We start from the raw sequence: 141,539 nt of genomic DNA, 5'->3' as shown, positions 1-141,539 counted from the left end.
CACAAAAAAATGAGACCCACAACACTTTATCTTGTAAACCTCCCCCTCAATCTGCCTCCAGGTAACCTGCATTCCCATCTCTCCAGGGCTGTCAAGTCTGTACCTCCACTTAATGAACAGACAGATTTCTCCATCTATAAAAAGAATGTGAGGTTGTTTGAATAACTATTGCAACAAAACTAGCTTTATTGAGTCAGACCAAAAGTATCCTCTGACTAACCACAGTCAGCAGCCGATGCTCAGAGGCCTATAGAAGAACAGTCAGATTATATTTGGACCTTTAATTTTAATAACTACCAACAGCCTCATCCTCTTGTGAAGCACTCCGTCCATGTAAGTGCTGAAAGGCTTGAACCAGATCACACGGTCTTGCACATAAAAGCAGCTCCTACCCTAGAGAGAGTTTATAACCCAAGAGGCAAAACCCCCATACACAGATGCAGGCACAGAGCTGCCTTGCAAGAGGCAGCCCAAAGCATTCATGGCTAAGCTGAGAATCAAATACAGTCTCTTGAGACTGGATTATATTTTCAAAACCGTTTGTCCAAAACATGATGGAAATGATTAAACTAAAGAAACAAAGGCTTTGACAGGTGAAACTTCCTTCCAGATTTTCTGGCGGTGTTCCAGCCTTGATCACTGAAATTTCACATGCACACCTGACCTCTGCAAGCGCACAAGCACGGTGCTAACACCCGCCTAGCTGAAATGCCATTCAAGCAAAACTTTACGCTTGGTGAGCATACTTCCTGTTGTCTCCAGTAACTCCTTCAATCCCAGCACACTGATAGCAGCAACATAATGATTTATTAAGACATGGAGCAGTGGTTCTCCAGTGGGTTCCCCCCACCTCGCCCCACACCATTGCCATCACTGATGAGGTCCTGGCTTTGAGAGCTTTCTGGGTTCCGCAGCCGGAGCTGGCACCCCAGCGAGCTGTGGTCAGCAAACATTTGCAATCAGCAGCTGACTTCCTGCTGTCACCTGCCCCGCTTGGGCAGACAACGAAGCGCCTAGCTTTTGTGCCCAGCACCTCACTCCGAGGGCAAGAGACGATCCCTGAGCCCATGGGACTTCCTAAGCCCATGCATTGCGTACAGCTGTTGGATTTGTTTAATGCCCGAGTAAAAGAAGTCAAATTGGGTGTGATTGAGGAACAGGGGAAAAGTGAGCTGGCTCAGCTCTGCTTTAATGATATTAGTCATGAATTTTTACTCACTCAAAGTTATCAAAGCTTGCTTTCCTTTTTTCCCCTCTTATCTCTTTCATCTGTGTGAAACAGGTGATGTCAATCCTGCTGAGACAGTCCGGAAAACTTTGCTTAGCTTTGACACATTTACCTCGGACTTTGAGGAAAGCCTGTAGGATATCAGCAGCTGTAAAGCTAAAGGGACTCCTTTCCAATCCTCTTTACCAGTGACAAAACATTGTCAAATCCCCACGTTTCAAGCAGAAGCCTTCCAACTTTAGAAAGCAACATGCCTTTCCTACCACCTCCCCCTGTGCATCAGGAAGCAGGGTAGCTGATAGCATGGCTCCGGTGCCCTCTGAAGCTTCCAAACTGCTGCTGCCAGCAGCGAGGCACCCAAGCAGATGCCACCTTTGTCTGACAGGGTGGCATTTAGGAACCTACAGGGTATCAAGTGAGAGTTCTCAAAGGCTGTATCACCAGACTTGCTAGAGAGGAGCCAGCAAGAACCTTAAGATTAAATCCCATCACTTTAGAAGTCAAATTAATCACAGTGCAGATGGCGTGGGTGAGGGAACCTGTATGGAATAATTAAGCAATACACCTACTCAAGTTAAGCCCCAGTGACATCCACTCCCTCCCCTGAGAAGTGTCTCTGGACTGGGCCTATACGCAACAAGGTGGACATACCAGCTCCTCCACCAACAGGGTAAGAAATTCCCAACTTCTCTTCCCCTACCTCATTCTCATGAGGATAAAAATGTTTGGGTTTTTCACCTGGTGCATAACACATGAACTGGACTGTGGCTCAAGAAGTTGGGATGCTCATTCCCACTCGGGCACTGGCTGGCTGAGCAACCTCAGCCACACCCTCTTGTTCCTTCTTCAAGAGAAGGAATGATCCCCACCCTACTGAGCCTTATGCACCATATACCTGCTGCAGCTCATGTGATACTGCTGCACCCATTAAAGGAATAATTGGACCTGTCCTAGATGGCCAGAGGCTTAGCAAATCAGTTGGTTTTGAACCATCCCAAGACCTATTTGATCCTACACTCTTGCCTAAGATCTTTTTGCAGATGGAGGAAAGACAGACAATTTCAGATCAAAATGCTTTTAAAAAATTGACATTGTTAAGTAATAGAAAGGTTGGCGACTGGTTTATTTACTTAGTGATGAAACAGCAGAGAATATAGCCACTGGAAACCTTTCAGCTAAGATATCTGCTCTTCAGATATCAGAGGAGATATGATAGCTGTTCAGATCTAGTAAAATTTCCCTATGGACACTGTTTGAAGATCAAACATCTGTAATTTTCCCTCAGACAGGACATCCTGCCAACCACCACAGGGACATGGTCACACTAACAAAAGTGCCAGATTTTCTGTTTGTCTACAAGCACCAGATAGTTGCTGAATCTGTGTCTGACCACAGAAACCCCAAGAACAGTAAACTTCACGGGTGATAAGACTGATGCCAGGCAACGAGGAAACCGGTTGCTTGATGCACACTTTACACTCTGATATGGGAGGAGCAAGGGGTTACTTAAGTGAAATGACCTGATCAGGCACTGCCAGCACACAAACACCTGCTAAGGCTGAAATCACCCAACCAAGATAGCAGCTCAGGGACAGACCTCATCGAAGGGTGGCCTCAGATGACACTTCCTGAGCTCTACCCCTCAACCCCAGTATCTGGGAGGTCATCAGTAAGAAATATTCCTAGCTTGGCCAAAGAGACCCCACAGCAGACCTGCTCTGGCATAGGGAAGAGCCTACAGATCAACTATTAAGTTGTTCAGAGACCTGAGAAACAAAGCTCTCCTATGCCCCTGGGAGGGCACGAAGGCACTAAAAAGGGCAGCTATGTCCCCAGAACTAATTCATAAGCTTCTAGACCCTAACGATATACCAGCAACAAGCAGAGAAATGCCACATAGGAGGTCAGACTGCCACATCATTATCAGAAGAGAGACTTTCAGAAGTCTTGATTGCACATAAGGCCAGGGAGACAAAGGCACTGCTTTCCCCAAGGACAGGGGACTCTAGACTTTAAGAAACAGTTACGGGCTCTGGAGCCTCATGATTGCTTTAAGTTCCTAATATCAGAGCCTGGAAGCTTCTCTTTCACACTACTCAGAGCATATCTAATCCCAGAAGAGAGATGGAAACAAGGGAGAACTGCAAAAGATAACTCCTTGCTCAATGAAGTGTGCTTTCTTTCCTGAAAGCAGATCATGCATTGCTTTGTTCCCCTTCCCCTACACAGCACCAGTTGTAATAGGTAGTTTCCAAACACATCTGCTTCCCCTTTTCTCTAGCAGCTACTTTACTAGCCTTAAACAGCTACCTAAACCACAACCAGAATTTCTGAAGCTTAATCTCTAAACCTGCACTCAGAGTTTTGCTGCAGCCTATCATGTCCCTAGCACATAATACCAGCAACACCCTACATACTCTCATCCTCCAAATAACCTTCCAGAAGCTCCTATCCCAGCAGGCTCCTTTTATAGGAAAGCCCACTGCTCAGCTGCCCTCTATCCCCCACCAATCCCTGCACCTGGAAGGGGGGAGCAGGCACAGCTGAGGCTCAGCCTGGCTCCTCCTAAGGGGTCAGTTCACCTTTCCTCAGCAGAGAAGTTACAAGCTTGTGATAATTTCAGTACATGCTCCCTGAAATACACAGGCTGAGCCCCTAACTATGCCTGGAAGAAATGTAGTAACATAGCTGGGTGAGCATAAGAGAATGATCCATTTCTTAGGCTTGCATAGAGGATATCCAGCCCAAAGTTTACACATGCAGAAGGTGATTTTGGAAATCCTGCCAAAGATACTGTGAAGTGCCCAGTTTTTAGAGGGCAGGGACTCTTATTTTTTCTGGAAATCAGGATTAGAGAGGGTTTTATGATTATTTTTTTTTCCTTAGATGTTTCTGAGTAACTCACTAGTAATCACTAGTTCCTTGGGAATTCTTGCTTTTATCCTCTCAAAATAATCCAGCAAATGGGGAGGGAGAACAGCTCCAAATTACCATTTAGCTGGTGCTACAAACAACATATTTTGGGCCAACTTCTCCCTGGTTTTATAAAGCTTATCACATTTTGAATGTGTATGCTTTGATTCAGCTCAGATGAAGCCCCAGCAATGTCTGCTGGTGGTCCAACAAGAAGAGTCAGTTCTGCATGAGAGATAGCACATGAAAGACACGCTGGGGCTGAGGTTATGAGAGAACGTGGCAGTGGGCACTGTTCCTGTTTGTTGGGACATTGAGGGCAGAAATCTCAGAGGACTGAGTGATTTTATTGGAGGTCCTACAACCTGCCTTGTGACATGTAGGGCGCCTGCTCCTTCTGTGCATGGGGGAGATGGCGAGCACGGTAGGATGCTGCTGAACTCTCCTCTACTACATCATTAATGCAGTTGCTTTGGTAGAGAAGGGGGAGAATTCCAGTTTGGTGGAAATGCTGACAGAGTCCTGATATCCAGATCCTTCCTCTGAGAGGAGACTTTACTAATGGGTTCAACTCAGCAACCAAGATGCTATTTGATCAGTCAGTTGTTTTCTGGGCTGGTATGGCCAGAAATGATTGCAAACTGCTTTGCCTTTAGCCAGACATTTGCTAGAGTGCCACATTATATATTTATTAAGGGAGTGAAGAAATCCTAACTCGATAAAAATAGCAAGGCTTGGATTAGAAACTGGCGGGTAGATGAGGAACAGAGGTTCACTGTTGCTTCAGGATGCCTAGTGTCGCCAGAAGAATCCTTCACAGTGTTGATACGGGTCTGCTAAGCTGGGGCAGAGGAGACACAGAAGACACAAGACTGGCCTGAAGAATCACAGTGAAAAACACCACCAGGTCTTTTGGATGACTGACTGATGTCTTGATCAAGAGAGGTAGTGAGCCAATGAAATAGGCTCTCTCTGGTAGAGACTGCACACAGATCTGCTCCTTGCAGCCCGGCGAAGCTGGAAGACGTACCACTGGAGGTGAGGTGCACAGTGGGGTCTGCTCTTCTGCCATGCAAGATGGGAAGTTCACTTTCTTAATGACAGGTGGAGCAGTATTAGTGTCCTCACATTATTTATGGAAAAAGGACAAAAACTCCTGTTTAAAATGTCCTTTGTCAGGCTTCTTTTAGTCAAAAGGGAGTATCCCTTATGAACTGATAGCTCCTGCCTCCCATGGTGTTTCTAGTGGGTGGTTAAAAATGGAAAGGGGACTGGAGGGTCCAGTCTCCTCAAACCTTTGGTTTTTGCTCCCTCTTGAGACGGGTCAAGGGTATCCCTTTGTAATGAAGGTACCAGTTCGTTCTCCAGTGCCAGTGTGGTGTTAGCCCTGCTCTCTAAGGAGTTGCTCTCTGCAGAGAACCACAACAATTGCTACAAAATCGCACTTTGGAATCCAAGACCAGGAGCTGACTTCTTTTTCCCACACCGAAGAAAGCTTCTAGCAGGCAGTGGAGATGGTGTACATATCGTGCCTGAGGTGCAGTGCTGCCACTTGGAGGGCAGTCACCTCTGCTCACAACCCAGATGTTACACCTTCCGTCACTCCAAACCCAGAAAGTGCTTTTATATATACACACTATCCTCTGTCACTTCTCATCACACCTGTGATCTGGAGTCAATATGGCCAAAGGCTTGTTCAGGGAAATTAATTCATATAAAGACTTTGATGCTTCTATTAAGATAATGAGTGAAGGCGGCCATCAAGATCAAGGTCTCCATTGTGCTGGGTGCTGTACAAACCCACGCTGGGAGATACCCACTGTCTTCAAAAGCTTACAGTCTAAGTAGACACTTGAATGGGGAGGAAGACTGAGGTATCTGAAAGAGGAATAATTTATCCATTGTCAAAGGCCAAAATGGAATTAGAAAACCCTGTGTCCTGAGCGGGATGTCTGTTTCCTCTTAGCATCACCACCTACCAATGACTGATACAGTCTGTAAATACTCATAATAAAAAGCCTCCCAGAAACAAGCCACACTTAATTTCTGAGGACATTTTGTTCTTTCACTGATTACAAACCATGGGCGGGTAAGGGCTGTTGCAGCAGCTGTATGCAAGGCTTCGGACGTAGCAACAGCAGGCAGACCGTGGCTGTAATAATGACTCTTGTCATACGCAATCATCTATCAGCACACCCTGTGGTGCTAATAAAAAAAGCCCTTCACAGAGTGCACAGTGTGCATTATTGGCTAAAGTAAGAGCTGAGGCAGCATCGCCATCCCTGAGTCGGAGAGGGAACTGCAGGGGAAACCCATCCGAAGTTGGTGCCTTCAGTGCCACTGTGTGTTACATATTCCTCTTTGCTCACCCTGATAGCATGAGGTCTGAATCGTGTTTCCATATTTCTGAAAACTGGGTGGGACTCTGCCTCCAAACAGATACTGTATTGAAAAGTGACAGCAGAAAGTCTGGGAGTTAGCACATCTCTTACAGTGGCGACGGGTAAGGACAAAACTACCTAAAGTACATCATTCCAGAAAATACCACCCAGTGATGTATTAATATGAATGTTAGTTTCTTCTAATGTAGTCTTCTAATGTGTTTTGCCTTCTTCTCTCTTGATGTGGCAATGAATGCATTGTCCTCTAAACATAGGACTCATTCCTACTTTGCATGTGTTAATGTAAAACCAGTGCAAATGTTGCTGTTGATTTTCATTCTGAGACCAGATGCAGGTCACCATGTAAAGTCTGATGTTTGAGAAGAGCTGACGTTATACAGGATCCTCATTTGCTCCTAACGTGGTGCCATCCCAGTGTACTGGGGTCTCAGCCCCCAGCAACCTCTGGCCATAAGCCAGGGTGTTCTTGCATCTTCTTTGGTAGGGTACCCCCTTCTCAGCATTGACATGTCATAGGGGTACCCTCAGCCCCCTCTTCCTCTCCCTGGTAGCAGGCTATGCTCTGGTCTGTTTTCAGCTCAGATATATCATACGATACACCATCTCGCTGCCTGAGTCTGGGCAAGTCATTATCTGTGCCGTGCCTCAGTTACCTGCCTTGTAGCCAATGGCTGACACTTTGTAAGTGTACTGAGAGGTTGCAGTAGACCATGTCCTGGGATGCTGCAGTGATGAAGGCCAGATAAGGATGACTGTGTAAAACGTTCATACAAAGCAAGCTTGACTGCTATCAGTTGTGACAAATGAACATAAGCAGCCAGAATGAAGTTCACCGTCATGCATTGACTCCCCTCAGCAGCACCCGACCAGCATGAAGCCTTCTTTCCTAGCTGTGCTTCAGCAGTGGCACTCAGAAAAGGGTTATTACTTCTAGCCACATTTCTTTTCCCTTCACTCTCTGGGTCTCCATTTTTTAGGGCTCTGTGGAAAATCTTGATCAGGCCACTGACCATGCTCTCAGCCTGTATTACCAAAATGTCTGGTCCCTTTAGACAGGAAAAGAAACACCTCCTCCAGAGAGTGTTAGGCTTCGATAAAGCACCTTTTTGTGGTGGCCCTCGTCAGTGGTGAAATCTCATCCAGGCTGACAGTATGAAAGCCAAGGGGCTTGTCCCCAACAGGCCAACAAATGTCCTGCTTTACTATTTATGCAGCAGCCTGTTTCTTGGGGCACTTATAAAAGAGGTCAGGGTTGTCCAACAACAGAGTGTCTGCAACATTTTTCCAACAACCATTAATAGAAGTGACTCATGTTTAAGATTTTGACAGGAAGCTGGATTCTAGCTCTGTCAGCAGTGGCATTTGCAAAGGATTGGTGATAGATTTTGTGGTGCCAGTTTTCCCAGACCAGCTTGAGGGTCTTTCTTCATCTTGGCTGTCTGATTCAGCCTCCAAGCTCCTCATCATCACCATTTATTGGGACTGACTGATTGTTTTGGCAGAAGAGATGGTCCCAGTCAGTGCAGACAACACTGGGGAATGCCAGAGCTGGAGCCAGATCCTGAGCCCTGGGTTTTATTGGGAAACGATTCCATTTTCCTTACAGTTTGCTGGGGGCCACAGCACCCCGTGAGCTGATCTGATGCTCACCACGAAATGCAGCCACTCCCAAGGTGAAGAGTAGCAAGTAACACAGTGAAGGCCAAGAGAAGTTCTTGGCCAAGGACAGAGCAAAAAAGATCCAGTATTTTAGTGTATGAACATGGAATGCGTGAGATCTCTCAGGCAAACAGCCAGGACCCACACTCAGCAAGTTTTGGGCAATGCAGAGAAGTCCTACATGCCTTCTCAGCCTCGCTACCTCCTGTGATTTATGGCAAGACTTTTGACATTCGGTGTTCACCGGAAAGCCCCATCGCCCGCAGCCCAAGACTCTCAGCTTGCCTTTCATGCGAGAGAACAGCATGTTCCCAGCCCTGCCGATTCCAGAGGAAACAAGCCCCAAGAGTACCTTAAAGGCTTGGACACAAATAGCTCCCACTGTGTATTATTTTCAAGCCAGTCTCATGATTTTGCAGGCCTGACTCATTCCGGGTAAATGCCAAGGGTTAGTCATGTTAGTCATCCGTAGGCAAAGAGGAAGGACATCACTGGACTTATGCCAGTGCAGTCTTTACCACTGTTTTAGGGCAAAGAACTGAGCCAGATTTGCAGGTCTCTGACCATGGGATTTGTCCTAGGACCTGTTAGGGAGCACACCAGTGAAAAAGTGTGGATCCAGATCTTCTGTGTCTACCGCTGATGGCTTTACATCCGTCCCATCTCCCTGCTGAGGGTTGGTGAGCTAAGGCCAGGTGTCAGTAGAAGACTCATTGGCTGCCACAGCGGCTGACCCACGGGGAAGTGTGGCGGCTTGCACCACGGTGTGCTGCGGCAGAGAGCTCACCTCAGGGCGCTGCTGGCCCTGCACCCACGGGCACAGCCGCCAGCGGCTCTGCAGCACTGCTGAGAACACTCAACCATTCATCATCGAATACTGTGTTCAGTTTGGGGCCCCTCACTACAAGAAGGACATTGAGGTGCTGGAGCGCATCCAGAGAAGGACAACAAAGCTGGCGAGGGGTCTGGAGCACAAGTCTTATGAGGAGCGGCTGAGGGAAGTGGGGTTGATCAGTCTGGAGAAGAGGAGGCTGAGGGGAGACCTTATCGCTCTCTACAATTACCTGAAAGGGGGTTGCAGAGAGGTGGGTGTTGGTCTCTTCTCCCAAGTGACTAGTGACAGGACAAGAGGAAATGGCCTCAAGTTGCACCAGGGGAGGTTCAGGCTGGATATTAGGAAAAATGTCTTTACTGAGAGAGTGGTGAAACACTGGGATAAGCTGCCCAGGGAGGTGGTGGAGTCACCCTCCCTGGAGGTATTCAAGGAGCGTGTGGATGTGGCATTGTGGGACGTGGCTTGATGGGCATGGTGCTGTGTGGTGTGGGTGGGTTGTTTTGGTGGGGGGGGGTTTGTTTGTTTGTTTGGGGTTTTTTTTTGTGATGGTTGGACTTGATGATCTTACAGGTCTTTTCCAAACTTAGTGATCCTGTGATTCTGTGATCATCATCTCTGGTCTTAGCCCATGCTGAGGCCTCAAGGTGCTTGGTCTGGAGAAGCAGGGAGGAGGAGAGGAGATTTTTTAAGCCCGGATTCCCTGCAGAGCCTGTTGTCTGTGCTGGACATGTCAATGCCCAGCACAGGAGCGTTTTCCTGCACGCCTGCCATCCAAGGATGCTCGGCGGCAGCAGCGCTGAGCCCCGCCGGCTGCAGGCTGGGCCGGGAGCACCCTCTGCCGGCTGCCACACAGCGCGCGGCTCACCGGAGGAACGAACGAACGACAGGGTAATTCAGGGCTGCTGCTGCTGCTGCTGCTGCTGCTGCTGCTGCACGGTCATTAGACCGCGTGGCAAATTAGAGATGAAAAAGATCACAGGATTGTGTAAAACCCTCAGCTTAATCTCCTCCTGTCTGCCTTACAAAAGGGACTCCAAACCAATCAGTCTCTCTGCACTAGAGCCGAGCAAAGTCGCTTGGGTGAAGGATATCCAGGTGTAAGGTGGCTGGAGCTATTTACAGCTCCTGCAGAGCTAGCGGACGGTTTCAGCTAAAAAAGATCAAAGCATGTCACCGGGCAGTTTTCTTAATAAAAGGGCTCGATTATGTTCAGTTTGAAATGCGGTTTTGTTTCCAAATATTCCTGATAATAATAATATCGAGGGGAGCACAGGGAGCCTGAAAGGGAAACAAAATGTATGTCTCTGGTGCAACAGTGGACCCATTTAAGCAGCTCCCATGTAGATTTTTCTTGGGTTCCTCAGGTCTGCCAAAGACCTGAGCTAGCAATTATTTACACCATGCTGCTGAGCCTTCTTCCTGCTTTACCCACCCCATCCTCTGGTCCACTGAGCTCCACACATCTCTCAAACCCACAGCCTTTTCCCCCTCCAGCTATTAATCCTTCTGGCCAGTACAGAAGGATATCTCTGCCTTTTTTCTTTTTTTTTTCTTTTTTTTTTTTTTTCCATGCCCCAAATCTTCATGTGCTGGGGCCAAGCACGTTTCCCCCTTGAGAGGCAGAGCCCTCGTGGGTGCTGAAGAGAGGTTCCTTTCGCAGAGCCACCTGCACTGATGCCTGTGACATTTACTCCCCGTGACTCTGAGCTTGTCTGTGGTGGCCCGAGCAAGGCTCTCTGAAGGATGCTGGCCGTGTTCAGGATAAGCAGTAGCACGTGACCTGGGCTCCTGGTCCCCAAAGGGCCATGCTGGGGAGTGCTGTAGCTGCTGCTCCGCATGGGAATCTGGCTTTCCTTCGAGGTGCATGGGGACAGGAACAAGGTGTGGCTGGCAAGCAGCCAGGGTATGTTGCTAGACCTGGGAGCTCAGTATGGTCCCTCTCACCTCCAGGGTTATCTTACCTCCTGCCAGCCAGCGAGGAATGTGCTTCGACTCGCTCAGTCCTGCTTGTCCTAATTACACCTTCCTGGAGTGCTATACATCATTTCCATCCCACCCTCACAGTCCTTTTTCTCCGAGCTGATCCTGCTTGTCCTTTAATGGCACACCACCTCCTCACTTTCCTTTGATTTTCATCCCCAGATACCTCACCTCTCAGCACTTCTGTCCCTTTTCCTCTCACACCCTCAGCTGCCTGGTCAGTGGGTGCTGGAAAAAGATGCCCTGGACCTGTTCTTGCTTTCTGGACTCTCAGAAGAAATACTTTTTTGGCCAACACAGTGTGAGCCTGTGCAAAGCACTGCCATGGCAAGTCAAGACCATTCAGAGGGAATATCCTCTAGAACTGTAACTGAGAATATGTGATAAAGGAATCATCGTAGCCCAGGATAAGGATGAACCAGAGCTTTTGAAGTGCTCTGAGCTCACTTGCTCCGGGGCACGGCCAACTTCTACGTACCATGGCTAAAGAGGATGTTTCCCTGGAGACCTTTGCCTTTCCCTTGAAACTGGCTGCCTCGAATGTCAGACTAGTCAGATGCAGGCTGGGGCCAGCCTAGGGTGCAAGAGGCTGGATCTGTCCCCAGACTGCTGCCTGGCTCTGGGCCTCAGTTTTGCATTCTGTAAAATGGGAAAAGTGGGGGAGCTGTTTCACTGAGGCACTTTGAGAGCTGCAGGTAGAAAACACTTTGTAGGTGTCCATGTCTTGAACCGACTCTCTATAGCCATTGCAACATTTCTGTCCCTTCTGATGTGAAATAATTTTCTTGGTTTCCTGTGCACAGCCTAAGCTTTTCTCCAGCAACTGAAGAACAGCCTAAACATCTCACCCTCCTGCCTTTCCCCGCAGTTTGGTGGAAGTCACTTTCTATGAAATGTGTGATGGATGTGTCCAGTCACACAGTTCACTGCAGTAGGCAAGGATCCCCTGAGCTGTCCCTGCATGAACCGTAAGGAGAACCTACAAATGTGAGGATACATTCAATACTGGTAGAGCACAAGCAGACTTTACAGGAGGCTGCTCAGCATGCATCACCCATGCAGAGAGCAGCGTTAGGGAACATAAAGGTTACAAAGTCAAGCTTACAGTGAAGAGGTCACGCAGCCGTTTGCTTGTCCTGGTGTGTCAATACCATCTTTAATGGCACAATCTCAGATTGATATAGCTAAAAAAAAAATAAACAGACAGGCTTCTTTCCTGCCTTTTCAGAGCCAAAATGCTCAAAAAACATGTTTTCTTCTTCCATTGCGTATCAGTCGATCTAATAAAACCTATTAAATTTCCCCAGCCTTTGTCTGGCTTTGTTTCTGGAACCACTTGACTGTAGGAGCAGAATAGCACAGGGCATGTTCAGTACAGGATTGCAAGCAACACTTAAACTTTCTTGGGGTGCTGGGGGTGTTTTGACAGGCATTAGACACTACTGAAGCCATATTTAGCCTGTGCAAAAGGTAAAGCTGCCGTCAAGTCAGTTGAAATCTGCTTACTGCACTGGGAAGCCATATCTTCCTGAGACTTTTTCAGCTCTTTCAGGGTTGAATTCTGTGTGCTCCCCAGACAAGATTAATTTCTTTTTATTTTGATCTCATACCTTTTGAGTATCTTTTAAAATAAGAGACTTTTAATTCCCTCTTGACCGTTTTAACGGCTGTTTTGTTTTAAAAAAGATTGTCCTTCGGGCACTTTGCATTGGCACCAAGAAACTTTTGAGATATCTGTGAGCTAGACTTGGAATTTTTACCCCCGCTTCTTACCCTGATTTTTCACATCCATCAGTTGCATTGATACCAGGATGGAAGGCAGCACGAGCATTAGAGGCTTTATTTTTTACTCTTTCTGTGATTACCGGTACAAGCTATTTAAGGGCAGTTCAGATCTTCTCTGTACTCTGGAAATTAAACTTAGACATCTTATATTAATGTTTTGGTTTGTTTTTTTAACAAACTGGAAAAAATTACCACAGATGGTGGTAGGTTCTCTATCTCCTGTTGTCCTTAAATCCTGCCTGCCGTTCTGGGAGATGAGCAAATAGTCAAACACACATTACAGCACTCAATGCAAAGGTCAGTAGAGATCTGTATTGGCCAACGGGTCAGATGGGATAATATACCAGTCCTTCTGGCCATAAAATGTGTTTTAATGCTCTCTGGGCCCATTTGAGAAAATTTACAGAGCTTTTGGCGGTAACAATAACAAAATTTGAGGAACATATAAAACAATTTTGCATCCCATTTCTTTAGAGAGTACCTCACAGAGTCTATTAAACAGCCTTTGAGAGCTGTAATTAAGCGCTTTGAAACATGTTTGGGACAGTTTTGTTTCAGGCTTTGCCTCCAGCCTCTTTGGCTTGAAAAACATGCTTGTTTCCAGGAATGTGACTATTGCATTTAATTGAAATTAGAAGTTGACTGGGGCGGCTGCTGGCTCTGAAGCGCCCTGGTGCTGCTGGTGCTTCTGTGAGCTTGGAAGAAGGCCTGGCTGACTCTTGTAACCGCTAATAAAAAAATAAATTCCTTCTCTTTATTTTGGATCCACCTACAATTATTTTTTTCCTCATTTTTGCAATCCCCTTACTTAATTTGTCTTGGAGTAAACAAAAATAGCTCACACCAGCGAACCCAATGGTGTCCTTCCTTTCCAGTTGGTCAGGACATGTCTGAAGTGTTGCATGATTTCAAAATGCTCTCGCTGCTGGACCCGAGGAATGAGAAAACTCCAGTTCAAGAGCCCTGAAACAGACATTTGGAGACTTACGAGAGACAACTGGAAATTCTTCTTCTTCCTACCGTCAGCAATAAATGCCAAGTGCAGGGTGGCAGCGTCCGCTGCAGCCCCCCAGCGCCGCCCCGGTGGGGCTGAGCCCCCGCAGGGCAGGCAGCCTCTTGGCAGCCCCTCAGCACCCCTGGGGCAGCATCAGCCTCTGCAGCTGCTCCCTACACCGGCTCCGGGACAGCCTCTTCTGGCAGGGAGAGCACAGCCACCCCCCGTGCTTGAATTAGGCCACCAAAACCATTAAACTGTGCTAAACATCACTGCATTGAAATTCTATGACAGTGTAAAAAATAACTTAAAAATAAATATATAAATAAAGGGCTTATTTCCCTCACCTTTCAGGTTTTGGGGATTTATCTTCTACTAAATAAATTTTCAAGCTTTTGCTCAGTGTACGTAACACCTTGGTTTTAAAATGCTCACGGCTTCGGGAGCTGGGGCTTTAATTAGTGCAAATACCATCAGCCTTGCTGTAATAGGATGCAGCTGGGAGGCACAGCTGGCCCGGGGATCAATTGCTGGTGGCTGCATTTTCTCCTAACCTGGGTGCTTGCAAACCACCCAGCCACCCCCCCAGGGTGAGGGGCCTCGCTGGCGGGGTGGGTGGTGCTGGGGGCAAAGGTAGCATTTTGCCAGCAGTGCCCTGCGTGCTGTGCCCTGCACGTGCCTGGCTGGAGCTCGCTGGCCTGGGCAGAGCCGGTCTTGGCATGGCCAAAGTCCGGCTGAGAGCAAATCTCTGCTGGGCAGGTTTCCCTTCTCGAGACTGCACGGCCCAGGAGGGATGTTTCATCCGCCTGAGGTGGCCCTGGGTGAAGCTCAGCTTCCAGCCAGCCCTGCCTGACGGCCCAGCCGTGGGGTCTGACTCCCCTTCAAATCTTGCCCTGGTCCAGCCCTTCTGCCCAGCAGCTACACCCCGGGTGAAATGAGTTTGACTGGTCTCAGCCCGCGTTTTAGCTGACTATGTCCATAGCACGATAATCAGCTGTGCAGTGCGGAGAAGATGCTCCTATGGCTCTGGGACAGGGCGGCACGGCTGGTCCTGTTAACCCAGGGCTGGTCAGCGTGGCTGTGGTGGGCAGCGCGGCACTAACCTGGGTATCCCACGTGGCCGGGAGGCACAGGCTGGATGCACTTCTAAGTAGTTCCAGCAGCTCTTGGCCTGGGAGAAGCCCTCACTGAGAGACCACTGACCCACCCAAACCAAAGACCCTCTCCTGTGGATGTTGTAGGAAACCGCAAAGGCAAAAAATTAAGGGGGAAAGGGAAGGTTTATTCAGACGCCTTTCTCCTGGGGTGAGTGTGGCGTGTCACAGAGAGGAAGTGGGAAGAAAGAGCAGGTCACTGTGATGAAGGGGGAGCAGATGGAGGTGGGGACTGGCCCCGATTCCTCTTAAGCTCCTGGGGGAGTCTGAGGCAGAGACGATGTTTAGATATCTGTTTCCCAGCCTTCTCCCTGTAGCACGCTGCGTGGCCTCCAAGCAGAGGGCGCGGGCGGCCCAAACCCAAGCCCCCCGTCCTGGAGCACCCAGCGCACCCCAGCCCGAGCGATGTCTCCAAGGCAGGAGGAGGTGAGGGCACGCCAAAAGCAGCCCTTCCAGTTGCCTTTGCGGGAGATGGAGAGGCAGGGCAGTGCTGGTGGAGATTGAATCTAGTGATTACTTTAAGGGATTTGCTGTCTCTTTCTTTATCCCTCTCTCTCTCGCTCGCTCTTTCTTTCTTTTTTTTTTGTTTTCCCCTTTTCCCTCCCTCTTATCCCTTTCGTGGTGCATTTGTCTTCGAGGAACCTGGGGTGTTCTTTTCATCAGTTCAATCTCTCTCTGGCACTTGAGTTCTGATTGGCTGAAGGACTTAGGGGAAAAAAAAAATCTTTAATTAAGTAGATAATCTCTTCTTAGGAAGTTCTGCGGCTCCATTTCACCAACCCCCTTTAGCTCTTACTTTAGGATTGGTTACCCGTTGCAGAACTTGGGATTCAGGGGGCATACGCCTCTTCATCACACCAGGAGCGCCGGGTGGAAAATAACTCCATCCCTTCCCTAATTTTGTCGTGTTTCTTTTTTCTTTTTTTTTCCTTTTCTCTGGTGGTGGTGGTACCCAAGGTTTTTTTTTTAGGATTTCCTTTCTCCCTCTTTATTTGGATTTTATATTTCACATGGACCCTTATCTGGGCATCTTCTTCCTCACTCCCTTCTTCCAATCCTGCTGTGCCTGGTGAGTATCGAGAGCACCTCAGTCTGTGTCACAGGCAGGTGCTCTTCTCAGAGACCCTAAGGAAATTCCTCTTCACCTTCCTAAATGTTCCCTCTTTTCCACTTAGCTCAGTTCTGGTTTTTAATGGGACCAGATATTTAACTAAGTCCCAACACACTCATTGGCAGAGAGGTTAGACCTGAGCAGAGAAAGTCCCCTTCTTCCCCCTCACCTCCCAGCAGTTACTTGATGGGCCAAATCCTGAGCTGGGGTAAAATAGAGTAGAGGAGAGCAGATGATCTAGCCCCTCACTTCCAACTGGGAAGATAACCCAATGGCAGAGCTGGAGATTTCGGTTTTTCCAAAGGCTCACAGTCTGCTTGTCTCTTGTCTTAATCAAATCAAGTGGGGCTTCTCCCGCGCTCCCCGAAGAGGACAGTCCCTGATTAAGAGCTCAGAGCCAGCACGGGTGAGTTAGATCCACAGGAGCACCACTCCGGATGAACAGCCTGAGACCCCGACTCCTTGGCAGGCACAGGGTCAGGATTACACATGTCTGAAATTCATGTATTAGGATTTCCTGGGGAGAAGCTTTCGGTATGGATATTGCTACGGTTTGGTTCCCAACCACCTGCGTCCCATCAGACCAATCCCCCCATGCACGAACGTGCGGTCATCTCCTGTGGGCCTCTTGCTCTGTCCTAAGGGTGCTTTTACATTTATTTCCAGAAATGTTTTATAAGGGTGAGCAGAAGGAGATTACACTTGCATCAAATCTTGTATCATTCCTTGCGGAGTGTATCTATCCCATGCTCAAATGGAGATGGACTCAAATGACCTGCCTCTGTAGGTATTTTTTCCTATGTGATTTTTGCTGAGTACTCAAACTTTATTCTCCATTTCTGTGATGCCCTGGGGAATCTGCTCAGTGGGTTACAGACTTATCTCTAACAGCAAGGAAAGTCTTTTCCCCTTCAATTACTAAAATCCCCTGGCTCCCCCACGGCAGATCTCTAGGGTTATTACCATGGATGGAGAAACAAAAATGACAGAAAGAGAAACTCAAGAGTAAATGGAAACTCATTCCTGTTAGGCTGGAAGTGAAATTTATGTTCTTTCAGAGATTTCTACTCCCTTCATGAAAACAATGTGCAAAAATTTGTGTATGTCTAAATATTATACAGTAGCAAACTCAAGATAAATCTCCCTTCTGGAACAAGGGGAATATGTATGTTATGCAGGCAGGCTAGGCAAGAAGTCATGCTGATTTTATTTTTATTTTTCCGCTCTTCCTGTGTATGGTTTCCTCAATATAACCAGGTTTAGAATACATTAAAAGATATTAAAAAAAATTCAACATTTTAAAGAAACACTTCAAAGGGGAGAAATTTCAGAGCACAAAGTAGAGTTAAATACAGAAATCCCAGGCATTTTCAATGGAAGTTGGATCTCTAAATTCCCTGTCTGCCTTTCAGAACTTTGTATCTAAGAGAAAAGTTTATAGATCAAGATAGCCCTGCTTCTCTCCATGTGTTGCTCATAGGTCATGATTTCCTAAGAGAAAGGAAAATGGCAAACTTTATTCGAAACTATCGTATTACAGACCCTGTCCCTTTACTCTTGAGGAGAAAAAAGCAAGGTTTGTCGGAATCATGAAATAATCCTGCTGGCAATTTTTGCTGGTCTTCTTTATCTGATCCAACAGCTTAAAACACAACAAGATTCTTTTTTTCCTGTTATTTAATCATGAGGATTGGGAGTTGGGGCGCAATGTAGATCAACAATAATTTTTTTTATAGATAAATATGTGGCCACTTCCCTTCTCTGAATGTGGATTAGATTCAGCTAGGTTGAATGGTCAGTGTGTTTCTAGATGAGGAAAATGTCAGGGTTGCATTTAGGAGCTAAAAACCAAATAAATACAACAAAATAGAGAGAAGTGAAGAAAAAAAAATTTAGGGCTCCAAATGTTAATGAGTTGCCTCCCGGTGTCCTATCCCGTGGGAATAATGTAACAATCTCTAATGCAGCAGCTCTTTCTAAATTTTTTTTTTTGCACTTCTGCTGTGGGATTGCCTTTAGTTTCTAGTGTCACTGGCTTTCTAAAAACTTGGGGGAGTTTGTACTTGAGAACGAAACTCAGATCCAAAGTGAAATTGTATCCGTTTTCTATATTTACAATAATGACAGTAAAGATCTAAATACAGCTTTATAATTTTCTGAAGAGCTGAACCAGCAACACAGTAGCATGAGTGGGTGATAAGGTATCAAACACTTTAATGGGAGATTTGATAAGGCTCTTGTGGCATATTAAACTGGGGAGCGGGGTGCTGTTATTGGTTAAAGTTGTAACTGAGCAGAAATTATCAGAGGCTTATTAGTATTTGATATGTGTAAAATATAATGGGACAGCTGCTTGGCAGGCTTATTTGCTTTTGGGTTCAATAAAACTATGATAGAGAACTCCTGCTATAGATATTCATTAGCTCTGAGATAATTTCCTAATATCAGATGTAATGAAAATCACTTGCCCTAGATTTGCTTTTTACCTGGGTGGACAGAGTTGCAGGGAGGGAAGCAGCGTGCCCTGCCCAGGGCCCTGCATGGGCTGGGGAGGGGGCTGAAGGACTCAGCAGGGCTCCTCGGTCTACCTGCTGAGGTCTGTCTCTGCTCCGCTTCAGTCCGTGTAACGCTGTCCTGGAGTTTGAAGGTGGAGGGAAAGGGATTTAGATAGCTAGGTACGCTGTAAGCTTTGTCAGAGAAGAGAAATCATTTCAAGTGTTTCCTTTCATGTGTGTGATTTCAAAAAGTTTTAAATCAGTGTGGTGACACCGAAGTTATTGGAATTAGGCTGATTTACACCCATTGTGGATGCAGCTAGCTAGTTCTGCTTTCTTTTACAGTGGTATGGAGAATTAGTAGAAATAAATAAATGAATAAAAATCACACTACAGAGACAAACATGAAGAGATACTCATTTTCGTAGTGATTCCTATTTGCAGCACAGAGATTACTCCAGTGGCATTGTCACCACATCAGTGGAACAAGTGGCTGAATTACTCTCTGTCCTTGCTGGAGCCTATATCCAGAACAGAGATGCGTGCTTTCTTAGCTAGATCATATGGGCAAAGACAAAGCGCACAGTTTGTCTCCATTATTATCTTTCCTTCCCTCTCAGAATAAGTAAGAAAAATTCCAGCTACCCTCCAGCCATACGACAGCCCATTCTGCAGCACACAGCAACCCGGTATTCAAACTGTCCCATCTCCCCTTCTCCTGATTCCACTTGCAGCTGCAAGAGTTAAATGTGGGGGGTCAAGTGTACCAGCCTAAATGAATCCTTTACTTCTCTAAGTCCTACAAACCGCCCAGCAGCATGCCTGCCTGTTGATCAGAGAGCTCAGGGAAAATGCCTTCTGTCTCTCCAACTTAATAAAAATGTTTAGCATATCCTGCTGGGAAATTGCTACTGTACCATTTGCTCAGCTGCAGATGGTGAATTGGCATATCCTGAACTTGGCCTTTTTGTGAACCTTGAAGTTTATCCCGGGAGGAACAGATCCTCTGCTTCAATGCAGTTATGTCAATTGACACCTGCTAACAGGCTGGTTTGCTGTAAACCCTGAACTTGCGGATTACTGTCCTCCTCCTAAAGCCCCCCTTGCAATTGCTCAGCAAGGGTTTGAAGCAAATCCTTCTTGCACACTGTGGATTTGGCGTTTCCTATCCAGGTGGGAAGCAATGCAGATGGGATGTATCTCTTGTTTTGGCCACAAAAGCAAGATAAGAGAGGACTTGCAGTTCTCTAGATCTTGCCTACACAGGGGCATTTTACCAGAGTTTTCTCACAGCTGCTACCAGGGGATCAGATTCACACTGACACCATCCTGAGTGTGGTCCCCATAGCAAAGCGCTTAAGGTCAAGGCAAAGGACAGGAGGGAAACCAGATGGAAAAATGACTTGTTCATGCTGCTACCCAGTTGCGTTAGGATGGGGACCCATGGAGCTTACACAGTCTGAATAGCCCCCGGTTCATGGCCCTGTGTGATTCAGGTCACCCGATGCTCTAATCACCCAGCTACAGATGCCGTCTCTCCAAGTCCCAGGAAATATTTAATTAGCTGTACAATGCAGAAGCAGCTCCCAAAGGAAAATTCCTCTGCAAAACAGCCATCAACTTCGTGCTAAAGTACCCACAGGGGCTGCAGCACGGACAGGTCTGAATCCCAGGCCTGGAACAAAGGGAAAGGATCTCCTGCTCTCGCAGTGCCCTGGCACAGCCCTCTCCCTCCCGTTTTGACCCAGGGGAATCTTTCCCAAAGCAAGCTTCATGAATATGAACACATTTCCATCAAAAAAAAAAAAAAAGTTAGACTTGCCAGAGTGAAACTTTGCAAACTAGTTCTCTCAACTCTTTCTAAGCTGTGAGTAATAGCAAAGATCAGATTTCTTGCGGTTTTGACCAAGCTAAAATAACGAGACCTTCTTTTTGTGGTGTACCTTGGAGAGGATCTCCATGAGGGCAGTTCTAGCAGAGGTGAAACAGGCTCACTCACCGCAGGAGCGGTTTTGCAGGGCAGAGAAACGTCCTCTTTAAATCTCTCATGTGTCTTATGTCTGGACACCAGTCCTGCCACCCTGTCTGCCCCCGTATCCATGGCAGGGCTGCAGCATAGCTACACTTTGTCCCCAGCTTGGGATGGCAATGCCTGCTTCTGCTCGAGCCCACCCTGGGGTGCCCCTGCACTCTCCATGCTGAATTTGTAACACAACAGGACAGCGCCTTTCTCTCCCTTACCAGGGATACCTGTGGCTCCAGACAGCATAGCTTGAAAACACACAGGGAGGAAAAACCGTACCCTAACCTGCTCCTTTCTGCCCCACATCCAGCCACGGTCCACCCAGCTACTGAGATTTTCAGGGAATGGAGAGGAGCTAGAAAAGCAGCAAGCGTCACTGCATGCCAGGGAGCCCAACTGCAGAGTGGAACATGCTGCTCTGCTGAAGGGACAGAGTGTGGGTTAAGGCTCTGCCAGGGCTACCTGAAAAGGAGAGGCATCCTCCACTGGGAGACATCCAGCATTTGAAGCAGAACATCATCTCGAGAAGCTGAAGAGCCCAGTTTCTCTTGGTGCATGCTCTAGCTTTTTCCCGACCACTCACTCACTGTAAGGTCTCAATCCACTCATGCCACCTCTCTGGCCTCAGTGTCCTCCCTGGGGATAACAGCACCCACCCATCTCTCTGGAGTGCCGGGGTGCCAGCAGGGGAGACACTCCAGAGACTCACCAGGAATAGTGGTGAGGGTTATTTTGCAAACCTGGTGAGATTGGAATGACATGTTTGTAGGAGAAATCTCCATTTTCTTGCTTCATTTCTGGCTAGGGATATTTGGGATTGGCTCTTGGGCCTTTTTAAAGCCTCAGTCCTTTCTGTCATGACACACCAAGCCATCCTCCAGATTCCTAATGGTGGTCACTGCACCACATGGAGTCCTAATGTTGACTGACCATTTGCACTGAAACAGTTTTTCTTGCTGGAGAAAGAGACTCAGACCAGCCATCATTGGCTCTGCTCTGCAAGCCCCTGGGGAGGGTGATGGAGACCAGCCATGCTGCCTTGTGGCCCTTGGAGATGATCCCTTCACACCTTCAGTGGGAACACCAGAAAGTTTAATTTTGGCTAGGACCACCCTCCCCACCCCAACACCCAACTCCTTGGCCACGCCGTGCCCAGCGGGATGGGAAGGACAGGAATGTTTGTGCTCAGCCATCGGCATAACGTGACCAAGAGGAGAGTGCGGGCAGCCAGAGCTGGCACCACAGGAAAACAGTGGACCGTGATCTGGGGGGATGCTGCCGGGACACACACCGTCAGGGAGCAGCAATGTGACCTCCTCCTTCCCTCAGCGTGGTCTGCAGGGAGAGCTGTGCTGGCATATGGTCCAGCTCCTGGGGCTGGGGGCAACGCTACCCTGAGTTAAGCCAAGCAGCAGTTTGGTAAGGTAAAAAGCAAGGCTGGAGGAACAGGAAAGCACTAAAAAAATGGGGGGATTGGTATGAAGGGCAGCTGCGTGGAGGAAAGCAAAAGGAGGGAGCAGTACAGCCTGGTTGGGGGGAAGCAGGATGGGGGGAGCAGGGTGGAGGGAAGGAGAAGGCACTGTCCTGGCTCACAGGGAGCAGCGAGGGGAGATGGGAGGAGAGACGAAAGGTGCCTGCAGCCAGGAGACAGACAGGCTGCAGGGAGCGAGAGGAGAGCCCCAGGATACCAGGCATTCCCCAGGCCCCTCCGCCATCACCCCCTCCCCACTGACACTGTCTCTGTCTTCCAGGTCAGTGAATAATTTCCTGATGACGGGCCCCAAGGTAAGAGAAATCCCTTTGATCTCTGTCCCTGATTCCACTAAACCCAGGAAGGGAGGGGCTCCTCCTTACCACTCCTCTCCATCCAGCCTTGGTGAGAGCTCCCCTCACCCCAGGGTTTCCAGCAACAAGGCAGAGAAGGGCAAGGCATAACCCACTATGAGCCACAGCACCTTGAGCTGTATCAGCCCTAAACAAAGTTGGCCTGGGGTCCTTTTAAGCTGGTTGGGGCCAGATTTTGGTCATTTGTCTATTGGCACCCGCTGAGGCTCTCACCTGTCATCTATTGCTTCCTGATGATCCGGTTAGCATCAGGACCCACATTCATCAAGCTGGAAAGGTACTTTCTGTAAGCCCTGCAAAACATACTTCCCCAAGGAACACAACTGGAATTGCCAGGACATTGTTCAGTATTTTTGAGCCCCCGCCTCTCTTTCAGAGGCTTTTTTTCCTCGCCAGGACCAGCTGTAAAATTCACCCGATTTTTGTTCTGGCTATTCCCCTTGAAGCCTTCAAGCCCATCTAGCTCTTTCTACAGCTCTCAATGCTATAATGGAGCGACCTTGCCCCACATCCCTGGCTGTCTCCCTGGGGCTGCGGTGGAGGAGGAGGCAGGCTGAGGCACCTGCTGGCCTGGGGCTCCCTGGTCTCTGAGGAGAAGGCTCTGCCTCCTCTCACGCTGGAGAGATAAGGGGCTCCCCATTGCAGGGGCTGGCTGGCACATCTCCTAACGTGGCTAACAGCCAACAGCTCGGCCTTGTCCCCCTGGGACGCTCAGGCTCTGGCCCACCACAGCAGAAAATGCATTTGCTGCTGCTGCTGGCGAGCTCCACTCCCCAGGGGAGCCAAGCCCGAGAGACCTCCTCAGCTCTGTACATCTTGTCTTTGTAAGATGGCATGCAAGTTATTTTCAGTTGAACGCCAGCCTCCTGGGGAGCCTGGGGCCGTGTTCTTCCCAGTGTTTTGCACTGTGCTTCACAATCCATCCAGACCCCAAAGCAGCAGGACCCACGGTATCAGCACAGGGCAGGAAAGCTACGCCTGCATCAGCCCCATCGCTGTGTGGGCAGCAGCTGGGGCTACACCAGCTTTGCGCTGCCTGTGATGGAAACTACAGCTGCTGAGTGACTCCCCTGGACCCTGGGAATAGCCTGGGGACATTCCCAGCCTGTCGCCCACGGGGCTGTCCCTGCATGCTGGCCAATGCATCCTGACTCAGTTTTGCAAGTTGATGCTAGGGGGCTGAAGTGGGGTGCACGCCGTCCCCCCTCCTGACCCACTGCTCTGCTCCTAGGCCTATCTCATCTACTCCAGCAGCGTGGCGGCCGGGGCACAGAGTGGCATCGAGGAATGCAAGTTCCAGTTTGCCTGGGACCGCTGGAACTGCCCCGAGAGGGCACTCCAGCTCTCCAGCCATGGCGGGCTGCGCAGCGGTAAGGAAAGCATTGGATACCACTACTGGGACCCCCTCGCTACAGGTTAGAGCCCGTGGGCCCCTCTTCTCTTCCCAAGTGCCTCCTTTTCTTCCCCATCCCCACCTGGGATGTGCCTCTCCCAGGAATGCGCCTCTCCCAGGAATGCCCCAGAGGGATCTTTCCAGGAGGGCCCTTCACCCATCAGCTCCCAGACACACGCTGGGATCTAGCTTCAAGACAAGGCAGCCTCGCAATGCCAGCATCGCCTCCGGACCCACCGAGCCCCAGATTGCACAGGACAGAAGCATCCCATCAAACCTCACACAACTGGCTCCCCACAAGGACGCACCACCATGACCTGCGGCATGGGCTGCTGGACATGCCGTGTCTAAATGGTGTCTCTTGCCAGGGTGTCCCAGGGAGGCTGAGAACCAGCACGGGGTGGTGGGGTGGCAAGCAGAGGGCTATGGCTAAATGGAGCAGGAGAGAGTTCATCAGTGGCTGTGCTCTAGTCAAGAGGCAGGAGAAGACTCTTCCCACAGCTTCCAGATGTCAGAGTGACCTTGGGCAGAAATCCAGCATCCATGACCTGTGCTACTGAAGGACATGGGGTCATTGTCACTGTATCCCATTCCTTACCCATTTGCAGGTGCCAGGAGATGTTTCAGTGCATACCTGGTCCTCTAGACCCATGTATGATGCTGGGCTGAGCTCACACCTGCCCTGTACAGGCAAGACCTGGGTATGGAGGGTATGGAGGTGGGTATGGAGGGACTGGCAGCAGACGAGGGACCAGGGCCCCAGGCAGAAGTGGACAGAGGTTTCAAAGTGGGGCCTTGAGGAGGCAATTGTAGGACAAAGTAACACTTTGGGACTGGGAGCAGGTCCCTGACCTGTTCCCATCAAGGTTATCTGCTGAGATCCAGACCTTGCTGGTATTAAATGAAAGCCAAATGCTCAGTGAAGTCAGCTGATGATCACCGCACTGATCCTGGTGGGTAGGTATGGTCACTGCTCTGAGCCCTGGACAGTGTCCAGCGGAAGGTAAGGCTCGAGGGGGCTGTTGTGAAGGAGCTCTTTGATCCTTGGAGGGGGCCCCTTCTCCTCTGAGGTGTATTAGTGAGACGTGGGTGACATTTGGCTGTCTGTGCTGTATCCACACTGCTGAGCTCCCACGAGGACAGCCAAGTGCTAAACTCATCCACACCCTTGGAAATGGTATGAGTCAGTCTGGGTTGAAATTGGGAGCTTCTGTCTTTGTGCAGTTCAAGCCAAAACTAAGCTAATTTGACAGGTAGGGCCTCCTCTCTACCCCACAAAGCCCTGCCCATTGCAAATCTCTTCCTACGCCCTCTTCTGCGTGGCAGGAGTTGTTTCTAACACTGGTTTTGCTGCGAAATCTGTAGCACATCTGCTCTCCTTGTATTTCCACTTGACAGCAAACCGAGAAACCGCTTTTGTCCATGCCATCAGCTCTGCGGGCGTCATGTACACGCTGACCCGGAACTGCAGCCTGGGAGATTTTGACAACTGTGGCTGTGACGACTCCCGCAATGGACAGCTGGGTAAGGAGAGACATGCTGCCATCCCTCTCTCACATCCCAGGCAGCAGGAGACAGCTCTTCATCTCTCCTCCGCTGAGGCCTGCAGAAATAACTCCTGATCAGATCAGGAGAGGAGCTGATGCCGTGCATCTAAATGGCAGGTCTGGTTAGAGCAGCGCTGATCAGGGACCTCAGGGCTCCTAGGATCTGCAGGACCAGGGTGGCCCCAGAGCAGAATTACCAGGAGGGAAAGCAGGGTGGCATTCATAGACCCCTCCAGCATTTGTCAGCGTGGCAGGCACACGAGAGCACAACCAGGAGAACTGCTGTGGCAGCACACAGCCTTCACCCCGTTCCTGTCGCAGCGGGACCCAGGCCCGCAGCCGCTGAGCACCTCTGGGTGGGGAACCCGAGGCTGCACCTCTCCAGCTCTCCACTCAGCTTTCACAGAAAACATTGACATTTTGGTCTTTTGTTTTGAATGGAAAGAGGTCAAATTTCAAATTATCAGAATCTTTTAAAAGCCATTCCCCACCCAGCCACGCTGGGCAGTCAGTACGTGTCAGTTTACGACAAACTGCTCTGAAGTGTCCAGTATTTAGCAATTTGCTTTATTGGCTAATAATTTTTGAAACAGTCACTGCTTCTTAGGTGTCCGAGACATGGGATGGCCCATGTCTAGCACAGCAAGACTTTTGGGCAGTGACACACCAGATTTTATCTTCTCTGGAAAACTGAGTTAGTCATGCTACACTTTTCCCCAAAACATATCTGGTTTTCATGAACATTTTCCATTGTGAACTTAAAACTTTGGAAGGCAAAGGAAACCTTTGGGCTTGTCCAAAACAGTGTGGTTCAATTCTAAATACCATTGCGCTGAATCCAAGTTGGTGAAAGGTTTCCATTCTCCCTACGGTCTTGGTTTGGACTTCATCATCCGCTGCAATTACTCACCTCCCATGAGACACCCCTGCCTTTCCCTGGGAGAGGGGACCGTGATGCTGTGGGGAGGTCTGGGCAAGGGCTGGGCCTTTCAAGAGAGGCACAAGGCCATTAAACCACAACTCCCAAGATGTACCACCAAGGCACCTTAGGGTCAGAATGTTCCAGATTTCAAATCTTCATAAAGAATTTGGCATTTTTCTCTAGGAGGAAAAGAAGCAAACCACATGACGTGTTTCCAGTCAGCTGAGCTAAGTTATCAAGCTCCCACGCAGTTAAGAAAAGTACCCTCCACATCTTGCTCTGCAGTTTCCCAGTTCTGTGCTGACTCCTTTGTTTCTTTACGATAATTGGAAAATCAGACTCCTCTGAGATGCCAAACATCATCCCAGGATTCTGGGTGTACCAAAAAGAGGGCCTCCTCGATACATATGTGCCAGGCTTGGGTTGTTTCCCGGTGGAGGGGAATCTGTTCCCTCTGTCCAGGATCCCTCCACCAGTTTGCTATCCACGTTAGCAAGATGGCCTCAGTAGAAATGGCATGAGCCCAAGGGGAAGGAATCAGGGAGTACCGCAAGGTGAAAGGCTGGATTTGCCCCACAGCCTCCATTCCTTCCCATCACTTCTGAGACCCTTTCTTGTCCCCCGAGTCACAAGCCAGGCAGGCGAGGGGCTGGTTCCCTGACAGCACGTATCTCATCTCCTTTCCCAGGGGGGCAAGGCTGGCTGTGGGGCGGCTGCAGCGATAACGTGGGCTTTGGGGAAGCCATTTCCAAGCAGTTTGTGGATGCCTTGGAGACTGGACAAGATGCCAGAGCTGCTATGAACCTGCATAACAACGAGGCGGGTAGAAAGGTGAGCCCCTCTCTCCCTCCAGACGTGACAGTGCATACCAGATGGGCTCTGGCCATTCGCTGTGGAGAGTCACAACTTGCTGTGGCTAAAAGCACGTGTCCAGAAGAAACAATGCCTTTCTGAGGAGAAGGGGATGGCAGCAGCACTGACGTGATGCGTGGTGTTTGTTCTAAGGTAGCAAACCTTCCACGATTACACTGTTAATGGCTTCCTGCTGTCCTCCTTCTCCCAGTTTAAGGAGAGGAGTACCGCGGAGAAGCGAATCTGCGAGCTTTAAGCCAACAACCCCTGGGCAGGACTACTGTGCAGGGAAGGTCGATGGCAATCCCCTCCACCGGCCTGGAGCCATGTTTCTCTATGCACTGCAGCCCAGAAATGGCCCCTCTGGGCTCTTTCCTGAATCCCCTCTCTCTCCTCACCCTGTAGGCCGTGAAAGGGACCATGAAGCGGACCTGCAAATGCCACGGAGTGTCGGGGAGCTGCACCACCCAGACCTGCTGGCTGCAGCTGCCCGAGTTTCGGGAGGTGGGCACTTACCTCAAGGAGAGGTACCACAAAGCCCTGAAGGTGGACTTGCTGCAGGGGGCAGGGAACAGCGCTGCCAGCCGGGGGGCCATCGCTGAGACCTTCAGCTCCATCTCCAAGAAGGAGCTGGTCCATTTAGAAGACTCTCCTGACTACTGCTTGGAGAACAAGACCCTGGGGCTGCTGGGCACGGAGGGCAGGGAGTGCCTGAAGAGGGGCAAGGCGCTCAGCAAGTGGGAGAAGCGAAGCTGCCGGCGGCTGTGCGGGGACTGCGGGCTGGCGGTGGAGGAGAGGCGAGCCGAGATGGTGTCCAGCTGTAACTGCAAGTTCCACTGGTGCTGCGCCGTGCGGTGCGAGCAGTGCCGCAAAAGGGTGACCAAGTACTTCTGCGTCCGCAAGGAGAAACGGGAGCGGACCGGGGGTGGTGGGGCCAGTCACAAGCTCAAGAGAAAGCTCTAACTTTGCCTCTGCTCCTCGATGGTTCTGTCTGCCCTTCTCCTCTCCTGCCCTCCCCATCAGCACCCGGCACCGTTTCCCTTTGGCTTAGTTTTGTCTCATTCCCAATGCCACCTCACTGGGGCTTGGGTAAGGCAAGAGCTTGCATGAGCCCCTAGGCCTTGGCCGTACAGGGCATTTCCTATTAGTGCAGTGGGTGATGACTTCTGGGAAGACCCTCAAGTGTTGACAAAACAAGGTGAGATTTGGTCCCTTCAGCTCAGAGTCACTCTATCCACTGACCATAGTTTTATCACTGAAAACACAACTGGTCTTGGTGGCTCCTGCTCTTTTGAGCTTGTCTGTTCCCCAAACAAGCACCTGCTCTGGGCTTTTGGGGAAGTGAGATCAACACTTAGGAAAGCACAAGGAAGCAGAGACAGCACCACCAGCGCTGGGCAACTCAGAGGGGTAATCCCTAAAACAGAAGAGGCTTCTAGTACCCTAAAAAAAATAGAGGGACTAAAATAAAGTTGTTATTGCCTTTTATTAAGGCCTACACTATGAGGGAATAGAAAAGGTGTGCAACTCCTTCCTGCAGCAACCCAGCCTCCAGGAGGCCCACAGTGTCACTTCCCACCCTTTGACAACTTTGCTAAGCTCTCCAGTGCTTTACTTTGCATTTGAGATGGCAGCAGCAAGACTGAAGCTGCTGCTTCACCTGCCCATTAAACAGCTGTCCAAAAGAGGATTCCCATCACTTGCTTTTTTACACACTTTCTCTGTATCTTCTAAGTCTCCAGGTCCGGTCTCCCTTTTTACCCCAGCATCCCTGCCCCAAAGCTCTTGATTGATGCCATAAAGATGCCCTCACACTTCTCCAGTCCCTCTTTACTCCCAAATCTCTCCCAGAGAGGAGCTGCCAGCTGAGCCCATTCCCCACCTCCTGGTGTACTTGCCAAGCACTCTTACCCTGTCAGCTAACTAACTAAATACTTCCTCCTAGTCTGAGAAAATAATGTCAGTTACTATTTAATGGTGTTGTAAATAGGAAAGTGAAGCACTTTGAAGTTTAATTTATTGCACAGTTACTGTGTTGTATACATAACAGTTTTTCCTCTACCGCTTATTGTATATATTCTATAGGCTAAGCAAGCAGCAGGAAGATTTGGTTGATGCATGTCTGTTCCCTTGCCGTGGTTGGGGTAGGGAGGGAAGAAGCTGTCAGCTGCAGGACCTGGGGAAGCTCACTGCACCATCACAGTGATCTCCCCCGGGGCTGTGAGGTTATCGTCTACTTTGCTGTTTGAAATGTCCTTTAGTCAGGTGAGAAGCCAGCAGAGCTAAGTTACTGGTCATTAGACCTGTCTTGTAGCCAATATTTGTAAACCAATAGCCGATGCAATAAATCAGTAGCCAAGTGCTTGCAAAACACCGTTGTGTCTAAGTAGCTGGGTGGGTTTTTTCATCCAAGTGCATGTGTGGATGTACGTAGTCACAGTTCTGGAGACTAAAACCCAGATGCTTACCCATCTGTTGAGTGTAAGAAGAGCGGACCAGTTCCCTCCACGCAGCACAACCTCAGCCCCTACCAGGAGGGGAAAGGGCCTGCTCTCTCCTTGAGCTTGCTTGAGGCTGCATCCAACTGCAATGCAGCTGCCAGGAGGGAAGAGGGTGGGAGTGGGGCAGACACAGGCCCAGTTGCCCACGTCAGAGATGATACAGTAAAGACACCCAGCAGTCTGTATGTGTCTCTTAGTTAGCGAATACCCCCTCCATCCTAGGACTACTTCATTGGGGGTGGGAATTTGGACCTAGGGCAAGCTGGGGTCTCACCGGAGCAAGAGCATTCATGTCAAGCAAGAATCTGGCCCTTCAAAGATTGCAAGAAACAATCTCAACCCATTCTCAGGGAAACCTGAAACACTCCCACTTCACACACAAACCACCAGCTGTTTGCGCAAGGGTTCTTATTCATACAGTGATCTGGCCCTTGGTCTCCCTTGCACCTCCGTCAGTAGTTCCTCTATTTCCCTGGGGCGGGAATGCATGCTTGGGCAGGAAAGCAAAGAGGTGGCAAGAGCCTCTCACCCAGCAGGGAAAGCTCCAGCACGAGCTGGCTTGAGGACAACTGCAAAGCAGAGGACAGCTTCTACCCCCTTGTCCCTCTGTGCCCCCCCAATTCCACAGATAGCTGGAAACATAAGAAAAGAAGATGTAGAAGCTGTTTCCCATTTCCTCCCCTTCCTCAGCACATGGCAGGCTGTGCTACCCCATCCTTCCCCTGCTGACATTATTGCCCCACATGGTTGCCCCACGAGGGCTGTGGCACAGCCCAGGATGTGCCCGCTGGGCACAGTGACTCCTGTTGGTGAAGGGGACGTGTGGGGAGCATTACAAGCGTGAGCCCCACTGCTGCATGCTTCTTTCTCTGGGAGAAAATGGCGACACCACAGCTGCAAAATGTGCTGACCTCAGCAGCGGGTCAGGGCCGGAGGGGTCCCCCCTCCCCGGTGCAAGGAGCCCTTAGCGGTAAAGGCACTGCTGCCATTGTGCAGCAGGATTGGATGCTTCCATGTATTCATTTCGGTTTAATGAAGGCGCATTCCTCAGAGGAGAAATATTTACATTCAGCTTCCCAGGTGGTCACCTTCGCCCAGATGACACACAAACAGGCAGCCCCCCGCTCCCTTTTCCAATCCAAACCTCTTTAGAGGGCTCAGGGAGGAGGGGAGCAAAGGGAGGGGGGATGCTGGTGGAGCAGAACAGAGAAGGGAACAAAATGCTAATAAATCAGCCAGCCAGCCCTTTTCCCCTCCCCTCTGTGGAGTCAATGGAAAGTGTCATTTCACATGCTAATCCCCCTCCTCTCTCTTCACAACACCTTTTCCGAAAAGTGTTTGGGAAAAGTCCTTGTGGCCCGTTTACAGCTCCCTGCCGCTTCGGATTCCTTCTTGTCTAAGGCCGCGGCCCCCGTGTGGGTCTCTCCCTCCAGCAGGGCTCCTTACAAAAAAAATCTCAACAAAGACTTTGGAGTTCATCAGCCTCCCACTGAAATTCACAGCTGCTGAACAAACTAATCCCCTCTCTTGGCCTTTCTTCCTTTCAATGGGTTCTTGGCTTCAAAGACACTTTGGGAAAGGACTTTGTGGGGACTCACACTGCTCCCTCAATAGAAGTTAGTGCAAGCATTATCTTCAGAGCAAGTGGCTTTGCAAACAAATACTGCCTAACAATCTCTGCCCCTCCAGCTCCCCCAAACACACACAAGCCTAGCCTGCAGACATGAAGTTATCTGCAACAGGATTAGAGCTCTGTTTTCTGTGCCCAGGGATGCTTTCCTACCACCCCCCCCAACTCTTTGTCAACCCAAAGGCCTTCTCACCCAACAGAAAACACTTTCTCTGTAAAGCGGCACAGGGATGCTGTGGTAGCATGTGCCCACAGAGCAGGAGGCAATGCCATGGAGCCACGGTCCGTAGACCAGAAGCTGTTACCAGCCAGCAGAGATAGTGCTATAAATGGAGGAGCACTTTCTATTGGGGCTTGTGAGGACATATACTACACCAGGGCCACAGAGACAGGGCTTCTGCACAAGCCTCTCAAAGACCCTCCAGTGAGGCACCTCACTTCCCCCTGCCTGGTTTCCCTACCAAGAGTTTTAGGGATGGTGCTCGCTGGGGTAAACCTGAAGCAAAACTGAGCAACAGTGGGACAAAGGGGCAAGCAGGAAGGACTTGCAGCAAAGACAGGATGAATAGCTATTCTCTGCATGAGTCCGTGGGTAGCGGGAGCTGTGCGTACTGGAAGGAACTGATGTCAAACGCATCTGAGAAATACATGGAAAATCCGTGCTTATTTCTAAGTGGTACAAGTGGCCCGAGTTAAAGAAAGGGGGTCTGGACTGCACAGGATGCTATAACTGGATCCAGAAAGGTAGAATCTAAGAAATGCCAGGCTTGTTAAATAATCTCAGAAAGCTAGGACTTTCCTTATATACTCGTTAAGCAAATGTATGCCTCCAGGGCTACCTGCTCACTTGTACAGCATCAGGAGGGGTCACAACACAAGTGTTGCCTTTGAAAATCAGCTTGCTCTCTCTGACGGGGGACAGCTGGGAGGCCAGACTGGTTGCTAACTGCTCCCAGAATGGGCTGCAAAAGCTCTGCAAGACTCCCTTACACTTGGTGTTAGCCTCTGCCGGCAGCAGAACTAACAAAGGCTGGTATTCCCTGAATGCGTATGCTGTGTCCATAACGCCACAGTACTCTCATAAACCCTGGTCCCTTCCCAGCAATGGCCCTTCAAATTTTCCCCATCCAAACAATCTTTCTCGACCTTTACTTCCTCCCAAGTCCTCCAACCACAAGCCAGGTAATACAGTCCTGCATATTTCAGAGTTTCAGGTGTGCTGACTGGCTGGCCTGTACATACATACTAGCTAGCCAGCTGACAGCAAAAAAGAAATCAAAAATTTTTTGAGATTACATCAGTCTTTTTGCAGAAGCTAATTTGATTCCCCCCAACGTTATCTCAGTACCAATGTTTCAACTTCAGCCTTCTTACCGCCTTAAAAGCTTAAATTAAATCAGCCAACAGATTCAGAAGTTATTAACCAATGGTAAGAACTGACAATTCAATGGTATAAATCTCATTTCCACACAGGTCAGATCATCATCCTAGTTTAAGTGGCATAGCTTCAGTGGTGTAACATCGATTTCCAAGAGGAGAGGATCTCATCAAGGGCTCTCTGTTTACTTACTGACATACTTCCAACTCCCGATGTCAAGTGTATAATCCCCAGCACTGTTGTGATTCCCCAAGAGAACCTCATCCATCCTGGGGACCTTCTTGTGTCTGATGCAGATGAACAGTCACAACAGAGGCAGCTGATCTGGAGAAGATCAGCTCTCTGACTCTGCAGGCCTTAGGGACTGAGGTGTCACTGCACCAGGATGGTTGCTGCCCACACCAGCAGACCCCAGAATCTAGTTTGCCCCACACCGTTCTCAATTGCCCCCCTCACCAAAGCTGAGAACTCAGCTCTCAGTGGGTGGCCCTGCAGACTGAGGGAAGTCCCCTGTAGCCAGAGGCAACAAGCCTATGAAAAAAAGCTAGCAGCATCACAAAACACAGCTTTTATTTCACTGTTCTGTAATCTCAGTGCATCAAACCGCAGCAATAGAAACGACACAGCAGCAACAAGGAGGCACTTTGACCTGGAAAGGAGAGAATGAGATTCTCTGATTCTCCTCCTCCTAAGTCTCATAGTAGAGCAGGCTGATTCGTGTTAAGTCACTGAACCACAGGCCCACGACGGCATTATCACTCAAGCAGCAAGCAGAGGAAGCAGGGGCTGGCTGCAGCCAAATGTTGGGAAGAAGCCTTGCTCCCAGCTAGGGCCCAACAATTACACTGCCTGGTTGGCATGAAAGAGGGTGAAAGAGAGGAAGTCAAGGAGGGAGGAAGAGAAGGAAAGACACACACACACAGATGTGCCCTAAAATCCCATCTGCCTTCCCAGACTTCTTCCCCAGGGCAGATATGCTTCATTCATCTATTTTACCCCACAGGAAATGCCACAGTGATGAAAAGCCTCAGCACAGCCATATCCTTGAGACCTGACAGCATCACCTCCTGCAGCATATTCCTACCACCACAGTGCCAAGGGGCCTTTGAGAAGCACCTTTCCACATATCTGTTACTGTAGGCAGAATGAATGCACACTTGGAGCAATGAGCTGTCTCTCCCGCTCAAGTCTGGGCTGGTCAGAGTAGCTCAAGGGGATTCTTTATGCGACCTGAACAATCCCTACTGCTCTTAAAGCCCCTAGACTGTCTGACAAGCCCAATGTAGGAAGCCTTTAGATAACACCAGTGGGCAAAAGGCCAACTATGCTAATATAAAGGAAGTAAAAAAGGCCAGAAGCCAGAGAGGGCAGCTTTTAGCCCAAAACCAGGATGCGACCAGCTCTGGGGAGGAGCGCACAGAGCAGTCCAACTTGCTAGCATTCCTGAATGGGAGAGTCCCAGGAGCTGGAAGGGGGAATCAGCCCTGGGCCTGAAACATGAAGGGCTCAAGCCTGCAGCTTATGGGGGAAAAAATATAAAGGAGTGGGGGATAGAGGGTAAACAGGAGACTCAACTATGAAAAGAGAGGGCTGGGTAAAGAAGAGAGAACCAAAGGTAGCCCAGAGCAGGCTGGTAGTTAGCCCTAGTTGTAACAGGATATGGGTGCAGAGGGGTGACAGGGTGAGTCAAGGATGAGAATGAAGAGAAAGGAGGAACCACAGGGGAGATCCTCACTGCAGCCCATCAGAGCAGGGACACCCCAGCTTAGGTCCCAAGGGAGCCCAGCCATCACTCAGGCAGTTTACACCGCAGCAGGGAATAGAGCCTGAGGCTCTTCTATCTGGTGGCACTGCAGATGCCAGCCATTTGTCTCCTAAAAAAAAACAACCCACAACATCAGCCTCGAAGGGAAGGAGTTTCTCCTTTGTGCCGGGGAGATACAGGGAAGAAGGAGGATCTCTGTGCAACCTGGACAGCCTGAAATTGAGATCCCTGGGCTGGGAAGCAGCCTCAGACTAGTAAGAAAGAAGAGAGAGAAAGAACAGTCTCCAGGAGTCCCAGGCACCAGCGGGCTGTCTGGAGAGTGGATGGGGCCAGGTGTGCTGGCCCAGCACAGTTCCAGGCATTGGCCCAGACTTATTTCTCCAGAGTCAGAAGGAGAGTCCACAACCTGCAGCATATCAACAGGTGAGGGAGTCCACCAGCTCTCAGTGTGCACTGTTCCAGCTGCTCCACACTTTACACATTCAGCTTGCCAGCAATGGTCATGAGGACTTTCAGGATGGGCATGAAACCAGACACCTCACTGAAACTGCTGCTGCTCACCACTTGGGTGTGAACCAGAAGACCCTGTTGGTAGTTCCTAGACTCAATGCAGCGGGCAATTTCATGGAGACCCATGAGGATGGTTGGAGAGAGCTGTGGGGAGGGAGCAGAAATGAGTCAGCATGCTCAGCACTGTAACACAGTCCCTCCACACCCTTCCCTCCTGTTCTCCACCTCATCCTCACCAAACAGCACCTACACAGTCAAGTGCTGGCAGGAAGGATAGCCTGCTTCCTCCCTCGGTTTCCCAGCCTACAATAAACATTAATCTAATACCCAGGCTGGGTTACAGTGAATGCAGTAATGACATTTCAGCATTAACTGAATATCTGATGTATCTGAGGAGGTCAAAGGTCCATCTAGCACAGAATCCTGTCTCTATTCATGCCTAATATGGGCACAAAGGGAAAGGGTGTATGTTAAAAGGATTCTTCCCTTGATAGCTATCCCTCTAGCAATTGGCATCAGCAGCTTCAGAATTTTCTAAGCCAGAGGTTACACTAGGTTAACACTTAACAACTACTCCCAATTGCCCCTTTCCATCTGCAACCTGCCTATATGCCAGTATACTTCCTGGGCGTAAAAGCACCCTGCAGATACCTCCCCAGCTTTTCATTACACTATGTCTGCACCAAGGTTAAGGAAGAAGAGATAAGGCTGGTTGGATTCAAGGTCCGTTATTAGGTTTGGCACTCCCCTAGCTCTCTCAAGAGGATGTGCGCTGGTAACACTGGGACAGACACCAGGGCCCACAACCCAGTGCAAAGGTGGGATCAGGAACCTGGCTGGACCACAGAGAATGGTGGCATCTACTTACCACCTGCTCACGGAGCTTCTCGTACAAACACTCCAGCCGCTGCAATGCGTCCTCCAGCTTCCTTCGGGTTTTCTGAAGAGAAACAGGTATTGCTAGCTCTGCCAGAGCTTCAAAGCCACCTTGCTCAGAACCAAGTTGTTCTCGCTCAGTCCCTCCCCTCCTCTGTTCTTCCCACAGCACCTTACAATTCAGCTGCATCCCAGCCTCTGCCAGCCAGGGACTGTGATACAAACCAGCTATGCCCTCACTGTGCACACATACATGCACGTGTTCTCTCCCCAAGACAGGAAGCTGGATTTGCCCCTTTTCCCATCTTCCAGCCTAGGCGTTCCTCGCTTCTGCTAGTGCTTGCAGACCACAGGACAGAGTGACTACTTCCAAAGTTTGAGAAACATCCACTAGTTGATGCACGGGGCATTCAGACAGCCTCACCCTGGCTGACCTAAGCAACGGCTTCTTCCTGGTCTCCTTGAGGAAGAGAGGGAATATCCTTCCCACTCTAGGTAACCACCAAGGAAAGGGCCTGAGCACTGAAGCTCTGGAGGGAGTGACCCCATTAACCTCACCTTAGATAATCCATTCACGGGTAAATTACACTGTGGATAGAAATGCCTGGCTCTGGGCAATGATGCCACCGGCCTGGCAGCCTTAGGAGCTCAGGTGCATTGCATTGCTGTATCAACCCAGCTATTTAACCGCCATGTAAGCTGAGTGCTCAAGCCCAAACCAACAGGCCTTTCTGTCCATAGAGGGAACCTTTAGGTTATCTCCCAGAAATTGCTACACTGAACTCTCAGAAAGCACAGAGCAAACATGCCGAAGCTGCTGCTATACACAAATTGTCTGACTCTGGGATAGCAGTTTGGGCTCAGTGCTCATCCCAACACCCGCTAAGCAGAGGTATTCTGGAAGGCTTCATGGTGCCCCCAAGGTCTGGAAAGACTTAGCAACCTAGCACGATGCTGCAAACATTGCTTTTCTGCTTCCAGACTGTCTGGCCTGATACATTCATGCAACATGACATGTATTCCAACAGCCTTCCAGGAACCAAGGTGGAGAAATTACAGTGACTCAGACAATAAGATTGTCCGGCTTTCTCTTCCAACCAGGACATCTCAGCCTTTCCTTCTAAGCTCTGAGGATAGCTGGTAATACCAGCTCTGCAGGAACTATCTACAGATCAAGCCAGTGAAAAAGGAAGCTGAATTACTTGGGCCTTTTCTTCTACTTTCCTCAGAGAAAAGAGCCAGGAAGACAGAACCATTGCTCCAGAAAGTCAATGAGCATTGGATAAATGCTAGAGAATGCATCTCAGTTCCCAAGGGATGGACAAGCCTATGATCTAAAGGGAGGAGGCAGACGGAGATTAACTTGGTTATAGGGACAAGACTCTTCCTCTCTTTTCCCAACCAAAAGAAGGAAGCACCAGTCAAACATCTATGAAGGCAAAAAAGTCAAAGATCAGAGAAAGGAGGACTTACTGGATCAGTGGCGACAGCAGAGCAGCGTTGCACCAACCCTTCAAATGTCGCCTTCAGAGCTTGGTGCTCAGGGGGCACCTCCTTCCTCTCAACCCTCTCCACGGGTAGCTGGTGATACTGACAGAGAGAGAAGCAGCTGAATGAATGCAACAGGAGCATGAAAGGCTGGAGCAGGTAGATTCCCCTTCTGCAACTATGAACAGAAAGAATTTCACCCCCTCGCAAACCCAGAGAATACCCAGAAGCACAGAGTTAGATTATCAGGCCTCTGTGGACTCCTGACTCCCAACTCCCAGCAGGCCGACAGCCTCCCTGGGCTCCCTCCCTCTCTCCCAGCTGTACCCAGGTGTAATTTTCCACCCTGGCAATTCCTCTAACACTCAGGCAGAGATGTCTTACAAGAGCTAGGGAGCAACATAAGTCCTGCAACTGCCAAGTAATAAGAATCTCAAAAGCTGAGTTGTTTTTCTACTTGACAAGGAGCTGGTGGCTGGGGAATGCCCCACTTCCCCTGGGTACCTGCAGGCTGCCTTCCTTGGGTGCTCCTGGGGGTGACTGGCCAGATTCTTGCAACCTGGACAGCTGAGGATGGATCCCTTGGGGCTCAGCGGGCAGGCTCATTACTGGAGCTGTGATGGGGGCTGGAGGAGTAAATTTCTCAGACAACTATCAGCAAGAAGAAAGAAAAGAAAAAAAGAAAATCAAGAAAACCAAGTCCAAGGAAGGAGGGTTGGTTACACTCCACAGTCAAATTCAACTTCCTTTCTAACTTGCAGAGTGCCCACTTCTTAAGACGATGTGTAACACATCCCTGTTCTTTCAGCCCCAACTCAGAGTGTGGGGCCCTTCCTCTTGCATCCTAGATGAACAGTCAAAGCGACAGCAAGAAAACTCCTCTGGAATTGTTCAATCAAATAGATCCGTCGCCCCTGAAAGCACCGGTTCTCAGAAAGCCGCCTTGGCTCTGCAACGGCACGAGTCCTGAATGTAGAGATTAGCAGCAGTAAAGTGTCCAACAGAGAAAGTGTTGGGGAAAATCCCACGACATGGGGGGAGAATCCTCTTGCAAACACTTCATCGTGCCCCTGCTAAGCCAGAGAGTCAGGATAGATTCGCTCCGACAGGGCTAGATCAAAAGGAGATGGCTTTAACAAGAGGCTAATCCTGTTGTAGTGAGCACAGCCTGAAGCAGGTTCCCAGCTATGCTGCCAGAAAAAGGGTGAGAAGTCTGTCCCAAGCTAAAGAAGAAGAGTGGGGGTTGGGAATGGTGCCAAAGAAGCTTCTCATCACACCTGCCAGCAGGCAGCAGTGATAGAAATGGGGTACTGAGAGCATTTGTTGCAAAAGAGCTCAGCTCACAGGTCCTCCAGTGCAATCACTACAAGGCAGAGAGCAGCAGGACCAACATGGCAGGCAGCTCACAGCTACACCTGTCCCAACTTCTTTCAGCAGAAGTGCCTTATCAGTTGGTATCAGCATCTGAGGAAAATCACTGCAGGTCTCACTGTGCTAAGGGGAAATGCTGCCCCCAACTGTCAGGTGGGAAGTCAGCATGATCTCCACAGCCACTATCAAAAAAGGTGTGTGGGCAAGGGGATAAGATTAAATCCGTATTTCTAGCAACAAGTGACTGTAGTCAGCCTGGGAAGTACTGACAGAGGATGCAGCATCACACATGATAACCACATTACAAAACAGCCACCCTGGAGAATAGCATGCGAGTTTGGATGGCAAAGGGTCAAGATGATTTAGACTCCAGTCCTAGCTATGCGTGTAATGCAGAAGTAGACAGACCAACATGGAATGAGACCTGCTGAGTGTGACAGGAAGCATTTACAGGAATGTGTCTGTTGCATGGAGCTCCCTGACTAAAAGACAACCAACACATATTGCAGCTGAAAGCTTACCTTTTTCTTTTGAAGGCCTCCTCTTACAGCAGAGGGATCAGTCCAAGATTCCTGAGCTGCCAGGAGAAAGAACAAGACACAAATGTCAGACTTTGCGAAGGTGGCCACAGCAACAATTCAAGGTTGCTTGCATGGTTTGGAACTTCTCCCAGCAAAAAGGTCCATGGCTCCAATTTCCCCATCATTGCACCTTCAGACCATTGCAACCAAGGAATTTCAGGCCCAGCTCACGGGCCAAAGAACTGCTCTTGCTTCCCTTTCTCTTTCTTAATTACATACTTAGCATCCGAGTATGTGCACGGGCTTCATGAGGTGATGTCTGATCAGATTGAACTGGCATACACCCACTCCCACACAGAAAGCTTTTTCGCAACTACCTGAAGCTTTCTGCATTCTGCACAGGTTGCAGAAGTCAGCCTCAGAGTCAGGCCTGAACCTTGGTCGGGACCTGCATGTGCATGCACATCAGGGTTCAGGGAGTTCCTGGGGTTCCTCAAACAGAGAAGCTATCGCTGTGGTACCACAGTGAGGGCTATGTTATGGGTAAGAGAGGGCTTCTCGCCAACACTCGCAGGAGTGCCTCATAGTGGCAGTCTACACGAATGCAGGTTGCTGTGATAAAGGGGGGAAGAAAAGTTAGGGGTGGGTTGAAATTTTCCCATTCCAAAATCATGTTCAGAACCAAAGCTTAGCAAAATTTGCTCGCTTCCCAACTAGAAGGGAAGAGACTTAACCAGTAAATGCCTTGGGAGCAGAGGGGTGTCTCAGCAGATGCTTCTGTGGTACCTAGCCTCTAACCTCACTCCAGGTAATTAAAAATCCATCAGACAACACGACATCAAAAAGACTTGCGACCACACTTTATTCTGCAAAGGTCAAATTCCAACTACCTTGTCTGCTGCTGTCCTGTAAAGGTACCTGCATCTCTAGACAAAACCCCAGTGCTTCTTTTGTCACCCCAGTATTAATAACTTCAAGCCCATGAGACAGCAATAATCTGTGAGAAAGTGGCACAATTCTAAGGGGTAATATCAGAATTGCTGGAGCTCAGTGCCACACTTAATGAGCCACTGATCCTGAACTGAGCTTTAAAAATCACAGGGGAAAGATGCAAAAGGTGCTTCATTACTTTAATTACCTTTATTATTAAAATTCTGGCAGGGTCTTTTTGCCCTCCCTTTTCCCATGATTTCAAGACTCTCTCTCTAATGAGTTTGGATCAGTAGTTTAATTAAGTTGGCACTTATTTCTAGCATGGGGATTCTGTGCCCTAGAACTCTGCTGGCCCCCACTGAGCCTGTGGCCTAGCAGTCCTTGGCACTATGCCAACCCAGTGGCACTTTGAATGCTCACAGGAAACAGCTATTTAAATTATAGTCTTTAAGCCAGGCACTTAATTATCAGACATGAGACAACAGGACCCTGCTGCATTTTGCTGGGATGAAACTCTGACTATCTTGCCTATGCTACTTGTGAAATAGGATTTCTCACCAACCCTGAAAGGAGGGCCCCATGGCAGCAGTCTCCAGCAATGCCGGTCCTAGAAAAAACAAGACCATCACAGGCTGGAGTCAGGGATTATCCCAGGCAGAAAGGAGACCAGCCAACAAGCTGCTGTCCTTCACTCTGTCCCTGACGCTCCCCAGGAACATGGGACTTCTAGAAGTGGAGATCTCTTTTCATTGTGCTAGTGAGAATGTGTTCATGAGCTGTTCAGGGTGTGTTTATCTGCTTAAGGGATGGAAGGCTCTTCAGAGGGATCTGGACAGGCTGGATCAATGCGCCAAGGCCAACTGTATGCAGTTCAACAAGGCCAAGTGCCGAGTCCTACACTTGGGTCATAACAACCCCATGCAACAATACAGGCTTGGGGAAGAGTGGCTGGAAAGCTGCCCCGCAGAAAAGGACCTGGGGGTGTTGATTGACAGCTGGCTGAATATGAGCCAGCAGTGTGCCCAGGTGGCCAAGAAGGCCAATGGCATCCTGGCCTGTATCAGAAACAGTGTGGCCAGCAGGACTAGCAAAGTGATTGTCGCCCTGTACTAAACAATGGTGAGGCCACACCTCAAATACTGTGTTCAGTTTGGGCCTCTCACTACAAGAAAGACATTGAGGTGCTGGAGCGTGTCCAGAGAAGGGCAATGAAGCTGGTGAGGGGTCTGGAGCACAAGCCTTATGAGGAGCCGTTGACAGAACTGGGGTTTTTTAGCCTGGAGAAGAGGAGGCTGAGGGGAGACCCTATCGCTCTCTTCAACTACCTGAAAAGAGGTTGTAGTGAGGTGGGCGCTGGCCTCTTCTCCCAAGTGACAAGTGATAGGACAAGAGGAAATGGCCACAAGTTGCATCAAGGGAGGTTTAGAATGGATATTAGGAAAAATTTCTTCACTGAAAGGGTTGTCAGACATTGGAACAGGTTGAGTCACCATCCCTGGAGGTTTTTAAAAGATGTGTGGATGAGGCGCTTAGGAACATGGTTTAGTGGCGGACTTGGCAGGGTTAGGTTTACGGTTGGACTTGACAATCTTAAGGGTCTTTTCCAACCTGCACGATTCTATGATTCTATGATTTTCAGGAATTTCCAAAGCAAGCAAGTTTGGTCAGACTGAGTGATCTTACAGTCACTTTCCATGCTAAAGAGAAGTACCCATCAAAACCAAAACAATAATAGCAGGCAGGAAAGCACTCTCAAGGAAGCCAGTTTGCACTGCTGATCTGGGCATGCCATATACTGCCATTAAAACTGGGGATAAATGCTGCCAGGAGAAGGGAACTTCCCAGCAGTGAATTCCCGCAGGGCATCTTCAGCCTGAGGAAGTGCTTGAAACCCTTGCCATGGATCATCTTTCCTTTAACAGCGAAACATTGGGGTGTTTTGTTTCTCTGCTGAAGGGACAATTCCCTTTCTAGAATCCCACTCCACACAGCAAGGCTTGCCTGGTGGTATAAGTGGCTACCGAGTACTAGGATTTCCTAAATAAAGCTGACACTCCCTAGATAATCTTCTGTACCTGGCAAATGGTCTTTTGCACAAGCAGCAGTCACTGTGCAGAGACAGCCCACTAAGATATTGAGCCTTACCCCACTGACAACGTAGACTGGAAGATACCTACTCTCCATCATCAATGAATCCCAAGAAGAGAAATCAGTACTACACATTGGTCAGAAAACCTATACAGTCCAAATTCTCCCCAGCAGACGGACTGAGATTCATAGCCAAACCCTGCCCTGTAACTAAAGCCAAAAGGGCTTTAGTTCCAAGTTCCCCTTTTCCAAGTTCCCCTTGGAAGAGAGCCCCCAAATTCTGCTTGGGAAGCACTCCACCAATACTCATACTGGGACCCACCTCTTCCAAGCCACCTGGAGAAATCACAAGCACAAAACAAGAGATGTGTTACAACCACTGGCCTGTTCCTTGCCTAGAGGACCAAGAATGGAAAAGGGGATGCTTCCCTGTCCTGCTGGCCCAGCAACTGCCTGAATGGACACAGAGACTGAGAATGCTCTGATTCTTCCAGGACTGAGGAAAGTACAGAAGGAAGAAGCTGGACCCCCTGCTTTCTGTACTCAAACTCATTAGTAAGAGCACAGTGCTTTCATTTCACTTCCAACATCCCCAGCTGTCACTTACTAGTGCTCAGGACAAGTACATCCACTACCCCAGCTGTATAGCTCCCCAGGCGTGCAAGGGAACAACAAACAGCAATGAGCATGCACGCATGCACACACAGTAAAACACATGCACACACCCCACATTTCACTGGAAGCAGCAACATTGCCTCCCCCGTAGGTCTGGAGGCTTCTCTGGGTACTACCTGCATGATCCACGTGGGGATCTAGCCAAGGGAAGAAACCTGAAAATCAAGGCAGGGTGGGAGAGTCATCATCACCAACAGCTTTTACTCAGTGAGTAATGTCCCTGGACTACTATCCCTGATAGCTTTTCAGAAGGAATTTGTCAAGCCTAAGCTTAGAGCCTTCGTGTGTAGTCCCCACAGGCTTCACACAGTGGGATTTGCTATCCTTGGTTAAACACAGCTCAGCAAAGGATTCCAGGTGAAGGCAAACCTCAAAGCCTCAGTTCCTTCACTCTCAGATGGAGAAGCATCTGCTCAAAAATCTAAGGATTGTCAGCCTTGTTGTTAGGGATCTCCACAGCCTGGCTAAACCTGTCCCGAGACAGCAAACAAAGAATTAACAAGCACCAGATGTGGTGATGTCATGGGAAATAGAAAGAGGGAATGCCTATCCACTGGGAACTACGTCCAACAACACTCTCTTTTTATTCATCATGCTAGCAAGGACTTCACAGTACTTGCAGGCTGGGCTGGATTCAAACTACAGACTCAGAGGGGAAAGGCTCCAGGTCTAGAGCACTGCACAGCAGAATCCAGAAGTAATCCCCAGGCAAGCATTTTATGGCAACGGGAAAAAACAGGGAGAACCTAGAGCACAGAGAGAGGAACTTTATCCTGAAGCTAAGCAAGGGGTATCCCATGGACAGAGAAGCAGCACCCTGCTCTCCCAGCATTTCAAATGCGCTTCTTGTGTAAGTTACATAAGCGGGTGCGAGATCAGCAAGCCTTCCACTAGGCATTCCCTGGGAACAACCACCCTTTCAGTCAGAGCAAATGCCTCTGGAGTGGATGACTACTCGGGGTGCACTGGGGACCTGAAGAGACAACATCTTGTAACCACAACCCGGGGGACAGAGCAGCTGAACACGCTGAATGAAACTGTCATTATTGCTGTGTTTCACCACCACAGCAAGGCTCAGCACAGTGTGCCTGTAAGGTTAGCTTCAGCACCACATCCAGCCTTTACGGTGACGGACCAGACCTCAGAAGGTCCATGTCCATTATGTACTGCAAACACACCATCCAGGAGTGTCCTGGACACACAAGTCACACAAGCAGTACCTACCTGTGGGAGGAGGAGGAATGCTGGCTGCTGGCAGGGGCTTAGTAAATGGAGCTCCAGGACCTCCCTGAGGGTAACCCACATTCATGGGGCAGTTGAATGGTGTTGAAGAGAAAGCTAGAGGAGACTGGCTTGCCACAGGGAGAGGACAAGCTGCAGGAAGCTGAGATGATGGGACTGACACTGGAGTGAAGAGGGCAGGTCCAGGTGGTGGAACACCAGGAGATGTCATGGGCAGAGAAGGCTGGCTGGGGAAAGGAGCAGGACCAACAGGTCTGACTCCCGCTGGTCCGAATGGCTGAGACTGTGACACAACTACAAAAGAGAAAAAGAGTGTATCAGCATCACTTGTTTCATGCGCAAACTACTCCTGATGCCCTCCTTCATTTTAGTAAGTCTGCCCTTCTCCAAGCCGTACCCTAGAATATCCATGCCAGGCGTATCCCCCATAACCCAGGCTACATCAGTCAAACTCTGCCACAAAGTTAGCTGTGGCTTCTCCATCCCTATATATGCTTAATATCAGTGAATGTGCAACAACAGTTGCTAGAACTAGACGTGTCAGAAGCACTGAGAAGCCTCTCAGACAGCTGACTTGTTCTTTGCAAGTACAGTAGACCTGTGAGGAAGAAAAGTAGAGCAGCCATCCATGTTGAAGGCTTTAGTCTAAGAAAACCTGGAGAACGGACATGACTATCAGACAATGCTTACCTGGCCCTGAAACAGTTGCTGGAACCAAGCCCAAGTTGTACTGTGGGTATGGTGGCCCTCTGGAATAGACACTTGTTTGTGGACCTGTGCTGGCCTGGGGAGGGGCAACGTGGTGAGGTGTCATAGATGTCACCGGCACTGGCTGAGGCATGAAGAGGGAAGGCACTGAAGGCTGAGAAGGTGCTGAAGGGGCAAATGATGACTGATAGTTGGGCTGCAATTAAAAAACAAAGAACTTGCAAATGGCTGACACAGTCATGTGCATACGCACACAACAAGCTGCACTCTCTAGCCCTGTCACTTCTCAGGCAAGAGAAGATGCTGCTGCTGCCGCCAGTGCCCTGGATGGACTGGATAAAAGGCCTTTCCCACCACATAACTTGCTCAACAAGCTGGGCACCACACCCTTCAGAGTATTCTCCAGCTCTCAGACAGATTAGTCCTCAGGAGCCAGTTCCCATACAGTGACTTCCTGGAAGTACAACCAGAGGAAATAATGAAGGAACAATAATGAAGTAATAGAGGCTGGAAGCAAAATTTCCTGAACAGTCTGCTTGTGCAAGAACTGAGATGAAGCCATACTACACTAATTTTACTGAGATATGAGGGTGAGATGGGCATAGGAGAGTGAACCACAGCCCCCTTTTCCCTCAGTATGTGAGATCTCAGTGGATCACTACACTTGTAACAGTCTCCTCCAGTGACTGCATGTGAGACAGGGCTTTGTGAAAAGATGCCGGACAGCCTACTTTTGGATTATCACAGAGCTTTGTTTGCTCCAGTGAAGGACATCACTGATGAGCTCCTCAGTGCCTGCAATCTGCGTCATCTCATATTACTTCATATGCCTTCCACAACCCAGTAGCCTTCTTCCCTCTCCCCAAGCCATGAACACCTGAGTTTAAGGCCTACCTTCTCTGGATGTCTGGGACCTGTTCTGTGGGCTGCTCCTTCAGGGGCGGAACCACTCTTAGCTGCTGGAGATGTGTGTTTAATGACACCTACATTGACACGAGTGTACGGAAAAGGGGGTGGCTGCTCATCACCCACATTCTCTCCTTGAGCATGGAACAGCCGGTCTCGGAGCTGTTCAATCAGGAGCTGAAACAAACCATGCTTTAGGAGAAGTGCCTTGACAGCCTCAGATGGAAGGTGCTGGGGAGGCATTCAAAGCAGACCCTGACCGAAAGTACTGAGCATCAACCTGCAAAACTAACCATTTCCCCAACAGCCACCAGGAAAAAAACCCCAACAAACCTGTAAGCGACAATCTGGGACATCACCTGCCATATTCCCAGGCAGATGAAGTCTCACTGATCCTTCCCCCAGTCTTTAGAGTATCCCCTCCCCAACCCCTACCCACATTTGGGCACTAGACAGATTTGTTTCGAACTACAAGGTGACTTCCCCATTTCCTTCCTCTACCAGCTAGTTTCAGGAATAGATGCAGCTTCCCTGGAGAGCTGTGTCCCAGTGTTGTTCTCCAGGCACCATTTTACAGTTTTATAGCTCCCTTCCTTTTTCCTGAATCAAAGGCACTACAAAGAAAAAACAAATGGAGACAAAAGCTGTGTCCTAGAAAAAAAAAGAAACACCTCTCTCTATTCTCAAGTTACCATAATTAAGGTGAAACCTTAAGTCCTGATGCATGTCAAAACCCAAGCTCTCTCTTGTACAAAGTATCATTTTTCCCCATATACTACTCTTTCCCACAACAACCTGTTTCTCACTCACCTCTTTAGAGCTGCTGGGTAGGTAATTCATTGCGGCTGCCAAGCATCCTTGTGATGCCAGGAGACTGGCATATTGGGTGATTCGTTCTGCCAAGACAGGACCTGGTGCTGGTCCTGCTGTGCCTCGGAGCATCTCAATGGACCTGCTCAGCACCATCACCTTCTCTATGAGATCCTGAATAAGCCAGGGGGAGGGAAGAAATATACCACTCAGTATCAGACTTGCTTTACTGGTACATCTCATGCTGAGACAATACCAGATGGCTCTCCCCACTTTCAACTGACATTGGGTCCAACGTGAACAGAAGTTACTCCACTCCGCACCACATACTATCACTGATGACCATTTCCTCAGGTGCACTTTATGGAGAAAAACAGGAACCAGGAAGCAAACCCTGACACTGCTACTTTCATGGTAAGGGAAAAAAGAAAATAGGAAGCCACGAGGACATTCCAATCAACTGTGATCTTTTTACTAGGAAGTTACACTACTGTAACTCTGCAAGTTACAAGCTATCAGCTTGGAAGAGGAAGGATTAAAACCATACCAGGAGAAATTCACTAGGAAAAACTACTGGTGACAAACAGACCAAAAGGTTTTTAGTTATTCAAAGCTCCTTGAACTCCTAGAAATCAAAGTAATGTTTATATCTGTAGAATGATACATGCATCACTGGCGGATAACTGGGAGGAGGCCAATTTCAAACATAACCAGGAATGCTGAAGGTGCCTTTTTGTTGCTGTTATTCACTAGTGGGGTTGCAAAACCAGGGAACTCTGTAGCAGAGGGCATTATCTGCAAATATCTGAGTGGAAGACTTGTCTAGTTCATTCTAGTGACCAGTGGACACAACAGGGCTTAGTGACTTAGCCAGGACTGGTTTAAGTGTAACAGGTAGGTAACAACACTGACTTAGAAGCCCTGATTCACCTGCAAGCTGTGACTTCCCATACATGATCATTCTACTTGCAGTGGGAATAATAGTCCAGACTTTATTTTGCCAGAGGCTGTTCTGAAGGCACAGCCAGATAACTGCCGCATTACAGTTAGAAATTATAAACACAGCAGCAAATGTACTCCCACGCAACTACCAGTAAGAAAAAACGTACAGTCTAAACTTCCCTGACTCGGAGATTACATCAGTATACAAAGACAGGCGGGTAGGCCGTAACTCCTGTCCATGGCTGGATTTAAGTGCAACACAATCAGTACTCTTTAAACACACAAACCCTTAACATTTAAGGGTGCAAGCCTCCTTTGGGTCTAAGCCTGTAATGCAGGCTAGAAGGAGATACCTTGGTCACTACGAACAGGTCTCCATTGTCTGCTGGAAGCCAGATACACTGATGGCATAATGCAAACAGATCAGGGCTACCAGACTGGCCTAAAGAGCAGTCAAACCAACATTACAGCACCTGTACCTGCAGGGCAAGGGGTGACGAAGTCTCATGGTTTTTTACCCAGCATTCCACCAACCTCTCCACATTGCCCGATGAGATATAGCAGAGGCAGGCATCATTGCACAGGGCTGCATCTCCCTCCGACTCTAGGCGGGCACCCAGCATGTCTACAGAGGAAGAAATACAGCCAACATTTAACACACTCTCGTTTTGAAGAGCTCATTAACCCCAATGCTCATCTCTCAACAATCCTACTCTGGCTTGGCATGAAAAGGTGTTGACAGGTTTGGATCTGCACCTAACTAGAATCATAGAATCATTTAGGTTGGAAAAGACCTTTAAGATCATTGAGTCCAAATGTAAACCTAACACTGCCAAGTCCCACTAAACCACAACTCTAAGTGCCACATCTACACATCTTTTAAATACCTCCAGGGATGGTGACTCCACCATTTCCCTGGTCAGCCTGTTCCAATGCTTGATAACCCTTTCAGTGAAGAAATTTTTACTAATATCCAATCTAAACCTCCCCTGGTGCAACTTGAGGCCGTTTCCTCTCGACCTATCACTTGCTACTTGGGAAAAGAGACCAACACCCACCACGCTACAACCTCCTTTCAGGTAGTTGTAGAGAGTAATAAGGTTTCCCCTCAGCCTCCTTTTCTCCAGAGTAAACAACCCCAGTTCCCTCAGCTGCTCCTCATAAGACCTGCTTTCTAGACCCTTCACCAGCTTCGTTGTATAATTCTTGGATAACACAGAGAAATGGGCATCATTAAGGAATCCCAAAGCCAACTTGGTTGAAAAAAGGAATAATATTTTATATATCTGCCAATTTTTGTATGTCTGCCCAGACATATAAAAGAAAGAAAAACCCTTAAAAAAAATCACAGATTAATTCAGTGAGAAAAAAACCAACACTTTTTTTTCCAAAGAGGTGTGGGAAGCTCCAGGCAACAATAGTGTCCAGTACCAGGGACAGCTAGTAATCTGGTAGTTGCAAATGTTTAGCAAATGCTAGGAGATAAAAGTGAGCTTGAGCTATCTCACTATCACCATGGCCACTTTCCACCCCTACTATTTGGTCTGTAAAAGATGTCATGTTTTCTTGTATTTCAAGTTGTGTCATCTTACTTGTATAAAGTGCTGGCTTTTCTCCAACAGCACTTAGCTGTTCCCTTCAGCCAGAAGCTAGTTGCCAGCTAGGCAACGAGTAACTTCACTGGATTCACTCACTAGATTGCACCCTAACTCCGACTCTCAGAACAACCAGTTGCTGAGCATGCTGGACTGTTAACAGGACTGAGGAAACTACTGAAGCCATCAAAGGTTCATTAACCCCTGTTTCTGAGCTTAAAAGGGAGGGGAATGTGCTGGAAAGTAAACCTCCTTCAGATGGAGTGAAGCCACCTGACCTTTTACTGTCAAGGAAGTCCCTTTCTCCCCAGAATAAAATAATAAGTATCACCCTCTTAGTGTCTCAGCCTAGTGCCTATTCTGTTTTTTCCATGCTATTGATAGAGGTAACAGGAAATATCAGCATATGTAACTTTACACCATGATTCTCAGATACAGTGTGCATCTATCATTCTCCTAACTCAACAGCCCACACTTATTAAGTAAGTTCCAGCTAGCTGTAATGAGTAAGGAGTGCTTTCTTTCCTCAGCTGTATTCACTTCTTTCTGTAAGGAGCCCAGAGGTGCTCTCCCCTAAGGGAAATCATATCAAAACATAGTGCACTGCATACCACAAAGCTGGGTATAGTCCTCATGCTTTGAGTATGTTAACAAGATGGCCAGTGCCTCCTTCCAGCTCTGTAGATCACACGTGCAAACAATATCTTGCCAGTTCTGCTGCACAATGGAGGAAAGCAGCTGTAAGGGAAGCAGAAGGCCTGTCAATCACTGAAGACAAAGATAAGCTGACTGCTTAAGCAAGTGCACCCACAGCAATAGCTCACTTTCAGGCACGCTTCCCACTATGCAGCAACTACCTCACTGTACATTAAGGTCCACCAATCCCAGCATCCCAATGTTAACAGTAATCGGAACCCAATGCCTCTAAAGAAAGTAAAAAAGCCCAAAGCACTTAAGAGAATATGGAAACAGCTGCACTAGGCAAGACTAAAGATCTGTCTAACACATATCCTGTTTCAGAGCAGCTACTATCAATGACTGGGAATATAGTGTTAGGATATTCCAGCCCCTGTTACACTTCCCCATTTGTCAATTAATAAGCTAGGACCTTCCTGGCTGAGTTGTAAAGAGGCAGTATGCTCCACAGGTTACGAGCATGGAGAGCTGAGGCAGAAACTATTACATTTTAAAAAAAAAAAAAAGGAACAGCGAACACCAACATTCTAGGTGGGCAACATGAAGTTATCATAAAACTACCAAGATATTAATGTCGAGTCAAGAGGAGATGCACAGATTCTGCTGACATTCTACTTCCTGCCAAAGCATTTCCACATATATTCAGACAAATATCTGCCAAGATATCGCACACCTTCCCCTGCTTAGTAGGTACACAAAACTGTCACTTACCAGGGAGAGTTTTGTCTTCCGCTTGGCAAAGTAGCGCTTCTGGGTCTCCTTTAGGAGGTTCTCCCCACCAGCTATAGCTAAGATGATGGCATCAGCAAAGCGCTCTGCTCGCATGCACAGCTCCACTGCACCCTCAAAATTCCCCAACAAGAGGGCTTGGCTGATGAGTCCATCCGTATCTACAGAGGTAAGAAGCAGAGTCAACCCACAGGGGCATCATCCAGATGCATTGGTGATACTTGTTTTACAGAGCAGGCAGTAAAAAACAATAACATATGGAAGCCCAGCTAAAAGAAAACTTGGAAACCCAGATCAGGTTTTGCACTTTATAAAAACCACTGACTTGACTGTAAGTCTTCCATCATCTAGAAGGTTCTCCTATATTTTTTACTGGGTCTCTTGTCTGGGAAGAGTATTTCTCTTCTGCTGAAATACACTGCACAACACTGGGAGAGGCCGTGTGTTTTAAAAGTATCCATCTCCTAGAGTGGACCAGATTCTTCCTGGCCTCTCTAATGTACTGTTTTTCCCTCCTCTCCCCTTTTCCTAAGAGGGCAGAAACAGACTTCATGTAACATACCTTCTGTGACAGGAATTTCCAACGTGCTCATATTCTGTGGGATGAGGTTGTCAAAAAAGGCTGAAGAGGAGGAAACAGCAGCTACAACATCATTGGAATTTATCAAAAGCTGTGCAAAGAGTGCAAGAGGTTAATTAATTCATTGAACACATAGATCCTACCCAAAACACTTTAGTGGATTACCGAGTGGGATGGGGCTGCTCACCATTTGGTTGAGCATGCTCATGGAAATCTGATTTCAGCTTGGAAACTCATCATGCCTCCTGTCACTGCTCTATCAACCTGCACAGTTTCACCAGGGCAGCAACAAGACTACTATTGACTATTGACAAAGCTTAGGAGATTGATGGTATAAGAAATGCAATGCCAACAGTATTGCTGGCCAGCATTCATCAACTCAAATGCCAGCCTTCAGCAAGCTGAAGAATTTTGGGTGGAATAAGGACAAGCCCAACAAGTGATATCTGTAACTAACAGGTGGGATCAGAGCCATGCTTGTTGCTATATTGAAATGCAGGATACAATTACTACCCCTAGAATATCTCAGCCAGTGTTTAAGGTTTTTGAAGATTGCTAATTTGAGGATAGCAGTTTTAGACACATTAGAGGAGCAAAATTTATAGTGCATGGTGAACCAGGCCTTGGAAGGCATCTGAAGGCAGACATACCAAAATCATGTGAGAATACATTTCAAAGGATAGAGGTGAAAAGGAAAGAAATACAAAAGAAATACCACAGCAGAAGCTTCACAGAGGAAATCCAGAACTGTAGCATGAAGTAAAGCTCGGGTGAGGCTAATTCTATCACTGAAGAAATCAGCGCTGGTGAAGCAAGCCTTCTTGCAGTGTTAACAGCCAGGAGTCCATCTTCATCATTTGTTGATTGGTTTTAAAGCCAGAAGGGACCACTATGATCATTTAGTCTGACCCTGTGAGGGTCTGACAGGCCTGTGAACTGCCCTCTGTGATGCCTGCATTGAGCCCAACAGCTTGTGGTTGGAAATAAACCTTCCTGTTCATTCTGCCCTCCACTGCTCTCCCAGGCTGGCAAGATGTACAGGACATACCTGATGTGGCTGTGCAGTGTTTGTCTCATCTGCCTCAGGAAGGGGCTGTTTATCTGGGATCCCATTACTTAAACATGAGGCGATCTAGAAAAGTAACAGACATGCACAGAGTGAAGCCCCTACCAAAGTTAAACACCTGGGCAGCAAAGCCACCAAGTGACTGGCAAGCCCCAGACACAACTCCCCCAGCTCTTTCACCTGTTTGAAAAGTTCCACCTCTCCCTATTCCTGGCTGGCTGCCTATCAGAGGTTATTTATCCTTTTCAGAGCATTGTCCATGCTGCTGCAAAAGTTTCCTCCCCTGCAGCTCCATCAGTGCTATGCCAGACTGTCTTCATCTGTCACCTTCTTCCTGGCTGAGGAATCCCCTGAGATGCAGAGAGCTGGATGCTAGAAGAAGCTCTCACAACTGCACTGTTGTTATACACTTCCCAGAGCACCAACTGGAAGCAAAATAACTGGGCTCAAGACCCCTTTGGTTTGATACAGTACAGATACAGTTATACCCTTACAAGTTCCCACATTTGCTTTTTAATGAGGGATACTTGAGGTGCCTCTTAGCTGAAATTTCATACAGTTTGGTCTTTTGTGGGCTGTGAAATCACTCACTCACTTCCAGTAGTGACCCTACAACTCCCCTGCAGCAGCTTTAATCCTGTAAAGGTTTCTCTCTATGGGAAAGACCCCTTACCTTTTTTTGCAGACTCTCTTTACTGTAGCCCAGCAGCTTGAGGAGTTTAGTCCTGGACTCCTGCTCCAGATTCACCTGAGTCCCAAAGGATATTAAAAAGATAAGAAAGTATGTAAAATCCTAGACATCGACACACTGCCAAAAGTTGCTTGCTTCTGGCAGCAACAAAGTTTAGAGCTCAGTTTATAGATAAGGAACTCAACTATGACAAGTCCACCTAATGACTGCTGTGGGAAAATCTATGGTATTTAAGTTATAATCACAATAAAAGGGTGAAATTCAAGTTTGTCACATAGTTACAACTGAGGTACAACTGCATATCAGGGCTATGACTGTATGCATACCTAGTGTACTTGGTCATTAATTCCCTGGATGGTCTAGGAATTGCCAAGCTAATCTCTGCATAGAGACGATGGACTGATTTGGGTCCGCATGAAACTGAGACAAGGGGTTGCCTGAACTCCTAGCTGGCTTCACAAAAATTAGTTAACCAATTGTTACAAAAGCTCCCTGGGTGGGGATTTCAGACAGTCCCAGAGATTCCCACAGGCTGCACACAGCCTAATTGATAGGTGTTATTTGTATGCTTTAATGCATGATTAACATTCTGCAAAGAGAATCCGTCTGTCTCAGTAAGTCCCAGGCTGTTCCTACTACAGAACTGATCAAACTGTACATGGATAAGATGCTTGTAAACAGTCAGTAGAAACTGTTCTTGCAGATGCAGAAATGGTCATGCAGGACAGTCTTTTGTACAGAAGCTTGGTTTGTAGTTTAAGACAAGCTATAGTAATAGATCTTGCATGTGCTGGAATGGTGTCACAGGACCATGGACCAGCTGGATTATAAAAATTCACTAGAACAACAGTTCTACCTATCTCATTCAATGCAGCTGAAGACACTGTTGCAATGACCCTTGTAATGGAGACTACTGTCACTAGACAACACCTAACCGTTCTATTCAAGAGATATGATTCCCCATGCAAATGTAATACTATGGAAAAGATCCCAATATTTTGCCCCGCACACAGTCTGCCTATGAGTGTCTGTAAACTACTACCAAGGCTGAGCCCGGCCTCTCCAGAAGGACGGCCACTCCTCATTACCAAACTCTTTCATATTACCAAATTGTCAATAAAACCATTGTTCTATGTAGGGCTACAGTCAGTTCTCATGCCACCACAGCTCTCTCCCTTATTACTGGGGTATCTCACTGCCCATTTGGACTTTGCCTTGAAAATAATAATGGTAGAGCTCCACAGGTAGCAGACAGACATAGCTTGGCAGTGGGCTGAGATGAAAAAATCCTGTTTAGCACCTTGACAGGAAGCCCAAATGAGTCCACTGAAAAGACCATTACTACTGAAAAAAGAGACAACCTCCAAGACCTCTACTGCAAAAACTTTTCTTCAGACAAGTAACTAACTAGCCTATTCAGTTCCATTTTATATCTTAAAGAACAGGAATATAAAGGGCTAGAGAGGACCATAATGAACACATTCCACCCCAGGATTGTAAAAGAACTGACCTCTGTTTCTCCACAGCCATCCTACCTTCAAGAAGTTCCAAAGGTTCTCATCAAATGGCAACTTGGCTGTCTGGATCTTGCCCTGGCAGTAATCAAGGAGGTTCCCTGACTGCAAGGCCATCTGCAGTTCTCTGGATCGGAGCAGGAATTCAGTTTCAGTAGTGACTTGACTGATGAATACCTGGTGTGGATAAGTCTGCTGCATTTGCTGTCCAGAAGCTTTAGTAAGGCCAAAGGTAATCAGTTTTCCTCCAAACTGAGAAAGACAGAGGGAGACACAGTAAGCATTCTTATAAACGAAGGTAAAAGCAACTCACTTAGCTCTTCATTTAGCAAGGTGGACTCAAGCTCCAGCTGTGATCACAAGCAACCCAAACAGTTTAATGTGTATGGATGGTAGGGACATTGAGGGAGTTCACCTCACAAGCCCTTCAGCTGAAGACTGATAACCACGGCACTTGTGCACGTGCCATCAAGCCTAGCCAATTGCAAATGCCAGAGAGGCACAAAGGAAAAAGTACTATTTGGAAGTGTTTCACAGAATCACAGAATATAGGGATTGGAAGGTACCTCTGGAGATCATCTAGTCCAACCCCCCCGCCAGAGCAGGTTCACCTAAAGCAGGTCGCACAGGAATGTGTCTGGGTGAGTTTTGAATATCTCCAGAGAAGGAGACTCCACAACCTCTCTGGGCAGCCTGTTCCAGTGCTCTACCACCTTCAAAGTAAAGAAGTTCCTCCTCATGTTTAGATGGAACTTCCTATGACCAAGTTTGTGCCCATTACCTCTTGTCCTGTCACTGGGCACCACTGAAAAAAGACTGGTCCCATCCTCCTGGCACCCACCCCTTAAATATTTATAAACATTGATAAGATCCCCCCCCTCAGTCTTCTCTTCTCCAGACTAAAAAGACCCAAGTCCCTCAGCCTTTCCTCATAAGAAAGATGTTCCAGTCCCCTAATCAATCTTTGTAGCCCTTTGCTGTACCCTCTCCAGCAGATCCCTGTCCTTCTTGAACCAGGGAGACCAGAACTGGACACCGTACTCCAGATGCGGCCTCACCAGGACACGTTCTTTTCTGACAGGGAGGGACAGGGTGCAATGATAAAAACTATCATGCAAATGGCAGGCACTAGACAGAGAACAAGTCAAGCCACAAGTCAAGTTAAAAGAACAATTCACCCTTTCAATTTAGGAGCAAAGAGGTGAAGAAAATTAAATAGCTGGATAGGAAGGAGAAAGACAGAGGAGAATGAGAATGCATGTCACAGCCTACAAGGACAGCTTTTATGAGTCTTCCTTAGCTTTGTTAACTCCTGCTTATAACCTCCCATTCTCAGCTACAGGACTCTTTCTTGTTGGAAATGTATCTGAAAGTTGAGCAAAAGACCTTCGCTCTATGGGACACCACACTGCACCTTAAACAGGCATTAAAACAACTAGCAATGGGAAGATAAAGGTTTCTTTAGCAGAAGAAAAGGATGTGTCACAAGATGACACATCTATTGCATTTTAAGCTAAGGATGCTCCATTCACTTACTGCAAATGAAACACCCACAGGTCTGCGAATCCACTTGGGTGGCTTTTTTAATGGTGGAATCAAGGTGGTCTGAGCTACTTGCTCTGGCACCTGCAGAGGAGGAAGGATTTGTCCTGTGCCAAAGGGATCCAGGTTGTTGAAGGAGGAAGAGATCTAGAATCAGATGGAGAAATGAATAAGTTATAATTCAAGTCCTCTCTGCAAGCACAAAAAAACTACTGCTTAGTAATTAGTTACTTTCCTCACTGATGAAGAAAGAGTCTATTACAGCACCTCTTTGGAATACCACCAAGCCCTGATGAGAGAAATGGTATTTCCAAACAGTTCCAGAAATTATTTCTCAAGAAAGATTCACCTTGAGAGATTTTCAAGTAATTTTTCCTTAGCAAGATGCAAATTCCCTAACAAACACTACTTGGCCTAGCACCCAGCTCGTAAACACAAGAGTTACAAAATTACTTGTTTTATGCAAGACAGTGACAACATACGGTCAAAAGTTGTCCAACTTATTTTTTGTTTTGCTCACAAAGGAATGCTGACTCCCTTTCTGTTGCTGGGGTCTTTCAAATGGGTTAGTTTTAAGGACTGTCTCAAGCTTTTATAGCTTAGATGAGGCTGGTGAAATAACCTCTCCAGACTCTCCTGCCTAGACAAGAGTGTCAAAAGTGGCCCCTGATCTGGATTTCTGACATTTAAGAAGTCAGTGAGCATATATACAATGCTGTTCACAAGCATTCTTTATTTTTAACATTGTTGGCATAGATTTTTTTTTTTTTTTCCTAAAGATAACCCTGTTCAAGTTTGACTGGACTATAGGGCATAGCTCCAAAATACAGCTGACCAGCATACCTGAAAGGAAGCAACATAAGGTTGATCAAGCTAAGGTTGCCAAACAAAAAATCACAGACAAGACCTACATGTTTTGTCTTTCAAGTCTTTCTTGAGGGGAAACCAATTCCAAAGAAAGCCCATTTCCTGGAGGAACAGCTTATACTTAACAGATCAGTCATCCTAAACCTTCAAAAAATAAATACACACCACCAGGGTACCAGTAACATGAACCACCAGGTCTTCAACAGAGTTTCTGTCCTAATACCATGGAATCCAGAGGAAAGAGACCTCTTGCTCACGAACTCCCAGCCTCCATAATTGTCATTATCTCCTCCTATTTGTGTTCTTACTTGTTATACTATTTATCTAGGAGTTATTCTACCCTACTGTTCTCCAATTTTGAACAGTGGAAGTGTGGCACATGCACATGAAGAATGCACAGAAAGAAAATTCTCCATAGGTTAAATAAATCCTTAATCTCCTACAGCTGTTGCTTGATAAAGTATTTTCTGCCTCTTGCAAATCCTATGAAACTGAACTCAGTCAGCTGTAAATGACTATATAAGTAACACTTAAGCCAGCTCATACATATTCTCTTAAAACCTGTATTGTAAGGCATTTCTTGGCTGGGAGAGAGGGAGGAAATTAAAAGACTAGACATCAGATTAAAACTAAAATTTTAGACAGTACTGACATTTAATCTGTTCAGAGTTTGCCCATCTATTTATTGTCTAAGTAATGGATTTCAGCATCAAAATATTAACATGCTCCAAGTTATACTCAACCAACTTGAGGAAAATTGCTAGTAGTGGCTTATAAGCTACTTTTTAAAATTCCCTTCTGAACTAATAAAGCATAATGTATTGTATTAATTAGAGTCAATGTATTTAATTTTAACCTGATGACAAGACAAGCTTGTTGCTCTAACAGGTGTGCTGCTTTATTTTTAGTCTAGTAGTAATAACCATAAAATATATATAACATCAAAACTATAATTGATCTTGGTTCTCTTTACACACTTTAATGAATTTTACAAGAAATTCTGAGACACATTTCTCAAGAGGCAATGTAGTCCCTTTGGGACTTGGTGGATATAAAGTCCCCACACAGGTACCTTCTGGTACCCACACCATAAAGCTATACCTCCTGGTGGGTGGGACAGACTGCATTGCTTAAAAAAATCATACTGTTACACATGTGTGCTTCTAACGCCCTCAGAAGTCAGGTGAGTAACTGCCAATCTGTCAAGCCATAACGTGTTCGCAGGACTTTACCTTGTCAGCTTGTGTCTTCTGCTGAGCTTCTAAGTTCCCACCCATAACAGAATAAATATTGATCCACCCATCAAAAGTGGCAGCAGAGAAGACTGAAGGATTCCTAGGACACCACTGAACATCAAAGCACCACTGACTCCGAATGGGCAACTCGTAAACCACCTATCACAGAAAGAGAGAAGGCAGAAGCACAACATAAATAGTCCCCGGCTTTCCCCAAATTACTTGCCCACAGCAGCTGTGTCACACTTTATTTACATACCACCATTGTATACAAGTCTCTTATTTTTGCTTCATGAAGGACACATTTGCAACTGAGTTAGAGCACATTGAGCCCAAACAGCAGAAAGCCACAGAAAGCTGCTATACAATAGGATTCTGATTGTAGAACAAAATCCAAAAGCAACAAGTCAGTTTTGCTCTGCTTTCTAAGTGCTACTGTATCAGAGTACTATTGTATTGTCGCGCCTGCTGTTAACCAAGGGAGACACACAAGAAAAACAGAAGCCAAAAGGCAAGAAGGTGTCATGAACAAGAACATGTAAACAGAAAGAACAGTCTGGAATAACAAATTTGACAAGGAAAATAAAAGGCTACAGAAAAAAGCAGAACAACAGAAGAGGACTGTAATAGCTGCAAATGAACCATGAAGGATATTGCAGCCAACAAGTTTCTGGTCCAGCACTCAAAAATTCAAAGTTCAATTCATGACCCAGTCACAGACTTCCTGCCTGATGTTGGGCAACTCACTAACACAACCTTGACTTTGAACCTCCAGTTTGTAAAATGAAGAGATTTCCTTTATGCCTCACAGGCACAAAGCACAGAGAATCACAGCTTCCTTCTCTGTGGGAAGATGATCTGCATTTTCTGTTCCCAGATATAAAACCTTGCATTTCCTTATATTAAGATGTAGATTTTTAAATTTAAAAAAAAAAAAAAAACCAACAAAAAAACACTAGAAAACCCCAAATATCCCCCAAAACCAAAGAAATCTACCTTTCCCCCAAACTTACCAGATCAGTCATTCTATATAACTGTACTGTCCTTACTACTGAAAACCTTCCCAATTTTTGTAATACTTGAAAATTTTCTGTTCAAGAAAGAGCTCCCTAACAATAGTTTATGCATAAATGTCTAACTTGAATTTGGACTCTGCAAATCCACAGCAGCATGCATAAAGATGAGCCAGCTGCACTAAAATTGTTTTTTAAATTTTTTTCTGCTAAAACACAGTGAAGACTTTTGTAAAAATTAGACATCAGGAACGTTTCAGAGTCTGATTCTCTTCTAACCACTAGACATCTGCACAGAGTGAGTATCAAATTCCATGAAATCACAATAGCAGCATTTCATGCATTTTATGAAAATTGATTAATTTTTTCCCATGCCTCCAAGGCAAAGGTGGTTAGTTAAGTGAAATTGTCCCATGAAATGAACCCAGCCTGGGGCTCCCAGCTGGACTTTATTCAGTATTGTTAGAGTAATTTCCCCATGCTATCATCAAGATCAACTGCGTGAATTTTGTTCAAAGTTCAAAATTCAGTTTTATCCAGAAATTCAGCATTGAATGAGTAGGTGTGCAGAAAAAATTTTTACACAGTCCGGTGTAAAATCTAATCACCTAATTCGGGTGATACCTAAATATTTCAAAGATGGAAATTTTGAGGTACATGACTAGTTAAGCACAAACACGTGAAACCACTGTACTATGAATAAAGTTTACACACATATTTAATTACGTTATTCCCCTCTCAATGGCCCTAACAAATGCTCCTCATTCTCCTTCAAGTTTCCCCTACAAAAACTTACTACTGTAGGAGAAGGAAGAAGAAACAAATGGACACAGAGAACACTACATGTGTGAACATAGCAAGAGTAATCATAATTAACTGAAACTAAGTTTTAGTTAAAACTTTCTTCCCTCTATGATCTCTGGACACAGATATATCAGAGAAAAATCTCTGCCTGTCTCTGTTGTTTTCAGTCTGGATATGGACAATACTTTCATTCACTCCAGACAGAAAGAGTGCAGAAGACATACTGGAGGAAATTACATTGGCACTCCACAGGGATACAGAGAAGCAACACACACATAGCATAGCAAACAAGTCTATAAAGCAGACCATGTGTACTTATAGCTGTGGTTATGTACCTCCCCCATACTTGGGTTCCAGCACAAGATCCGGTTGTCTTTGGCGCTACTCAACAGCAGTTCAGGGTCAGCCTGGCACCAAGAGACAGAGAGAACTCCCCTAAAATAGATCAGAAAGAAATCAGTCATATTTCATACCCAGTCCACTCTCCCACCCTGTCACCAAGAAGGCAGCATGCACCAGCACTTAGGCTCAGAAATGCTAGTTCTCATCTCTATCCTTAACCTGAATCACTTGTGAAACAAAGCAGGCCTAGCAAAAAACCATAGTCCTCCGAAGTCCAGTCTCCCGGATGTCTGCCTTTTAAAGACAGAGATCCCCCTGAAAAAGCAACACAACAAGCAGGCCCTCACCTCGTGTGCCCTTCCAGCTGGCTCAAAGGAGAGGTAGCAAAACGTAAGTCCCATATTTGGATCACTGGCAAGCGGTCATCCTCAGAGGAAAGGACTAGCTGGGTTGCAACTTCTGGATGCCAGGCCATTCCTGAGCAATGCATCTAGGGACAAAAATAGCATAGGCTGAAAATTCAGCAAAGCAAGCTGGCAATAGCACAAATGGCCCAGAGCCATGTCACTGTGCACTTAGCTCGCCTAGAATGCTTGACATAAAGCAAGTCTAGCAATGTCTTGCTGTGGGAAGCAAGTATTTCTACCTTCTCTACACAGCAAAAAACCCACTAACCATACAGAAGTTGAAGGATTACTTCAAAGTTGACCTAGGAAGACAGCTGGGATTAAAACGCAGGAGGCTTCTCATAAATGAGATGTGAACATAGAAATTGAATGCAAGGGTGCCCTAATTTTAGGAACAGCTAGGGGTCTTGTTTCTCCATTTCATTAGGGAAAAAAAGAGTGAGGTGCTTTGATGTTACAGCTCCAAGAGAAACAGTCCCAACAGCTCCCACAATAAAACCACTTGATCCCAAGAGCCTGTGCCACTGCTTTGCAGTCACATGTGGCATGTTGTAAGCTAGTTAGAATCACCATCTTTCCTCCACTCACTCTGTTGCTGTGATCACTGACTTTGATGATAGGCTCATTCTTCCTGAGGTCCCAAACCACAGCCTTACCGCTGGGGTGCGCGGAGGACAGGATATGCTGCACCTGCCGATTCCAGGACACCACACTGATGTCTTCATGAGGCTGCCAAGACAGGAAGGGCCACACATCTATTATCCCCATATTGAGGGAACACTAATCACAGGATTCTGTCACTAGCTTAACTAAGGGATTTGATGATATATAGGTTCCTCTGTTCTATCACTGATCAACTAACTGGAAATAGTAGCAGCACTGACCAGAAAGACTAGGGAGCATGGAAAGTCCTTTACTCAGAGAGTAGAGTGGACAGTCAAATTCTGTGGGGAACATCACCTGGAAAAGCAGCTTTGCATTTTGGGAGCAGGTATTGGATTCTGCATTGGCCAAATGTGTTTTAAATCAGCCCAGAGAGAACTGCAGCTGAGAGAACGTAGATGCTTCTGCCCTGACTCCTGGGATGAACTTGAATGGAAAGATGACCTTGTGCAACATTTCAGGGGTGCAGAGAGATGGAAAATGATGAAGCATTCAAGGCTAATTGTTGTTACTGGATCTACCACAACGCAGGAGATAGGCAAGGAAACAAATGGGAGGCTTATTGGAGGAAAAACCTGGTCTGCTTTCAGGCAAGTTTACTATGATTTTTCCACTTTTAAGAGTTGATTGCCCTGAATAACATAATCAGCATCAGAAGATCAGAAGCTTCTTCCTCTTCAAACTCAGGAAACACGATCTGGGAGTAATAGCCAAGATGCATTAAATGGCTCACTGGCTCTGCTAGGGATATTACTTTCATGAGATATGAAAAGCTTCAGCCTGAAATAAATTCATTCCTCAGAGAAGGTCCAATAAACCTTCTTAATCCATCACACATGCCCCAGCTGGATCACAAGATAAACTGGTCAGTTATTTGATTCAAATCCACAAAGAGCTTACCCATCCATGCAAAGTGCATCCTTCCAGAGCTTGTCAGCCTATCTCCCCTCCCTTTACAACATTCTTTCCACCTCCCCAGAATGAAGCCAATCAGTCACTTCTGATTCATCTTTCTCCTGACAGACATCAAGGTCATTCCCCCTTCACAGACTGACTAGACCGGTATGATTCCACACACTCACATATTTTTGCCTTGCCTACTGAGATATAAAACTGCAGGGGTATTGCCCAGAAGAAAACTCGTTTACCTGTGATTTAGCCCCTGGAGTCATAGGTACACTGAAGTTATTCAAGTCCCAGATGAAAATTTCAGAATCATTGGCTCCAGAAGCCAAGAGGTTACTCTGTAGAAAAAAGAAAAGCTCAGCTGAGTTTCCTGCTCACAGGGAAAGAGGACAGGTTTCTTAAAAATAAATGTAAGCAAAAAACCCAAAATCTTCCAAAGTCAGACAAAAGCTGCATTTCACAGCCACTGGTAAGCAGAAAAATACTAACCGGATTATAAACCAAGCACATCTCTGGCCTCTGTGCCTTCAGCTGTGCCACGGTACAGACCTGTTTAAAATTTGGCTAGCAAGCTACATGTGCAGATGGCTGCTGTTACTCATCCCGAAACTCTGCCACAGGCCTAGAAGCCACTGTCTCTGGCCAGCTGAGCCTTTGCCCTGCATCCCGGCACCAAGGACATTTCTTCTGAGAAGATGTGGGCTTCCCACAAGGGTCTGCAGAAACTTTCAATTTGCCTTCGTGCTACCACAAGAACTTGTGTTCTGGTCGCTACTTGCTTATGTTGCAGTCCCTTCAAGTGTGATCAGAGCCCCACTGAATTAAACACCAACTGAACAAATGAAAAAAAGAAATTCTGATTTCAAACAGGTAATGGTCTAACATGTAACAGTATTACAGGACACATTTTTACGGAGAGGTAAGAGACTTGATCAAGGTCACAGAGGAATTCAGTGGCTAAGCTGTGAACAGAACCCAAATCTGAGTCCCAAACCAGCCTTGTGTCACAATTATCATGCCTCTTTCAAGTTAAAAACTGTTCCTTCAATTTATAAATCTCTATACACAAGGGAAAAACATATTTTTTAACATGCAGATTAACTTCCCTTTAGTTATAAGTATCTTAATGTTGCATACCTGGAAAGGGTTGAAGTCAAGAGCTCGAACAGGACCTGAATGCTTCTCTGTCTGTCCAATTACAGGCTCGCTCTTTGAAGCCAAGATGCGGTGCACACTGTACATTGTCAGTACACCATTATCCCCTCCACCAATGATCACTCCGGAGGACTCTGGAGACCCATTTCCAAAGTTACCCCAGATTAGCTTATGAAACCTAAAAAAGAAGAAAATAAAGCTGGCATAAGCCACAATATTTGGTGGAAGTCAAGACACGCTCTGCACTACCAAAAACCACATCCGTGTTCCACCCTATCAAACATAACCACCAGTTTACACCTTAACCATTTCCCTTTTAAGAGGACTGTGGCTCTTGCATGCGAAAAAAGAAATGAGCTTCCTTCCAAAGACTTTTAAAGGGAACTTACAAAGGAAGAGCTTGTCTCTCTCTTTTGTTGTTGATTTTGTTTTGTTTGTTTGTTTAAAATGTTTAGGACCTCATATGGGATTTGGTGGGTGAAATTCTCTAACCTACACTATATAGAAAATGAGATTAGAGGACTACATACCTTCCTTTCCAGAACTGTTATATGAAAAACACGTTTACCCCCTTTAAAATCTGCTAGTTAGAAATCAAGACTGTGTTTTACACTGGGTGCAAATGTCACCCACACTGATGAGCCTAAGAAATCACCTTGTCTTAAAAAGCTGGAAGGTAAGTTTCACTCTGCCTCTAGTCTCTTTATTGCAAATCATTAGCCCCAGCAAATTCACATGATACAGAATGACTCTACTGACTGACCACCGTATAAGTCTTTTCAGATTTCTCCAATGGTAAAACTGCTCCACTATTACACCCAACATGATTTCTGTCAACAAAAATGTTCAATTCTTGAAGACAGAGGTCAACTGATCCAAAAGATCACTGTATACTCCAAAAACATGACCTCCTCCTCTCCTTTCTTGTACCAGAAAAGTCCTTTTCAGTTCCACTGATTGATACATCAGTATGAGCCTCTAGTACCTGTTTGAGGCAGGAAGTGTTCCTTTCTGCTTCATGTCCAGGGAGGGATCCCTGAAGTCAGCCTCAAAGATTTCCAAGGTGGCATTTGTACTGAAGGATGCATCCAGTTGCTGGGCAGATGTTCCTAGCAGAAGTACAAGGGCAACACAAGTGGGCACTTTATTCAAGAGCACAAGATACAAAAAGAGCAAGGCTTTGGAAACCTTTTCTTCATAGTCAACACAACCTTGGTGTTGTGCCCATTCAAAGAGAGGACATGTTTGAACACCTCCAAAAGAGAAACCAACAATTATGACAGACTTTGAAAGAAATCAGAACTTCTTCAAGAAATTCTGGGCACCAGGGCCACTGTTGTGCAAATAACTTTCTCTCTTGAGATAGATATAATTCATATACCCTTTTCCAAGCTGCCACAGCTTCTGATATTAAGGCCTTACCTAAATTACAAATACAGTTGCATCACGAAACCCAGCTACAATTATGATCCCAAATACTTCTGTATACTGCTTCTCAACCATGACCAGATGTCTTGATCGGACCTTCTAAACATAGTCTACAGCTAAAGTTCTTCAACCTTAGCCAATTAAACACACCCCGGCGACCCACAGACAGCTAGCAGTCACACAGTGGTGGCTTTCTTCCTTGTCCCTAGCTTACAGAATAAAAGCTAAAAATTGATTTAACGTTGCCTAATGGGACATTGCCAGGCAAATAGTCACCCAGTTACCACAGGGATGCTTTGCAACTGCCTATGGCATGGAAAGTGCCCAAGAGACTATTAAAAAGCAGTACAAATTATGAAACTATGCAGTTTCTAATCTAAAGCAGACTGAAGCCAAGACCTTTGGTCCAACCGAAACTCTGGCCTTATTAGAGAAACACAGAATAGGCTATCTACCCCAAAAATGGTAATGTTGCTTTTAAGGCAACAGTTGAACTTTTGTCACTTTCTTTTGACAGTCATCCCGGAAAAAAAATCAAAACAACATGGCAACGCTGCACAACCCAGGCAGAAGACAGAGCTGACTAGTTCTCATGTTGGGCAGACAACTGTGGTGGGTTGACCCTGGCTAGTCGCCAAGTGCCCACCAAAGCCACTCTGTCACTCCCCTTCCTCAGCTGGACAGGGGAAAGAAAATACAATGAAAAGCTTGTGGGTCAAGATAAGGACAGGGAGATCATTCAGCAATTACCGCCATGGGGAAAACAGACTCAACTTGGAGAAATTCGTTTAATTTATTACCAATCAAAATCAGAGTAGAATAATGAGAAAATAAAACTAAATTTTAAAACACCTTCCCCCCACCCCTCCCTTCTTCCTGGGCTTAACTTTACTCCTGAATTCTCTACCTCCTCCCCTCCAGCGGCGCAGGGGGACGGGAAATGGGGGTTGTGGTCAGTTCATCACACGTTGTTTCTGCTGCTCCTTCCTCCTCAGGGGGAGAACTCCTCACACTCTTCCCCTGCTCCAGCATGGGGTTCCTCCCACAGGAGACAGTCCTCCATGAACTTCTCTAATGTGGGTCCTTCCCATGGGCTACAGTTCTTCACAAACTGCTCCAGCGTGGGTCCCTTCCATGGGGTGCAGTCCTTCAGGAACAGACTGCTCCAGTGTGGGTCCCCAATGGGGTCACAAGTCCTGCCAGCAAACCTGCTCCAGCGTGGGCTCCTCTCTCCACGGGTCCGCAGGTCCTGCCAGGAGCCTGCTCCAGCATGGGCTTCCCATAGGGCCACAGCCTCCCTCAGGCTCATCCACCTGCTCTGGTGTGGGGTCCTCCACAGGCTGCAGGTGGATATCTGCTCCAGCATGGACCTCCACGGGCTGCAGGGGCACAGCCTGCCTCACCGTGGTCCTCACCACGGACTGCAGGGGAATCTCTGCTCCGGCACCTGGAGCACTTCCTCCCCCTCCTTCTTCACTGACCTTGGTGTCTGCAGGGTTGCTTCTGTCACATATTCTCACTCCTCTCTTCGGCTGCAGTTGCACAGGTTTGGGTTTTTTTCCCTTTCTTAAAAATGTTATCCCAGAGGTGCTACCACTGTCAATGATTGGCTCAGCCTTGGCCAGTGGCAGGTCTGTCTTGGAGCCGGCTGGCATTGGCTCTGTCAGACATAGGGGAAGCTTCTAGAAGCTTCTCACAGAAGCCACCCCTGTAGCCTCCCTGCTACCAAAACCTTGCCACACAAACCCAATACAGCAACCCAAGCTGTCAGTTCCACAGAGACACTAAACTCACCTACTGCCAACTCAGTGAACAGGCTGACTTTGTGCTTCAGGAAATTAAATTACTATATTAACGGTGAATAATGAATTATATCAACAAAATGAAAATTTAAAGTTTTGCAGAAGTATTGAAATTGAATGTTAACCGAAACAGGCAACTTTAGGGAGAAGAGCTTTCTATTATTTGACTGTCAAGCCACATAATAATGGCTGAAGACCAACAAAAGTAAAAGTGAGCTTAAATGAACATGACTAGAATGAACTTTTTTTCCCACAGACATATGAAATATGTAACCTTATTTTGTATTATTTTTCATAGCAAGCGGGTGTTGGGAGTTCATACAGACTTAATTAGAAGTTAGATCAAAAAAGACACATATTGACCCTTTGAAAAATCACTGGCCTTTAAGGTGTCAAAGTTGGGCATAAAAGTAATCCTCTACCGGTGACTTTAAAAAAGTAACGGCTGTAATGTTTTCATTATATTGCTTGTAAGTTTTCCAGAGATTATTAAGGTGGGAATTGTTGAAAGTTAAAACTGATACAACTCTACATAAAATCTCTCTGTGAGTCATACTTTAACAATTCACAAATTGTAAAGAACTTTACCTGTTGCTAGATAAATGGGGTGGTTGTTTGCTGGACTCCATGCCTGGACAGCTGTTCGCTCAATTTCCTTTAGCTTCATTTTGTAGGCTCTAGGAGAAATTTCACACAGTCGTTAGAATAGCCAGATAAAGTCAACATGAAAATAATCACACCGGTATCGAATTATCCCCCTTACCAAGATACCACGAGAACAAATTGCTCTCAGCAGAGAGACATTACTTGCTCCTTCCTGAGGTAGTGAATACATCATTTTACTGGAATGAATTAGGGTATTTTAGAATTCATTAAAAAAAAAACCCCACAATCCCAACTGTCTGACCCCAAATCTTCTTTCATATATAGCTCTCTTTTTCATATACCCCAATTACAGGAGAATTTCAGAAAAAGGAAGGGGATCTAAATTAAACAACATACTCAAGTCTTCAGTCCAGGCTGGTTTAAATCAGCTTCAGAAATTAATTTAAACAAATGTGTTTGCAAAGCACTAGCTGCTCTCTCTGAACAAACTGATGTCAGTATATACATAGGCAAAAAGGGAGCAGAAGGAATCTCAGGGCAGGCTAAATTCCAAGCAGAAAAGTGACGTGGCAACAGAAAACAAAGTGCAATGATATCACATGCCAATTCAGTTAATGTACTTTGTTCTTGTTCCTCTGAGAAGCAAAAGGAAAGTCATTTGACTTTCTGCTTGAGTTTGTAAATGGCAGGATAAGGTGAGAAGAAGCGATCCAGAAGTAACTACTGGGTTTCAATCTCAGCTCTGACAATTCTTTTTATTTACTCTGGATAGATCAGCTGACACCTGTAAAACAGGAACACAACTTCCCCATGTCACTGGAGCGAGATTAGTTGGGCAATAATGTGGCAGGATAACTGAAAGTCAAACATCAACAGCAGGCAGCCAGGAGGCTGCAAAACTGAATATAAATACAAATTATTGTTCCATGTAGGATCCCATTCTTGCTGAGGAGAAAGCACCCATCTCAGACCATGCCCAGGCCTTCTAGGCATGTCAGCAACATAAATGATGTGTGGACATATCATTCACAGGTTAGCAGGGTCACTCTCATGAGCAGTTCCTAAACCTTTCGAGCCTGGCTGCAGTGCAGTCTTTTAACTCTAGCTAAATAGAGCTGCTAACTATGCATTCAGATGATATCATGCCAAATAAAGTAAAACTGTCAGCAAGCAGCAGGGCAAAACACTCTGCATCTTGCCAGCTCGCTGCGATTAACCTCTCCTGGTTACTTGACACTTTGTGTTAGCCGGGCTGACGGTTAAACCACAGTCTGCACCACATGGCCCTCTGTTCAGATGCCGGTCTACAAGTGCCAGTGCTTCAGAGTATGGCCTTACTCAGGCCAGAGTATGGATATTTGTTTGTAACCAAATTCATAAAGGTAGCTTGCTGTGGCCAGCCCACTGTCTGGCCAAACCATCCAAAACCAGTTTTGAAAAAGCCTTCTGTCATCTTGCAGCTTATATGAAGCTATGGCCTCCTGAGACCCACACAAGGGGAAATCTGGCCAGCATTACTCCTTGGGCTTGGACCTTCTGGCTGATAACTCCACACCCTTTTTAGGGTTTCTTCTCCACCACCAATCAGAAGATAAGGACGTCCTCTCTCTCCCCCATGCACTATCAGGATATGCTGTTTGATTAGAATTTATTTAATGCTTTTTAGCATTAATCTGCAGCAGTATCTCCCAAAGCTCAAACTGCCTATTGCTATTCTCACATTAACCTATCCCAACTTAGCTAAGGCCCAGAGGAACCTGAACCAAACTCTTGTACAATAAAACAAGTGCAACTATTTCCTCATGCAGCCTAGGAACAGAGGTGGAAAGGTCATCTCCTCCTCATCACCATAACAGACCTCTAAAGCTTACTTTCCAATCTTCCAGCACATACTTTGTGGGGTACTCATTAGGGCTCCATCACATTCTCTCTGCCAAGAAGTTCCAGTGCCTACTCAATCTGTCTCCCATACTAGCACAGGAACACTGTCCAGGTCTCCCTTCATCAGCAGGGGAAATGAAAATATCCCCAGGAGGAGTCAGATGAACCTACTAGCAACAGCCTACTGCACAAGGCACTACCTGACTCCACTGATGTGGGGGAGCAGGACAACTGGTATGTTCCTTACCAGTCCCTTTCTTGCCTCTTCCTCCTCCAGTTACAATCCATCACTTGTAGGACCTGGCTGTACATACAGGCCTCACTGCTTCTTAGCTTTTGAGGGCAACTCCCCTGCGAACATTATTAGACGATGGCTAAGAGACCTCTTCCCGCTAGTAAATTAGTAAGGAAACTGGTAAGGAAACAATGAAGAGCGCAACCATCACAAACTTTGCCAGGTGAACGGTACAAGCTCCCACTCTTTAACCTCTGTGCTGGACTGACTGCATGGCTGGCACAAGTTGCATTTAACACACAAACAAAGATAAGCCACAAAAAATGTGCAGAACAGTATTGATCAGTTGTCCAGCTTTTCTTGTTCATAGGGCATTTTGCATAAGAAAGTCAACATTACTGTTTTCTTTTCACAAACTTACGCCAGGACAGAAAGTGAAGGTAAAGCATCTTTCCCATGGTAACTCACCTAGACATAGGAAAGCAAACAAGGCACCATTTAGAGTGGCTCAATATCAACAGAACAACTGTAGAAGTGCTGGATCATAGGTATTGCACAGGCACACTGTGTCCCTGGGTCCTCAAGGCACAGCAGCAGTAGTGCCAACAGACTTGAGAAGGCCCACAGGAAATGCATAAGAAGCCAAAAGATCACAGTACCACACCATCTCTTAAGCACCTGCTATCAGTTCAGCTCCATTGCAGCTGAGGTTCTGCAGGGATGCAGCAGCACCTCCTCCTTAAGTCAGTGGGCTCTGAGTTTGGAATGGAAAAAAAGAAGCCTGATTTGAGTCTTACTCTTAGAAAAGGGATCCTTCTATACACTGTGCATGTCTGTATCCAGGACAGGACTCAGGATTCTTAAAGCAGAAAAAAGTCCTTCTTTAGCAACCTCTTGTGGCTGCCTGAGAAAAATTCACAAGTATTGAACTCCTCCACAGGAGAATTTTTATGGAGATGTTGCCACCTGCTGTTATCTCCCAAAATAGCATCTAAGACTTCTGAGAAAGCTCATGCTTTTCTCAGGACCTCTGATTAATTAATCATGACAATTTCTCCTCTTTCTTCTACAGATATCCAATTACAGATCTAACGTATTAATGAATCTCAGCCCCGAAGGGAGTCGCAGGACAGAAGCAGCATTTCCCCACAGTGTCCCCCAGCCATGGTTTCCTGCACAGTGTCCTTAAAAGGTAACAGTGTCTGCAAAGCAAAACCCAGCAGGTCAGAGCACTCCCCACCACTGGGAAATGGAAAGCACACAAGTAAACAGTGAAAAGTAAAAGCACAATGCAAACAATGCTGACAGAGGCAAAAACTCCTCATCTAAGTTAACTTGAAATACTTGTGGCTTTAGAGTACACTGTAGAAGACCATGGTTGTTGTTGTATCAACTAATTGACCCTCAAAGCTGCCATGATAATCATCCATGCTATCACTCTAGTGAGTCCTTCTCTCTCTGCACCACCCAAATACTGACAATCAGAAATTCCCTCCTACTGACTTTCCCAATCCTCCTCCTGCCACTGAGCACCCAACCATTCCTCCTTGAACAGTTCCTGCTGATATTGGACTTCCAGCACAGCACACAAAGGACCTGATAGCCTGACACCCCCCTTAGCTAAAGGTGAAACTTGGGCAGAACAGAAAAGACTTGTCCAAGGTCACCCAGGTGACAAGCTGCCACCCTAAGAATTGAAAAAGGCCTCTCAGCCATGACACAATGGTTAGGACACAAACTGTCCTACAGTCTCCACATCCCAGCATCAATTTTAAATCTTTTTACTTCCCCTTCCCTTTGCATTGCTCTGACACTCTCCTTTCCCAGCTCCCCAATACCCTATAACCAGGTTGTTCTCGTAAGTGCTTATTATAAACCCTGATTACAGAAGGCACAGAGACACTAATCTCAGCTAATCATTGGTGTTTGCAAGGCGGGGTTGTTGCAGGGCAGGGCTCAGCACATTCCTCCATGACAGCTCCCATGGTATATAAAGAAACTTCTTTTGCTAAGTATTGCTAAGCGCCACAGCACTGTACAGACGGGAGTGCACATACACGTATCTAGTCAGCTTGCTCCGCACAACAGCATTACACTGTATGATAGTGAAAAAGAGGGAAGGTCTAGGAAGAAAGCATTGACCTCGGACACCGGGTGTCACAAACAGGCTCTCGGCTACGCCAGAGGCCTCTTCGCGGCGCGGGTCAAACAGCTCAGCTCCCCCCAGGCGCCCCCCGCCTGCCGCTGCCTAGAAGCCCGCCCGCCCGCCGGCGGAGGAGAAACAAGCTCCGCGGCTCCCGGGGCAGAGGGGCAGGGACAAAGCCATGGGACCTGGGGACGCAGCCGGCACAGCGACACCGGGGCGGGCAGGGTAGCAAAGCAGGCCTGGGCTGGGGGGGACGGACGGGGGCGAGGGGCCCGACCCCGGGGCGCAGCAGGGCAGGGGCGCCGTAGGCGGTGCTGGGCCGGCCCAGGGCGGCTCCCAGGCCCCTGCCCTCGGTGGCGGCGCTGAGGGGTGCGAGGGCCGGGGGCAGGAGCAGCCGCTCGCGTCAGGCCGAGCGGAGCGGAGACGGCGGGGAAGGAGGGAGGGGGAGGCGGGCGGCGGCCCTTACCGGCTCGCTGGCCGTCCCCGCCGCGCCGCCGGCCCAAGCCCGAACGGCTCCCGCTGCTGAGCCCTCACGACGGTGGCCGCCGGGAGCCGAAAAGGCCCCGCCCGCGAAGCTCCACCCGTGACCCCGCCCCTGAGGCGCCGGAGGGAGCGCGCGCCGCCCGCCTCGCCGCGCCTGCGCCAGCCTCAGCGGGCGGCGGGCACCCTCACCGCTGTGGTTCCGCCGGCGACACGGCGGCTGCTGGGCAGGGCGGGAGCCGTCACCGCCGACAAGGGTGCGGGAGCCCGTCCCCTTGTGGGGTTTGGCCACTACCGCCCTGCAGATGTGTCTCGAAAGCGGGGAGGGGGGAGAAGGGTGCTGCTTTCAGTCCCTGCTGGCCAGGTTCGGGGTGCCTCTCCCTCAGCCATGGCACCACGACCGGGGGCCTCAGCAGCAACCGGGGCTCAGCACGGGGCTCCCAAGCCAAGAGGCTCTCAGGCACCTTTTCTGTTTTTAAAGATACTTGAATTTGCTCCATCCACTAGTCCAAAATGGTTCATGCTGTAGGCCAAGAAGCACCATAGCTGGAGCTGGGGTCTGCTGCCTCTGAAGTCACCCCCCTCAGAAGAGCTTTGCCTCAGCTACAGATTTAAGCCTTCCTGAGAGGGCATGCAGAAGGGAAAGGCACACAGCTTAGGTATAGATTTTCCTAAAAGCATTTTAGTTGCCAGGGGAAAAAAAAAAAAATGCAGAAGGGCCCAGACCTCCTTCCCTCACCTCTTTCTTGTTTTGAGAAAATTTGCCTACACTACAAACCCCACTTTTAAGGATTTCTGAGCCATATTCTCTGCCCAACCCATTATGCCTTCCCCATGAAGAAAAACATCATTAAGTTACCAGTTAGATACAGGCTGGGTGTGAAACTCCCCAAAGGAGGAGGCAGCAAACACTGCAGGGGCAGGGCAGGGCAGCTGTGTGGTATGCTGCACAATACGCTGGATAGGCCCCAACCTGCCTCTGTGCAACTGCTGCATTATTATTGTACATACACCAAGATAAGGTTCCTATTACTGCTTTGATCATTTTCATTTTACTTGAAGACTCTTACAACTCTCACAACATTGTATATAGTGCTGTCACATAACTGCTCTGAAATGGTAATTCTTACTCAAGTATCCCTAAGGAGTTTTCCCCTCCATAACACTTTGTAACAGAATTGAGTTTCAAGGTCCCCACAGCTCAAAAAAATACTTTAAAAATCCTTCTGTGGTAAAACATCATTGTCTTATTTAAAAGCAAGCATTTCTGTAACTAGAAGAAAAGCTGACAGCTTACAAAAGCCCATAGGAATGGTGATTGTCCAGCACCTCCAAAGAAGTTAGTTTTATTTACACATACACATTTTTATGTCCTAGCATTCAGTCATATAATTCCCTTGAACACAGACCCTTTAGAAACACCTACACTGAGATAAAGCTAACTGTCCTCTAGAATCTGGGGTTAAAAATCTTTACAGATTGAAAAATCATGAATCACTGTCTTCAAATACCTGCATCTCAAAGCGCAAAACTATGAGTCATGACAGAGCATTGAGAGCAGAGCACAGCATCCAGTTTATAGGCAGCACCCAGAAGAGCCCAAGCCCTTCGCCTTCTGTGATCACCCACTCCTGCAGCCAGCCAGCGGAGTCTAAGACATGGCACTGCGGAGCTGAGAGAACTTTCACTGTAAATCAGTACCGAAAGTACTGTCTCCTCCAGTAACAAGGGGAAAAACTTATGTTAAGGGAAGAGTGAAGCTGGAAAAATCTAAGATCCTAATAAAATTCTATGTATAACTTTCCCAAGGAAACTGCTGATGAAGCCATAGGAGGCCCTAGACCAGCGGTTTGCAGCAAGACAGGCGGACTTCATGGGTCAGACGTAACTCCGACCCTGGTGGATGAGCTCCGGCCATACAGGAGCAACCTGGGCATCTGTGCTCTTGGACCAAAGCCCAGGCGCAGCAGAACAGGTCTGGCCAGAGCTGGACTTGGCCATTAGCCTTTCTGCACCACTGCTGTCCACAGCTCTGCTGTCAGCATCGAGTTATACACTGCAAGGCTCTGTGCCTCACTAGTGCTGCCTACTGGTTGTGCAAGCTTCACTTAAAGGGCATCTAGGCCAGGAAGAGACGGAAACCAAACCCGGGTAAGGACGGACAGTTATTCACACGGTATGAGACCCCCAAGCACTGGCACTTGCCAGTCCGGTTCTGTCTGTCATTTCACATTAAATGATGACACTCTAGTTCAACTCCAAGCAGCACCTGCAGTAAGCCACTTGGTAATAGGCAACATCTACATAAACAGGCTTAGCTAGGGAATGTTTGTGCACAGGGTACATAAACTAGCAGCAGTCCTAGGACTGCTCTCAGAACTTTGCCCCACAGATACTAGCCCGTTTAGAAAAATGGCAAAGGTTATCCAATTTCATTCACCATTGTTCAGCCTTCTCAAACCAACAGAAGACAACTAGCACAGTAGGTATCATCAATATATTTCACTGCAGTTAGTGGTTGAACATTGAAGAACAAGCATTAACACATGCCACAGTGAACACTAGAGAAGATGCCATCCCCAGCAGAGTTGACACAGGAGAAACATAGCACTTCAACAACTTTCAGATTTCATAGTGCGTCACCACTGGTGGCTCTTTATTGGGGTCTCCTCCTCTCTCCAGATACAGGTCATTGAAGGGATATTGCTTCGGTCCCTACAAGGAGAGATAAAGAGTGGCAAATCCACTACATTCACCAAGCAAATGAAGGGGTAAGAGGAAAATGTCTCATCCCATCCCACCCCTGCTCAAATCAAGGCTTGTCATTTACGACTTAAATTTCAGCAGCAATATTGGACTACAAGGAAAGCAAATTCAGAGATGGAGTTCTTTGTATAAACCCATGTCCTTTAACAGAAACATCAAGGTGGTCTTGCATTTAATCTTAACCAAAAGTTCATCTCACAGCATGAGGATAATATATTGCAAAAGCTGTTTGTGTATTCAGACATATTTTTCAGAAGTACATTCCAAATGATCCAGATCATGAGATGTAACTAAAAACACAGGGCAAGAGAAGAGATAAAGCATCTCCCTCAATCAGATGCACACAGGAAAGGAGAATACCTAGACCAAAGAAGGGATACTGTAAGAAACATAGGTTGAAATTAGTTCCCTGTGAACAGGAACTGCTCACTATGAAATAGAACCTGTGAGCTGAGCCGAGCCGAGCCAGACAACAGAACAACTCAGGCTGGATAAGGCCACAGGACGTCCCTTGGCCCATCCCCTGCCAGCAGCAGGGGTTTGCATTCACACTCATCACTCAGCTTCAGGAAAAACAGTCTTCTGGGCATCAGCAGTAACAAGAAACACAGCTACTTTTCCTCCCTTTACCCAGGGGTGTCACTCACCACAGGCCTGTAAGACGGATAGATCTGTCCAAGACCAAACATGATCAGCATGGTACTCAAAAAGATAAGGAAGTGTTTGCGCATGGTATGCCAGGGAACTGGAGTAGGGGATGTATCAACACGGTTCCGAATATACATGTCAAAGTCCCAGTGCATCTAAAGAACAAAGGAAATACTGCTGCACATCTACCAACAGTGCTCAAGCTGCTTTTATCAAGGGAAGAAGTGCTTTACAGCATTCACACTGTGAAACTGCCAGAAGCTGTTTCATCTCCACCTCACAAGTGGAGATAAAGCCACAGAAGAGATAAGTGGTTTACAGTCACAGCAAGCTGCCATTTACAGTAAAACTCAGGACTTTAAATTCCATCCTATATATATACACAGCAGGCAATATGCTTAATTATAGGATAGCAGCAGCTTTTATTTATATACATAATCACTCCGCCTCAGATTTGTTCCCCAGCACAGTTGAAAAGGCATGATATAAATTGGTAGCCTCATTTATGGAAATTCAGTCACATACCCAAACAGAAGTAGCAGTGTTATCTCAAATAAAAAAGCAACTACCTGCCACTTGGAAGCTGGTTCCTCAAAACAGGCAGAGCACCTGCCACTGTTAGTCCATGACAAGAGCAGGGCTGGTAGCAAGCCAATGCCCTTCCTGATTGAAGCAGAACAGCATTTAAGCTTCTGCCTTGAAGTATACCTAGGGAAGTCCCAAGCACATTCTGCCTATACTCTCCTTTCATATTAATGAAAGCAAAGAACTCATTAATTTGCAGCTCAAGTACTGCCTCTAGCTCCCCAGCTTTCCCCTTTGCACACAGAGCCATTTGCTATCAAACCCAGAGAGCCAGACTGAGCAGAAGTCAGTTGCCTGAACAGAGGCATGTGCTAACACTGGGAATGCACTAGTATATTCCACTTGGTCCCTCACTGCCAACCCTATGTGCACGGGTACCTATACAAGCCTTCCTGTACCAAGCACCAGAACAACACAGAATCACCACAGGTTTTTTTCATGTGCTTCTACAGTCATTACAACACGCACTTTACTGTGGTACACGTTATAATGCTCTGGTATGTTTATACTATGATATATTACATACACATGCTTACATAATCTCTACTTTTAGTAAGGAGAGCTCAAGTCAATTACTGAGTTCAGTAATCACAGTTAGATTGCAGTCATTCACAGAAAGACCATGCACTAAGTGAAAAGTTAGACCTGAGAAGGCGTTTGAGGAACTTTGATTTTGAAAGTTAACATAGGTGCTCTATTCACCCATTTCTCTTAAGGATATCTTGCAAACTTTCTTCAGAGAAAATCTCCTTATTTGTATTCTACACCAAAGCAACCTTGGAGTAATAAAGCAGCAATAGCTACTTCCACTGTACTAAAAGGACTTTACTCAAATGATGGCCTCTTTGCTAAATGATTCTGAACTAAGCGCTCATAGTGGGTCAGAGCAGCCAAAGAAACAGATGAGACTTGCCTATTCCTACAGAGAAACTTAAGTTTGTAAAGTCTCCCTCCCCATATGTAATAAGATGTTAACAATCCTCAGCACTTTCAAAATATCTACCCTGTTGGCCATAGCCTAAGTTTCCCTCCAACTAACTGTCCCTGCTTGCATAGGCAACACACCCCTGCACTTGGGGAGGCAACTACACAAAGAATGAAACAGAAAGCACTAACAAGATATGCATGTTAGTATTTAGTAACAGTAGCATTATAATCATAATGAAAAGTGCTACTAGCATTCCTACCGGCTCTCCCCAGTTATGCCTCACGTCCGGCTGGTCCCACTGGTACCAGGGATCTCTCTCATGAAGAGACTTATTAGGGAGCTTGGGATAGTCACCATACCTGTGAGAAACAGACAAAAAAACCCAAACATACAAGAAAACTGTATTAATTTATATACATTTCATAGGAGACACTACAGGATAGACCTATGGAAATGGAAGACTTAAACATTACTTTGTTTTTATAGCTCCTATGTATATACATTTCTAAATGCATACATGCAACTAGCACAACAATCATCACCTTGATACCAGTCATCATAACAAATAGCGTTCCTCAAAGTGGCCTTTTTGGACTACACTAGCTGGAAGAAAATGCAAGCTTAACAGAAATACGGAACCCTAGTTGTCTAGCATTTTGCACATGTCAAAGTATTCCCAACATTTAAACACCTCCTGAAACCTTTATTCCTGAGATGGCTTTCAGTTCATCCCTCTTACCCTTGCATTACAACAGCATAAGAAGTCTCTCACACAGTATTTTATTCACGCAGGCCCCCACCTCAGTCCTGTTTTAAAACACTGATGTGTGCCTTCCAAGCTCTAAGCTCACAGCACAGCACCTCCCGGTATTCCACAGAGACTACCAGCCTGCAGCACCTCCCCACCAAGCCGGGAGGTGCTGGCCTTGGCCTGCTCCCCGGCTGCAGGGGCACAGGACCCCCCTAGCTCACCCAAAGCCGTCATCGGGGTAGGGCTCATAGTCTTCCACCCGCATGTTGTACTTCTTTGCAGCAGCTGCCCGCTCCTCCGGTGTCCGGGGGTAGGGCCCGGGCATCAGGTCCTTGGGCATCTCCGAGGCTGGTGGGAGAGCAACGAGGCAGGGTGGGCGCGGGCCCCGCCGGCAGCCGCCGTCAGGCCGAGGAGGTCGCGCCCCCCCCCGCGACACCGGCCCGCCGCCCCAAGGACACCTGCCCCGCCGCCGGCCGAGGCCTCCCGCTTCCGTCTCCCCACTCACCCGCCCGCGCCCCCGCGGGCACCACGGCCCGCGCCGCCCACAGCCGGGCGGCCGCCCGCTGCCAGAGGACACCGCGGAGCCCCGCCGCCGCCATCACCCCACCGCGCAGGCGCGCCCGACGGCGGCCGGTAGGGACATACGAGCTCGGGGCGGGGCTGGCGCGGGGGCGGGGCGACCCCGCCACTCACCCCCCCGGCGTGAATTAATCAGCCGCGGTTGTTATAATATTGGCATAAGAGCTAATGGACAGCAGGGGCATGGGTGCGATATTTCGCTCTGGCTGTCATCGTCTGAAGCAGGGTAATGGGAATTTATGGCAGGTATTACCTTCCAGACCCGGGGCAGCCTCTTGCGCAGCAGTGGGGTCGATGCTCAATCGAATCGATGCCGTGGCTGGCGGCGTTATGCAAATTGCCTTCTTTGTATCAGTATCAATATTATTAAAGTTAATACCCAAATGTAATCGTCTTATCTCCGTGGGGCCAGGGAAATGTGAACAGCTGAAACGGCATGTTAATTTAGTGGTGCTATTCTTCAAACGTAAGCGATGTATTATTGTAGATAAAATCGATATGAGCATTAAAGGATTTTGCAGTTTACTTCATTATGTAAACTCTGTGGTAGTTGAACTCATTTTCCCTCAGTTATTCACATCAGCCGTAATGGGTAATGTCTCTATAACGATCTACATTATAAACCTTTGCAGATCAAAAACTATCATGGACAATTTGTCATTAAAGTCATTCCTTCTAATAACAACATTAATCGTAAACCTACTAATTGAATGAAGATAGTGATGAACCACACAAATATATCTGAGATACTCCGTGCCTGAGGTGGGGGCATTGTTGCAGGCTAGAACAGGATCCTTTCACTTATCCCAAAGAAAGGCCTTGTCTTGTCGTTTTAGGGACGATGTCTTAATTCAGCCAACTCCCTCACAACCAAGTGTGCAGTGAAGTTAGTATGTCAATTAGTTATTCAATAAAGTTACTAACTCGGAGCCCAGCCCTCCAGTGCAGGGGCTGCTGGCGTTTTCCATGGAGCAGCGTCAGATGCCTGTCCCACCTCTGCAGCACGCGGTGCTTTGGGGACAGCAGTGTCACGCTGGAAGTGGGGACCTTCGGTTCCCTGCTGCGCCGTCGGTCTGGCCTCAGGCCTGGCTGCAGGCTCGGATCGTGGTCGGCTGCTCCTTGCACAGGCTCTTCACTGCTGGGTATTTACTTTCTGGTTTGATGCTTGAGTCTTCCACAGATGTGGCTCAAGCTTCCTAAGCACCAAAATATGTTTGCAAATACATTGTAAAAACTTTTCTTAACCTGTACAGGAGTAGTGCCGTAGATTTAAAGGGCAAGGGGGCACTCATTTTCCTAGGAACTAAGCATATTAATAAATTTTGGAAGGACAGAGGAAAATAGATTGCATTATTCTCATGAAGGCAAAGCTGTGCATAGCTAGAACAGCAAATCCACCCACTGTAAGAAAAAACCACTGAATGCCAGAGACCAAAATTTTTTCAAGAGCTGATGCCTCATGTGGCACTCATTCTTGGGAAAGAGCAATCATCGTTCTTGCTGCTGCCAGATTAAAAGAAAAATGTAGACTTTGTTTCCTGTAATAAACATACGCTAAGAAAAAAATTCAATAGCTCTGTCCCTAGGCATGCAGTTCACGAAACCTTGCTAAAACGACGTGGTCACACAATGTCCGTTCGTGATCGAAAGGCACAGGTTAGTTACACTGAGCAGCGCTACGTATTTTTTCTTGTAGCAAGTGTTCGTTAAACTTCTAGTTTTCCGGCATGAAACACGCCTGTACCCTTGCTGCAGACGGGCTGAGGGCAGCGGGCAGGTCGCGGTGTCCGCTCGGAGCATGGCGGCCGCACAGCTCCCGGGGAGCGGCACCCGCGCCCTCTCCGCTACGGCGACCTCGAGGGGAAGGGGCGGCCAGCTGAAAGCAGGCGGGGTGGCGCAGGGCCAAGCCCCGAGGGCCACGAAGGCCCGCACGAGGCTTCACAGACGATCCTTTCTGTTTTCTGTAGCGGGTTTTTCCCCGCGCGTACTCCCAGCTCCCACAGATACCCAACAGCTCTGGAAAGGGCCAACACACAGAGGGGAGCAGAGGCCGCCACAACCTTCTCCCGCGCGGGGGCGCTGTTCGCCGCCGCTCCCTCCTGCCCTCTCCATGGTGCCCCTCTGCCTCCCGCCTTCTCCCTTCGCTTCCGGCGGTGCCATGGGCTGGCAACTTCCGCTTCCGGCTTTCTAGTTCCGGGTTTTCCGGTGGAGGCGGTGATGGCGGCGGCCTCCTCCTCGGCGGCGGCCGCGGGCTGCCGGGAGGGCCCGGCGGTAGCGGCAGGGCCCGGCTGGAGCGACTCCCAGTTCCGTCGTTACTCTTTCGAGACGCGGCCCATCCCGCGGCTCAGCCACAGCGACCCCCGCGCCGAGGAGCTCATCGAGAACGAGGTGCGGTGGGCAGTGGCGGCACGGCCTGGCCTGGGGGCTGCGGCGGGGCCGGGGGGCTTGCGCTTCGCGGCCTGGGGGCTGCCAGCCCTGCCCGTCAGGCCGGGCAGAACGGGGCCCGCAGAGCGGCTCTCAGGGTGCGGGGCGCTCCCGGGTCCTGGTGCCGTCGCTGGTGCGCTCACCTCCTCATCCCGGCTCTGTCTCTCTGGGCTACCGTCCTGTCTGCCGCGGGGCGCCCGCCGTGACCCCTCCCCGCGCGGGCTTGGTTGTTGCCGCTGTCCTGTTCCTCTTAGTTGTAGTGGATATTTCTTTTCGGTGCTACAGCGTTGAGTTGTGAAATTTGCAGGAAACGTTTGCTTTAAGTGCTTTGTTGCGCGGATGGAAATCGTGGAAATGTTCTGTAAAAGCATGGGCACACGTTTGTTATTTTCTAAGTGAGAGCGGCCACAGATGTGAAGGTTGCTTTGCAATAGCAGCTTTTCTGTTGGTTCTGGACAAGCTCAATCTAGTTTTGGTAAGATTGCTAGTTGTTGGCTTTTTTAAAGAAAGCCTGCAAGAAGGGAAGTTGTGTATGCACAGCTTGGAAACACGGCAGCTGTTGTTCTTGTTTAGGTTCCATACTCTTTATAGGTGAGGAGATAAATGGTGTTCTTTGTCTTCCTTTTGTAGTGGTTCCTTTTTTGGTGTAGAAGAGATGGGATAATCTCAGTTTTTTGATAGCTGAAGGTTATCTGCGATCCCCTGAGAAAAGAGATGAGTGCTGTCTCTGTTTCTGGATTCAGAGGTATCTTTCTGCCAGCATTTACTCCTTCATAGATGAGGCTGGAAGTGACCAGACAGAATCTACTGTGTCTCCTTACTACGTGGCAGGACCAAGTAGGCCTAAAACTGTTCCCAGCTAGTGTTTGTCTAACCTCACGTGTTAGAGATTAGCTAAGCATGCAGTGGAATCTGTCCCATTGCTACCAGGAGCTTGCTGTAGGAGCAGGGCACTGCTCTCTTAAAACTTCTTATCATGTTTTGCTTGTTTTTTTTCCCAGACCAAGGTATCTGATTACTCTAAATGCCTTTGCCAATTTCCTATTTTCAAAGAGAGTTTGTGTGGTTGCAGTAATGAATGTGATCGTTCTCAAGTTCAAGAGGTCCTTGAATCAATAAACTTCCTGTTTCTCTCCAGGAGCCAGTGGTGCTGACAGATACAAATCTGGTTTATCCTGCTCTGAAATGGGACCTGGACTACCTCCAGGAAAACATTGGCAATGGGGACTTCTCAGTGTATAGTGCCAGCACACACAAGTTTTTGTACTACGATGAGAAGAAGATGGCCAATTTTAAGAACTTCAAACCCAAGTCAAGCAGGGAAGAGATGAAGTTTGCTGAGTTTGTGGACAGACTCAAAGAAATACAACAAAAAGGGAGTGCTGAGAGGTAAGTGATATGCGGAGGTTTCTCCATTTCTGCAGGACTAAGTAGGGGGTAAGTTTCTCTTCAGTGAGTGTTGATGATTAAAAGCTCTCAAACTTTTTGGGTTTTTATAGCCCTGCTTTTCCTGCAGGGCTGCTACTTGACAGCAGCCTTGTTACCTGCTAAAAAAAGCCATACCATTCGTTGATCAAACTGTTCACATTGTCTGCAAAGGCTTATTTTTTTTTTTCTTCTCTGTCCAAGGCAGGGTTTGGATAGAGAAAGACTTAAGCTTCACTTTCTTTTGGCAGACTATGGTGTTGGTAGAGGAGGTTAGTTATGCTATATAGCACTGAGCCTTTTTTCACAGAATACCAAGGTAGCTGGTACTAACCCTCTTTCAGAAAGAGGGGAAAAGTTTGCATATGTGCAGTGTATTTGTTGGTGGTGATGGCCCACACCACGAACAGAGATGTAAGTTGCTGAGAGGAGCTTCGCATTTATATGGAATATAAGTATTAGCAACTGTACATAAACCCTCGGTTAATTTTATCAGTCATCAGCCGTCTAAAAGGACTTATGGATGCTTAATTGTGTCTTAACTGGAAGCAACTCTGTGTCCGTGTCCACTTGTCGTCTGTACCTTTCTCTTCTTTCTCAGCTTTGGGTGTGCTTTTTCCAAGAGAGAAGGCAGTCCTTGAGCTTAAAAATGCATTTTTCTTCCAGCATCGCAGACAGTAGTTTGTAATCCTGCGATTGTTAATACAGATGTTTGGTTCCTCTGATCCTCTATGTCTAAATGCAAGCGTGGCTTTAAGGTAATGACACAAGACACAAACGTGCTGCGTTTCCTGAGCCCTTTTTTGCCCTCATGCACTTCTAGTAGAAGAGATAACTGTTATCGCAGATGAGTCAGAGTGGTGGCATTTATCTGGGGATTATTCATGAGTGTGTTTGTAAACAGACTGGCCACCAGCAAATACCAGTTTCCTCCTTCTGCACTGTGAGGGGGTTGTTCTTGCTCTAAAATTCTTTTTCCCTTGTGTAGGAGAACTGAATTCTGTTCCCTTCTGTACCAGGAAATCTTTTAGCAAAGTTTGGGGACTTTTTGAAACTGTTTCCTTCCACAGGTGTTTATGGTGTGTGGTGGTAGAACAGAATCTCTGGGAGTTATGTCTCTTTGTTTTGAAATCTTTCTGAAGAGATGCAAAGATATGTCTTTATGTTCATGACAAAGCTTAGTATTTGATTTCTGGTTGTCTCTGGGAAAATACAGGCTATATCTGCAGCAAACCCTGAATGACACAGTTGGACGGAAGATTGTGGTGGATTTCCTTGGCTTCAACTGGAACTGGATTAACAAGCAGCAAGGGAAACGTGGCTGGGGTCAACTGACTTCTAACTTGCTTCTTATTGGTATGGAAGGTAAGCAGTTTCCTCTGACTGGAGGAGAAGGGGAGAAAATTTAGTCAGCAGTTCTGTATTTCAGTTCCAGAAGGTCTTTGAAATGGATTTTCCACTAGTTTCTAAGTGCTCCTTCAGAGCAGACAGTTTAAAGCTTTGTGTTGGGATAGGACTGTTGTCATAACTTAACTTCGGTTATAGAGAGGAAACAACCAAAGGAATAGCCTCTGTTTCCCCAGGGACATACTGTGAGTGCCTGGATGTAATCTGCTCATGGAAAGCCTCTGCTGGTAGGGCTGTGTTTTCAGTAATTGCTAATCATATTCTGACACCTGTTTATTTTTTGAATGCTTCAGATGCTGTAGATTTAAAATGCTCAGAGTCTGCAGATTTAAAGTGCAAAAGGGTTTGCAAGTTGAGCAAAGTTAGTCTTCTGGGCTTTTCTTAGCATGTCTAATAGCTTCGCAGGAGGAAATGTTGATTATTCTGTGAAGCATTTGTTCTTATTTGAGCTGGTACACTGTGGGGAGGAATTCGCTTTCAATTAAGAGCTGGATTTCTTCTTGGAAAGTTAGAGGGCACTGGAGAACTTGAAAATAATCCTAAAAATAGCTGGATAGAGTGGAATTCTAAATCCATGTGGAAACTGACTCACAGGTAGGAGCCTTAGAAGACAGAGGTACTACTACACTGTTGAAAAGGAGAGCATCCTAGTAGAAAGTAGTCTCAGTAACTGGGCGAGGAACATACACAGTTTTGTGAAGTGGGATGGCCTATAATCAATGTGGCAGTCACATCCAATTATAATTGTCCAATTGTAATTACTTGGCAATTCATGGCTGTTCAGTTCTGACAGCAGATGTTTGTTCCCCTTTGCAACAAGTCATACTCAACTTACAGTAGTTTGCCACTTGTTTTACTAGCCGAGAGAAGAGAAATTCATATAAAAGCACTGCATCAACGCTTCCCTAACAGGTCATAATATGATCGCTAAAATCCTATTATCAACAGGTTTTGCACAAGAACCAAGGAATTGTCTTGAACCAGTGGGTGCTAGAAAAAGGAGTGTCTTTACAGGAGCATGTGATTGTATGACCTATTTAATGCAGTTACGGAGTTAACTGTTACCTTTATTCTCTTTAGTGAAAATACATGTAAAAAGCAAGCTAAAACAGTAATACCTGAATTGGCAAACAGCCTGAAAAACGTAGTTGTGAGGGGTACAAAATGACCCACTGTTTTTAAATATTTGATTAAATTTAAGATCTAGTGGCGACAGTCAAGTTTCATAACTGTTAGTCTGACTGAGGAGGTGCTATTGGGAGCCCCAATGACAAAGAGATTTGTTTACTTGTTTTCTTGCAAAACTACTAGGACTTTTTTCAAAATCAGACTGTTAGACTCCTTTTCTCTAGACTAATAATTTTTGAAAGTCCATTCCACAACTTGTCATCTAAACAGTGTTTTATGAAAAAGCTTCCCATCAACATTCGCCATCTGCTGTTCATGGAAACAAGCTGGAAATCCTAATCCTGTAGAGCATAAGTTGCTGAATATGGATTTAGAATGGAAATTAAGTGGGATAGCAACTGCTCAATAAAGGCTGACTGATACGGTGATCAGTTTGTAACGTTCCTGCGGTCATTTTCCTTGTTTAGTTTTCTGAATATGTGGGAGTGTATTTACTGTCTTTAGCAAGCAATATAACTTGCTTCTGTCTTTCATACCTGTATGTGAGCGTGTCTCGATTATGGTCTTTTCTCTCTGTGTAGGGAATGTGACACCAGCTCATTATGATGAGCAGCAGAACTTCTTCGCTCAGATTAAGGGTTACAAGAGGTGTATCCTGTTCCCTCCTGATCAGTTTGAATGCCTCTACCCTTATCCTGTGCACCATCCATGTGACAGACAGAGCCAGGTGAGAGTAGCAGTTCTGTTCTCTGCTCCATACCAAAAAAGGGCTTTTGTGAAGATGCTGGGTGGGAGGAAGCTGCACTGGAGTTAAAGCTGCATATCACTTGCTGAGCTTTTGCAAAACCTATGTTCAGATCTAGTAACTCGTGAATACATTGAGAATAGATGGAAGGACTGGTGGTGTTTCTGTTTGTGTCTGGTCCTGACTTGCAAGTGCTAGGGCTGTAAACATCTCCCTACTGATAGCACAACTGGGCTGCAGTTGCTGCCTTCTCTGTTCTGTTTCACTGATCACTTGGTCAAACATAGATTTGCTCAGAGACAAATTGCAGGACTCCTGTCTGAGTTGGTGGTGCTTTGGGGGTACTGCAGGACCTCGCAATGGAGTTAAGACACGAATGGGAACGTAAAAGCCATGTAGGGAAGATCACGAGGATTTGATACTGAGAGCCAATAATGAGGACTGTCATTGCAGGAAGTTCTTCTGAGTTTCTTAATGTTTTCTTCCGTTAGGTGGACTTTGACAATCCTGACTATGAGAAGTTTCCAAACTTCCGGAGCGTGGTTGGCTATGAGACGGTGGTGGGTCCGGGGGATGTGCTATACATACCTATGTACTGGTAAGAAGGATGGCAAGACTGCACAGTGACCAGCAATCAGAGATTTAAAAGGTCTTCTGCTTAAAGTGTTGGGTTGACTCTTAAAAGAATTTTGTTGCGACTTCTCCAGCAAGTATGATATTTTCTGTGGTATCTTGGGCCAATCTACTTCTCCTTCCTATCTGTTGGATGGGAGAGGTAATTCTCCCCAACACTACGTTATTGTGTGAGTACTCCACTAATGTGTGCAAGAAAAGGATCTGTGTTTAAATAAGGGGAGCTTTGCAGAAGTTCTGATGTCTTGATGATGGAGGTATAGGGCAAGGCTTGTCTAGTGCAGTCTGAATTCATCCATCCAAGGTATTTCACTATAAGCTACAGCAATAGTTTCTCTTCTTTTTTGTGTGGTTTCTATGCAGGTGGCACCACATTGAGTCTCTCCTGAATGGGGGTATTACCATCACTGTGAACTTCTGGTACAAGGTGAGTACCAGCACCTTCCTGCACAGCTTGGATAGCTCTGTCTCAGAGGATTTTTTCAGGTGTATTAACACGTGTTGTCAATATGAGAACTTCATTGCACCAAAGCCTTTGCTTTAAAGCTGAAAGCTGCTTTCTCCCTTCCGAGTGGTGTGTGAAGAACTGGGTGGCTGGGAGAAGGTGGAATAATCTTCCAATTCAGGAAGCATGCAATGAACTATTTTTGATATTTCAGGGTGCCCCAACCCCAAAGAGAATTGAATATCCATTAAAGGCTCATCAGAAAGTGGCGATAATGAGGAACATTGAGAAGATGTTGGGAGAAGCCTTAGGAAATCCACAAGAGGTACAAAAAGGAACCATATAGTCACTGCTGTAGAAATTGTTATGGCTTAATGCAAACTCGAGATGCCAACTATTTGGCTCTGCAGGTGTCACAGTGAGGGTAGGAGAAAGCAGGGTTGCTCTGTTGCTGTGAATGGTTCTTCCTGCTGTCTTCAGAAGGTCCTTTGGCTACAAAAAGGCAAGCTCTTTAAATTGTAATTCTGGAGAGGACCACTACAAACAATGGAGTAATTGTTCTTGTATGTGGGGTAAGGTGTATTTTGGCTTTGGGTGCTGCCAGGAAAGTGTTGCTCCCAAACTCTCCTTAGCCTTCTGTGCAGCAACAATACCCAGTATTTGCCAAAAAAATTGAACTGTTTTACCTGTTGAATCCAAATCTCTTAAATAAGAGAAGTCTTTTCTATGAAGTCATGCACTTCCCCCTTAACGCACATCTTGGTCATCTGAACTCTTTGCAATTTTAACCAACTAGTAGTTGAAAAAAACAGATTGAAGTACTAAGAGTATGCTTTTGAAGATCTCCTACTGATCTGAAAGTGGAAATACTGGATGCGAATAGAAATGTTTTCACGGTCTGTAACCCTTACCACTGTGCAGGAACTCCTCTTTAGCACACTCATTTGAGATCATGCCTCTCCCCTGACATTATCTTACTGCCACAGCATGCTGAACTTCCCTCAGTGATCAGGCAGTGCTGAGAAATGGGAGTGGTCTTGACTGAAAACAAAATCTTAGCAAAATCATCAGTCCTAGCCTTCCTTCCAAGTGACTCCAAGGACCAGAGGATTCAATGAGTAAGAATGTTCCTTCTCTGCCCTGCAGAAAGCAACCCCTGATGACTGTTGGCTCCTTTTAATAGCATGTACTGAGAAATCACAAATCTAGGGTGGGAAGTGAAAAAGTTTCAAACAAATACTGTGGATGCAATGTTTTGGTGACTACTAAAGTTGGTTGTTGGCAGAGAACCCTGCAAGTTTGTGCACTGAGATCATCTGCCCTGGGCCACTCAGCTCATAAGATGGTGTGATGCAGAGGGAGCAGGCTCTGCAACTGCCATTTCTGTGTAACTGTCCCAGCTAATGATCTGTTTTTGCTTTGAACAGGTGGGTCCCTTGTTGAATATGATGATCAAGGGACGGTATGACTAATGCCTGGCTGCCCGGGTGACTGATGTTGGAGCTGCTTTGTTCACAAGCAATGGAAGATACTGAGCGCTAGTATTGCACGCAGCACTTAACAGACTGATGGGTTTCCTGGCCCATCCCTGCCCCACTACAATAAAGGGGGCTACTGGAACTGCAAAACCGTTAGTACCCCATTCATCCTCCACTCTCATCTAACCGAACCTCCCAAGAAAGAGTCTGCACTTACTGGAAGCTGGATTCATGCTCACTAACTTGTTTTGTCTCCCTCTGCCCTGTTTGCCACAACAAGGAGCATGGCTTCTGGCACTTGGATGTGTTGCTTCAGGATTTTCAGGCATTTGAAGAAGAGCTTGGAGGAGAACCAGGAGTGATCTTGTTTCCTCAGTCTCATGGGGTTTGGGCCTCCTGGCTGGGTTTATGTGTTGGTGCCTGCAGTGGATACAAGATGGGAAGTGATAGTTTTGATGGTCCTCTGTTGTTAGAGGACCTGTCCATGCTCAACTCTGGCACCTTTTCGTATAACGGAAACGAACATATGAGATGGCCTGTGTGTGATGAGCAACTGGACAAATAATTCAGTTTCTTCAACTTAAGACATCTATGCTTTGGACTTAGTACAGGGTAGAGATCAGAGTGAATTCATCTAGTGTGTGAGCACCATATCTTATGCTTTCCAAATAACATCTGTGTTGTAGGAGTCTAGATAAACCTCCTTTCTGACACCTTTCTCTGGGGAGCGAAGGCTTCTCTCCCGCTCTTCTGAAGCTGCAGTGTGGTTAAAAGGGGATGCAGCGTTATGAAGGGAGATGCATAAATGCCAGGGCACTCTCCAAGTCTTGAATGATTAAGCCACGTTTTTAAAGGAAATTTCCCAGGGGTGCCGAGCTAGAGTGTCAAAACGCAGTGTCAGATAGGTACAGAGCCTCCCTTCTCCCCACCAGGGTGCTGGCTCCTCGGACTAATGTGGGAAAGTGCCCTTTTTACTGAAACTGCAAGAACTCAAGTGTGTATGGCTGCGCACAGGTGCGCGTGTTTGTGTGATGTTGTGTGGTTCTTGTCCATCAGTTAAATCCATGCCAGTGTATGGTTCCCTTCCTTGTACAGTCATATGAAAGAGGTCAGGGCTTTCTGTTTAAATGTGGTTAAGTTTATCTTGATCCTTTTTGTGTTCCGGGACTTAATATGGCAGGCCAGGAAGTGACAAGACCAGGGCATAAGAATCAGACAAGCCTCTGTTTAAGAGTCCTCAGCAATCTGAAAAATCATCTTGCTTTCCTCCTCCTCCTCCTCTTCTGTGCGAAAGCCTTAGGCTCATATGGAGGCTCACTTTTTATTCCCTGAGGTGTGTTGCACTGCTGTCCCTGGTTTGGGGGGTGGTGCAAAGGTCTTGTATATTTGATGCGGTTGTAATGGGTCCCAAGAGCTAGAGGAGGGAGAAGCTGTTTCGTAGCCTGTATATCTCATCCCAGAGAATAGTGGGGAATTTGTTCTGTTAAGACTTGCCGTTGTTTTCCCCCTTGTTCTTCGGGGCTTGTTGTGACAATGGGATTCTGATAAATGTATTGAGAACATGCTGCTCAAGAAGCGCTCTGTCTTTGGCCTCGGGCCCCATCTTTTGCTGGGACAGCTCATGCACTACTTGCTGTGAGCTTGTCTTGCACAAAGGTGATAGGCTTCTTGAACAGGAGGTCCCAGGGGCTAGTTTTCTAGCTGCTTTACAGGTCAGAACAAATGAAGTGTAATTGGCAGCTGCAGGGTCCTTGTTTAAGAAATATGTCCGTGTCACTGAGTGGTCTGACTGCCATGATACTTGTTGCAGACTCTCCAGAGCTGTGGTTAGATCCAGACAAAGGTCACTCAGCTGGATGCTTACCAATGCTCAGCCTTTGGGCAGGTGGGGAAAAAGGCTAAGCTGCTGACTCTGACCAAAATCAAGGCCTTCCCAGAAATCCTGGGCACATGCCCTTGGTTGAAAGATGAAATCCCATCTCTGTGCTATTTATTCAGCACATGGTAGTCTCCAGTACTGCTTGTTAGGCACCATCAACTCTTGAAGCTCAGGGTAGGAGCTCATATCCCATGTGGAGAGGGAATGGTACTTAGAGAACTTTAGGATCCTTTTTTTTTTTTTGTTTATTTGCCAAAGGTCTAACTTTTAAAGTGTCTGAACAGGTTTTGCTGCACTTGACTTTGTGAAAGCTCATTTACAATGCACTGATGGACTGACTCCCCCCTTCCCTTTTCACCTTGTGCTTTCAATGCCCCTTGCCATGGTATTGGGAAGCTGTGTGTGTTCTCTGCTAGGGGTGTGTGTGGAGGGGTGGGATATGACAAACACACGGTACCTTCTGAAGTGTAGTTCTTAAATACAACCAATGTTGAACAACAGAACTGTGTGGCTTTTATTTTGTGAGTGGCTGTATAGGAGAGCTGCATAAGATGTGCATATAAAGCTACCTTTCAGTCTTTCTAATAACTTTGCTTGTGTTCTTCACTGGTGAAAGCTGCTGGCCTCCAGAACTGCCTTCAAAACAGCAATACCAGCTGCATTATTGTGTGTCTTCATGACTTTCCCCATACTACTCCCATAAGCCTGAAAGGAAAGCTGGGAATAAAATCGTATCCTTGAACCTTCTCAGCAAGAAGTATTGGTGGGGAGGGAACAAATTCCCCTCCCTGCTGACCTGAATGGTGTCACCATGCTCTGGTCATTGATGGGATGATGGAGCAAACGACACTATCGAGTCTAATGAGTTCTATCAGTTGCTTATCCTTTGGGATATCTTGTCTGCCATTTGGTCCTTTATCCAATTCATACGTTGGTCAAGGAGATCTTGGGGGGAGGCTTCCTCTATGTACCTCTGCCTTATGTCAGCAGCCTTGGGTGGTAGAGTCCTATCTACCTAATAAAGACACAGGTTATTTTGTGGTAATATTAAGTCTACAGAAATCTTGTTATCTAACCATCACTGAAATGTTGTGGGTGGTGAGGGAAGAGAGAGAGACAGACAGCTGTCTGAGCCTGGGGTACCACAATTGGCATTCTCTCCTCATGCCCCTGGGGGACAGAGTGAATGTGGAGGGAGTAGGAAAGACAAGTGGATAAAGCTTTCTGTGACCATGGGTGTTCACCCTTCCCTGCTGTGCCTGCTGGGATCGTCATCTCTGAATATACACTTGCTTGTGTTCCACTGAACTTAGTAGTCCGTTATGTCTGATCCTGTAGTCTTTCTGTTGTGCACGTGCCTCTTGGGTAACATGCACAGCTGGCACCACAAAGCTCAGAAGTGTCTCAGGTTGTGCAGAAGAGCAGAGGAAACGAAGGTATGAGAACTGTGTCATTTGAAAACCAGGTCAGACTCAAGATTTTTCACTTGTACTTTTAGTCTTTCTCTTGTTTGCTTTTATTACCTTAGGTTCTAGAATACCTTTCTCTTTTGTTTCCATTTCCCGTTCCTTGAAAAGTGAGATTTTTCTAAGTGACCTTTCTCTTAATCCTTGTAGATCATGGCTGCAGGATCTTTCCCGTAGAAAGAGAGGAGCATGGGTTTTTAGTCTGATGCACTGTTTTACCTCCTTGGTGATCAGGGTCAGGCTCAGCTCAGTGGTCACCCAGAAAATTTGGAGTGATAAAGCAGGTCCAAGGTGAAGCCAGTGGGTCAGGATCAGGGTGAGCATTGAGGAGGTGTGAGACGTAGCTGCAATGCAGGGGCAGTCTAACACAGGTGGGGGTGAAAGGGGAGACCCTCAGCATCAAAGCAGCTGTTGAGGGAAAGAGGGGCAGGCCTGGGCTGAGACTACTGCTTCTTTTTTTACAGCAGTTCTTACCTATGAGTAAGCTGACCGTGAACAGAGCCAACTGCTCTTTAAAGTCCTAGAATGGGGACGGTGCACTCACGGTCTTGAAAATCTCTTGGCAGGCCTCTGTGTTGGTGCATGGTGAACCCATGCTGCTGTCCCACACCTGGAAGCAGAGCAGCAACTGCAACAGGGAGTAACTGCCTTTGCACATGTTTTTTCAAAGCACTTTTCTCTAAGCCTTCCTTCTGCCACATGTGTGTGGGGAGCTTCCTTGCACTCTGTTTGGTTTATGCTCTTCATCTTCTGTTCCTGTTTCGAAGACGGCACCCCTCCTGTCAATGTCCTGGGAAGTCCTGAAGTCACCATTTTCCCTGGGTGCTTTTCTGCATTGGCGCTGCCTGGAAGGAAAGGGAAAGAGATGCTGTTACTGTGACAAACACATGCAAAGTAAGTTCTAATTACTGCCTTGCAAAGTCAAATATTTGTTGCAAGCAGAGGACTAATTGTGGGGGGAGGGAGCGGAAGTCGAGGCTCTTGGAGTGTAAGTGGAACAGATGCCCGGACGCCTTGGGGAAACGCAGCTTTCCTCTACAAATCGGAGCTTTAAATTACAAGGCTTTTACCAACGAGAACAGTTGTGGGAAGTCGTCTGCTCTCATTTGCGTAATGGCTTCTGTCACTGGTGATTAGACACAGGATGAAGGAAAAGAAATTTGACAATTAGGAATGAGCGATCATTAATCAGAATCTTTGTTAGAAGGAGGGAAGGGGGGGAGAATATTCTGCAAACAATGGAGGCAGCCACTAGAGCCACGGTGAAGTCCATGAGATGCCTAACTCTGAGTGCTGCTGCTGCTCCACAGAGCCCCCTCTGCTTAGGTACGGAGCAGCAGCAAGGGTTTTGGCTGGGTTGGAAGGCTTATGGAGGGAGGCACCTAGGCAAAACCCTTACCGTGCTGTTCAGTGATTCTCCACTATCTTCTTAGTAAGGGAGAGAGCACATCTTGGAGCCCTCTCCCTGCCCCATCAACACCTTGTGCTTCCTTTTCAGTGCCTGGCTGCAAACTGCCAGCAAAACCCACAGAAACAGCTTCTTAAATTTTTGCGGTCTCCTTTCCCTTGCATGCAGCCTTGCAGTTTCTGGTGCACGGGCACGGGCCTTGACTGGCATGCAGAAAGATTAGGACGAGCAATGTGAAAGCACTTCCAGGCTCTTTTCCTGATAATGTAATTTCCTACAGGAGCACGGAGGAACCTGATGGGCTGCATGACAGGTAAATAAAAGAAGGCAGTTGTGACTTCTGTGTCTGTCATTTGCTGGCTTAGCTCATCATCCAGCCATGCACAATCCAGTATATGCGTTTATTTGGGTTTTGTGGGTTTTGATCAAATTATTAGTACACATGAAATCTGTGTTACCTGTTTTTCCTACAGCTGTCATTCAAAGTCTTGTCAGGTTAAACATTTTGGTGTAGTTTACGTGAAGAGGCACTGCCTCTGATTAGATCAACAGCTGTAACTTGGGGGGGGGGTGGCAGACCATTTGTGGGGCATATAAGGTTAGTTGGTGCATCTCAAGACTTAAGTTTACTGGATTCATTGATTTCAGTGAAAACTCCTGTCTTTGCAAGGCTGGATCATTCACTTGAGGTGGAGGTCTCTGTCAGGGTGATTATTCTTTCTGTGACTGGAAATCAAAGCAGATACCTCCAAAGGGGAGAGCTGAAGCCATGTTGCCTTGTTCCCAGCTGGCTCTGAGCTCAGACAAATGATGGCAGCTTGCATTTTCAGCCTCTTCCTGTGGCTAGTGTTATACACCACAGGAACTCAAAATGAAAGAGAAAACAGCAGATCTCAGGACAGGATCTAACAGGGCTTTTCATCCAGTGCTCGTCATGACAGAAGTTAGGAGAATCATTTGTCACATTGCTCAGGGTGGGGAGATGTGTCAGGTAGTGACTTTTATCTCCTCTTAAATGTGTGAGGAGAGGGCTACTTCTTATTCATAGCAACATTTAAAATGCATATTTACTTTTGGAGGAGTGCACCTCATGGTTTTTGTGGACGGTAAGGCAGCTTGTGGTGATATGGGGTTGCTGTCAGAATGCACCTCACAAAATTGCTGTAAACCATGAGAAAGCCCAGACTTTGACACGGCAGGGTATTGCCCTTGCTGTAGGAAATGTCACTGTGCTGGCTGGCAGGAGCCACAGGGTGTGATTTTCATCTTGGAGTTTCAGTTGTGTTTTTTCCTGGATAGTCAGGGTTCACCATTGAATGCCTTGACAGGGAGGACCTTTGGATGTGACTTGAAACCCCTTGGGAAGGCAGGAAGGGAGGAGAGTGTATGCTCTCCTCTGCGTAGGTAATCTGCGTTACGAGATCTGCTGCATGCTCTGTGCTCCCTGAGCTGCTTAAGCACCACTGGCTTCATGCCGTGAGCTGTGTGAGGGGTCTGACTGAGCTGAAAGCAGCTAAAGGAGTGAGGTCAAATCATTTGTTCTATAAAAGGACAGTCCCCGTGCTGACAGAGAGGGCGCGGGGGGTTATAACAGCATCCAAGGGGGTAGTTCCTGCAGGAGAGCTTAGTACCACGGGAGATGGACTGATTCTGCCCAAGGTTGGCTGCACCAAGTTCCTCTGACAGTGTTTCAGAAGCTGTTCCTATCCATCTGTGTTTCACTGGGATAAAACGCTTCTGGCAGCAAAGAATTACTGGTGCTGATGGGTGTTTAGGTCAAATGCCAGCCACTACAGGCTGTGGAGCTGGAGGGTATGGGGCAGTAAGGCCTGGCTTGGCATTTGAGGTAATAAGCTTCTGGTCTGTCAGCTCACGTGAACTGCAGAGATTTGTAGAGCTGGGGAGTCACGGGGCCATGTCACTTGGGCTGTCAGGTCTGACACCGCTCTGGCAGGGCAGACCTTAGTGCTCTCTGAGCCTGTGTTCAGGGGTGGTGCAAACCTCAGGGTGAGCGGGAGTGGGAATCTCTGAGTGGAGTTTGGGGCTCTGAAGGACCCATTCATCTGCCACCAGTTCACTCCAAGCACAACCTGGGGCCCCTTGCTTCCACCTCCTCCCCAGCACAGAGGCAATCCTGTGTCTCCTGCTTTTGCTGTTTGTTTATAGCTCTCCCCATCCCATCTGTCTTTTTCTCCTCCTTCCTCCCCTTCCTTTTCCCTCCCTCTCCCTCCTCCCCCTCATTCCCTGTAAGCGATTAATCATTTTGACAGGCTTGGCGATGGCCTTTATTTCCTTGAGGCGGCCAAGAAATGTCTGTGAGCACCTTCTCTGACACCCCTCGTGTTCTCTCGCCAATCAGATCAGCCTCTTCACTTGGAGTGACACTACCAGAAACACGGGGAGGGGAGCAGGGGGGGAAACTCCAGCAGAGCCAGCTGGGGAAATGGGCAGTGGGGCAGCATCCAGTTGGGGTGCCATGTGCGCCCCCGTTAGCTGTGATGTATATGTCATCTCACTATAGCTTGAATGTGTCATACTTCGCTCCCTCCCTCTCCCCAGGCTCCCCTTCAAATCTTGGTTTCAGTGCAAAGGCAGTTGGGAAGAAAGCAGGCTGCTCAGAAAAATATCAGCCTCCAACAGAGTGGCTGGAGGGAAGAGCTGTCGGAGAACAAAGAAGAGCAGGCTGGGATCATCAAGGGAAAAAGAATAGCGATGATTTTGCAGATGGATATGGAAGCCTTCCTGGGAAACTCCCCTTTGTCTTGTGCAGGCAGGAAGTTGCCTCTGAGTCTCTGTCATGGTTCGCCTGGACTTGTCATGTTGTCATGAGGATGTCTTCCATTCACCTGCAGCTGGGTGAGCTCTCAGGCCATGGTACATGCTATTGCAAATGCTCTGCCACCTAACTAGAATTAAAATGGGGTGAATCAGGGTGCATGATGTTCCCAAAAGGATTTTTTTATCTGCTCTAATCAAGATTTACAGCATCCTCCATCCTCTTGGCATGGAACCAAGGAATGCCGTACTTCTAGAGTTATTCTTTTTCCTCTTAGCATGAAAGCAGATATCCTCCACAGTGGGGAGGAGAGGCCCAGGAATAACCATTCTGCCCAGGGCCCCTGGGGATGTCTAGAGATCCTTTGTGCAGAGCAATGGATTGTAACTAACATTTATAGAAGAGGAGGAGATAGTGAAGGAGAGAAAGAAGTTGAAGATGATGCACTAGAAGTCAGATGGAATGTGATGTAAAGATCTTGCATAAGGTAGTCAGGTATCATAAGGCAGGAGACTGGATAAAGTGACCCAAGGGATCCTCTCTAGTTTCGTGTTCCTATTAAACAAGTAAATAAGCCCTGAGTTGAGCCTAGAAGACAGTGAATAGGCTCATCCTGGATCAAAAGCCCTAGAGTAACATTGCCCCAAGAAGGCCAAAAAACAGGGCAGATTGAATGAGGTGTCTGTGCTTTGAAGTTGCCACCTCTTGAGATGGGACAAGGCAGCAACACAAGGCCAAAATCCCCTAGCTCAGTGCAGCCGTGCCTCTGGGAGGAGTAGCCAGGCAGTTAATAGCTCCCAGTTGAATCTGGGAAGCTCGCACTCTCTTATTAAACATCACTGCTCGCTATTCACCACATGAGCTTGAGTTCTTGCCCTACATGAAATGCATGAGAGTCTGTTTTAGCAGCAGGCTGGATGGGTCCAGTGAAGATGCTAAGGAAAAACCACAACCTCACTCCTACACCTCCCTGTCGTTTGTTTTCTCCCTGTGAAAAGGTTGCCCTTCAGGTACAGACCTAAAAGCTGATACAGCCTAAGTCCAAAGGGAGGGCAATGAACTTGTCTGGAACAAACATCTTTGCCCCTTGTGGGCTGACTGCATCAGATCTCTGGAAGGTAGGAAGACTCCAACTAAAGAGGAGTTAACAAGGCCCTTTCCAACAGACGAAAAGGCAGTGCGCGCTCCTTCTGACAGACATGCCGCCCCATGTCTTGCAAGTGACCTCTTCCAAGGTCACTGCTGAGTTTCTCTAAACTACCATCTCTCTCAAGGAAATATTGATTTTGTGCTGGTGGTGCTAAGCACTGTGGTTGAACAAGAGGCTATAAATGCTTGGCAGAACAGTGGTGGTCCTTCTTGGCAGCCAGACTCACTGATCTGGCTTGCTTTCTGCAGGCTTGTGCTCGTGTACCCAGGGTGAGGAACACAGGCTTTGTGCTTCCAGGCTAGTGGCCACTAATGGCTTCAGTGCCTCTTCTCCAGTATGAGGCAGTTATGTTTGCTCCCTTGTGTTCCGTCAAGGACAGGAGATGTTAATTAGCAGCAGAAAATGGCCTGTCCCTGGACAGTTTACATACAGTAATAGGTTTCTTTCTTGAATATAACATGAGAAGTGAACATGGCAGAGGTCTTAAACAGTTTGTCTCAATGCTGGGAGTTTTCAGAGAGAATGTATGAGATCTTTAGAAATTAAGTCCAACCAATGCAGTTAATGCTGGCTATCCTAGAAAGCCTGTTTTAAAGCATGAACAGCCCTAGTGATATCTAGGTCTTTAAGGGTTCCTGCCTGTTGCATGCACTCAAGGCTTTGAATCACGTAGTACTGCAGTGACAGAATTTGTGTCTTTGCCCTCCCAAGCCATGAGCAGCAAGCAGAACACAATGCTGTCTGTCTTTCCCTCTCTCTTCACGAGGCCAAACCATGGAAGGGTTTGGAGTTTGCAGCAGTGGGTTCTCACTGTTGCTTTCATCTGTTAAATTCAACTTTGCCCAGAGAGGTTGTTGTGTCCCCATCTGTAGAAATATTAACTTGACTGGCCAAGGCCCTGAGCAACCTAATCTAATTGTACCTGCTTTAAGCAAGAGGTTGAACTAGATGATCTCCTGAGGCCTCTTCAACCCAGATTATTCTATGATCCTATGGGTTTGCCCAGGAGAGCTCATCACTTGATATGCTGTATTTTCAATGGTTATAGAGCCCAGATAACCCAGAATGTAAGGTAAGTATCAGATTATTTTAATTCTCTATATAGAAGCCTTTGTGGCAGGATGTCGTAGGCTACATTCTTTGGTCGCTGGGGTTATGAAGAGTTTCCTCACTGAACTTGCACCGTGTCTGTCAGCAGAGCTGGTCCGTGGGGCAAGCTCAGGTAGATGGTAATGGATTGAGAGCTCTTGATCATCATATAGCAGATGCTTGTAACTTCCCCCCATACCATGCATTCCCATGTCCATACCATGCAGCCAGAGAGGGTGGTACATTGCAGGGTGAGGGCAGAGCTGTTTGACTGCAGAACCTAAGCAGTGTTGCCACATCAGCATAGTGTTGAGGCTTGGCTCACTACTGCAGAGGTGTCATTGCTGCAGCTGAGCTGGAGTCCTCTGCTCAATGCTGCGCTGAACCGGTGAAGTAAGTGAGTTCACATAGGGATGTCAGTGTTGCTGTGTAGATGCATTTGTTGCCCATCCTCTCCTGGAAGGCTGTGGGCTGGTTGCACGAGCACCACTGTGGCCATGAGCCAGCTGGAGTTAAGGGGAGCCCTGTTTTCAGGCAAGGGCTGACCTTCCTGCCAGGGCGCTATGGGCTGTGATGAGGTGGCGAGGTGACTTGCCTAGTTGCATATGGGAAGGTGTTGCAATCGGGAGCTGTGATCCCCACTACGGACAAGCTGGACTACGCCCAGTTAGCTGGAGGCTGAACAAGAACTCTCCTCCACTTTCAGGGATGCAGTATCCAATTTCTAAACAGGTCTGTGCTGCATTCTGCGCTGTTGAGGTCCCTATGGATTTCTGCAGCTTCAGATTCAGGTGCTAAGCATCCTTGTAGTGGCCTGGGTCATCCCCTGTCTCCTGGAAAATCTGAGATATCCTTGGTTATGGGCAAGCATCTCCATGTTGTGCAGCTGTTCCAGACTTCTGGGCAGCACCTGGTGCTTAATGGGAAAGCTGAAGTGTGAGACTAACTTTGCATGTTCCTTTAGGTGACAGAGATGCTTCTGCCTTTGGGGACTTCAGAATCAGAGGTTGGGTCGGTTGGACTTAGGAATTTCACATTTTGAGGTGCCCTGGCCAGCAGAGACATTTGTGTCTGGGCTCTGTCTGTCTGGGCTGCTCTGAACGTTATGGATGTGTTGCTGCTGTCTTTGCCGAGTGGATGAAAGTGTTTGTGGTAAAATGTAATCAAGTGGAAAATTGCAGTGCATATAAACACATATGGCACTCAATGACTGGGCATTAGGCACAGTGACTGCAGGCAAAAAAAAATTATCTGTAAACGTTTCGCAGCAAGTTTCGAAATCTTAAAGAACAATAAGATATTAGCAATTTAATGGGGTGATTCAGCGAGGCAGCGATCCTTGGGTTGGGAGAACGAGGATGCATGCAGCTGCAGTGACGGGAGCGGCTGGGATTACTCAGCCAAGCTCAACAAGCCCTGTCTCCCAGCACAAGACAGCTGCCAAAGGTTTCCTTCACATGGCAAGGTGGCTGTGCTTGGAGAGGAGAGAGCCAGGAGGTGGCCCGTGAACTTTACCAGTGCCACCTTCCAGCCTTCTCCAAGAGCCTGCTGTTTACAGCAGCATTTGGAAGAGGTTGCGTGTTGGTCAGTGAGGCAGAACTGATGGGCTAGGTGGATCAGGCCTGGCTCAGGTTGGGAGCTGTGGAGGCACTGCAGGTTAGGCTGGCTTGGCCTCCCAGAAAGGGAGCGCTCTGTCCCGTTCACCTCCTGTGCCTCCAGGCTCCATCTGCTTATGCTGCCTGGGATAGCACCTTCCCCGCTATTGCAGAGACCGCAGCAGTCCAAATGCTTCCTGGGGGCAACTATTTTGCACCCTGCCAAGGATCTGTGTCACCTACTGGAGCTGCACTTGAGTCTTTCACATATGACACCATGGGACTTCACTGCCTGAACTGGTTGTCTGTCTCCAAACCTCTCACTGTGATCCCACTGCTTGCAGGGGACAAAGGCATGTCAGGCCAGTGTACGAAAGTGATTTTTTGCTGAGTAACAGAATTACCAGAAAGGTGTTTTTCTCCTCTTGCTATATGCTGACTTTCCCTTTTCTGACATGAAGAAGGTTACCTGTGAGTGGGAGGAGAAATGCAACTTGCCAGTGTTACCTGGCTGTACCTTTCGCAGGGGACACAGGAAAGCAACTTGAATACTAGGAGGAATGTAGCCTCGGTAGCTCTCCTGACTGCCCTGAGGTCCTGGATCTGGTGGCCAAACTTGCTCAGCAGTTGATTAGGGAACAGATTCTGAAGAGGAGTGAAGAGGGCACCAAATGGGAAATCCCAAGGGTATTGGCGGCTTGGTCCAGCAAAGCCTCGCTGATTCCAATCCTGTCTGGGGAGAAATCTTCCCAAACTAACCTGTGACAGTAAGAACTGCCCAAATGAAATAAAAATAGACAAAATCAGTGTTTATGGGTGTAAGTGACTGCTTCCCAGGAATGTAAGGAACATAGTGGGGCCCTAAGCTGATGTGAGTAAGGCAGTAGGTTCTTTTCATCTCTCTGCATAGGATCTTTCATTTTCATGCTAGTTCGTACACAACGATGAGAACATGCCTTTTCTTGGATCCGATACTGGAAACTGAGACCCAAGTACCTAGATCATTAGCAAAGTGTAACTTCAGAGATATTACAGGTAGGCCTGTATTGATGTCTTTGGTTTCACCTGGCAAACTGGACTTCGGTAAGACAACATACCTGCCACACTTGTGTGTTCAGCTCTGGAGAGAACTGGTGAGAATAATGGTGGGAGAAGCTTTTAATGAATTGCTTTTAAATAATGTTTATTTTCATTAATGTTTTTATCCATTAAGAAATTCCTACTTTTAATCTTATCTCCTTAACATGGTATATTAGAAAGAAAGATTATATGTCTTGCTTTCTGTCACCTGCTGGTTTAGGCACTCACAGTGTTTACATCTTGCTCTTGCTGATACTTAAGTACCATTAGGGAAGTCATTGTCCTACTAGCAAACTGAGCTGAGGCATGCCTACCTCTATTAAGTACAGATACATTTGCCTGCAGAATTCCTCTTTCTTTATAACCTTCAGATGAAGCCAGCCCTCAGAGGACTGCCCAGAAAACCCACAAAATATTCTGCTATGGTCAAATTCAAATGTGATGTTCTCCTCAAGACTTGTCCTTTTTAAAGTGCTCTGCATTTGCTTGAACTAGCTCCCTGCCTAGTCCATTCTCTTCCTTGCTACCTATGGACTGTAGCTGGTTGGCAGCTTGATCTGTTCTTTGCATATTTCCGTGCTGCTGCAGCACTAAACCCAGGGGGTTTGAGCCTTCCTTCTTCACGTGAAAAAAGGTGTTAATAATGCCTGCCCTTTGCCTGCTTGATCCCATCAGTCTGCACATAGATCTGAAGACAGGGGTCTCCTAAACGCTGTACGTAGGGTGCCCAGAGCAACAGAGTCTTTATCTACCTACCTCAGCTCTCTGCTGAGAACACCAGCTCTTACCTCCTGCCAGCTGAGAGAAAGGAACATGTCTGCTGGGATCTGGGTAGAGATATCATGCTCAATTTCCACAGGGAAGTGTGAGACTGTAGAACAACAAGGCTTTCTATTTCTGGGCACATTGGTGTCATCAATCCCAGCTAATACCTGCCCTCTTCTCTGTCCAACACATAAGTCCTCTCATGAGCCTTTTGTGCATGATGCTACATGAAAATTCATCCTCAGAACCTATGGACCACATGAGGCTCTCCACTGTGATCTATGTTTTCTTCAAGTTCCCTGGATTTCAAATACATCAGAGGTGAGTAACTTCATCCATCCTGCCCTAGAGCTGGATTCAGATCACTGGTAGGCAGGAAGCCTCCCAGTGAAGGGAGCAGAGCTGTGGTCTGGGGTTGAGGGGATTCCAGTGCAAATGGAAGTAAATGTGTGAGGGATGGATTTTGTCAGAGTTGTTTATTATGGCATGTTTGCCTGAGGTATGAATTGGCCTTGCTAGAGGTCTGGAGTGTCTGGCATCCTAGAAGGCTTCTATGTGAGCTCTCAGTCATGGCATTGCTCTTCAGCATGAGTGAATGAGCAACAGGCTGAAGCGGGGCCCTGCACTTGTGAACTTATGTGTACCAGTTTCATCGGGGAGTTGCTGGGAAAATGTGGGCTTAGTTGGGAGAGCCTTCGCTGAGCTTCTCACAAGGGTAAGGCACTTCTGAGGAGAACTGATGGAGGGGAGACTTTATGGCTCCCTGCGGACAGCTGGTATCTGCCCCTGGGCCTGAGGTGCAAAGAGGTCCTACTTGCATTGGCAGCTGCTTCTGTGTTCAGGGGTTACAGTGCAGTTGCTGTGACTCTGGTGTAGGTCCTCTGGAGGATGACACATGGGTCTTCCTTCTGGCTTATGACCAGAGGAGGGGAGAAAGTCCATGACCAACTGTGTGAGAGACTTAGCAGATAGCTGGTGAACCAGAAGACTGCTCCCTTTGAGTAGGTACAGTCACCTCCACTGCTCCCGTGGCCCAACTGCTCTTCTGCGACAGGCAACTGGTGGTGCTCTTTACACAGGTCAAGAACAGGAACACGCTCCTCTTGCTGTAGCAGGTGGTTTGATGCTCATATAGGCAACCTGGAAATGGTAGGGTTGACAGAGTGCACATGCTGACTGTTCCTGTAACAGATTAGTAAGCCACTTGAGTCACTGTCCCATTGTCCCCACACACATGGAGGCTGTGGTACTGGAGACAGGTCTGCCTGTCCACACCTGAAAGAGGTGTACAGCTCAAGCACAGCCAGGGAGAGATTTTAAGTCAAGAAGCAGCTGTTCAGTCACTTGGTGTAAGCTTGAGGGTAACAGGAAATTCTCCTGGTTTCTTTTGTCTAAACCCCTCCTTCCCAAAGGGCCTCCTGTCAGGGTTTGAAGGCACTGGGATGGAAAATCTACTGCTGCTCTGAGGAATTTGCTCCAGAGGTGAAAGGCCTCTGTCGCTTCATGTGAAACCCATCACTGGATCTCATTTTTGACTGGAATTTGTCTGGTTTTACTGCAGGTTCTTCTCTTTCTCTGTCAGCATCAGGAACCTGTGTGGAAATGGGCATGCTCTCCTCGTCCCCAATACTCAAGTTGCCTTTGACCTCTGGGTGCTGTTCCACCCACTGAGCTGATTTTTGGTTTATTTGGCCTGCAGCTGCCCTTGAACAGCAGCCAGACCTTGCAGGTCAGCCTGGCCCGGCATGAGGGAGGATTTGCCATCAGGTCGGCTGCTGCCTCTATCCCTGCCTGCAGCCTCTGGTGCTGCAGTGACGACCTGCCTTTCCCAAAGCGGGTCACCAGTTCTGCGAGGGTCACTCCGCTCCTCAGGAGCAGCTGTGATGAGCTGCCTCCCCCGGTGCGGCTGGCCAAGGCATTGCTGTCACCTCTGGCAGTTGCTGTACAGCTGTCAGACCCTCTTGCTTCTTCCTGAGCAGGGCAGAGCTGCTGCTAGTGCCTGCTGATGCTGGTATTGCCTCCTGCATCCAAAAGGCTGGACAGTTGTTGCTGGTTTATTAGATACTGCCCTGGGAAGGCACCATCAAACACTAGCCTTGCACCCTGGGCACAACCAGACAGTCACTGCCCAGCAGTTTCCAGGCACTGTGGCAAAAATATCTACCTGGTGTTGGATGTGTCTGCCAGCGCCCATGCACGCTGGGACAGCAAAAGAGCAGGGGTGGGTGGGCAAATTCTCTAGGTAATCCCTAGAGATACGGGGGTACGGCCCTGCATGAGGGTTACAGTGAAAGGTGGTGGCTGTGGTGGGATATGAAAGCCGCAGGACCTGACAGCTCAGGGCATGGCATTGCTTTTCAAATGTGTAAAGGCAACTGGATAATCTGAGAGTGAGTGAGCAAGAGCTGTCCTGTGGGTCCAAGAGAGGAGAGCACAGACCCAAAGGGGCTGAGTTTTGAAGTGTCTGGGCTGTGATCAGGTTCGGGGACACCAGTGCTGACGAAGATCGAGGTGTCTGAGGTAAGCAGAGGAGGAGATCAATGAAAAAAAACTCCTAAGAGAAAGGCACGGATGGACAAAACCACCACCCCCCTTTTAGGAAAGACGGCAAGAGAAGGGATCGGGACCTGCAGCTATAGGGCTGTGTGGCAGTGACATAGGGGCGATGTACGTGCGGGCACAGCCGCGGGTGCCCTGCCGGGGCGGGGGGCTGGCCGTCCCCGTCCCGGAGCTGCCGTGTGCTGCTGCGGTCCGGCCGCAGCGTGGAGCCCGCGGTCCGTGCGGAGCTCCGCGGGGCTGCCCACGGGTGGCGGGGGCTGCTGGGAGCCCTGGAGGGGGGATGCTCTCGGCCTGCACCTGGGGACACCCGACTCAGATCCCCGGTGGCTCAGAGCCTTGGGGATGGCCCATGGGTGATGGGTTGGCACAGCCTGGAGCACCCCGCTCCTGCCGTGGGTTGAGCTGAGGGAAATAGGGTAGTGCTGTGACAAGGTGTTCCTCGGAGCACAGGGAGAAACACGGCTCTGCAGACAGGGAAAGGTGAACCAATGGCCACATCTCCTCGGCTTTGGAGGGTTCCTGGGGGTTTGGGTTGGGGGAAGACATTGGGCCACTGCAGGGGTTTCAAGCTGAGCTATCAGGAGCGTCAAAAACCTAATTCTGAACTGAGGTGTCACAGCAGCAGCTTTCCCATGAAACTCCTCTCCCTTGGCACAGAGTCCTGATGTGTCAGAGGCACCAGGCATGAACTTGAATCCAGTTTCAGCCTCAGCTTTGGAACCCAGACATTAGACGTAGATTGGGCTTGCCTCTTCTAGAGCATACATACAGGTGCTGAGGATGTACATGAGAACAGGTACCTACACTTGAACATTGGTGTTGCAGGATGGATGCTGGCTGCTATGCTAGGTGATGTACAAAGACTTGCGTCGTATGCTTGTAATGTTTTCATTGTGCCACATACGTTGTCCTAAACCAATACAATCCTGCTGAGGTCTGTGTGTACTCTAGTCACAGTGCTAGGAGGAAATCTTGTGTGTGTGAGAGCTAATGTTGGCTACTCACATTTCCCTTAGTGTGGGGGTTTTTTCCTCCACTACTATAAAACAAAGGAAAAGTTCTCCCCTGTTTAATCTGCTTCTCTATCAGGTAGATCAAGTCCAAGCCTGTTTTCCATGGTTCACATTGCTTTGGTTTTTTGCACCACTGGCTGCTTTTCCATCTTTCCCAGCAGTAGTAACAACACTGGGGTGCACTTCAGGCTTGGAAGAAGCTTTCAGGACCTGTTTATCAAACACCCCCAAGCAGCCTGTGGACACATTGGGCTCAGCTGTGATGTCTGCCCATCCAGAGGAAAGGAGGAAGGACATATGACCTTCCAAAGCAGAGGTGATGCTCCAGCTCCTGTGATCTCTGGCTCAAGGGGGTTCTTGTTCTTCACCCTCTTCCACCACCAGTGGGGCTGGGACTGGGACCTGCTCGAGGTCTTCCGTGGGGCGCCTCTGAGTGCTCCCTGCCCCTCTTCCCCTGGTCCACACCCAAAGCAGCGAGCTGCCTGCCTTTTCCCCCTGCCCTTCCTCCCGGCAGGAGAAGGAACAACCTGCGCCCCGGGTCTCTGCAGGGAAGGGTGCGGGCGAGGGTGCTGCGGGGGCCGGTGCGGGGGGCTGCAATGTGCGCGCTGGACCCGCGAGGGCAGCAGAACACTGCGGGAGAAGCGGGCGCTCCGCCGAGGTGGCCGCAGGCTGGTGACAAAAGGGACCCCGACTCGGGGCTCTTCACAGGCTGCGGGGGTTTCCAGGGCTGCTGCCCGGGAGGCTCAGAGGGTGCTGCGGGAGAGGTCAGGCACGCTACCCGCCTCGGGAAGGACTCAGCCCCGTCCCCTTTTGGGACCGGGGCTCACCCTGGGCTTGCCCAGGGTCTGTTCTGTGCGTCTGAGACTTAAGGTGGTAGGAATGGGGCTGTGCCCCACACCCTGATGCCAAGGGGATGAAGCTGACAAACTAGCATCACACTGGTGTGCTCTCGCCCTGGGGCCTGTTGGAGCACTTCTGGGTCTGCCTTATGCTTGGCCTCTTGCAGAGCAGGTCTGTCCTGGGAAACACATTGGAAGGGGATCTGTTTTGGTGGTTTTCTCTGCATCTGCATGCCAGGGCTCTGTACATGGCTCTCACAACCCTCATCAAGCATCACCTATGTTTCTCATGGCTCAGAGAAGCTTGAATGCCCTTCATTGCCCACCGAAGGCGGAAAGCATCCTGCTTCTGGCCAGGTGGTGCGGTCGGTGGCCGAGCTCGTGCCTTTCTCCTCTGCCAGCAGAGACAAAGCCCCTTGGGGAGAAACAAGAGGGAGTCAAGGATCTGTTGAACTCCCCAGTGGAGCCACATGGCTCTGGTTCCCCAGAGCTCCTGTGGCCTGGGAATGCCAGAGGCTAAGGCCAGCTCTGACCTAGACTGCAAACACAAAGCCTCAAATAAAGCAAGGCAGTGCTGTGAAGAGCTCATCCCCTTTTCCCTCCTAGCTATGTACCTACCACCACATCCAGGCCATAGGCCTGGGCCCAGCGGGTGCTCCCCAGCACCCATCGGGGGTAGCAGTGGAGGGCAGGGAGGCCTGCTCACCTTCCTTCATGGGGGAGATGTGGAGGGAAGGTGCCACAGCACAGTGTGCAGAGGAGGAGGCCTTTGCTTCCACAAAGCAGGGTATAGCAGCTGCAGTGGGCGACTCAGAGACCCAGACAGCACAGCCATCCACCGCCATGCCAGACCTCCGCTCACCAGGGCTGTGCTCCCAGCCCCTCTCTGCAGCCCCCTCTCTTCCCCTCCTTTCCAATCCGCTTGTACTGTTTTCTTGGCAAGGGTGCTGGCTTTCAGCCCCTGCACCTCATGTGCCCTATTGATAGCTGGTAATTTATGTAAATCTCCTAATATATGGATTCTGGGATCAGGACGGAGGGTTTGTGTGTGAGATGAGATTAATATGTTTGCAGATTCTCTCTGCAAAGAGAGGGAGAGAGGCAGGCAGGGCCGGGACGTTCGCCCTAGGTCTCTATTAGCACCTCTGCATGCACCAGCCCTGCCCGGTCTCTGCCTCCCTGTGGCGGGTGGTGCAGGGGACTCTCCCTGCTTTGGCCACCCTGGTCACCCGCAGCCGGTCTTGCTGGCCAGCCGGCCCAGAGGGAGCCCAATTCTGGGAGGCCACAAAGTGCCTGGTAATGGTTTCCATCTCTCTCTGCTTCCCCGAAGTTTCAGCATCTCCGGAAGGTGGCTGGGATGAGCTGTGAGAGAGGCTGCTGCCGCCGCAGGATCATGTGGCCCCCTGGAAGTGCTGGAAAACCGCGGCTCAGCTTTATTCCCCCCGTGACAGTTCAGGACAACGGAGGCTGCTTGTAGCCACTGGCCCTCTTGGTGAAGCTGGGTCTCGGGCTCTCCTGGTCCAGGTCAAAATCAGGGATGGGGTGGTGTAAGGAGCAGGGCACAGGCTGGGTTCAGGCGTGCCAGCGGGGTGGCAGGGCACAGGGCCCTAGGCAGGGGGACGATGGTGACCCCAGGGCCTGGCTTGGTGCCCCTTCACTGGGCTGACGTGACAGGCCAAGGCTGAAGGATGGGCAGGTGGATGCCACGTGTCCCTGTCCTGTCCCTCCTGGGGACTGCAGTCCCTGGGGCGTGAGGTGCTACGTCTACACCCAGCCCTGTCCCGGGGCTGCATGTCTTATCCGTGCACATCTCCCAGCCCGGCACCTGCGCTTGGCTGCCTGGGCTCCGCGTGGTGCTGTGGCGGTGGGTCGGACGGGGAGGCAGAGCCCACAGAAGCACACGGGGGTCTGAGCGGAGCTGGGGAGCGGGCGGCGGGGAAGAGAGCCGTCCTCTGATTCAGGTGTTCCCGAGGAGTTCCCATTCCACACCTGACATTTAGAAACCAGGAATCCTGCTGATGGATAGGATTTGATGTGGTGGAGTATATTTCACACTGTGCCATTTATCCTGGTGCTGCCTCATGTGAAATGTCAGCTGTCCAGGAGCTTTTCTGATCGCTCTTTGAAGGACTGGTTTCTGATAAACTCAGGAGAAGGATGCTTTTTCCCCCCAGGTCAGAGACCAGGAGTGGCAACAACTTTTCTCCTCTCTGCGCAGGGTCCCTTGGTAGGACCTGCCAGCTCAGCTCCACATACCGAGGGTCACAGTGGGGGTCCTGCTGCCCGCCTTTCCCCTGGTGCACCCCTGCCCCTTTTTGGGACCGTAGAAATCCCTTTCTTCCACTACACCTCTCTCTGACAGCACCCCATCTTGTGCTCCCTCTCCCTGCCTGCATCTGGATTTGTTTCCAACACTCTTTTTAGCCTTTGGAGGAATATTTTTAACTCTCCTGGGGTTGCTGCTGTTGACAATGGAAATCTATTGTGTTTTATGTGCCTGGAAAATGAATTTCCATGTCAGAAGAGGAGAGCAATTATCACAAGCAAGAGAGATCAAATTGGGTCTTTAAAAAGAAAATAAAGTTCAGATCTTATCTGATTAATGAGATTTCTTCCAAACCTTAACAAATCTTAATTACAGTGACTCTGCTGGAAGGGATGAGGTAAAGCTAGGATTGGGGGCTATCTAAACAGAACCGCTCTCTTCCGAGCTAGAGTACATCCCTGCATGAAAGCAGCAGGGACGGCCATTGAGTGCAGAAAGCTGCTCAGCTGGAAATCAGCAAGGCAGGATTCTCCATGGAGCCTGAGCAGCTCCTTCCCCGAAGGCCCGCGGCGCTGGGGGAGAGCCCCGCCGGCCCCGACCGGCAGCGAGCCCGCTGCCTCGCTCTGTCCCGGATCCTGGCATCCTTTTTGCTTCAGATCTCTCCTTGCTGCTACAAATTTTTCACCTTTTTTTTTCCTTTCTGTAATAAGAATGATTGTTCCGTTGTAGAGGATTTTTATTCTCACTTTCCTGATTTTTTTTAAAATAAGCTGAGGGATGCAAAGTTATTTATTCGGTTTATGCTCACAAAACACTTTCAGATTATTTTATTGGATTGCCTGTGTAACATGGGCCAGAGATTGTCCCCTTGTTATCCCTTTATTAAATACAATAACTTTTTTCCTGAAAGAATACGAGTCTGGAGCTGAAGATGTTGAGAAAGGGAGACTCCAGCGCTTCCCATAACAGCCTGCACTAATGGTTAATCACCCTGACTTCCTCGGACAAAGTAAAACAAAACAGAAAAGGTCCAGTACTTTATGTTTAACTGGGACTTGTCTGGCTTCAGCATTTATCCATTGGCTTTCTCTGGCAGATTAGAGAGTTTTTTAGTACCTGGTATTTCTTCCTTTGGAAGAAATTTATATGCAGGAAGAAAGTCACCTCTTGATCTTTTTAATAAGCTAAAGAAATGGCTCCCTTCAAATCCTTGGTGTAGTATGTTTTTCCCTCCGTTTTGGGTAATGTTTGGGGCTCTCCAACCCTGTCACCAGAAAACAAGCTGAGAAGAAAAGAGGAGGAAACAGAAGTGATTCCAAACCCCCGGAAAATCAGACAGCCAAACCCTCCCTCCCCTTTGTCTGTACGAATAAATTGTTTCCCTTCCCATTGTCTTTGGAAAAAAATTGGGAAAATACCACTCGCCTAAAAGATATTTTCCCAATCTCTGTATGATTTCAGTTTAATTATTAGCAACTATTACCAGAGATGGAACCGGCTGTCAGCATTTGAGTGAGGAGTAAAAATGACAACAGATCTGTGTATTTAAGCACACGTAGATTTTCAGGGTACTGGTGGGAATTACAGGCGAGGTTGCGGAATGCCCGAGCATCTCCTCTCACTCTGCTGTGCTGCTCCGGCACAGAGCCCGGCTGAGACGGCGAGCAAATGGGCCCTGATGGGAGTTTGTTCTCCGGTCGGCCCTGGGAATGAGGCAGCCCAAGAAGCTGAAGTCGTGCAAGACAGCCAGTCACAGCAGGATCTGAAAAGGAGGAAAAGAAAGCAGGTACCAACGCTGCACACACATCCTCTAAAAACTTTCTGCTGTTGGACTCCTACGATCTGTACCTAATGTTTCCAGCTTAAACTGCTAGGCACAGATTTTGCTCGTGTCCCCTGATTTATTCACCAAGATTTCACCCTCTCTCCTCAGTCCTGCACTGTTTCAAAATATGTAAATAATTTAAATTATTTTTGCCTCATTTCCACTGTCTGATATGATTCTCATCTGTCTGTCTTGTTTGCCTGATTTATGAAGGTTTGGGGGTTTTTTAGGAATTGCCTCTGTTTTTACTAAGGGAGAGAAATTTTTTATCATGATAAATTTTGTTATTCTACTGCCAGCTTTCTCCTCAATGCCCTGATTTGGTGAAGCCCTTCTGCAGTTATTCCACTTCAGGCGTGTGCTTAAATCTTCTCGGAAGAAATGGTTTTGAGCACAGAATTAAAATTAAATATTTTCCTAAATTGAGAGTCAAATCTTCAGCAAATATCCAAATTTGCCCTGCTCCTAATTGTGATTACATTTGCAACCTTTAATTTCTTTCAGGACACTGGGAGAGGAAGGACCACAAATACGTTTAGAGAGAACTGCAGTTTTCCTTCCGTTTCTTTACACTTTGCAGCGAAATGCTTTTTGCATTTTAAAAAAGGACACCTCTTCCCTAGTATTAACAGCTTTAACTGTTCAAAAATCAAAGAGCAAGCCCTCAAACCAGCAAGATTATAAAAATAACATAGTTGGGATTCTTGTACTGGCTTTCTGTTTTAAGGGGGTGCGTGTGTCACATTTTCAAGCCGTTCTCTGCATTGTCCAAGGTTAGAAATTTACTTTTTAATTGAAAGCTGAATTCCTGATCCTAACACGTGCCCTTTTTCTTCCCATGCCCCCTTCTTCCCCAAAGTCCGCCTATTATTTTAGCTGGAAGGATCTCATTTCTGCCTGTGACGCTGCACTCCCAAGGTAATGCCACTGGGGTAGGAGTAGGCAACCGGGCACTGGAGTTCACCAGGCCAGTGTGAATCCACAAGCAGAACCTGGCTTGACCGTGCCGACTCTTCAAAAATCATGGGCTTGATCCCCATTCACCTTTCACAGTTGCAAAACTGGCTTAAAAATCACCATGTTAAAAAAAAAAAGTAATTAGCAAGTGGCTTCTTTTCTGATGCCATTGTGCTGTGGAACAGCAGGCCAGCTTTCAAGCTTTTTGCTGCATCCACAACAAATAGTTATTTCTTAAGAAAAAGGATTAAAAAAGGTCTGCTCAGAGCTTTGCATATAATCCTATGACTCCAGGACCCAAGGCTTTGAGTAATATCAAAATCGAAATAAATTCTCCCTGTGAGAATCATAAGAATCTGCCAAATTAGTTCACAGGGGTAAACAAACAGCCAAATATTAGTATTCCACACTAAGAGCTAAATCCTATAAGTGGGGCCAGGGTTGCACATGGATTATCCTTTTATAGTTCAGGCGTGGATTTACCAAGGGGATTATAGGCCTTCCCCTCCCCACCCTCCCTTCCTCCCCTCCACCCCTGGTGTCCCCCAGTGCTGCACACTCCCACCACACCGTACAGTTCCTCCCGCCGCCCCGACACCCTTCCCCGGGCACGGGGCTGCATCCGACCCCTCGCTCCCCTGCCCCGAGCACCCTGGGAGCAGGGGCAAATGGTCACCCCCGTGCTCAAGATGACAAAAGCGGGCCCGGGAGTGATTCCAGGTCCTGAATGGGTGCAGCATCCCTGGGGGATGGGGGATTAGTCCCCAGATGTCCAGACCTCCTTTCTGCCTGCCACTACTTTGCATTGCCCGATGCAGTTTCCCGAACGGGGATAACGACAATTCAAGCTGACACCCTGCTTCAGTTTTCCTTCCCTACTGGTCTGATATTGCAGTCCTGATGGCTTGTCACTCTTAATATCCTGCACACTTCCACCGAGTCCCTCGGAGCGTCGGGAGGCTTTGATTGCACCCAGAGTACTTTGCATGATGCCGAGGTGCCACGTACTTATAGATTTGATGGACTTACTTATTCCCTTCTTGACTCTCTTTCCCTACTGTATGCATATATATATATAGCTCTACATGTGCACGCACAATCACACACACACATTTTATTAGCAAAGTAAACAGCTATTTTTAACTGGATTTTTTCTGCTCTTTTCAGGCAGAAAAAATTCTGCAACATCACTTGCTTGCTCTGATCCTTTTATTTGTGTATTTTATAGGTTATTACTATTATATAAAAGTGCCCAGTGCTTTACTAGACACAAAGTACAGATAATCTCTGTCGTGAAGAGTGCGCAATCTAAACAAAACAGACAACGTAGACAGGGCTCCCTGAGAAGCACAGAGGAGTGAAGATTAGTCTTGTTTCATTTTTATAAATATATTGCTAACATTATTGGATAAGAAATAGACGTGTTTTCTTCTTCTTCCCCTTCCATCCTCCCATTTAATAATACTGTCCTCTCATTCGCACAATAGAGTTATGATGCAACATGAAATAAAGCCTGGTTTAGGCTGCTGGCCCCGATTCAACAGCCCTGAATCCCATGCTCGCTCCCGAGCACTCACGTGCTTAAGATTTCTCTGGACTGGTGCCTTAGATCATGCAGTCTATTGACAGCTGCCCTTTCGCTTACAAATGAAACCATCCCTAAATCAATAAGAAAAAAACCTTATTCTCCTCACCTGTTTAATGCCACGGCTGTGGGTTGCTGTAAGATTTGTGAACAAGCTGATGTCTACAGAGAAAGCAGTAAGAACACCTTCCCTACCAAAGGGAGCGGGTGTTCGGTGTTTACATACAAATCACCTTCTGGGGATTTTGCTGGTTGGCTCTAGAAATTTGCTGGGTGGATTGGCACTCAGGGGCTATTGTCTGGCGTACTTCTGCCCAATGCAGAGCCCCATCACTTTAAATGGATACTCGCAGCTTGACCACAGTTTTCAGCAAGGCACATTTTGGAAAGAATCTGCATTTGGGTAATGAGCATTTCTCAAATCACTTTTATGATTCCTTTTTTTTTTTTTTAACAAAAGGTCATTTATTGCCTCCTTCCGCCATACCCATACTTACCTCCCATCCTAATGGTTTTAAGGATTTGGGGGTTGCCAAATCCTATGGCTCAGATTCCTAGCTGGAAGATAGAGATGACTTGTGAAGCCAGGGAAGTTCCTGTGCGCAGAAGAAAAGCAACTAGCAGTTGTGATGTTTTGCACATGCTTCTCATCTTGGCTCAGACTTCGCTGCCTTCACCTTCCTGGATACAGTGTGTGGAGGGACTTCTCCCCTGAGCATCAGTCACAGAGGTTTGGAGAAGAGGGCTGGCTGGGGAAGGCGGCAGGGGAGCCCCCACAGGTATCTCGTCATGTTCCCATTTGATCTCCCCTTTCTGTTTTTCCCTGGAGGTGGTACAGCCTGGAAAGATGTGAGTGTGGCAACACAGGAGGTCTCAGCCAGAGCAGGATGTGGGAAAGGAGAGCCTTCATTCATAGGTGGGCACCCATCAATTCACATATGCAGGCATTGTCAAGACAGGTGTGCCCCAAACCCTCTTTCACATGACTCGTGATGCCCAGCGAAAGCCTTCATGCCAGTGCCCCAGCCATGCCATGCAGAGCCCCTGGCTTGCCCATGCCTTGCACAGCCACTCATCTCATAGCACGCCTGGGATGAACTGTTTTTGCTGACGGTCTCTCTGGTGGAGTTGGATAATGTGTGCGATTCCCTACCAAGTCAGGATTTGGGTTTTCTCTCATGAACTTCCCCCAGCACGACACAAGGAGCCTCCCAGCGCTGGCTGGGGGAGGCGTGAATGCTGGCCGTAACTGTGGCTCTGCAGCTGGCTTGCAGGGTGGTCTTGGACCCGTCACTTACCCCTCTCTGTGCTCTCTGCTCTTTCCCTTTTGTTGCCCGCCCTGTTGGTCAGCATTTTGGGGCAGGCAAGTCCTCTCCTTTGGCCATCCAGAGTGCTTGGTTGCTACTGAAGCAACTAGCAGCACATCTGCGGCACAAGGTCCCCTCCCCTCCTCCTCCAACCTGAGCGGCAGTGGGTCACATTGCTGGCATGCCATGGCCATGATTCAAACCCTACTGATGACCCACATTTGCTTCAGCACCCAAGTCGTGTGTCCCACATCAGACCAGCTTCTTTGACAGGAGGTTTTGGCTACTGCCCCGGCGAATTAGATCTCAGACCCTGTTGGTCTGATGCTGAAATCGGGACCTTCTCCCTGGAGGGTGTCTAAGCTGCGTTGGGTAATGCAGCTGCCTGTTGTTTTTGCCCATGCAGAGTTTCATTACCAGCACATTCTTCTTCTGAAACTGATACATCAGTTTTAATTAGTTAGGTTTTCTCTTTCTATCTAGAGGAGCCTCCTGCCTTCAAAGACCAACTTTCAAACATTAACTTTTCTAAATGTTTCCCCCCACATGTGAACCCCTCCCCATCCTGCCTTGTAAATTATGTTGAGTCCTTTACTTTTAGCAGGCAGGTACTTAGCGTGATAAATTCAGGTTAGTGTCTCCTTAAGTGTCTGTATGTGTGTGTGTATCCCTCTGTGTGTGTGTGTGTAAAGAAGGAGCAAAATAAAGTTGTATCGAGCCATAAATTACTGCTCCAGCATCATAAATTGCCAAGGGAAGGCTCCATTTTTGGACTTTTCTTTCAACTAAATGAGATAATTAATGTAAGAGGAAAAAAAATGGGGGAGACCTCCCCCCTCCCTGGAGCCCTTTGCCTTCATGTTTGGCTATGAAATTTCAAGGTTGCAGTGGGGTGGAGATCTCAGTTCTGGAGTGGGGGGAAACAGCAAAGGAGCCGGAGATCTGGGAGGGTGGGGGTCATGGGGACGGACGAGTGTTTTCATTTTGCCAGGGCCGTGGGAGGGACTCTAATGTGGGCTGTGACCCTGTTTAATAAAATGCCTAGGAAAGCAAGGGGCCAGGAGGGGGGGCGAGAGGGAGACACAGTGGCTGGGACTGGCAGGAGACTGTCATGAGATGAAAGTGGCCCTTCGTCCATTCCTTTCCTCCCTCTCTGCTGTCAGCACTTTTTAATGTCAAACAGTGTGAGTGGTCAGTGGGGCTAGTTTCTGTCTCCACATATGTATTTTTTTCACTTTCCCCAGAACTGCAGCCAGATGAATTCACTGCTTGGGAGTGACTAGAGAGCGGTGCGGGTGGCCCTGCAGGCATCCTCTTCACCAGAACCTTGAGCAGAACTTTTTTTCAGTGCTTTCTCTGAGGCAAAAGCTTGTCAGGGAATGTCTCCTTCCCGCCCTGCCACCCTCAAGTCCTAGGCCACCCTGAGTCTAAAGCCGGTCTTACACAAGCTGCCACCGAGACCAGTGTGGGCATCACACCGTGAACACTGTCCACATGATTATCTGGTCCCTGCACACTGGACTGAAATTTAGGGAACTTGGGTGTCTCTGTGGTCCCTGCCACCAGTCTGTTGGGAGACACTGGGTCGTCCATCACACAGTGCCTCAGTTTACCTGCCTTTAAAATGGGGGTAATCATGATTACTTCATTTGTGATGAACTTTGAGATGTACAAAAAATGCAGGTTAAGAAACTGTTCCTTTTATCAGTTGCGGTAATCTGTAGGTGAGCTAGTACCATACAGCCCAAAAATGCCCCTTAGTGAGGTGGCTGGCCATGCTGGGACCATAGCCACAGGGATAGGTGACACCGCAGTAGCAAGTGGTGGTAAGTGTTGCCACAGGATCACTTCATGTGTGGCATCAAGTTCTGCACATCTCTGCTGTGGCTGTGGACCTCGCTTGGCACGGGCGTGCTGCACCAGCTGCGCACAGCTGCAGCCTGCTCTGTGCAGGCACCCATGTGCGGGTCTAACTTGCACATGCGGGTAGCACCAGGTCTTGTTGTGGGGGTGTCTTCTGTGCAGCACCATGTACCCTTCGTGCTGTATGTGAACTACCTTAGGGGGGTGCTGGGTGTCTGTGGATGTATGTACTGGCTGGTGGCAGCCACTCTCAGCTGAAGAAGAGCTGCAGTCTGGATATCACCATCCCTCGTAAAAGCAGCATCAGGCATCCCACTTTCCTATGCTCCACCCAAGCACAGCCATGTACCCCTCAGCGCAAGAGCCAGCACCACTGCGGTGTGTCACACACATGTACTCTGGTGCGTGCAGGCAGTCTTAGGATTACTCCAGAAGATAAGGAGACCCAGGTTTGGGCTTCACTCCTCTTTTCTGATGCAGACTTCCTACACGGCCTTAGGACCTAGCTCAGCCCTGGTCTTTCTCTTTTTCCCAGTCCTGGCCCAGAGGGCATAGTACCGGACTATCACAGCAGTGTTAAGAGAGTATTTCCTGCACTGGAAGATGCTACAGGTAGGCATCTATACGGTACCAGAAATTGTGACAGTGGTTCCATGTGTTTCGGATGGGTTGGCAGAGTGTGGAAACTGGCAGAGGGTATGCCAACACTGCTGTTTTCCACATAGCCTGTGTGGCCTCACCTGGTAAACCCATGCCCTGAGCCATGGTGAGGGACTCTGGGTGTGGGTTTCTTTTTTATTGCCCCATGGTATTTCAGAAGGCCCAGAGGGGCTCAGCGTCATGGGTGAAGACAATTCATCTTTCAGTGGAGTTGGGCCACAAGACCCCCAAGTAAACTGATTTCTGCAGCTTAGCTGATGGGAGCTACCTGATTAAACTGTGGTGAGCTGATTGCTTGTGGTCATGAGCCTGACCTGTGCTGTGTTCCGCAGCTGTAGATGAGGATACATTTTGACACTGATGAAACTGAAACCGTCGCCTTTTTGTAAATTTAAGCTCAGGTAAGCCAGCCTAAGCAATTGCACCATCTGTCATTTGTCCTCTTCCCCACCACAATAATGTTTAACCTACCTGTCAATGTCAACCGTACTTGACACAAGGACAGAGCCCACCAAACTATTCTATGCCTACGAAATGTGTCAAAATTAATGATAGGGTAAAGAAGAGAGGTTCACATTAGTGCCAACGATGGACGACTGTGCTTGTCTTCTCTGCTGGCCAGCCAACACCTCCATGCCCAGTGGCCATACAGCACATGGCTTGGAGCCAGTGACAGCACGTAAGCTGAGGGTCCTTATGGGGCAACGGGAGGCACTGGAGGAGAGGTTGTCCACTGCAGTTATTGCAGTGGTGATGGAGGGAGGGCAAAGGAATCAGGACACAAAGCCATCAGAAACCAGGTTTCACTAGTCCTGCTGATCCCAAGACTTGCTTTGTCTTCCCTTTTTCAGGTCTATGGAAAATCCTGCATCTGCTCTCTGGCCTAGCCATGGGGTTTGCTTCAATGAGCCAACATAAAGCTGCAAATCATTTTCTACCTGGAAAGGTGCAACTGGGAGGAAAGAGATAGGAGGGAGGGGAAGGGTCTGACCTGGGCCCCTCTTTGTCCCTGCTGTAGGGTGCCTGTGTGGGGGGCACACCTTCACATACTAGGGATGGTTTGGGGTGGTCAGAGGTCCAGGTGTGTGTGCGCCTGGGTGAGAGCATTGCCACCTTGTCCATGCTGTGCTGGTGTGGGGCACGGGCTGAGGGGATGCTGCTTATTTCTCAGGGGTGCAATGTGCCTGGGGCGGGGGGAGCTGGGCTGCCTCTCTGCAGCCGGTGGGCACGCGCTGTGCTGTTTCACAGTGGTGTGTGTTTGGTGAGGAGCTTTGGCTGTCTTAAGCACCTTTCGAATACATTGGGCACAGCTCATTGAATCCTTTAACAATCCGGCTCCTGTCTCCTCTCCCCCCGCCTTCCCCACAGCCAGTGCCTTTTTTCAGGAAACAGCAACAACGCAGGCTCCTGCCCACCCGTGCCCCACACTCCTGTGGCTTCTGTCCCCATCCCTCCCGCCAAGGGACTGTCCCCCCTCGCCACCCCATTTCACACAGCCACCTCTGAAAAGAGGATTTTGTTGCTGGCGAAAGGTTCCTTGCTGGTGAGGATTTTCCAGAACTCAGCAATTCCCAGGCCCTACCCCTGCATGGAGAGAGCTAGTTAATGGGCCATTAACCAGAGGAAGGGGAACTCTCCAGTGGCTGCAAGCAACAATAACAACAAAACAACCCAAAAACAACAATGCATACCCAAGAAAAATGCACCAAACATCAGGAGGAGTTTCAGAGAGAGGAGGGGAAAAAAAAAAAGCAAATCCAGACAGGTGTGATTGTAAAACCTTGGTTAAAAACCAAAGCCTTGGTAAAGTAATTGCCTTCTCTGGTGAAGAAGAGAGGGGTTTCGACTTGACTCACACAGCCGCAACAGCTCCTCTTCCCCCTGCCCTCTTCAGCCCTGTCCCAAAACGCTCGCTCCCAGACTGGGGACACAGCAGGAGGACAGTAAGGGATCGTGCCTTGAGACCCCAGCACCTCTGCCCAGAGTAGCAGCCCGGCTCTGGGAAAGGTAAGATGGTATGTAGGAAGGTGAGGGAAGGAGTGGATACAGGCTCAGGAAGGTGGGTAGTCAGGGAGAGGGTCCTCTTTGGGGAATGCATGGGTATGTTAGGGCTTGGGGGGTGCGATACTGGGTAAGTAGGGGTGCTGAGTGTGTGCAGACAGCAGCTCTCCAGGGAGGTTACTTCATTATGAAGTGCACGGGTTTGAAAATGAAGCAATGTAGGAGCAGGCATGCTACTTGCAGTAGCCACAGTGTCCCTGAGCTAGCTAGTGTCAATGGCTTGTAAATCTTTAATGGTCTACACCCATTTAGTTGAGCTGCGCACCCAATATAATAAAGCTCCTTGGGCAGGGAATGAGCACCCACTTGGGAATTAGACCTGTGTCGCTGTGCTGAGGCACTTGTCTCAATAGCGGGTGCTGGACAGAAGCTCTTTTGCAATACGATTGTAGAGTGCCTTGTACAGGAGAGCCCCACGGTGTCTCCAACCTCCCAGCACTGCTGCAATACAAACAACGCAAATCATTCTTTCCAGAACTGCATCCACAGTTTCACTGTTCTCATTGCAAATTCACTTGCTTTGCTCTCCAGCTAAATACTTTGCACCTGGAAACATGCACTTGAATGCCGTTTTGGTGGTGCTGCTGGTTGGAAATCAATATTAATTTACTTGTGCGTGTAAATACAGAAATGTATTTATAAGTTTCAGATCAGTTGCAAACACATGCAAATTCTGTACATAAATTCTCACTCATTTATGTAATCTGTTCAGTAATATCATTAAAGGGAGCACATCTACTGCCTGACTGGAGTTGCATTTGCAATGCACTGAGATCAGCTGCGACTATTCACTTACCACACTCCCCTGCCCATGCAGCTCCCAGCAGTGGGTGATGCTCTGGCTCCAGGTATCTTCTGCTCTTCCCCTGTGATGTGCTATTACTTTTTTTAAGCTTTTTTTTTTTTGTCTTTTGAGCACAAGCAGGTTCGGTTCAGGATCTTGGGAAATCTGTGGTGTGTGGCATAGGGAGGGATATCGTGGTTTCTTTTGGACTAAACACCTGCTGCAAAGTCACCTGTGATTGCAAATGCGCTGGACTTGATCACATAGTTGGTCTCATCCAGTCTTGTGTTCCTTCAGCTACAGATCACAAGAAGAGTAGGAAATATTTACAATTCTACAAAAAAGAAACATGGTCAAGCAAGACATCATTAAAATACACTCTTAACAAGACATGGTGTGTGTATTTCTCAGAGTTGCCATTGGAGAACTGCCCACTAAATTACTGCTCAGAGAAGTAACTCTGAGTGAAAGGAAAAATCGTCTGGTTAAACATATCGTATGTCAGTGCTGAGAAAATCATTAACATATATATGCTGTAGAGAAGAGAATTCACCAGCTAAAGTCTATCAATAAAGATATACCACATTTTTATGATGCTGGAATTAAAGAGACCTGATAGAAAAATACCACACTCATTTTATTAAAAAATATGGTCTTGTCAAAGCTGTTTCCTTTCCAGGATAAATGAAACTCAGCCATATCAATATTACTGATTTTAAATTGTCATTTTTAAGCTCAATGCTTTATTATTTGTAATTACTTAATAATTCCAGCAGATGTGAATTGGTCAAACCCCTGATTTCTCGGTAAGCCATTTTGACTATTGAAAATACTGCGAAAGCAATCCTGAAAAAAGGCACTGAATTTTATAGGCACAACAAAATATACCTTAGTATTGCCACTTTTCACACCAAAATGTTTCTGAAGAAGGCTTTCGGTTCAGTGAGTAGGCCTGCATTAAAAGTTGTAAAATGAAGCACACAGGAATGAAGATTCTTCCTTGTATGTACCTAAGGTGGAAGACAGTGTCTACTGTGTTGCATTATTTGATAGGTAATATATGGTTCTAGCAGCTGACAGAGTTTTACCCCAGGGCAGAATTAAGGCTAAATATTCACTTTTGGCATTTTTATTTCCTGTTGCATAGGAGTCTGCATTGCATGAACATGAATTTTTGCATTTTTTTCCTAAACTGTTTTAAAAAAGGAAAAATGAAACAAAGACGAACAGGAACAAATAAAACTCAAGAGAAAATGCATGCAGATGGTGGCTGATTGCAAAAAAAAGGGACTAACAGCTTCAACCAGCATATAATAGGTCCAGATACTCAAGCATGTACGTACGTTAAAATATTCTGGGTGATTGCTTAGCCCAAGGAGAGGTACCAACCCATGCTGCTTACAGAAAGATGGAGTTCTCTCTGCTTACCATGGCAGCTTCAAGATTGAATTCACGATAATGTGTCCCTATATAGGGCATATTGGTATTAAAATAAGTCTCTTGCAGATACGTTTTATTGTGCAGTGGATACATGAGATCTTTGTTGCATACATGCCAGCTCGTTTTTTCTGAGCTGAAGATGTGAATCGTCCTCCAAACTGCCATTAGTTTTGATGAGAACTGGGTGGCTATTTGACTTGGATGTCTCAGCCAACAGGAGTAGATCACACTGGAAAACGTTGCTGCAGAAGCACACACGCACCACAGGCAGGTTTTGCACGCTGTCCTGTGGCTTTGGTCTGGAGCCAGAGGGAAACCAGCCCTGGGCAGGATGGTGGAGAGGTGTGGGGCGATCTTTGTTTGCTGGCATGTCACGCTGAGGCTGCAGAGCTCCTGCACGTAGAAGGGATGTGTGTCGGTTACACTCCTTACGCACGTGCTTGTTAGTGGGTAATCTGATGGTGCACATTCGCTGTGGCTTGTGCAACTGAATGACTGCACACAGGGGGCTGGGTATTAATTACACGCTTGAGAGATGTGTGCCTGTATGTGTAGCTGTGGTCCCAAGGAAGACCCTGAGTTTGTCGCGTACTCCTTGTGTTTGTGCAGCTGTGGCGTGCGGTGTAGAGCCATGACCCACTATCTGCACCCTCGATGGGTTTCACAGACCTCGCCAGGCGGCTTCTGCGTGGGGTGGTGGTACAGTGTGTGCAGGTAGGGTAGGTTTGCTGCCCACTGGGTGGGTTTTATAGACTCTGCATGTGCCTTCCTGAGCACAGCTCTGAGACTACAGCCAGCCGCTGAACTCCGGTGGTAACAAACAGCCCCATTAATGCAGTGTCACAGATTTCATTAGGGCGTCAGTCCCAACCAACATGGCCATAAATCAGGGAGATGGTACAAGGGCTTGCAGGCCCTGGTTTCAAGGGCCACATAGCCAGAGACTCATAACGCTCAAGAGGAAATGATCATGAATATTATTTAAAAAAATCAGAAATGTATATTAGAAAATCTCTGAGCTTATCAGATGGAGTGAGGTTGGGTAATAGCTGTTATTTATACTGCTTGTGCAGAGTGATAAAGTGGTGCTTTATGACCTGTGGTTTATCACTTAGAATAAGAGTCATGTGACTCCATTAAGGTTCCTTCTGTAGAAATGAAAAAGGGTAAATTAATGTGGTTTTTTTATTGTTAAATATTTGCACTCTCCTAAACCCAGTTTTTATTTTCTCTACTTAAGAAGTAGTGTATAAGCACAAATAAGTTTAAGTTTTGATTGATGGAGAGGTGGGGTGAAAACTCCCTTTATGTCAAAGGCTCTCCAGAGTGAGCCAGCCTCCCACCCGCTAACGTCTATCAGCAGGGCGAGGTTCAGAGAGGGAAAGGCAACACAGTCAGCACGGTTACACCCGAAAAGCCGCTTCCCTTGGCCTCTCCAACCCATCGTCTGCTGGAGAAACACACTGTAGTCCTGCTGCTGCCTCAGACCTCATTGCTGCTCTGGGAAGGGAGAGGGGAATCTGTGGGGACCAGGGGTGGAAGCAACCCTGGGCGGCCTGAGCAATGAAAAGGAAGAGCTGTTGGCTGAGACGAGACACTCCCAAGAGAGCACAGGCTCTGCCGGTGCAAAAAGAAATTTGATCCCTCAATGATGTCTTGAAGTGAGCACTAGAAACTGTCCTTACAGACACCCATATGGGCCCTGCCATGGCAATGAGCTCCATGGAGAGCCATGGACAATCTGCCAGGACAATGCAGTCACTGGAACCTGAATGGGAGAGCAAAATCACAGCAGTGTTATTGCTGTGGGCATATTCCCCACAAGACCTGTGAGCTGCAGCTGCCAGGAAAGCAGTGGGCACACACAGAGCTGATGGGCAATGACCAGGTGCCCTGGGTCATAGGAAAGTACAAGGAGACCAGCAAACTCCAAGGAGCTGCTGGGCTGCCACAGGAGTCACACCCAGACTTTCCTTAGGGCTTCTGGTTTAGTCTGAGATGCTCACAGATGGGTTTTCAGGAGAGACACAAGACTGAGCTGCTCATGAGGCATGATAGAAGGCAGATGCAGCCAAGGGCTTTGCTGAGTGACAGTGATGGACACACTCCTCTGCCATCTCTGGTGACTCCTGTGGTCACAGCTCTGCACCACCTACATAGTGCTTCAGGGCAACTGAAGGGTCTTTCAGCTTCCTACAGGCCTCCTTTAGCAAGGTGATGAGTGTGGGTCAGCAGAGGAGTGGAAGCAGAGTTAGGTTATTAACAGCACCTTTACAAGGAGATCAGAGCACACTGCGTAGCTAATTATGGGACTGCAGTAAAGAAGAAGATGCCCCAGAGTGGCAGGAGCCCAATGCTTGGATTCATCTATATGTGACTCGGTTTTCCAGCTTGTAAAGTGGGGTTTATTATGTTCACTTTCATCAGAACACATCTGGCAAGGATAATTTAAAAAATACCAGTGGAGATAAAAAGGATCGCAAGTTTTCTAAAATTTTTGATAAAATTTTTGATAAAATTTTCTCTCTCAAAACCTGAATCTTTTTCTATTTTGAAGAAGAGACGTATTTTTGACTTCTCAGAACTGGAGGGAAAAAAGTTTCAGTAAGCTAAAAAAAATACAGGTGGAAATGTGAGAAAACTGTCAGCATATTTTTGCCATCTCTCTTCCCTTAGATCTTGAAAGAGTGAGTTTGACTACTTGGTGCTTGTTTTAAAATGCAAGTCTTCAAGAGTGCTGCAGGGAGGGAGCTGCCTGGAAGTGTGAGAGGGATGGTGGACAAAGTATCACAGGCTCACAGAGTAATCTCTGCCATGCCCAGGAAGTGTGCTGAAGAGGTGTTTTGATTTGGTGGCCTTTAGAAAGCCCCTTCACCCCTCCTCATCCCTGCACACACCTCCATGTTCAGGAATTTACCCCTCCATACTGTGTGCTTGGTTTGTCAATCTGCAGCATTTGTACACTGGCAGGACCTACAATCCCCGGTGGCAGTGTGGTGGTACGAGCCCACAAGAAAGAGGTGTTTGGCCAGACCCCAGGACCCAGTTCACGCCAGGCATTGGCTGGTACTGCAGAAGCCACTGCCACAAAACAAAAGAAGGGAACGGGAAAACAGTGATGGCTTGGGGAAAAAAAAACAACAGATAAACCCAGAATAAAAAGAGGAAGATAACCAGATTTTTTTTTTCAATCTCGCATTGGTTATGTTTCATCTCTAATGGTAAAGCCTTCTGAAGCGGGCAGTCAAGTCTGTAGCCTTAAGGACAGTTGCTACAACTCTTCCTCGGACTGAGTTACAACTTGGGGTCCTGTTGTGTTGAGAACAGAGTGTCTCAGATTCACAGAACAGTTCAGGTTGGAAGACACCCTTGGAGGTGTCTAGACTAGCCCCCACCTAAAGCAGGGTCAACCCCAAAATCAGACACAGTAAGAAGATACTCTTCTCTCCAAGAGCAGGAACAGTCTAAACAGGCAGAAGGGGCTTCGAGGGCACATAGAAAATCACTGGCCTAACAGGCAGGAGGCTGGGGTCTCTATCACTTTCTGGCCCGCAGACGCCAGCTCCCCAGAGGACTCCGCGTTCAAACTGCACCCTGCAGCCAGATGTGCCCCTAGAACTGTTCAGTCCATTTTGTTGTGTGTTCTATCCAATGATGGGGGTGCCTTTTCTCTCCAGGTGAGGATTTGAGTGTGGGTGGTGGCTTTCAAGTGACCTTGTCTGCAGGCAGAATTCAGCCTCATGTCTAGCTCTCTCAGCATATTGCCTGCATGTTCCTCATAGTCATTTCCCATCATGGCTACGTGCTAATTGTCTCTAGGGGAAGTGAGGAGAAGGCTTATTAATCTGTGCACTCAGGAAAGGTTGTAAATCACTGTGTGTTTCCAGCGATAAAATTGGCTAAATAAATTAAAACAAGCACTAATGACCCAAACAGAGCTCTGATGTAGTGGGAGTGGGTTGGGGCATATAGCTGTGTTTGGGTATAGGGTACACCTCAATCATATACTTTCTTTCTTCTGACAGCATTCTTGGGTATCTCCAGACATAGTCCCTTCACTCCAGCCGGTGTGCCCCAGTGCATCACCAGTATTACACGCCATTCTCTCCCCTCTGCTGCAGCGATGCCCTTAGCTTTTTATCTCAGTTTTTCTATTCCCTTTGCTTTTCTGTCCAGCAGAGCTTGGAGTTAATTCATCCTTGTTCTCTGGCACTTCTCAGCAAACCCAGTGAACTTTTCTTTAATGCAGATATGCTAAACAGCATCGAAGCCAACAGAGATGTATATCCATTAACAACAGAACAGCTGTCCTTTTAGATATTAGTGTAAAAAGTCCATTCAGAAAGATCTCACACAGTAAATAAAAAGGCAGGTTTGCAAACAGCCTGTCTGGTGATGAACAGCCAGGGTGGAAAAGTCACCCCACAGTCCTGTTTTCCAAGAACCTCTTTCATCTGGGAGGCCCGCGAAATCCTTCACTGACTATTCATCAAGTGCCACTGAAATGTCTGATCTAGCTCTCTAGAGAAGACGCTGGTACCAGACAGTTCTATGTTTTCTATGCAGTAAGTGTCCTTACAAGAAATCTTCTGAGAATATCCTCCAACATTTTCTGGGATGATTAAATACTACTCTGTTTTGCCTCACCATCCAGCTTCAGCCTCTTGATATCAAGCAGAAATGACTCATTTTATACCCACCAATATAAGAGCTGCTTCTCAAACCAGCAGCAGTCTGCTGCTCCTTAGGATAGCTCACCTGCCTGTGGATCTACCTTGCTGCCTTCCTTGGAGACCATGTCTCTCAAAAGAGGTCATAAGGAAAGGAATTTCATTGGTATGATCTTCACAGAGGATGCACTGCATCAGTGTATCCCTCAGTCCCTGTAAGCTCACCAACTTTCTGCTTTTTTCCCAGTAGATGTGGGTCTCTGAGCTTTCTCTTGCAGAGGCTGAAGGAATGCTTCTGCTGCAGACAGCCGCCACTGCTGGCACGTGCACAAACGTCAACAGCAGAACTGTGCAAAGGGGAGGAAGGTGAGGTGTTGCCATGTGAAGTCAGGGTTGTGATTAGAGGCTCCAGCTCCACAGTGCACTCTCCAGGCTCCAGGGTTGTCTGTTCCCAGGATCAGTTCAGGCAAAATCCTTCTCATGTTTCCTCCTGGGTGGATTGGGTGCTTCTAGACATCGCAGACGGAGAGTCAAGACACTGGATCCAAGGGTGGCAGTGCCTGTGCTCCCTTGTCTGCCCGGCCAGAACCACAAAGTTCTCCAGGAGCTGAGTCCAGCAGCATAACTAGGCATTGATTCAAACTGCCTGCAAGGAGCTCACTAAACCGTGGGTGCCTCTATTTACCACGCAGGAGGAAAGCACCAGCTCTCCACCAGGCTCAAGCTGGACTCAGGCAGCACCTCAAAAATAACATCGTTTATCTTGTATCAGTTACCTGAGTCCTGTGGGCCCAAACTCTCTCGTTTGTATTTGTATCTTATAAACATAAGAACTGCTAAGAAAAGTGTTTTCAAAGTGGTCGAAACGATCAGTTAAGTCTTTCTTTCATTTACGCTTTCTGTGAAAAGCATACAAATGGATGCCACCAGCCCAACCGAGTTCAGAAGTCTGAAGAGCTTTTATGCCACTTGGTATCACCACTGCACCAAGTCCACGGCAGACACCAGCTCAGTCTCTTGGGCCTTATTAGAGCTCTTTTCTGTGTTTCCATATAGCAAGTCAGCTCATGATTTGTTCTTGAAAACACCAAACTTTTTGTAAACAATTGTCCCCTTTGGAATTTTTTTCCATATCCTTTACTCAAAATATTTTCTCTTTTCATTCGCTGTATTTAATTTTGTAATTGTCACCTACTTGTCGTTCTTGCCCCTTTTCCTAATTCCAATCATTTTCAAAATCAGTAGTGCTGAAGGAGAGTAAAGAGAAACAGAAGAGATTATCCCCTTTAAAAAAAAAAATCCATTCAGAAAGCCAGGAAACAAAATCAACAAGGAGAGCTTTGAGCTTTCTGTTTTGCTCGGAAAATTGTCAATTCCTTTTGCACCAAGTGCTGGGCCTGATTCTTCTCCGGCAGAGTGCAGCCAAGAATTACGAAGCGAGTCAACAGACAGTGGAGCTGAGTTCATCTGAAAAGTAGCCAGAAAAAACCTCGGGCTGTGTTCGAGGTGTCCATTTTTAGAAGGAAATTTGCTTAGGCGGAGGAATACCAGCATATTCAGGGTGAGTGACTCTGTGTGTGCATGTGTGTTTTGGATCTCAGCACAAGGAAGGGGTGTCTTGCCACCCCCAGGGGTCGGGAGTAGTGCATGCATGGGGAGGACCTATTATATTATTTTTCTTCCACCTTAATGAACTCCTCTCATGTCCACCTCTGATCAGTGGAGTATGACAGAGGGTGATTGAAGGCCAGTCTCCCAGGAAATGAAGTTTGTTCACACAGCCCAAGTATGCTGGCCCTACTGCTGCCTGCCTCTGATTTATAGGACCGAAAATTCCTTCCTCTGGTAACAATAACGCTCTTAAACTCCAGACCCCTCTCCCTCACAGAACCTCCAGACAGGGCAGCCCGAGTCCAGGAGAGATGGGAGGCACCCAGCAAATATATCCATCAACACAACTCGGGTTTCAAAGGAATACGAGACCCCACAGGGTTAGGTTCACAAAGGCGGGGAGCAGAGGAGTCTGGCCACCACCCTGCAGCACCTCCTCCTGGGAAGGGGCAGCAATAGGAGTGACTCTGCCCTGGAGAGGGGCATGAGCCACAGCATCTCCTATGAGCCAGGTGGCACAAAGAGCCCAGGGTGGTGTTTTTAGGGGAAATTTGGGCCCTCTGGCTGATGCTTGATTCTGGAGCTGGGAACGAGTCTGCTCTGAGGCTTCCTAACGTCAGAGGTTTTTTCCTGCGCTGTCTCCTCTGGGATGAGGCTGCTGGCTAGGGAGCAGTCCAAAGCTTTGTCTTTCTTTCATGTTGTGCTTGGTTTTGAGAGGAGATTTCCTGTTAGCTCAGCGTGTTTTGTGGCACTTAAAGGCAGCAGCAGACGGCTGTGAGTGATGGTTCTGCAGCACCATGGCTCCCGCATGGCACCGGGCTCATGCTGAGAGAGGCCAGCATGGGCAAGTGCCACACCTCCCCACTACATCTCAGGAAACATCCTCTCCAGAGCATGATGGGGCCCTGAGGTGCGGCGTGCAACGGTGTCCAAGGGTGCAAGGCATGCTGGCATGGCAGTGGAGGTTTGGTCCATACTGTCTAGTGAGGCTGGTTGGTGGCACATGTCATGGCCAGGCACTGCCTGAGAGACTGAACCATTTCCCAGCCAGGGAGCCTGTAGCTAATTAAACAGTACGGATGATCTGGGGGCACATTGTTTCCAGGCTTTGTTTTATTTAGTAACACAGACACAGACATACAGTGTGGCTATGAGCGCAGCCTCTGAGCTAGTAAGACCTGCACACATGCACATACACACGAACACTTTTTGGAGTTGGGTCCCCGTGTTTGAGCTTAATATTACTGTCAGAGTTTTGGGTCAAGGGGAGAAAAAGAGCTTGAGCCCTTTTGCAACAGGACAGTTGTGGTTGCCAAATTGCAAGGCAAGTCCTGGCAAGAAACAAGTTCATTCTGTAACTTTTTTTTTATCATTTACTTATTAACAGCTCTCTCTGGCTCTCACCTGAAGCTGCTGACCTGTTCCTCCTAGACAGGGCAATTAGCAGGGAGACAATGATCTGCAGAGGGCAAGGAGCAGCCTGCGCTGGGGTGGGGGTGGAGGTGGGGAAGGGCTGCGGGAGGCCGAGGGTCACAGAGGAAAGAGCTATTTATGGCCCCAAGAGGGAGGATTCAGTAAAAGGCCATCTAGCTTGACTTGACTTCCTCTTGACCTATCCCTTCTGGGAGATACTGGTGTACCTCCCTGTCCCCATGGATTTCCAGTGCCCGCAGTGGCTGGGTACAGGGATAGACTGGTGAAGGTGGCAGTGGGCAGAGGAGAACGTGGTGGCCCATATGCCAGCTACATTAAACCTGTGAGGTGGTATTTTAAGCGGAAAGGAAGAGATCTCGCTGATGTCTTGTAGTCTTCTCCACTGCTAGCCACAGTAACTGCTTCTGTAAAGAGACGGGAAAGCTCTTTGCTCTGCTCATTGGAAAGTCTGTTTCCCCTCCCAGGCTTTCCTGTGGTTATTTCGACAGAAGATCTGTGGGACAGTAAGTCTGTATTCATGCTGGTAGCTAGCACAGAGGGCTCTGATCTCTATCTCATAGTCTCCTGTGCTAACCACAGTGCAAGTAATTGCTTGACAAAGAGAGAGAGCACGTCTGGCTTATACGTGTGTATCTATCTGACCTCCACATCTGGGCCAGCCTTGACATCCTGCTACAAACACTGTTTTGGAACATACCCCTTGTAAATTACGAGTCTTTGCATAATTGTGTCCTTCAGACCACCTTCCCTTCTTTGCTGGAACCTGCTGAGACTGGTCACAACCGCAGGGGGCTTCCCAGGCTGACACCTCGGCAAGAAATGAGCTTCATGGTGTAACTGAGTGACAACGTATAAGAAGAACTCTTCCTCTAAATAACTCCCTGCAGAGAGAAGGGTTAAAGGCATGATATTAAGTTAGATAACCATGTTAAACTGTGTCTAAAAAGGAAGTTGGTAATTTTTTGATTAAAAGTTTACCTTTCTTAAAATGAAAAGCATTTTTATGGAGCAGTCCTGTGAGATGCCAAATGTTTTGGCCCTGATCTAGCTAGATATTTAACCACGCACTTCATTTCTTAAACTGCTCATGTGCTTAAATATTTTGCTGGGTCAAGTCCAGAGCTCTGAGCATTCTGTGTGGTGTCAAAGGACCAGGTCTGCATTTGCAGTAGCTTTGCTGAACTCAGCCTGTAATGATTTCAATCATCACACAGAAAGCATTTTCCATTAATGTACTATGCAACAAAAATCTTATACAAATTTCCTTGGGATTTCTCTCTTAGATGTGTGTTTTCTGATGATGTTCTAGCAGACAGGTTTACTAGCCAGAGTATTTGCGAAACAAGACACTTGTAAGTAAATTCTAGCGGGAGCTAATGGAAAATTATTTTGTTCTAAAAATTCCAGGATTGTCACCTAGACCTGACTTTAAAAGTAACTGAAGACACACAGGGAAAGAAAGAAATGGAGTGCATGACCACTCCATCCAGTCAAAGCTGACCAAGATAGTTTGAATCATTCACAGAAATTATTTAGAAAATCATTTCAAACAACAGATGGGGAGGAATTATCAGCTGATGGCAGACAACCGGTGAGCAGAGAAAGAGACCAAGTTCTTGAGCAAAGTAGTTCTCTGCAGATGGCTGGGTTCAATAAGAAAGGATAAAAAATGAACCTGACCATTAACAAAAAGTGAAGCGGACTAGATGAGTTTCACTGGTCCTACTGAAGGGAGTACAAAGAACAAGAAACAAACAGCACTAGGTGGGAAAAGGTGAGTCTGATTTCTAATCTTGTGTATTGTAATTACGGTGTTAAATGTGCAAGTGCAAAGTGAACGGATGAGATGGCATAACTAGAAAGAATTTGTAGAAGAGAGCTGAGCAGAAACAGACTCTGTCAAAGCCAAAAAGGATGCATGCCAACGTTGTTTCTCTTGGCATAGGTCAAAAAGCAGACTGTGTGACAAGAGAGAAATTGGAGAAGACTGAGATAATGCCCAATTAGATCATGCAGTTCACCTCCCTGGAGCCCATGACAGACTGGTAAGGAATTTTTCTACTGGGGAGGGAAAAAAGAAGTTGTCAGACATTCAAAAAACTTTTTTCCTTTCCTTCCCCCTCAAAACTTAAAACAAAACCCCACTGAAAAAATGTCGTTTCCAGCTTAATATGCTCACTCCCTGCTGACTGTCTTACAAGAAAAAAATTCAGATACTGAGTGTGAAAATGCTCAGTAAATCAATGCTCCAATTTCCTGCTATGACAAAATTTTAGGGAGACCTAATTGTGCCTCTTGTAATTGCTGAAATCCTTCTCAGTCACGTGTAATCCTGAGCCTCATTGCATCAGAGCGTCACAGGTGTGTTGTTAGAGATGTTCCTGATAGTGCACGGCCAGGGCAGAGCCCAACTCACCAGTGCTTGGGTTAGCCCAAGCTGGGACGAGCCATTTGCCCCACAAAAATTAGTTGCTTCATGCTCGTGGCTCCTTTTCTTACATGTTGTTATGACTGCCAGGAACTCTTGCAGCTCTGGAGGGAGGCTGACCACCTCTGTAGTTGCTTTCAAGTGAATTGTGACCCTGCCTCAATTCTGAGAAGACTTTGGGGAATTATTATCATTCTCCTGCGCTCAGAAGTCATGATGCTTAGGTTACCTCTAACTGACAGCCTGACCGGCTGGGCTAAATTTGGCAAGAGACTTCTCTATGTAGACAGTAGGAGGGATGGGAGCAGCATCTGAGTGTGTGCCGAATTTAGTCTGCGGTGAGGCTGTACTGTGAGCTGGTATCAGGGCCAAGAACAAACCTGTGATTCCCAAGCCCTGCGCTACCTATTGTACCACAACATCTGCTCAGGCTCTTCTGGCACCAAAATATTCCCTGTAGCCTTCTTCCTTAGTGCAATCTTCAAAAGCTTTAAATAGTGAAGATTCCTAGTGGGTTTTGCCACCAGGAAGTTTCTCCCTTAATTTTATTCTGCTTCATTTTTATCTCCTTATCTTTAGAGAGAAGTCCCTGCTGTTATCCTGCCATCCTACCTACCCCTGGTTTCGTTATTATCTTCCACCTAAACTTCCCAGGTTTGTCTCCATCTTTAGCAATGTTTTTAACACTCCTGGGACCTGGGACTGAAATTCTGCTCTGTGATGTGTTGGTGGCAATGTAAATCCAGCTTAGCAGACAGTGACAATCAGAATTATGATTTATTTTGGAAAATCCTGACTACGAAGTATTTTCTCAGCATTACCATATTTCCTTATTGCCCTGTGTAACAGGGTGAGTTGAAGACGCCTGCTGCAGGGAGGGACTGGCTTGTATGTACGCAGATCTTCCTCAGAAGAGGAGCGGTCCTGCTCTTCCTTATACTCTGTTGGTGGGCTAATGAGTACCAGCACCGGTAGCAGTAGCTACAGTAAGACTGGTTGATTTGAACCTGAGCTGGTCAGACTTTAGACAGCATGTGCAACTGGAGGAAAAACGCTGGGGTTTGTGACTGCATCTTCAGGACAGGAGGAAGCAGAAGAGAGAGGAGCAGAATGACCCCAAGGGAGGCAGCAGTGCACATTTGCTAGGAGGTGGTTGCAGCTGACTGATCTCTGGCTCATCCCTCCAGCTAAGTGTTGAGGAGAGGTCCCAGGGTGGGGGAATGGCCACCCTCTGGGCTGGAGACCTCGGTCCCTCCCGCACATGTGGGACCAGAGGGGTGGATGGCAGAGGGGGCTGCTCTGACATTTCCTCTCCCAGCGAGGAGGGACCCTGTCCTTGCAAGGCTGCCGAAGGCCAGCTCAGCCCTGCGTGACCAACTACAACTGCCGCTCCCGTGTCCTTTCCCCCCGGGTGCTGCGTTCATTAGCTGTGAGGCCTTAGTTTTATGGGAACCCTCCCACCTGGCTTCCTCCTGGCTTAATGACAGGCCTATTAAAGAGAAGCCAATAAAGCCACAGTGCAAGAACAGCGCAAGGGCCGGCTGCCTGCCCGTCTTCTTCATGTGCGAGCCAGGTCTGGGGGCAGGAGGAGGCAGAGACACCCCCAAGTTAGGCAGACGTGACCCCTGGGAGCGGGGAGAGCCCGCAGCTTGCGGGCCAGCTTTCGTGCTCCACTTTGGGGCTCTCTTGCATAAACTTTTCCCAGTGTGGGATTGGGTTTTTTGGTGTTTTTTTTTTTCCATCTCTGAGGAGGGAGGAACAAGGTCTTTTAATGAGGGGAGGATTAACAGGCCGTAAGACTCAGCCCTGAAAGAGCCATCGGTCTGTGGGGCCGCTCAGCAGGACGCAGGGTAATTGGATTGGATCCCAAAGAGCACCTTGAATCGGTTCTGAGGCGGCCGCGGCGGGTTGCTCCGGAGGGGGCCGGGGGCCGGGGAGGAGGGGAGCGTGTGGCTCTTTAGAGAAGCCAGAGCCAAGATGGGGGATCAGCCGGCTCATTAAGGGATTAGAGTGTTTGTTCTTCTCAAGACTTTTGTTGCTAAAACACTTTGCGCAGCATTTTCTGAAGCCTGGGGAGCTTAAAGAGCTTGTCAGAGCCCTGCTCTTGTCCCCGCACAGGAGCAGAGACGCTCTTTCCTCTGGCCTTCCTGCCGATGCCAACAGCAGCTGTTGCTAGCGACAGCTCTGCTCTCCCACCCCTTCCCATCTCTGGTCATAGCGTTTCTGTCTCCTGTGGGTTTTGAGGTAAAGGGGCAGGATGACAAAGAGGACGAAGCAAAAGAAGCACATCAGGAAGGAGTCCTTTGACAGTGAGGGACATTCTAACTTGGGCTTTTTACTTACTATTTGTTGCATGGACAGTGAAGGACTTTGCATGTTCTATGGTGCTCTCTGCAGCCTTTTACCTCCCCATGGGCTCTATGCTTGGTCTCCAGCACTTGTGGTAGCAAGTTTGGGGCACAAACTACTATAACTTGTGTATCTGGCCTTCATATGAATGTTGGGGCTAGAAATTGTTGCATAGACTAATTTGCCTACCAGCATCATCTGCAATGGGATGGCTGTTGAGATGCAGTGCCAGAAGAGGCTGGACCAGGAAGGAATGGTGCAGTGAGACCTTGCCTGAGACCACAGCTGGCCAGGAAGCTTGGTTCTCCTCTGGACTGTGGGGAGAAGCTAAAAGCTCTAAAGTCCAAATCAAAAAGCGCTCAGACAGCAGTGTGGGCTATTAGGAGAATGTCAGTGGCATATGTGGAGAAAGCTCTGTTGTCATCAGTTCATCCATCCTCATGGCCCACACAGAGACTTATCACCTGACTATCCTTTAGCTGAGCTGCCCTGAAGCACGTGGCTCTGGGCATGGACAAACCCCGCCCTGGCTGGCCAGGGGTGGAAATCTGGAGCCACTGGCACAGCAAAGGCCAGGGGAGGTGGGAGAGGGGCTATGCAGTACAGGAGATTATCCCATTTTAGGGGCCCTCTTTCCCTCCCATCACTGTGGGATTGGTGAGTGAGCATCAATGACTTCTTGCATGGGTAGCAACACCCGTGGCGCAAGGGCAATGCCGTGGGAGCTCTCCCTCCTGTCTGTGGGGTGGGTACATTCGTGTGACCAGAGAGGAAGGGAGTTCTCCTGTGACTTCCTTAGAAGGACACCAGGTTTGGAGGCTCATCCCTGTGTCCTGCCAGTGGGGTGCTGGCTGGTGAACATACAGTTCGCAACCGGAGCCTCAGCCTCCAGCCGGGCGGTTGTGTGCCGAGTCACCACCTTTCCATGCAGACCGGGACGTGGCCCCCTTCCTCGCAGGGCAGCTGGTGCAGGCACAGGGTGTTAGCTTCGGGGTGGATTTGGCCTCCACCTTTAGAGAAGTCTGGGGGCTGGGCAAGGGGGGTTTAAGCGGTTGTGTGGAGCAGCAAATGGAAGGGAGTTGAGCAGGACCTCTCCAGCTCCCAGTGTAAGTTGCACCCCCACCTCCTGTCTCTGCTGAGCAGGAGTTTCAGCTGGGAAGTGTGGAGATGCGGGGGGAGAAGGGGACAGACAGGCAAGCAGGGGAGGGGTGGGGGGGAGAGGGTTACAGGGAAAATAAATGAGACTCCCCTGAAATTAATTGTTTGAAGGGAGTGCCCCACTCAGCTGTGAATTCTGAAATGATTATTGGATTTGCAGGCAGACGAGGAACAGAACGGGTCGGGTGCACGATTAATATCTTATTGATAGCGGATTAAGAGAGCGAGATCAAATCTTTAACTGAGTGGAGATGCAGTTTATCAATTTGTCACAAAAAATGTAGCAATCAGAAGTGGAGAACATCAGGGGCGGCTTGTGGATCGATCGTGTCAGTGCCTCACAGCATGGCTCGGCAAGGAGGCCCGCTTTCCCCAAGGTGCCCAGATAGCTGGAGGGGACCGGCTTGGTGCTGGCCATGCCGAGAAGGGCAGGCCCAGGGACAGCTGAACCTCTGGGTGCAGGGGCACCACCAGGAGAGCCGCAAGCAGGTGATGTCATGCTCCCATGGATGTGGCATGGCAGTGCTCTGGTATGGGGTGCAAGGAAAGCAGTGGTGCTTGGGGAGCACCGGCTTCCTGAGATAGTGGCAGTAGGAGATGTGAAGGCTTAGTATGGCAGTAGGTGGGCTTGCAACCAGCCAGAGCTTCCCAGGCTTTAGGGCAGTGTGGGGAACCTGCTAAATAAACTTTTCAAATGGCTTCAGCTGCAGCTGAATGGTATTTAGTGAGGAAAAAGCTCATGTGCTACCGGGCTGTATGATGCAAAGCTGTGGGTATTGCCTAGCTTACTGGCTGTGGGCTTCCCACTCCTGTTGGAGACCTGATCTGTTGTTAACATCTGGATGCTGGTACTTCTGAATTCTGTTTACAGCTCTGCTGACTTGGTCCTGCTGATGAGAGCTTTCCTCCGAGCAGCCTGGCATTGATATGTGTTCTGCGTTTTGGGAGTCCATTTTGTTGATCAACTCCTCAGCCGTGATCTATCAGTATTCATGGCTCACGTGTTGAAGATATTTGCAGCTATTGAAAGCATCTTGATAGCTGGGCAAACAGGCAGGAACTCCACCAAAAATATTCAGCTTAGAAAACAGTCCTTTCTGCATCTTGAGGTAGTTCTGTGACTGAAACCCCTTTTGCCAGCTCTAAAGCGTGTATTGGCTACTTGGGGTCTTCTCAAAAAGCCCGATATCTGAGTTGAAAATCTCACGTTTCTCAATTAGAAAATAAAAATCACTTCTAGCTTTTCAAAGTAACCTCTAAAGGCTAAAAACAGAGGGCAAAGGAAGAAGAGCCCAGAGTCAGAAGGCTGGCAGTATTTGTTTTTATGAAATCAAACTTTTGATTTGCAGCCCTCCCTCATAGATGTTTTGTTGTGAATGTTTAGTTTTAGCAAACAGGGAAAATAAACCCAAGGCAAATGTTTAATGAGCACCTCTTTCAGAGCAGGCACTGTAAGCAGCTGTGATGTCTCTGCAGCGGAGCCTGGCACCAGACTTCAGTCACCAGTTGGACTCCAGCATTTTTTATTTTTTATTGCTAACGTAAAACTTCCTGCTATTCCAACAGATGGGGGACGGCCTGTAGATGCCAGCAGCCTCCTTGGTGGGCTATGGAGTCGACAGGAGTCTCTGATAGCAATTTCCCTTCTCTGAAGGCCTTGCAGAGCTGTTTCAGTCCCTTGGGCCTTTGCAAAAGATGTTGCGCACCTGGGTGAGGCGTGTGATGGTGGAAAGGCTGTTCATACTGAAGGCAGTTTCTCACGCCAGCGCTGCTAGCTTTGAAGGCAATTACATTCTTGCTAGGGTTGTTGGGTTTCCGCCTGAGGCCTCCTGGCTGTTTGCAGTTGTTCTCAGGGTCCTGGAGTGCGATGGGGGCCTCTGGGGCTCAGGGGTGCACAGGTGAGAAAGGGGACCCAGCTGGAAGCCCTTGGAAGCTGGATAGAGAAGACGGGGGGGGGAAAGTAAAATCAAAGATGAGTTGGTTAATCCATGGCCTTGGTTTGCTGCCTGCTGTTTACTCCTCTATACCTTGCTGCTTTTTCCCCACCAGCGTGTCAGAGCCTGTGAGGGGCTTTGACTCCTGCCAGGTTTTTGGAGTGCTCTGAGAGCCAGTGAGGGGCACCACGCTGCCGTGAAGGCTGTGAGCACCATGATGGAGGGTCTGGGAGCTGATGAATCCTCGAGCATGATAACGCAGCCAGCTGAATCAGGTAATGCGGTTTATTCTGCATTGGCACTGGGACAAAAGGCTGTATGTCAGCCTGGTTTAACTGGTACGTGTTAGCTGAGTGAGACCACTGCGTGCGCACTGCAAGGATGTGAGATCTTGGGGTCTGCTAGGGTGCAGACCCCAAAGAGAGGGAAAGGGAAGGTATCACACGGAGGTGCAGGTGTGCACTGGGATGCCCTCTGCCCAGGCTGGTTCGTGACGGAGACCATGAGGTGGCTGCTGGCCATCACCTTCGTGTTTGCAGGGGGAGCCAAGTGGGACAGGGTTGGGGAGGAATTCATGACCCAACCACCTGCCCTGGTCTTCATGTGTGACCTTCCTCTCCCCCTGGCTCTTTCACTGATCCCACCACTGTCCCTGTGGTCTCATATAGCACTCTGTACCTCTCGCTGTCCCTTTGCTAGGCAAGCGAAGGCTGGTGTGTCCCTGAGCTGCCTTGCTCAGGGATGGAGGATGGAGAAGAGCATGTGGCCCTGGTGCAGCCACTGATTTAACCTGGGGATTCCTATTCGACCTGAAGCACATGGTTGTCTTTTCCCTTCTTTTTACAGAACCCACTTTGGGACATGTAATAAGGTGGCCTCTGCTAAGGTTAGAGTCTGATGTTGTTCAAGTCCAGGGGAAAGAGGTCAGAGTTAGGGCGGACTCTTGCCTTCACCAGCAGTAGCTTCCTAATGTGTGGCCGCTGTGCTAGGACTCCTGTAAGCCATGAGCTTCCCCGTGCTGAATGTCCCCAACTGGGAGTGACTGGGGCATCACAGTTGTGCATGCCTCACAGCATGGGAGGTCCCTAGAAAGCAAAGCACGTGTGGCAGGGGAGAAAAATATGAATTTGTAGCAAGAAAGGGTCTGAAGAAAAGGACAGTGCCGAAGATGTGCTGAATGTGTGGGGAGGGAAGGCAAAGAGGCAGGAGATGGGGAGGGGGCCCTTGAGATGACACTTCGCTGCTCTTTCTGTGCACTATTGTGTAACCATGTTGAAAGCCATAGAGAGCCTTTGTTTTGGAAAGAGCCCCGAATTAATTGTGATGTACAGGCTGCCCTTCAACAAGCTCTGGGCCTCTCGTTTGTTTCTCGCCCCTGCCTTTCATAGCATCAACTCCCAGGAAGAGCAGGGCCGGACAGCCCCCCTCTATCCCGCTCCTGCTGCACCTCGGGCCGGCAGTGGAAGGCAGACCCTTTCCTGAGCCCCCCGCACCACAGGGTGCCCTCAGAGAGGGGTGCCGCAGGGCTGGCACCCTGCACCCAGCCCAGGCTTCCCTCCGCCACCTCCCACCCGAGGCCCCGGGGAGGACTGGGGCCCGTCGACGCTCCCTTGCGGGCCAGGCCACTCGTGGCTCTCATATGACTGCTGTGGCCTTTCCCAGCACCGGGCTTGGGGGGCTAATTAGCGCATTCAGGAGCACTGCTGGAGTGGAAAGGCGCTTGTCTGGCGGAGGGGAGCTGGGAGGTGACCTGGGGGGCTGGCGCTCCCTGCTCTCCTCCTCCCTCGCCACCCGCCACGTCTCCCCTGCGCCGGCCGGGGCGAGGGGAGGCAGCTGCTGGGGAGGGCGGGAGGAAGGGGAAGGAGAAGGGGAAGGGCCGCCGCGGCCTCCCTTCGCAGGCGGTGGCTGGGCTCATTTGCAGGGGACGGCGTCCGGCGGCGGCGGGAGCGCGGGCGGCCGGAGAGGCCGGGTCAGGCGGGCACTGCCGGCCGGGGCGCTGCGCTGCGCTGCGCTGTGCTGTGCCGGCGGGCGAGGGGCGCCGCGGGGCCCTCTCCTTTCACTGCCTGCCGGTTCTGCTCCACAGACCCTCCCTTTGTCAGCCCGCTGAATGGGAGCCCTGCCTGCCCGCGGCCCCGCTTTTAATTAGGGCTTCCGCTGCCCGCGCCTGCCCCTCCGCTGCCGCCTGGCCCCCCCCTCGGCCTCTCCCCCCGCCGCTTTTAAAGTCTTTGACACAATTTAGCGCTCACTCTCGCTCGCCCTGGCTGCCGGCCGGGACGGGAGAAAGGCGAAGAGAAGCCAGCCGGAGCGCCAGCGGCCTGGCACGTCCGGAGCTCAGCCGGAGGGCAGGCACGGGGCCGCCCGCCGCTGCCAGCGCGGCAGAAAGCGAACGTCCCGCCCGGCATGGCAGCGTCCCCCGGGCGCGGGCCGGGGGGGGCTCGGCCACCGTTGGAAGGGCTCGTCCGGGGAGGGTGCTCACAGCTGAAAAGCCCCAAGCCCCCTCTCCGCCCCGCGGGCCCTGGGTTGGTTAGATCTGGGTTTAGCCCACGGAACGTGGCCGAGACATGGTTTTTCTTCTTCTTTCTGGTAGAAATCTGAATCAGACCTCTCGTGGCACGTTGGTGGCTCTTGCAAAACAGCTCCTGGAATTGGAAAGTTCTTCAGAAGACCTTGCTGGAAAACATGGTTTCACATTTGGTAGGCAAATGAAAGGAAGCCCATGTTTTGTTGCAGTTTCTGTCTTCGCTTTGGACTTCATGGTGGTAGTTGATGGGCAGTTCAGGAGTTGATGGGCAGGAGTTTCACAGTCACATCCTCCAGACTTCTCCAGACCCCAGGTGTGTCGCTAACCAAGGCAAAGGTTTGCATCTTTTTCTTCACAAAACACATTTTGGTGTCCACACAGACGCATCTTCAAGAGACTTGAGTGACAGTATATGGCTAGTCTCTTATGGAGAAGTAAGATGCTGTGTTTACACAGATAAACACAAGGAATGAAAGCAGCTCCAGCCAGGATTTAGAGATCCTTCCCAGACTAAATCTCATCTTGTTGGCTTCTCCTTGGGACGCATGATCCAGAAGCCTCCCCTTGGCGTTAGCTTGTCACTTTTGATACCAAGGCTCTTATTTCCGTCTGAGCGGACCTTTCATTCAGGTGAAATGCAGTTGTTCCCCCCCAGAAACAACAGCTTGTGCCTCAGTGACAGGCAGCTCTGTTGCTCCTTGTCCCCATGCTGTCTCCGTGCAATGGGCCGCCAAGGGTTGGGGCTCTGGGGCATGATGCCCTGCATGGACCCTTCGGTCTGCATCCCCTGCCATGGGTGGGCAGAGAGGAGATTGAATGTCACGGGGTCCTTACACCAACTGCTGCCCCATCTGCTGCTGGATGGGTTTGTGGGCAACGGTGGAGGGTCTGCAGGGGAGAAACCTCTCCAGAGTGGGAGATGGTTAGGGGATGGACAGAAGTTCTTCTTTGAGTTGTAATTTCCCCTTTCCTTTCCTCTGTCAGCAACTGTTGGCAGGCGGGAGTCTCAGCTCAGCCATCCACTGTGAGCATGGGGCCAGAGCTCCAGCCACGGGAGGCCCCTGGCCATGTCCCCCCAGCACAAGGCATCCCAGGACCACCATGGTGCCAGCAGCACTTGGTCAGAAAAGCATGGCTGCTTCCCAGGCTGCTAATACCTGCGCAGCCCCAGCCCTGCTGCGGCCAGCCGGACGCCAGCTGGGTTTGCGCCATGGCGGTAAGACCCGGCAAGCGTGAGCTGAGCGGATGCTGAGGTGCGGGCCAGGGTGGGTGGTGCAGTTTGGATGTTTCTACCTCATCTGATACAATCAGCATTGCTGTGCACATGAGAGGAAAGTTGTTCGATAGGAATGACCCATGATGCTGGGTTAATTCTGTTTACAAAAGAATAAATATTATAGCAGTGTCTTATAAAAGAGAATCAATAGCTTCCCTTTGCTGGGTGATCCCTTCATGTCTTCGAAAATCGATTCCCCCCCATTCCCCTCCTCCTCGCTGCACAGCTATCTATTTTTCGGGGTGACGGGGGGGTCAGGCGATTATTGAAGTATATGTGAATTTACAATATTAACGACTCACGACGGTGTGTCCGCAGGTTCACGGTGAATTAATTATCTGTTTAAGAAGCCATGAAGAAATCAATCAATGAAAATTTCTCACTCTTTTGAGAGTGAGGGAGCTTGTCAATTTTTTTTTAACATGCACCACATTTAAAGGAGCAGTACAGGGTTTTTTCAGCAGAGGAGAGGAGAGAGGGAAGCTGGTTAGGGGCTGAGAGAGACAAGTTCAGTTTGGTCCAGCACTGGCAGGAATGGCAGCCCTATTTGCTGGCCTCCACAGAGGGCAGAAGGCACTAAGGGTACATCCTGAGGTGGTTTTGTCCTGGAGTTAAGCTAATGGTGGCCTTCTCTAGAGGGAAAGGCCCGGTGTTACGTAGGATGTGCTAGCAGACATCATTCTGGTGGGACTGCACTGGGCTGTGAGCAATGAGGTCTGTCACAGACGTGATCTCCTCCCAGCTTGCTGGCCCTGCTGCCCCTCTCCTGGAGACCCATCTGCTGTCGCTGAGCTGGCAGAGGGCAACAACGTGGCTGCACCTCCGCTGCCCCAGCCTGGGGAGAGCGGGATGTGCTCCCATAGTGGAGACAGGAGACAGGGAGTAGCAAACAAAGAAGAGCAGCTGACAGCGGTAATATCTCAGATCACCTCAGGATGTCTGGAAGAAGTCTGGCAGCATGCTTCATGATCCAGGCTTCAGTATTGACTGCCATGTCTAAATTTGGGACAGGCACTGGTGAGGGTGCAGCCATGAGGCATAGGCTTAGCACGCCTGAACGCAGCCCCTCTGGGCCTCCTCCACAGACACAAGATCAGGCAGCTCTGCAGAGCAAATGGCCCAAGACTGCTTGTATCTCCACCTGGTGCTAAAGCTGCAGCCAGGGTAGGGACCCTTGTGTTCATACAGACCTGATCAATAGTTGCGCCACATCGCCAGGGGTCTTGGAGTCATCCAAGACATCCAGGGGGACAACAGCGTGTGCTGGGTGATGGCAACGTGTACTGTTAACAACGTCTGGCTGAGGTCCTTACATCAGCTTGATGATGTTTCTCTGTTTGGATGGGGCTTGATGACATTTGAATACTGGATCCGAGCATTTTCCCTACATTTCAGGCTTTGGCAGGCAAAAACATACAGACCTTGATGCCGGTTAAAAAACTTGGCAGGGAAAGATGGATCCCAGAACTGCTAAGAGGGTGAAGGAGTTTAATTCCTTATGCCTGTCCTGACCCTCTTAAAAACTGCCCCATCTCACCTCTCTTGTGTCTGCGGAGGATGTAATGCCAAAATGGCACTTGGGCAATGACTGATAGCCCAGTTAAAAGGGGAACAATTGGGGCAGGGGGAGAGGAGATGAAGCTGAAGGGAGGAGGGGGATGAGGCACGCAGAGCCTTTGGCAGGAGAAGTATGTCAGACACTGCCCCTTTCCATCATCCCTAACCACCAAACAGGCAGCAAGGCAGGGATGCTGCAGAGAGAAAGCCACAGTATTTGGGTAGCGGGGGATAGGGGGAAATATGAGGGGATGGCAGGCAGCTGGAGACCCTGACAAACAGGCTAGAGGAGGGGTGGGAGCAGGGACAACCTCTGAGGCTGCTTCTGCCATTGCAAGCCCAGGCAGACATGGCCCCTTCCCAACCCCATAATGCTACTGGCCTGTGCCGAGAGGAGTCCCCGCCAGGCACACCCATCGCTGTAACC

The 141,539-nt window shown here is 48.2% G+C and overlaps 4 protein-coding genes across 4 annotated transcripts; 2 read left to right on the top strand and 2 right to left on the bottom strand.

Annotated features, from left to right (window-relative positions):
- The first annotated feature begins 15,960 nt into the window (after positions 1 to 15,960).
- Positions 15,961 to 28,101, top strand: WNT8B (Wnt family member 8B). Its single transcript, XM_059821203.1, has 6 exons — positions 15,961 to 16,019; positions 22,331 to 22,364; positions 23,656 to 23,794; positions 25,216 to 25,341; positions 26,975 to 27,117; positions 27,544 to 28,101. Exons 1-6 carry the CDS (start codon positions 15,961 to 15,963, stop codon positions 28,099 to 28,101), a joined length of 1,059 nt encoding a protein of 352 aa, XP_059677186.1.
- Positions 28,102 to 33,200: 5,099 nt separating this feature from the next.
- SEC31B (SEC31 homolog B, COPII coat complex component) lies at positions 33,201 to 67,766 on the bottom strand. Its single transcript, XM_059821395.1, has 27 exons — positions 67,744 to 67,766; positions 67,106 to 67,194; positions 64,273 to 64,396; positions 63,270 to 63,465; positions 62,375 to 62,470; positions 61,152 to 61,292; positions 60,504 to 60,646; positions 60,150 to 60,249; positions 57,995 to 58,156; positions 55,890 to 56,042; positions 54,375 to 54,605; positions 52,822 to 52,896; positions 52,131 to 52,214; positions 51,065 to 51,173; positions 50,485 to 50,663; positions 49,689 to 49,815; positions 47,962 to 48,107; positions 46,541 to 46,714; positions 45,719 to 45,907; positions 44,807 to 45,020; positions 44,099 to 44,410; positions 42,991 to 43,029; positions 39,179 to 39,234; positions 37,791 to 37,937; positions 37,272 to 37,388; positions 35,791 to 35,862; positions 33,201 to 35,066 (listed from the first exon to the last, which is right to left on the bottom strand). Exons 2-27 carry the CDS (start codon positions 67,182 to 67,184, stop codon positions 34,887 to 34,889), a joined length of 3,645 nt encoding a protein of 1,214 aa, XP_059677378.1. The 5' UTR covers positions 67,185 to 67,194; positions 67,744 to 67,766; the 3' UTR covers positions 33,201 to 34,886.
- Positions 67,767 to 74,347: 6,581 nt separating this feature from the next.
- On the bottom strand, positions 74,348 to 78,077 carry NDUFB8 (NADH:ubiquinone oxidoreductase subunit B8). The gene is made up of 5 exons (XM_059821213.1): positions 78,049 to 78,077; positions 77,765 to 77,891; positions 77,052 to 77,151; positions 75,279 to 75,434; positions 74,348 to 74,580 (listed from the first exon to the last, which is right to left on the bottom strand). The coding sequence occupies exons 2-5, from the start codon at positions 77,881 to 77,883 to the stop codon at positions 74,488 to 74,490; spliced, it is 468 nt and encodes a 155-aa protein (XP_059677196.1). The 5' UTR covers positions 77,884 to 77,891; positions 78,049 to 78,077; the 3' UTR covers positions 74,348 to 74,487.
- A 2,247-nt stretch (positions 78,078 to 80,324) lies between these two features.
- Positions 80,325 to 90,180, top strand: HIF1AN (hypoxia inducible factor 1 subunit alpha inhibitor). Its single transcript, XM_059821122.1, has 8 exons — positions 80,325 to 80,510; positions 81,685 to 81,935; positions 83,188 to 83,336; positions 85,088 to 85,233; positions 85,743 to 85,849; positions 86,248 to 86,311; positions 86,544 to 86,654; positions 87,757 to 90,180. Exons 1-8 carry the CDS (start codon positions 80,340 to 80,342, stop codon positions 87,799 to 87,801), a joined length of 1,044 nt encoding a protein of 347 aa, XP_059677105.1. The 5' UTR covers positions 80,325 to 80,339; the 3' UTR covers positions 87,802 to 90,180.
- The last annotated feature ends 51,359 nt before the right edge of the window (positions 90,181 to 141,539 follow it).

Source organism: Gavia stellata, chromosome 9 (assembly GCF_030936135.1).
Source record: "Gavia stellata isolate bGavSte3 chromosome 9, bGavSte3.hap2, whole genome shotgun sequence".
NCBI lineage: Eukaryota > Metazoa > Chordata > Aves > Gaviiformes > Gaviidae > Gavia > Gavia stellata.
The sequence above is the reverse complement of the archived record's forward strand: the minus strand, read 5'-3'. Positions and strand labels throughout refer to the sequence as shown.

Bases quoted from the DNA above. Each gene is read 5' to 3' on its own strand.
- HIF1AN (XM_059821122.1), top strand. From the start codon at position 80,340: ATGGCGGCGGCCTCCTCCTCGGCGGCGGCCGCGGGCTGCCGGGAGGGC. The intron at 85,234-85,742 runs GTGAGAGTAGCA...TTCTTCCGTTAG, and splicing joins CATGTGACAGACAGAGCCAG to GTGGACTTTGACAATCCTGA. The intron at 86,312-86,543 runs GTGAGTACCAGC...TTGATATTTCAG, and splicing joins CTGTGAACTTCTGGTACAAG to GGTGCCCCAACCCCAAAGAG.
- NDUFB8 (XM_059821213.1), bottom strand. From the start codon at position 77,883: ATGCCCAAGGACCTGATGCCCGGGCCCTACCCCCGGACACCGGAGGAG. The intron at 77,152-77,764 runs GTGAGCTAGGGG...TGTTTCTCACAG, and splicing joins TACCCCGATGACGGCTTTGG to GTATGGTGACTATCCCAAGC. The intron at 74,581-75,278 runs GTGAGTGACACC...CTCTCCTTGTAG, and splicing joins ATCCGTCTTACAGGCCTGTG to GGACCGAAGCAATATCCCTT.
- SEC31B (XM_059821395.1), bottom strand. From the start codon at position 67,184: ATGAAGCTAAAGGAAATTGAGCGAACAGCTGTCCAGGCATGGAGTCCA. The intron at 64,397-67,105 runs GTAAAGTTCTTT...TACTTCTGCTAG, and splicing joins CCCCATTTATCTAGCAACAG to GAACATCTGCCCAGCAACTG. The intron at 37,389-37,790 runs GTACCCAGGGGA...TCTCTCTGTCAG, and splicing joins CCAAGGAAGGCAGCCTGCAG to TATCACCAGCTACCCGTGGA.
- WNT8B (XM_059821203.1), top strand. From the start codon at position 15,961: ATGGACCCTTATCTGGGCATCTTCTTCCTCACTCCCTTCTTCCAATCC. The intron at 16,020-22,330 runs GTGAGTATCGAG...TCTGTCTTCCAG, and splicing joins TTCCAATCCTGCTGTGCCTG to GTCAGTGAATAATTTCCTGA. The intron at 22,365-23,655 runs GTAAGAGAAATC...CTCTGCTCCTAG, and splicing joins TCCTGATGACGGGCCCCAAG to GCCTATCTCATCTACTCCAG.